The 144179-nt window shown below is 42.4% G+C and overlaps 1 protein-coding gene across 1 annotated transcript; it reads right to left on the bottom strand.

The window, feature by feature from the left end:
• Positions 1-40734: 40734 nt before the first annotated feature.
• On the bottom strand, positions 40735-124810 carry LOC124260449 (transmembrane protein 151B-like). Its single transcript, XM_046694774.1, has 2 exons — positions 123791-124810; positions 40735-43046 (listed from the first exon to the last, which is right to left on the bottom strand). The coding sequence occupies exons 1-2, from the start codon at positions 123821-123823 to the stop codon at positions 41226-41228; spliced, it is 1854 nt and encodes a 617-aa protein (XP_046550730.1). The 5' UTR covers positions 123824-124810; the 3' UTR covers positions 40735-41225.
• Between the last annotated feature and the right edge of the window lie 19369 nt (positions 124811-144179).

Raw genomic sequence — 144179 nt, 5'->3', positions numbered from 1 at the left:
TTATGTAAAACAGTTCTTTGGAGTTAAAGGGAAACATTTTTAGCACATGCTTAGCCTTTTTTTGTTAATACCTGTCGTTAGCGATGTTTTCAGTCATATAATTTCAAAGACATTTTATCTTTCTTGAATACTGGAATTTGTTTCAGCTGATGATCGAGACTGATTCTGGTTCTCTGGCATTGGTGTTCCACATTTGCATGAGGTATACAATGTAAGCCATGGTTTTATAGACTTTTTACTGACAGTTGTGTTCTATAAGTAAACGCTTAAGAAATATTTGCTTTTGACAAAGTTCATTGTCTGAATCCTTCTACATCGTATGAATCAATTCCACATCACTAATAACATTTACACTTGGAGATACCATTCGCCATTCTCAGATGGTATGGCAGCACACTTGGGTTGATTATACGTGAGCGACCATGCTGTGATAAAGCCATGAATGTTTGGATAGTTTCTGTCAGTATGTTAAACTTGCCCTTTGTTTATCGTTCAACACAGTCAATTGAGTCAATGGACTTTTTGTGAACACAGACGTGTTACTGTGAATTGGACATGGGTTCGACAGAAGAGGTCTGTCGACCCAATAACTCCCGATCTCCTCCGATATAGTCAGAATGTCAGCCTATCCTTATCCACCAGTACGTCTGACGGGTCACTTGATGGGTCATTCATGTCATTTCTCATTGATTCCTGTCATGCAAACTCAATGGCTTCTTGCTCGGAGCTTATCTTTGTGGTTGAACCGGACACATATCACAATACCCCGCGATTTACATATGCCATTAGCATAATAATGATATTTCCAAGATTTCATCTTAGAATAGTTATAAGACATCACAAACAGAGATGAAATGACTTCAACTTCCGTCTGTCGGCTTTCCCTTCATGACAAACATTATCCAGCACCTTTTGAGCTACAACAAACTGCGCTATTTAAATAGATTTGAAGGAGCGCCATACGATTCATCCTAAAAACGTCAGGTCCCATGCAATTCCTTGTATTCAGTTCTACCCGAGTTTTAGGTGAATAATTGATTTCCCTTTACATGAATTTGTGCGGCGTGTGTCACCCATAAGACAGGTTACGTTGCCCGTTTTGTGATATACTGGTATAGTCAGTATAGATTAACGGTTTTAATGTGAAACGTCAAGGGGAGACAACATCCGGTGAAGATTGTATTGGTGGATCACTTAAAATCAATGACACCGGGTGCTAGCGGATAGAGGAGGCGTGGCCTGTCATACCAGTAGCATCCACCCATACTCTGCAAACAGTCGGAATCATAACGTGGTCTCGTAAGAAATTTCTTAAGATATGAGATTGTTGTGTCGATTCTATTTATACACACGCACGCACCCAATCACACACAAATACATTCATTCATTCATACATACATACATACATACATACATACATACATACATACATACATACATACATACATACATACATACATACATACATACATACATACATACATACATACATACATACATACATACATACATACATACATACATACATACATACATACATACATACATACATACATACATACATACATACATACATACATACATACATACATACATACATACATACATACATACATACATACATACATACATACATACATACATACATACATACATACATACATACATACATACATATTATTCTCTCTCAGTCCCTGAACCACATTATTTCCCCTAATGCCTAGCTCTTTCTGTAGTGCTATTTCCTCAGTTTTTTTCTGAATCTCTGGTCTCCCTGGGGCTCCTTTTCAATTTAAATGGGCTTGTTTGTTACTATCAAAATTATATATATTCAGAGACTAAGCATTAGTCTAACATACATATATACATACATATATACATATATACACACATACACACATACATACATACATACATACATACATACATACATACATACATACATACATACATACATACATACATACATACATACATACATACATACATACATACATACATACATACATACATACATACATACATACATACATACATACATACATACATACATACAGATAAAACCTCATTAGGTGGTGTGTTTACGTTGTATATTTCCATAATATTCTCCATAAAATAATATTGTTGACTGAGCTTACAACACGACAATGCCGTATCCCTGACCCGCCTTACGTGAAGCTACCACCAAGCTGCCACCAATGCCTCTTCCGCTCAGTGTCACAGCGGAGGCAGTTTTTCTGGCCACAAACAAGCCTCTTAATGACTTTTATGTTTTTGCTGTATCCGAGGCACTGTGTCTGTAAGAAGAAACTAGTGGATCAATTGAGTAGATGTGGTGTTTTTACAGCACTTCGTGATCTTTCAGCTGAGATTAATGCAGGCTTTCATTTCGGGGCGATGAATGTTTTGCCTCGAATCCAATCATTGGGTTTTTCCATTATATAAACAAACCTGTAGTAGGACATTGCCCTGTGCAACACGCACGGTTTGCCTTCAGATATGAAGACAGTTTTCAGTACCAAAGAATGTTTGTATCATAGTTGTTATTCACTATATTAAGTTGATTGCTTTACGATGGATTACACGAGGAATCAAGCCTCGCTATTTAAATTCAACATGAGCGGAATGTCTGCAAATATTTAGAGCAATGCTAGGTATTCGACCATACCTATACCTATCACCTACACATACCTGATAAAAATATATACCTCCATGATTAAGCTGTGCACATCAGGGGAATTTCATACTTAAATTGTTGTAATTCTTCAAGAGTCACAGATAAAAAGTGATGTCAAAAGCCAAGCATCTCCATTATAGCGGATTGTAATGGCGTCGGGGTCACACAATCCAGTGATTGATAGAAAGATAACATCCATAGGCCATGTCACAGTCTGATCAGCCCTCATGAAAATGCAATATACACAGCACGGGGAGTCCATTGTACTATTCCCATATATAACCACATATATGAATTACTATCAAATAGTGACGTTACCACGTGTTCGCGAAGATCAGCATTTCCCGACCTTCCATTATCAGTTCAGCTGAGGAAAGGTTACATGTGTTACAGGTCGAAACAGAGAACAATGCTAGATCGTGGTTGTAATTGTTTTGTTCCCCATCTGATATCCATCAAAAAACATTCGTATGACGCTCTTGACAGTCTTTGTTAATATACACAACAACGGCTGGAAGTGATGACATATTGCTCCACAAGAAGGACATGTTTGACAGTTCGGAGATTCAAGGGAGATTCGTGCCATACAGCCTTCTGCAAAGTTGTTTTTATCATGTTTAACAAAGCAGGTCGTTTCACTGGTCTCTTTTATACCAGGTCGCGCAGGTAAATCTATTGTTCTATTAGATCACCGTTATACCTGAAGCTTAAATTAAACATCTTGGGCAACATCGCTTGTTGCGATTTCAAATATTGATTCGTTTGCTCAAATAAGAGAAGGGAAACAACTGGTGCCAATGAGTATGCCTGCTCCTTGTTTGACTGTCTTATGTTTCCTCCACATGTCTATCATAAAAGTTTATGAAAGCCTTACTGAGGCCTTGAATGTTGTAACCTTGATCGAACAACTTCCGAGCAAGAGACGCGTGAAATATTCGTAAAAAGAGAATGCTCGGTTGTACCTCAAAAGATGTGAAATGTAAACATTAAGCTTGTTGGAATATTGCTGAAGTGAAAGGGGAGTTTACTACTGGTAAGTTAAAGCCATCTATTCTGTCATCAGCCTTGTGGGGAGATGTTTTGTCCCCCTGAAGCTTAATGCATAGATCTAAATATTAAACAGTTGTGGCGATCTTACTTGTCTTCTTAATTTCAAGTTCAGGTGGAAACATCAGTGGAAGGGATTTGGCTCTTTGATAGTTATTGAAGTATAACAGATCAACCAACTTGACCAAATTTGATTTGCCAACTCTAGCACAACTTCTATATTATATGCATAAAGAAACATATATGAGCGGATCACCACTGGTGCCATGAGGACTGAGACCTATTGTCTAAATGTTTTGAACCCATATTGTACGTAGATGTGTGTGGTAAAGAATTGATATTTGATGGTTATTGAACGATAGTATATCATCGATATACCGGAAACTTAAGCTTCTTGGGCAAATTACCTTGTTTTGATTTTGCAAACCCTAGCAGAAATTCTAATTTATTGGAGAAAGAAACCTATCCACAAGGGAGCACAGTTGGGGGCACAAAGGGATGCATACTTCTTGTCGAAATGATTTACCCCCACTTTTACGAAGATGTTGTCAATGGAGAAGTGTAGCTATTTACACATTCTTTACACATTTAACTTTAAAAGACATTTGCTCTTCATTTTTGACAAAGTGTCCTGAACCACTGATCACAGATATGTAGGAATATCTTTGTTCCCCACGTGAAGTTACAAACGCCCCATTTATCAAGGAATAAGGCTTTTCCTTTGGTTTGTCGTGCGGGATAGTTGTGTACAGCGTTAACAATATCACATGTTTTGACAGAACCGAACGTGGTGGTCCGTTTCTCAAGCAAATTCTATGATGTTTCTAGAATCCACACGATACAATTCCGCTTGTCTTCAGTACTTTCTGTGGACACAGAGACAGTCCATCCTTGTCCTTCACCAGGTTACATCTTTATGCTGCAATCATTGACTAGGGTACAACTGTAACATTATGCATATGTTATTAGGATATTCTAAAACTAAGAGGTTGGTACACAACATACATATTGGCTTTACAGACAAGGAATTTCGCGAAATGTAGAGGTTAAGTATATAGAAAGTATTTAATAGAAGAGAGTTATCAGTTGGTGTCAGTGCAGAGGGATGTTCGCTTGTATCTACAGACTTACGTGCATATGCGAACTGTGACGGCAGTTCTTGTGAAATTATGTTCCGGATTCTACATAACCATTCAACAGTCCCGATATAAACCTTAAAGAATAAAGGTTAAACGCGGTTTAAGCTGTGTTTTTCAATGTGTCAACAATCAGGTTCCATGGGATTATAATGGCATCAAGGCATCGTATATGTTTGTGGACTCTGACCGAAGCTAGTAACGCTGTTGGGTTATGTCTGGTATCATTTACAATAAACTTGAAGACCTCATGTTTTGTTGGTTCACAGTTAAATAGACAGAAAGTTTCTCGCTGTGCGAAATACTAAAATAACAGCTAGGGGAGACAAATGATTAGATCAAAGAAATAGCATTGAAGTGTTAGACTATAGCTAGTAATGAAAAACTATATTCTATGTATGAAACTATGTATATATAAGCATACTTTTTCAGTGTTCTTTTGTATAATTTATCAAAGATACCGTTCCCAAACACTGTCTATTTTTCACCATTACATATATGCCAAACGTCTCCTTATGCCGTGAAATGGGGTGAATAATAATTGTCTTTGAAGTGGAGCAATCTCGGTTAAAGCGAGATGAATATTGATAATATACAGTACCGAATCTCCCCTCAGCACAAATCTATCAAAGCAGCAACTCGGTATCTCCTCAGATATAATTAGATTGTCAACACTTCTTAATCCATGGGCACCAAGCCGTTGACAGGTGATTACGTATTGTCACTTCCCATCGATCTCTGTCATCATCCGTCATCATCCGTCATCACCTCCCGGGTTGTTCCACTGGCAAGGCTGGCTACATGGTGCACGGGTTACAGATGTTACAAGAGTCATCCGTCATCACCTCCCGGGTTGTTCCACTGGCAAGGCTGGCTACATGTGACACGGGTTACAGATGGTACAAGAGTCATCCGTCGTCACCTCCCGGGTTGTTCCACTGGCAAGGCTGGCTACATGTGACACGGGTTACAGATGGTACAAGAGTCATCCGTCGTCACCTCCCGGGTTGTTCCACTGGCAAGGCTGGCTACATGGTGCACGGGTTACAGATGTTACATGAGTCATCCGTCATCACCTCCCGGGTTGTTCCACTGGCAAGGCTGGCTACATGTGACACGGGTTACAGGTGGTACAAGAGTCATACCCTCTCAGCTTGGCTTAGTCGAATCACGCAGTGCGATCGGTACCAATCATGGTATACAAATGTAAACGTTGTCATTCACAAAGCACAGCAAGGGTTTCCATACCTGCTCAAGGCAAATGTTGTACTTTCACACCTTCTTCTTTCTAACTGCACTGAACATGTTTAAAGCTTCTGGACACTCTACACTTGAATAAAACATTTATGTCATAATATCCAAGTTTGAAGAACATTTCATATGTACCTGGTTTAAGAAAGTATAACAGACAAATAGATGTGTGCACCTGCTACAGACCAATCGTGCCGAATGCAACAAGGGTCAGCTCCTATCTATATACTGCTGATATTACGGATACCAACCAAATCAACCGATAGAATATAGTATTACACATTTATGACGTTGATATATTTGCTATCAGTAGAGGGTAAGATATTATTGATCATCCGAAGTCATCCTTATAAGCAAAACGTCTTCACACAGCTAAACACCGACAGTGGCAAAGAGATTTGTGAAGTCATCTGGTTGTCATGGTACTCAAGTGATTCCTTCTGGGAGCCAGTTTTGGGTCATTAAGTTCTTTTCCTTCTTTTCCTGACAGTTCACACAAAGAAATCACATTACAGCCAAAATACTGACAGTCACGATGCGAAAATATTGTTGTTTATACAAATAGAAGCGACAAACCCTTTCCACATTTAGCATTGTGCATCTCTTGCTTGATAACGGTGTTAGAAGCTAAACCGAAACGACGTCCAAAATATATTATAGGCGTTGTATATCCATAGAACTCTCCTCGTTGTTCATCGCACCAAGTTCTAAATGCCACTCAAAGAAGTTATATTTTGTTTGTTTGATTGCTGTTTAACGCCGCACTCATTAATGTTCAAGCTATATGAAGGCATACATAATCGTTTGGACCAACCCCTACAGTGACTGATATAGTGAGTATCGATCTATGCAATTCGGATACGATAATATACATCAACCAAGAACATGAGCCTCACCTCCTGATCCAGTTAGTTATTCATGGATTGCTGAAGGCCTTTACGAGTACCAGTGAACGTTAAATGTGGAATTTGAAGGTTATAATGCCTTACAACGAGTACACATTTGACAAATAAACATATGTACATGAAAAGTGATTCACCCAAGCAGTTCCCTCGTTATGAATAATGTCTGTTAAAACAAAGTTCGTTGGACAATGTCTGGACGTCATATACACATATTTTAATGTTTTGTATCTATGAGGAAGTTCAGTATTTGACATATTACTCCTTCAGAAACCGTCTTTGACTGCATGTGCACAACTACGTTGAAACTAATGTTCTCAGAAGCTCTGATTTCCCCAGCTGAATTACACTTGGACTTTTGGTCAGTTTGTGTAGCCGTACTTTTCATGGAAAATTGGTCCCATTACAATAATCTGCGTCTAGCGGCGGCCATTTCCCTGTCAGTGGATGGAGGTAGGTAGACAGGTCACCTATCTAAATAGTCACTTTAGACGTCCAACTGTCTCAACTGTCAACTGCTATATCCGCTGATGTGTGGAGGTTCAACTGGAGTACTACGTGCTGAAAGAAATTACAGCTGCGTTGCCATCAACAAGAGTTTCCCCAAGACACTTAAACACCAGCAGTCTGTGGATGGGGATAGTGCTTATTGTGGATCATGTTTAGTGCGTCTTCTTAAGAGGCATGCTTACTGTAAATATGACTATCTTACAAAACTTTTCAGTCAATGTACAACGGCACTGGAATTTCTGAAAACACTGTCACAAAAATATTTCGACCTCATCATTGAGGCCACCGATCACTGCATACTGATGCCACAGCTGAATGGGACTGGGATATTTACAGACCATTCGGTCTGAACACGGGAACTGTGTGTAGGAAGCTGGGGCGGGATGTTGTATTGTTTCATTGTGAAGATTTCATTAAAGAGGAATGTAAAAATCTGTTTCCTGAAAGAATGTAAGAGTACAACCTTCTTCGACAGCGCCAGTCTGTAATGGAGAATAAGTCTGAGGTGAAGTGTTTCGATTCGTTTCCATTTTAAATTATCATTGCTTACAACTGCACATAGGCTGACAATATCTACTCATTACACTGCAGGACAAAGATTGCTCCAAATGCTTTTTCTTAATAGGATATATACCAACAGCCAAACACTCAGTGTTGTAAAATGGCAACGAGTCCAAACACTTCACCTCAGGGGGCATGGTGTGCGAGCTGGCTAAGGCGAGTGATCCAGCGAGCATGACGTGCCGGGATAGAGCCCACCTGAGACCGGGTGTAAAATCCTTGGAGTCAACTTTGTGTGCAGACTCTTTCAGTGTTGTCACAACCCCTAGTGTACAGTACACATCCCTGTGCACTTAAAAGAACCCACGAATCCGTTGGTATATGACCAAATGGTGACCACATGAATACGTGCAAACACCTAGTTGTGGGTACAGCAACGTGCAGTGAACTTGGACAAAGTACTGTGACTATGTGTCCGAGTCCACCCAGCTATGAATTGGGTACCTCGTTAGGATGGGAAAGCCGCAATAACTCGGTGCGCCTTGTGGCAGCAAGAGTTGTATGCTCCCCAGGGTGAGGTGAGGTGAAATTGGGTTTAACGTCGTGCTTGAGAATATTTCCCTCATATGACGACGTGCATGCGTGTGTACATGTATGTGCGGCTGCTTGTACTAGCCCAGACTGAAGCTGGTTTTCATAGTGCTAGCCCACTGAGATACCATGCCGCAGTGAAGCATATACTCTCGGCACTGGTTGATGTTTAGCGTTGACCTTGCAGATTTACAAATTCAGTTTTACTTTATCGCAAACACAATTACCCGAGATTTCGACTAGTTATTCAGGGGTAAGTTTTATATGTAGAAAATATGCAACATGAAATCTACTTTTCCTTCACTTTGATATTAATCACTGGAACGTGTTATTGACTGGTGGTCGAGCGTGGTAGGTTCACCAAGACACATGCAATGCTTTGTTTTTATGCTGGCCACAACATGCGACCCTTCATGTGGACTAATAGAAAAAAACAAAATGTCCTCCAAGTCAAGTGAAGTCAAGCCTCTGCACGGACGGAGCAAATATAACTTTAGAAAAAATCCAAAATAATAACAGGATTTCCGTCTAATGATTACATTCAGTGCAGACCATTCAATCTTCAAAGAGACTGTCACGATGTAACCTTGAAGGATGAAAGTAAACCTCCAGTGAAGCAGCTGTTTTTCTATTTGGCCACAATTTACTGCTGCATGTTGGTAATGGCTCAAGGAATCTCACTTTGTGATTGATGGAAGCTGGCCGAACCTGGGCCCTTATTCTCGAAACGTTCGTAGCCTTAAGAATTCTTAACTTTGATCGTAGCCAATGTGTAAAGAATGGGCTTACGAAGTTCGTAGGGTTACCAACGTTTCGAGAATAGCTATCCTGGATCCTGTTTGGAAGCTCACACCATTACCTTATAATATGGAAGTCTTTCACTGGAACATATACAAGCTCAGAAACATGTAAGTGTTTCGATATTTGATTTCCAAGCAAAACCACTAACATCTCTGCATATTCATGTTGGTGTAAAAATGAGATTTGTGGGCTTCATAAATGTGAATCTCACGAGTTAAGTCTGAATCGAGAATACACACCACTTTTCGCTATTCACAACACCAAGTGTATATTCATGATTAACATCACTGAGCTTCTTTGAATGGAAGTGAGCTGTATTATATAAGCCCTCTGCTGTGTTTCAAAACTAGGTTGCTGTGGATGTCAGTTGTTGGTGAAATAGACGGCTTGCGTTTACAAAACTAATTTATCTCGAAACAAACCAGTTGAACTCCTTACAAAAGATCACTCGTCCCTGACAGACACCTACTGGTGATAGTTCTACACACGCTGCACTGGGAACGTATATCAGGCGAAATCCTTGTCCAACTCCCCACTCGACTCTGTTGTTTGACAGCTTACAGATTCTATACTCCTGACTGAGTTATGTTGTGCTTATATAATCTATACCTGGAACACTGGAAATATACTACACAGCATAAAAGCAATATCGGCAAGACTCACGTGTAGGTAACACGGGGCAGGAACATGTAATTGGAAATGTCTTTTGCTGTGAATAGATAAACAATATGTATGCAGTCACTCAAAGAAGATGACAACGAACATGAATTATCGTAAACACAGACATTACCATATAATGGGGTCAGGTGAAAAATAGTGTAGATGTGTGCATGAGATAGTACAATGTACACACGTTAAGTTAAAGTGCGGACACAATAATAGTTCGTATCCTTCATATTTAGTAATGTAAGTATTAAATGCGCTCACACGAACCACCTTGTGCGTTATGTCGGATTCTTGTGTGTACCTGATGAAGTTCTGGTTGTTGTGTCTTTGAACGTCATTTACAAGTGATACACATAAAGGCGAGAAGTTATCGCCTATCTTTAGGAATTGGTGTTCTGTACATTAAAATAGGAATCTCTGGATTACAACCACGAAACTGTACTCACATGTCACTGAAATAGATTACAAGAAGTGGAAACGTTCTTATCATCTCTTACTGTTTCATTCATTTGTAAATATTGAAGGATTGTTTCAGTACACTACGTTTAACCCCTTGCGTCCACTATAAAATACAGTAGCCTTGGCAATACTTGCCATCATAGGTGTCTGCAGTCTGTTGACGCGCACTAATTACAACTGCGATCTTACTTGAGGTGATGACATGAAGTACGAATATCTAAATTAAACATCCAACTGAATGCATTACAGTATTCTCAATCATGAACAAGATGTTGGGTCTAGCGTCAAATCTGCTCCTAATTCCGGCTTTTTTTAAGATGGGATGACAGAAAACCCACAACCCAATCTAATCATCCTTGAATTTATGAAATCAAGTTTTAGATAACACCATTGTTGTAGTGGGTCCTGTGTCTTGGATCAGTGTTTGGTCAAAACGTTACCTTGGTGTAAATTATTGAAATCTGCTAATTGTCTGACTGTGAATTTTCTTCCTTAAGTGGCATTTAGAAGCTGGTATGATGCACCAGTTGTTTGATAACGGTGTTAGAATCTACACCGAAACGTCGCAACTACTGCAACAAAGAAGTTGTCTGTCCATAAAAAGTGTTCCACTTGACTGTGAATTGCTAAGAACTCGTGCCACTAGGCATATTCTCACACCATATTCGAGAAAACACAACCATCCCAAGAACCAGTTTGCGATTGCGTTCATTTCTCGTAGCTGTGGCGTCATCAGTCTCGTTGGTGCTGGTCAAAACGTATGTAGTTGCTGCCGGGTCTGATTACGGTCGACACAGTCGGGCATGCAGTTTTCCTCTGAATGACGCCGTCAACGTGGGCTTCCACCTCTACCGAGGTCCTCTGCAATGACGTAATAATGAAATACATTATCTGTTATTGACATGGTCGCCTTGTGATTTTAATCCGTGTAATGAACGATAGTCTGTAATGCTGCAGAAATCTTATAAATATATACGTGTTTAAATTACATAAAAGGTATGTCACCTTTCATGGTTCGGATCAGTTAAAACATTTCAATAACCTTTCACCCACTTATCAAATACCACATATATGTATTTGCGCAAAACGCTTGCCTTTAATTCACGATCTGCCGTGATACTTAATGCGATGACCAGATTTTTCATTATAATCTTTTAGGTATCAAACAAATACGACATTCCGTCCTTTTTCAGATATTTCAATAGCATTTAAATAATTCATCTTAGACTTTTGGTTACGTAAAAGGCTCCCACGGATCTCCTTCTCTCACAACACGTCGCCCTGGGCAATGCTTATCACTCCAGTCTGTCTTTCTCTGTCCCAATCCCCCGTCGTGCCAGAGATTTCTTTCTGGCATCTAACACGGACCTTAATCCCTGATAAAACGCAGTCTAGTAAAAACTCAAGTGAGTACCATATAATATTGTAGGGATGAGGCAATTCCATAAAGCGTATTCCCGGTATATTCCTCGCCCTTCTGATTTATGACCTCAGTTATGAAAAACATCTACGTTTTATTTAACTCCCTTTCCGTGAGAGCCAGTGACACAGTTTCAGGGTTCAATACCATATCCTCTCTTCAGCCCCTCTTACACAGTTCTTTCACCTACTCTTGATACAAGCGAAGTGGCCACATAATCTTGTATTCAGTATTCGATGAATATGCTGAATCACAGCTTGTTGAGGTCAAGATCTGATACTGGCTGACCAACCTTCCTCAACTTGAATCTACACTTTGTGTCTCGTGCTTGATGTATTTTTTATGAAGTTACTTACGAGTGAGGATTACAGGGTAAAGAATTAACACTATTAGATTCTATTTCTTGCCTTGCTTTTTATAGATAAGCGTCCGAACTTCTAGACAAATGTTTTAGATCAATCAGCTCACATTTACCCATGTCAAATTTTGGATTGTGCAAAGAGTGCATTTGATATAAAGCCCCAAAATCTCAATTAACGTCCACCTCAAATGTGTTTGTGAAACAAACACATTGATGTTTGAATCTACACGATCATACTGTCAGCCCTACCGAGTTCAAAGTCGTTCACTGAAACACTTCAGGAAGAACAATCAAGTATGCCCACAACCCTCCCTTTATTGGTATGAATATACAATGTCATTTAGAAATCAAATGTAACACGTTATATTTGGAATTACACTTTCTCAGTATAGTACAGATTCTGGTACTTCTGTGCTAACTTACAGTAGTCGTGTACAAAGTACTCTACCAGTTGTCCTTCATCCAGTTGTGTCCATTTGTGTCCATTTTCGAAGAAGCCTTGGTGGCCTAGTGGGTTAGGTCGCTGGGTGTGTGCTTGCGGTGACACTGAGAGTGAGGTTCGAATCCAGGGTGGGACACAACCCAACAAAAGTACTAAAATCTGAATTTTATTGAGAACGTGTAATCCCAAATATAACACATGTTACGTTTATTGGTGCGTTTTATCGACCTGGTTCTCCAAAGGAAACAAAAAGTAATCGTTTTGATGTTAATATTCAGAAAGTAGATGGAACACTTCAAAAGCAGAAGATGTCGAGGTAGACGACATAACTAAGATTACTACAGAGATTATGAGTGGTCGTTGACTGGTGCCTGTATACTATACCGTCTCACGATACTAAACAGCTGGGAAGCTGAGGGTAATCCGTAAATGTAGGCACCAGATCCACAGACATGGAATAAATATATTTTCATGTGAGTACGCCTCTGGCACAAGATCGTGACGTCAGTAAGGCTTAAAGCATGTATGTTTTTCCCACCAGCTACAGTGGACATATTGAGTAGATCCTGTCTAGACCCTGTCAGCTGTTATTGTGAAGGATGGGTAAGGCTAGACTGGTCACGTGTCCCACTGCTGATGTGGCTGCTTGATGGAGGATCTGGGGTAGCGGCAATGTTAAAGCTCGGGCAGGATCTAAGTTAGAACTACTGATCATTACGGGGTTAAGGTTTAGACCAATTTATCTGAAATATTTCAGGTATAATCTGTCAGGAAAGGGTGAAAGCTCTTCGAAAGTATTACAAGATCATTTGATTAAGACATGATGGCGTTTCTGGCCAAGTGATTGTACATTTTTACTTCCACTTCCACTTTCACTGCAGAAACAAGGGCAATTTTGTTAGCAATTAGTATATTTGGGATTGCATTTACTGAGTAAAGTATGCCTTTTAGTACTTTTGAGTCCCAGCCGGGACTGGAACCCACCCTCTCAGTCAGGCACACAAAGTCAGCGATCTAACCCACTCGGCCACGGCGGCTTTCTCAAACATGAAAGTCTAACAAATGGTAGTCTGGACCTAGTAATTTGTGTACCCCTCTGAAAAGTGTACAATTGGCACGTTCCCGTGGCCGAAAGCAATGGAGAAAGTAGTCAAATATAACACGTGTTATATTTGGGTTTGCACTTTCACAGTAAAGAGGCGCAATCTTGAAAAGTGCAAAAAGTTGTAATTTATCGAGAAAGTGTAATCCCAAATACAACAGTTGTCAAAGATACAGTCACGATACAAACATTACCGCAAACAAGTAACTTTTCGCCAAAGCAAAGGATCCTGTTTTTCAGTAGTGTAGCCCAATAACTCCAGGGACCAGAGATTGCCCAGGTACTGGATTGTGCGCGATTGCTCTATTACCCTTCAAGATTTCATGCTTTGTTGTTGGGAGACTCTGCGTATGAAGGGAAATGACGTATTGTAAGCAGCGATAAAATACTCATGAATGCATGTTGTTTTCACATGATGTTATAACTTTCACGGTGTCTTAAATAGACCAGAACTATAGGTACCATGTATTTACCTTCAGATATTCTTCAAACTATCAATACGTCATGGGCACCAAGACGTTGACAGGTGATTACTTATTGTGACTTCAATTCCCATCGATCCCTGTCACCATCTGTCATCACCTCCCTGGTTGTTCCACTGGCAAGGCTGGCTACATGTGACACGGGTTACACGGGTTACAGATGGTAGCAGAGTCATATCCTCTCAGCTTGGCTTGGTGACTGATATGGGTGTCTGGGATGCGCCAGTCAGTACAAGCTTTTGGGGAAGTACACCTTCAGAAGTAATATAATACAAGCGTAGTGATTATAGCAGTAAAGACAATGATGGGAATATTCACCTCTCAGGATTAATCCAACTTTTTAGAAAGGGCTGAGTGTGTACAGAGTATAATGACAAACACACACAATGCTGGAATTCTGTGGACTTAGATGTAATGTGAAATGAGAGGCAATTGTATATGTACTTAAGAGAACAATGCTAGCATAATCTACACTGAAGTATCGTTCTGTCTAAATCTTACACAACACTGCCCCCTCATTAAATCTACAGGTACAATATTTAACAGTATTTATGTTTACATGGAACTTTAAGTATATAGTGTAGTTAATATTACTATTAATATTAATATTAAGTTCACCATTAGTTATTAGTTGCTTGAGTGCAGTTTGTGACCAGACCTTAATGAGGACTCAAGGGGAATCACATCTGTTTCAGACTAGTATATCCTGCAAACAGGTAGGTAACAACCAATACTAGTAAGCTTTCTGTGAGATTTGCTATGTCCTAGTGACCAACTCATGAAACCAAGCTCACCAATCACTGTGTCTTGTATTAATGTTAGGTTTACAGACATACCGGCTGAACAAGTATTTTCTCAGCGACAGATAAACCGAATTCAAAACAGCCTGTCAAAAAATGCAATGCCATGTGGGACTCACTAAAGGAGAAAGTTTACCGAGAAATGAGAGACAAATTGACCGAACAGGCGTTAAAGGACAGGATAATTATGTCATGGGAGGAGATATCGATGGAAGAAATACGTCAAAGCATTTCTGCTTGGAAGAAACGGCTTCGTTTAGTTGTGGAGGAAGATGGAGGCCACATTGAGCATAGACCGAAATAAGTGAGTTTTCCAATATGGCATTGTATTTTTGGACATGCTGTTTTGAATTTGACAATACTCACATAATTTGCGACCAATCTCTTAGATATTTTGTACACTTGCTCATGATACCCTGGGGTTACTCTGTGACAATTTTAATAAATTCAGTTTATCTATCGCTGAGAAAATACTTGTCAAAATCCTGTTCACTTTTGGGGGACACCCGATATATGCGCTAAGTCACCCTTGAACAGAGCTGGAGATATCGTTTGTTCAAAGTTGCTTCTCGCCAGTTGCTTCTCGACCGAAAAGTACACCTGAAATGGAACTGTGTATGTGTGAAGTATGGGTACAAACTCACTAAGACGGGGTTTCACTATTTCAGATAGTACAGGATTACCTGAAAAGCTGGAACAACATGGCAAACAGAAGAGTGTAAACACTACACCAGCACCGGTTCCTGAAAGAGTTCAAGAGCTTGTTACCCTCTTCATCAACACCATCAGGAACCGTAATGGTGACTGCGTCCGAAGCGAGTTGTTATGATTCATTCATACGGCGTGCGGCTGTTGGTCTGTAATTGAGTAAGCCAAGATAGTCGATGAGGAATCGATGTGTAGTCAAGTCATGGCATGGATTGGCTGGACATTGATAGCTATGTAAACGCGCATGGAATCACCTAACATCAGTATGTAATGTGTGGCATTTGCCAAAATTTCAGAACCTCAACTTTGTGGGATTTTGTAGTGACTTAAGAGTATTGGTCCGGTGGACGTCATGGTAAACAGTTATATGCGCAGGGTGAGCAAGAATGGACACTTGCCACCAGTTGGGTGTTCTACCTGACTCCCGCACTCAATACATTTAGAACCACATGAAAAGGGATTGGTTGCTGCAAATGTGTGGCCTGGTTGACGTTTCGCCATTGTCTGATCTTGCTGACTGCTCCTATTCCTGTACATTTCACAACATTTTAGGTTACATCGAGTATGCTCGTTCTCTCGTGATATTTAGAAGCAGGTTTTACACATTAGTGATATTTATGAACAGGCAGGCGAACAGTTGCTTTGCCTTTGCCTGTCTGGGACGGGGGCCAGTGATGGTCAGGATACGTCCGCATGTTGACGAACACCTGGTGTCTGGGACGGGGACCAGTGATGGTCAGGATACGTCCGCATGTTGACGAACACCTGGTTTCTGGGACGGGGGCCAGTGATAGTCAGGATACGTCCGCATGTTGACGAACACCTGTTCTGGGACGGGGGCCAGTGATAGTCAGGATACGTCCGCATGTTGACGAACACCTGGTGTCTGGGACGGGGCCAGTGATAGTCAGGATACGTCCGCATGTTGACGAACACCTGGTGTCGTGGGACACCAGTGATCTGATACGTCCGCAGTTGACGAACACCTGGTTTCTGGGACGGGGCCATGATAGTCAGGATACGTCCTCATGTTGACGAACACCTGGTGTCTGGGACGGGGCCAGTGATAGTCAGGATACGTCCGCATGTTGACGAACACCTGGTGTCGTCACTATCTGATGGCAGTTCAGAAACACGTGCTCATGACATAATTGGAATCGTTAAACAAATAAGATTTTGCAGAAAGTTATTGTGGCCATGGAAAAGCTTTTGTTGTTTTTATTGCACAACCTTCACAACATAACTTTTACAGTATCGTACAACCGAACCTAAATAAACACATTCCACTCACTCGCTGTTTCATTGATTTTCCAATATGGTTGGTACAGACAGGAAGAGGCATATCGATGTTACAGTCCGACACTGTAGATATCATCATAGATATTATCTGGTTTTGTGTTTGTATATGCTACAGTACTAGAACGAGTGACTGAGTGAGTTTAGTTTTATGCCGCACTCAGCAATATTCCAGCTATATGGCGGCGTTCGTGATATCGTGGTGTCCCCCGTCGTGATATTGCTGGAATATTGCTAAAAACGGCGTTAAACCATACTCAGTCAATCAGGCTATATGGCGGCGGTCTGTAAATAATCGAGTCTAGACCAGACAATACAGTGATCAACAGCATGAGCATCGATCTAGGCAAATATGGACACGGTGTCAACCAAGTCAGCGAGCCTGACCACCTGATCCCGTTAGTCGACTCATACGACATGCATGGGTTACTGAATATCAATATTATTCTAACCTGGACCTTCACGGGTATGTTATTAGAAGAGTCATATCGATGTTACAGTCTAACACTGTGCAGTAGATATCATTTGTTTTTTTTAGTGTTTTCTTCTTCATCATGGTGGAAGCCTTCCAGTACGGAACGATTGTAGTTAGGTATTTAATCAACCACGTCCTATAATCTTGTTTATCTATGATTCAATCGAAAAAGGCTCGTTGTAGCATTACGCAAATCCTCCCCTGATTGAAGTGAGGTCCTAGATAGCATAGACGTATGCCAGCACATGACCGTCTGCCATGTCATGGCTCAATCACAGTTCCTTCATATCCATTACCTCATGTGTGAGTGTGTGCTTAAAAGCCAGAGGTCCCGACAACACCACTTTCTAAAATCAGCCAGAAGCCCAAATTACATGTAATTGATACAATTTCACTCTTTCACTCAACGTCTCTTCATGTTCGCAATTACGTTACGGGATGACAACGCGAGATGATAGAAGGGCGGGAATCGATGCATGAGGATAGGAAGTGATTACGAGTAAATGTCCAGTGTACCAATGAATAAAGATATTTTCCACAGGCTCCACAGAAGGGGGTCTGAGGTGAATTACTGATTTGGGTTAGGGTTAGGTCATCATGGAGAATATATGTTGTACGGCATGTCCCTGAGGCTTTCCTTCGTTTGGACAGAGATAAGGACTTGCCACCATGGACTTTGTAGCCCCAGGGTAACACTACATATTGATTGAGTATGGTTTAGGGGGTCATGTCACATCACTTGCCTATTTATATAATTCCTGGTCACTCTCAACTCCATATGTGCTTTTTATCAAAGGAGTAGCTACTCCTACAAGTTGAATGTACAGAAGAAGGCTGTGTGTGACCCCACACACTTCTCTGAATGACATTCATCGAATTTGGTTTATGTTGAACGGAAATTTGTACCAAGAGTTGATGAAATATCTTTTCAGAAGGTGGGTGATAGTGATTCATAAACGCATGCTCATGGTACAATAAGAATCGTAAAAAGTACTCTTCTTTTTTATTATGGAAAAGGGTTTTGTCACTCTTATTTGTATAATATACAAGTGCATAACGGAACTCACACATCAGAGAGCCCATTAATGTGTATCCCAGGGGCATTAACCATTCTGTTGCCTTCGGAACGTCAAATGAATTCTGTAGGGACTTTGTCCTATATGAAACTGTGGTGACCTTTCCCGGTACCATTTCTTTACCTAATGACAATATAGCAAATGTCTTTCATTTTTTCAAAGCGGACACATCTAACACTTAAACCCAGTGTCATGGCTTTGATATAATTAACTACAAACAGAACCCATAAGGCATAGGTTAAACCTCTTTCAGGTTATGTTTCGATCGATGGACTCGCTTGCTAAAATAGGCTGTTATTCTGTTACAGGGTTCATAGTTTCATATATTTTACAAGCATTCCATTCACCAAATATAAATACATCTTTGATGAAAGCATTACGAAACACAGTGGTTAACTGAAAATACCGCAATTCAAGATTAAAGAGACAGTTTCAGCTCTACAAAGCGCATTTTGGGGTGTGAACAGTTTCACTGCTGGAAACAGAATCTATAACTGCTTTACCTCCCCACTATCAGTCGGCTTTTGAAGTATGAGAGATGAGTTCCACTGCTGACAACCTCAACTGCAACACAAATGGAGGCACATGGGATGAAAAGAGGGAACTTGAAGATTAGCTCGTCGGCTGCATTGGGACCGTTATGTATAAACAATCGTAATGATACTTCATTCTACGACTGCAATTATATCAAAGGCAGTTTTTATGAATCATTAACATATAGTGATATCGGGCGTTTGTGATCGCCTCATACTCAACCGATGGCATCCGTCACAAACACTTGCAGGGGCAATTCAATTCTTCAAATGAACACATCTGCAATTTGGTATAATCGGACATCGGTTTGGTCAACGATGGCTCATATTTGGAAATGTCCCATGTAAACGTGTCCCCTGTAAAAGTGTTGGTGTTTGTTTGACGCTCGCACTAAGCAATATCTCCAGATATGAAAGCTTTATAAAGGCCTAGAATTCTGTAATCCTGATCAAACATTTTAGCAAGAGTTGTCTTTCTTTTCAAATGTATTCTGAGAGAGCAGACTCGGTTGTACCTAACACATTGCCAAATTTAGATAAAAAAACTGGACTTACTTTAATATTGCTCGACATAAGAGGGATGTTGATGATCTGGGCAGAGAGCGTTGTGGATAGATGTTTTTTTCGCCCTTTTTAAAATCTTTTTTCAAAATATCTAAAAATGAAACAATGCGTGTTTTGGTCTCATTTAGCTCAGGTGTGTAAATCTGTCGACGGGAATTGACTAGAGGATCATTATTGAATGATATCAGGCTGATGACCAGTTAAATCTCAATATACTTCCATTGGTTTGATTGTGCCAGTTCCACCACAAAATCCCACATGGTTCAACCTTACACATACACAATAAAACCACTGAAGAGCGAATGTTACTCAATCCATTGTTTCGTGCCAACCGCTCAGTGTCTGTAGTCTTCATCTTACTTTACACAGTACCGAGGCACGTGACGGGCTCAGTGTCTGTAGTCTTCATCTTACTTTACACAGTACCGAGGCACGTGACGGGCTCAGTGTCTGTAGTCTTCATCTTACTTTACACAGTACCGAGGCACGTGACGGGCTCAGTGTCTGTAGTCTTCATCTTACTTTACACAGTACCGAGGCACGTGACGGGCTCAGTGTCTGTAGTCTTCATCTTACTTTACACAGTACCGAGGCACGTGACGGGCTCAGTGTCTGTAGTCTCCATCTTACTTTACACAGTACCGAGGCACGTGACGGGCTCAGTGTCTGTAGTCTTCATCTTACTTTACACAGTACCGAGGCACGTGACGGGCTCAGTGTCTGTAGTCTTCATCTTACTTTACACAGTACCGAGGCACGTGACGGGCTCAGTGTCAGTGTCTGTCTTAGTACACAGTACCGAGGCACGTGACGGGCTCAGTGTCTGTAGTCTTCATCTTACTTTACACAGTACCGAGGCACGTGACGGGCTCAGTGTCTGTAGTCTTCATCTTACTTTACACAGTACCGAGGCACGTGACGGGCTCAGTGTCTGTAGTCTTCATCTTACTTTACACAGTACCGAGGCACGTGACGGGCTCAGTGTCTGTAGTCTTCATCTTACTTTACACAGTACCGAGGCACGTGACGGGCTCAGTGTCTGTAGTCTTCATCTTACTTTACACAGTACCGAGGCACGTGACGGGCTCAGTGTCTGTAGTCTTCATCTTACTTTACACAGTACCGAGGCACGTGACGGGCTCCAGTGTCTGTAGTCTTCATCTTACTTTACACAGTACCGAGGCACGTGACGGGCTCAGTGTCTGTAGTCTTCATCTTACTTTACACAGTACCGAGGCACGTGACGGGCTCAGTGTCTGTAGTCTTCATCTTACTTTACACAGTACCGAGGCACGTGACGGGCTCAGTGTCTGTAGTCTTCATCTTACTTTACACAGTACCGAGGCACGTGACGGGCTCAGTGTCTGTAGTCTTCATCTTACTTTACACAGTACCGAGGCACGTGACGGGCTCAGTGTCTGTAGTCTTCATCTTACTTTACACAGTACCGAGGCACGTGACGGGCTCAGTGTCTGTAGTCTTCATCTTACTTTACACAGTACCGAGGCACGTGACGGGCTCAGTGTCTGTAGTCTTCATCTTACTTTACACAGTACCGAGGCACGTGACGGGCTCAGTGTCTGTAGTCTTCATCTTACTTTACACAGTACCGAGGCACGTGACGGGCTCAGTGTCTGTAGTCTTCATCTTACTTTACACAGTACCGAGGCACGTGACGGGCTCAGTGTCTGTAGTCTTCATCTTACTTTACACAGTACCGAGGCACGTGACGGGCTCAGTGTCTGTAGTCTTCATCTTACTTTACACAGTACCGAGGCACGTGACGGGCTCAGTGTCTGTAGTCTTCATCTTACTTTACACAGTACCGAGGCACGTGACGGGCTCAGTGTCTGTAGTCTTCATCTTACTTTACACAGTACCGAGGCACGTGACGGGCTCAGTGTCTGTAGTCTTCATCTTACTTTACACAGTACCGAGGCACGTGACGGGCTCAGTGTCTGTAGTCTTCATCTTACTTTACACAGTACCGAGGCACGTGACGGGCTCAGTGTCTGTAGTCTTCATCTTACTTTACACAGTACCGAGGCACGTGACGGGCTCAGTGTCTGTAGTCTTCATCTTACTTTACACAGTACCGAGGCACGTGACGGGCTCAGTGTCTGTAGTCTTCATCTTACTTTACACAGTACCGAGGCACGTGACGGGCTCAGTGTCTGTAGTCTTCATCTTACTTTACACAGTACCGAGGCACGTGACGGGCTCAGTGTCTGTAGTCTTCATCTTACTTTACACAGTACCGAGGCACGTGACGGGCTCAGTGTCTGTAGTCTCTCATCTTACTTTACACAGTACCGAGGCACGTGACGGGCTCAGTGTCTGTAGTCTTCATCTTACTTTACACAGTACCGAGGCACGTGACGGGCTCAGTGTCTGTAGTCTTCATCTTACTTTACACAGTACCGAGGCACGTGACGGGCTCAGTGTCTGTAGTCTTCATCTTACTTTACACAGTACCGAGGCACGTGACGGGCTCAGTGTCTGTAGTCTCCATCTTACTTTACACAGTACCGAGGCACGTGACGGGCTCAGTGTCTGTAGTCTTCATCTTACTTTACACAGTACCGAGGCACGTGACGGGCTCAGTGTCTGTAGTCTTCATCTTACTTTACACAGTACCGAGGCACGTGACGGGCTCAGTGTCTGTAGTCTTCATCTTACTTTACACAGTACCGAGGCACGTGACGGGCTCAGTGTCTGTAGTCTTCATCTTACTTTACACAGTACCGAGGCACGTGACGGGCTCAGTGTCTGTAGTCTTCATCTTACTTTACACAGTACCGAGGCACGTGACGGGCTCAGTGTCTGTAGTCTTCATCTTACTTTACACAGTACCGAGGCACGTGACGGGCTCAGTGTCTGTAGTCTTCATCTTACTTTACACAGTACCGAGGCACGTGACGGGCTCAGTGTCTGTAGTCTTCATCTTACTTTACACAGTACCGAGGCACGTGACGGGCTCAGTGTCTGTAGTCTTCATCTTACTTTACACAGTACCGAGGCACGTGACGGGCTCCAGTGTCTGTAGTCTTCATCTTACTTTACACAGTACCGAGGGCACGTGACGGGCTCAGTGTCTGTAGTCTTCATCTTACTTTACACAGTACCGAGGCACGTGACGGGCTCAGTGTCTGTAGTCTTCATCTTACTTTACACAGTACCGAGGCACGTGACGGGCTCAGTGTCTGTAGTCTTCATCTTACTTTACACAGTACCGAGGCACGTGACGGGCTCAGTGTCTGTAGTCTTCATCTTACTTTACACAGTACCGAGGCACGTGACGGGCTCAGTGTCTGTAGTCTTCATCTTACTTTACACAGTACCGAGGCACGTGACGGGCTCAGTGTCTGTAGTCTTCATCTTACTTTACACAGTACCGAGGCACGCGTGACGGGCTCAGTGTCTGTAGTCTTCATCTTACTTTACACAGTACCGAGGCACGTGACGGGCTCAGTGTCTGTAGTCTTCATCTTACTTTACACAGTACCGAGGCACGTGACGGGCTCAGTGTCTGTAGTCTTCATCTTACTTTACACAGTACCGAGGCACGTGACGGGCTCAGTGTCTGTAGTCTTCATCTTACTTTACACAGTACCGAGGCACGTGACGGGCTCAGTGTCTGTAGTCTTCATCTTACTTTACACAGTACCGAGGCACGTGACGGGCTCAGTGTCTGTAGTCTTCATCTTACTTTACACAGTACCGAGGCACGTGACGGGCTCAGTGTCTGTAGTCTTCATCTTACTTTACACAGTACCGAGGCACGTGACGGGCTCAGTGTCTGTAGTCTTCATCTTACTTTACACAGTACCGAGGCACGTGACGGGCTCAGTGTCTGTAGTCTTCATCTTACTTTACACAGTACCGAGGCGCGTGACGGGCTCAGTGTCTGTAGTCTTCATCTTACTTTACACAGTACCGAGGGCACGTGACGGGCTCAGTGTCTGTAGTCTTCATCTTACTTTACACAGTACCGAGGCACGTGACGGGCTCAGTGTCTGTAGTCTTCATCTTACTTTACACAGTACCGAGGCACGTGACGGGCTCAGTGTCTGTAGTCTTCATCTTACTTTACACAGTACCGAGGCACGTGACGGGCTCAGTGTCTGTAGTCTTCATCTTACTTTACACAGTACCGAGGCACGTGACGGGCTCAGTGTCTGTAGTCTTCATCTTACTTTACACAGTACCGAGGCACGTGACGGGCTCAGTGTCTGTAGTCTTCATCTTACTTTACACAGTACCGAGGCACGTGACGGGCTCAGTGTCTGTAGTCTTCATCTTACTTTACACAGTACCGAGGCACGTGACGGGCTCAGTGTCTGTAGTCTTCATCTTACTTTACACAGTACCGAGGCACGTGACGGGCTCAGTGTCTGTAGTCTTCATCTTACTTTACACAGTACCGAGGCACGTGACGGGCTCAGTGTCTGTAGTCTTCATCTTACTTTACACAGTACCGAGGCGCGTGACGGGCTCAGTGTCTGTAGTCTTCATCTTACTTTACACAGTACCGAGGCACGTGACGGGCTCAGTGTCTGTAGTCTTCATCTTACTTTACACAGTACCGAGGCACGTGACGGGCTCAGTGTCTGTAGTCTTCATCTTACTTTACACAGTACCGAGGCACGTGACGGGCTCAGTGTCTGTAGTCTTCATCTTACTTTACACAGTACCGAGGCACGTGACGGGCTCAGTGTCTGTAGTCTTCATCTTACTTTACACAGTACCGAGGCACGTGACGGGCTCAGTGTCTGTAGTCTTCATCTTACTTTACACAGTACCGAGGCACGTGACGGGCTCAGTGTCTGTAGTCTTCATCTTACTTTACACACAGTACCGAGGCACGTGACGGGCTCAGTGTCTGTAGTCTTCATCTTACTTTACACAGTACCGAGGCACGTGACGGGCTCAGTGTCTGTAGTCTTCATCTTACTTTACACAGTACCGAGGCACGTGACGGGCTCAGTGTCTGTAGTCTTCATCTTACTTTACACAGTACCGAGGCACGTGACGGGCTCAGTGTCTGTAGTCTTCATCTTACTTTACACAGTACCGAGGCGCGTGACGGGCTCAGTGTCTGTAGTCTTCATCTTACTTTACACAGTACCGAGGCGCGTGACGGGCTCAGTGTCTGTAGTCTTCATCTTACTTTACACAGTACCGAGGCACGTGGACGGGCTCAGTGTCTGTAGTCTTCATCTTACTTTACACAGTACCGAGGCACGTGACGGGCTCAGTGTCTGTAGTCTTCATCTTACTTTACACAGTACCGAGGCACGTGACGGGCTCAGTGTCTGTAGTCTTCATCTTACTTTACACAGTACCGAGGCACGTGACGGGCTCAGTGTCTGTAGTCTCCATCTTACTTTACACAGTACCGAGGCACGTGACGGGCTCAGTGTCTGTAGTCTTCATCTTACTTTACACAGTACCGAGGCACGTGACGGGCTCAGTGTCTGTAGTCTTCATCTTACTTTACACAGTACCGAGGCACGTGACGGGCTCAGTGTCTGTAGTCTTCATCTTACTTTACACAGTACCGAGGCACGTGACGGGCTCAGTGTCTGTAGTCTTCATCTTACTTTACACAGTACCGAGGCACGTGACGGGCTCAGTGTCTGTAGTCTTCATCTTACTTTACACAGTACCGAGGCACGTGACGGGCTCAGTGTCTGTAGTCTTCATCTTACTTTACACAGTACCGAGGCACGTGACGGGCTCCAGTGTCTGTAGTCTTCATCTTACTTTACACAGTACCGAGGCGTGACGGGCTCAGTGTCTGTAGTCTTCATCTTACTTTACACAGTACCGAGGCACGTGACGGGCTCAGTGTCTGTAGTCTTCATCTTACTTTACACAGTACCGAGGCACGTGACGGGCTCAGTGTCTGTAGTCTTCATCTTACTTTACACAGTACCGAGGGCACGTGACGGGCTCAGTGTCTGTAGTCTTCATCTTACTTTACACAGTACCGAGGCACGTGACGGGCTCAGTGTCTGTAGTCTTCATCTTACTTTACACAGTACCGAGGCACGTGACGGGCTCAGTGTCTGTAGTCTTCATCTTACTTTACACAGTACCGAGGCACGTGACGGGCTCAGTGTCTGTAGTCTTCATCTTACTTTACACAGTACCGAGGGCGTGACGGGCTCAGTGTCTGTAGTCTTCATCTTACTTTACACAGTACCGAGGCACGTGACGGGCTCAGTGTCTGTAGTCTTCATCTTACTTTACACAGTACCGAGGCACGTGACGGGCTCAGTGTCTGTAGTCTTCATCTTACTTTACACAGTACCGAGGCGTGACGGGCTCAGTGTCTGTAGTCTTCATCTTACTTTACACAGTACCGAGGCACGTGACGGGCTCAGTGTCTGTAGTCTTCATCTTACTTTACACAGTACCGAGGCACGTGACGGGCTCAGTGTCTGTAGTCTTCATCTTACTTTACACAGTACCGAGGCACGTGACGGGCTCAGTGTCTGTAGTCTTCATCTTACTTTACACAGTACCGAGGCACGTGACGGGCTCAGTGTCTGTAGTCTTCATCTTACTTTACACAGTACCGAGGCGCGTGACGGGCTCAGTGTCTGTAGTCTTCATCTTACTTTACACAGTACCGAGGCACGTGACGGGCTCAGTGTCTGTAGTCTTCATCTTACTTTACACAGTACCGAGGCACGTGACGGGCTCAGTGTCTGTAGTCTTCATCTTACTTTACACAGTACCGAGGCGTGACACGTGACGGGCTCAGTGTCTGTAGTCTTCATCTTACTTTACACAGTACCGAGGCACGTGACGGGCTCAGTGTCTGTAGTCTTCATCTTACTTTACACAGTACCGAGGCACGTGACGGGCTCAGTGTCTGTAGTCTTCATCTTACTTTACACAGTACCGAGGCACGTGACGGGCTCAGTGTCTGTAGTCTTCATCTTACTTTACACAGTACCGAGGCACGTGACGGGCTCAGTGTCTGTAGTCTTCATCTTACTTTACACAGTACCGAGGCACGTGACGGGCTCAGTGTCTGTAGTCTTCATCTTACTTTACACAGTACCGAGGCACGTGACGGGCTCAGTGTCTGTAGTCTTCATCTTACTTTACACAGTACCGAGGCACGTGACGGGCTCAGTGTCTGTAGTCTTCATCTTACTTTACACAGTACCGAGGCACGTGACGGGCTCAGTGTCTGTAGTCTTCATCTTACTTTACACACAGTACCGAGGCACGTGACGGGCTCAGTGTCTGTAGTCTTCATCTTACTTTACACAGTACCGAGGCACGTGACGGGCTCAGTGTCTGTAGTCTTCATCTTACTTTACACAGTACCGAGGCACGTGACGGGCTCAGTGTCTGTAGTCTTCATCTTACTTTACACAGTACCGAGGCACGTGACGGGCTCAGTGTCTGTAGTCTTCATCTTACTTTACACAGTACCGAGGCACGTGACGGGCTCAGTGTCTGTAGTCTTCATCTTACTTTACACAGTACCGAGGCACGTGACGGGCTCAGTGTCTGTAGTCTTCATCTTACTTTACACAGTACCGAGGCACGTGACGGGCTCAGTGTCTGTAGTCTTCATCTTACTTTACACAGTACCGAGGCACGTGACGGGCTCAGTGTCTGTAGTCTTCATCTTACTTTACACAGTACCGAGGCACGTGACGGGCTCAGTGTCTGTAGTCTTCATCTTACTTTACACAGTACCGAGGCACGTGACGGGCTCAGTGTCTGTAGTCTTCATCTTACTTTACACAGTACCGAGGCACGTGACGGGCTCAGTGTCTGTAGTCTTCATCTTACTTTACACAGTACCGAGGCACGTGACGGGCTCAGTGTCTGTAGTCTCCATCTTACTTTACACAGTACCGAGGCACGTGACGGGCTCAGTGTCTGTAGTCTTCATCTTACTTTACACAGTACCGAGGCACGTGACGGGCTCAGTGTCTGTAGTCTTCATCTTACTTTACACAGTACCGAGGCACGTGACGGGCTCAGTGTCTGTAGTCTTCATCTTACTTTACACAGTACCGAGGCACGTGACGGGCTCAGTGTCTGTAGTCTTCATCTTACTTTACACAGTACCGAGGCACGTGACGGGCTCAGTGTCTGTAGTCTTCATCTTACTTTACACAGTACCGAGGCACGTGACGGGCTCAGTGTCTGTAGTCTTCATCTTACTTTACACAGTACCGAGGCACGTGACGGGCTCAGTGTCTGTAGTCTTCATCTTACTTTACACAGTACCGAGGCACGTGACGGGCTCAGTGTCTGTAGTCTTCATCTTACTTTACACAGTACCGAGGCACGTGACGGGCTCAGTGTCTGTAGTCTTCATCTTACTTTACACAGTACCGAGGCACGTGACGGGCTCAGTGTCTGTAGTCTTCATCTTACTTTACACAGTACCGAGGCACGTGACGGGCTCAGTGTCTGTAGTCTTCATCTTACTTTACACAGTACCGAGGCACGTGACGGGCTCAGTGTCTGTAGTCTTCATCTTACTTTACACAGTACCGAGGCACGTGACGGGCTCAGTGTCTGTAGTCTTCATCTTACTTTACACAGTACCGAGGCACGTGACGGGCTCAGTGTCTGTAGTCTTCATCTTACTTTACACAGTACCGAGGCACGTGACGGGCTCAGTGTCTGTAGTCTTCATCTTACTTTACACAGTACCGAGGCACGTGACGGGCTCAGTGTCTGTAGTCTTCATCTTACTTTACACAGTACCGAGGCACGTGACGGGCTCAGTGTCTGTAGTCTTCATCTTACTTTACACAGTACCGAGGCACGTGACGGGCTCAGTGTCTGTAGTCTTCATCTTACTTTACACAGTACCGAGGCACGTGACGGGCTCAGTGTCTGTAGTCTTCATCTTACTTTACACAGTACCGAGGCACGTGACGGGCTCAGTGTCTGTAGTCTTCATCTTACTTTACACAGTACCGAGGCACGTGACGGGCTCAGTGTCTGTAGTCTCCATCTTACTTTACACAGTACCGAGGCACGTGACGGGCTCAGTGTCTGTAGTCTTCATCTTACTTTACACAGTACCGAGGCACGTGACGGGCTCAGTGTCTGTAGTCTTCATCTTACTTTTACACAGTACCGAGGCACGTGACGGGCTCAGTGTCTGTAGTCTTCATCTTACTTTACACAGTACCGAGGCACGTGACGGGCTCAGTGTCTGTAGTCTCCATCTTACTTTACACAGGTACCGAGGCACGTGACGGGCTCAGTGTCTGTAGTCTTCATCTTACTTTACACAGTACCGAGGCACGTGACGGGCTCAGTGTCTGTAGTCTTCATCTTACTTTACACAGTACCGAGGCACGTGACGGGCTCAGTGTCTGTAGTCTTCATCTTACTTTACACAGTACCGAGGCACGTGACGGGCTCAGTGTCTGTAGTCTTCATCTTACTTTACACAGTACCGAGGCACGTGACGGGCTCAGTGTCTGTAGTCTTCATCTTACTTTACACAGTACCGAGGCACGTGACGGGCTCAGTGTCTGTAGTCTTCATCTTACTTTACACAGTACCGAGGCACGTGACGGGCTCAGTGTCTGTAGTCTTCATCTTACTTTACACAGTACCGAGGCACGTGACGGGCTCAGTGTCTGTAGTCTCCATCTTACTTTACACAGTACCGAGGCACGTGACGGGCTCAGTGTCTGTAGTCTCCATCTTACTTTACACAGTACCGAGGCACGTGACGGGCTCAGTGTCTGTAGTCTTCATCTTACTTTACACAGTACCGAGGCACGTGACGGGCTCAGTGTCTGTAGTCTCCATCTTACTTTACACAGTACCGAGGCACGTGACGGGCTCAGTGTCTGTAGTCTTCATCTTACTTTACACAGTACCGAGGCACGTGACGGGCTCAGTGTCTGTAGTCTTCATCTTACTTTACACAGGACCGAGGCACGTGACGGGCTCAGTGTCTGTAGTCTCCATCTTACTTTACACAGGACCGAGGCACGTGACGGGCTCAGTGACTACGGGAAGCCTTGAATGATTGAACATAAATGTTGATGTTTTAAGCTATATTGTCATTGATTGAAATTTTTATTCATACCATTTTATGTGTTGAAAGATATTTTATATATTCTCAAATGCCACAGATGTTATATTTGGGATTACACTTTCTTAGTAAAGTACAAATTCTAGTACTTTTGTTGAGTTGAGTCCTATCCGGGAATCGAACCCACACCCTCAGAGTCAGGCACCTAATCGCCAGCACACACAGTCAGACGCCTAGACAGCTCAAATATTGATCCTTTGAGTAGTATGTGTACACAGAATTTTGTACAGTAGCATTTACTAGAAGTCCCAAGTGTATGCATGAAGATGAATGTAGGCCGGACACCACATACCTGGATTAATTCAGTAGGTATTCAATAGGATGTTTGTGACAAAAATAGAAATGTTCAACCAGGGACACATCAGCTGTCACATTTAGCCCCTTAGATGATCGTATACACTAGCAGTGGGCATCGATACGTTTACTTTAAAGCACCGACTTCAATTTAGAAGATTTGAAAATCAATGTTAATGAATACGAATTGTCTCTTCCGGGTGGAATAAGTGTTTATCTACATCGTGTCTGACCACGCGTTTCTATACATAATAATCATTGCTGAAACTGGATGAGTCTCGCCATATCCATCTGGATTCATGATCACGGATAGACCCATTTGTCTGTACTTCAAACAATTCCAAAGTCCCTTGCAATATTGATGCCTTACAGGAAGTCATATTAACAATCATTAAGGAGCTCAAGAGAACGAAGCGAAAAGATTGCCCACTGGGAACCATCTCCCTGTTAATCCCAGAGGATCATTGGCCACTTCATCAGAAATAAATTCCCAACCAACGTCAAAAATTCCCCTAACTAAGACACTTATCAGCTGGTAGGATTTCCATGTGGAGATTATAATATTTGAGTATTTCTGTTGAAAAGTCTTTTCCATCAGATAGCCTGTTGAAAGCTTCGATTTCAATGATTCCAAAGGATCCTACTAGTGGACTATCCCTACAAAGGCCAGCCTGTGAATGGTCACTATTTTGCTAATATACTTAGGCAACTGCGTGATAATACCAAAACCAAAAGTAGATTCACCTACATTCACCTTACACTAGTGGACTCCATGGCTGCAATGTTTGAATGTGGCTTTGAGCTCACTGAACATCCTCCTTATTCACCTGATTTGTGATTGCCACCTCTCCCTTGAACAAAACAACTGTCTGGCAGTCCATCGTTGAGGGCGGAACTGGGTGGAGCTCGATGGTACTATGCAAAATACTAAATCAAGGCAGTCCATCATAGTTTTGCTCAGGGCGTTTCAAATGCCCCTCGTACATTGTCATTGGATGTAGAAAACATAGTAAACTACGGTTGTCACGAACTCAAAGGGACCGTTTAGTTCATTATAACCGCCGTTCGTTATAACCGTTTTCACCAAGATATACCGGAATGGCCTGGACCAAAACATAGTACCCCACATTGTGTTATCAGCGTGTTAGTTATAAACGTAGCTGTCGACTTTATGATAACAACATAGTGAAGTATTTGTGTAAATAGTTCACGCACACGATCTGCCCTAGCACAATACTGACTGACTCGATGAATATATAGACCAAACACCTTCCATACCCCTATGAGACGGAATAAAAATGCAAAATTGGAAATATTGAACGGAACGTAGCTAATCAAAATCATGATCTACGCACAGTTTGTACTCAGTGGACATGTGTACTCAAAAGGGATGACTTCAGTTTTATCGTCACAGCAGCCGCCTTGACGATGGAGACGATGTGACACTGGCCAGGGGTTGTCGTGGGTGACCGGCGGCAGCATGACCCACGACAGCATGATCGTTGGTACAATTTGGTCATGCTTGTCAAAATGCAAAGCTATACTTTTGGAAACAGGCTGGCTAAATGTGGTAACAGAGAGTACGTTAACAATATCATTTAATGAACCCTTTCAACTCGATACAAATGTTTAGACGGTGAATGTTAATTTATGTGTATATGTTTATGTAGAAGTTGGTGTGAACAACAAGGAGAGTTTAGGTGTAGCTACTAACACCGTTATCAAGCAAGCAATTTATCAACGTCGCTCATATTATATTATATTAAAGAAGTTATATATCCATAGAACTTTCCTTGTTGTTCATCACACAAACTTCTAAATGCCTGTCAAAGAAGTTGGATGCAAAGTGCTTAGAAGTCCTGCCATACTTCACAAGACACAAGACATATGTTGAGGTTCATAAGCACACAACACCAATGTGTGAACTTTCATCATCGCACAGCACCAACGTGTTGAGATTCACAGTAACACCAGCTGTTGTCTTACTGAAGGATGGCTGATGTCCTGTTATCATGAAGCATGATGAATATTTTCGACACAATGAGCTTACTGAAAAATACAAATTAGTCATTATGTTTTGAATAATGTTTGTGATTCTTATCACGCCTGATTACTTTTGACAAATACCTCTCTACACGTTACATCGTTTTTACCAAAAGGTCGGATTTCTGTTTCACGGCTGTAAATCTTGAACTTCTTTTCGGTCATCTATTTTCATCAAATTGATTATATTCAATTCAGGAAACACGCAATTCTCGTTCGACCTCAGGCGGATAATGTCCTCTCTAGTTTGAAAAATCAAGGAACCAAACCCCTCTGCTATGAAGTATTGATCATTAAGTACAGTGTTGTAATAGATCATAGTGGCTCCACCTTAAGTCGGGAGATATCTGGTATTATTTCAGACAGCATTGTAATTTGGCAAAGCTTTTTGTCGATCTAATGTAATTGGGTGGAATCCTTTTACTCGCGTTGACACAACTGTTTTATTTTGAGGCATTTGGGGAACACGTTGGACATGTTTTCGGAAAGTTAACTGATTTTACTCTCATGGCTTAAGAAAATTGATCAAATTATCTCACAAGGAAAGCATACAAGGGCCCGGTAACACTTTCAGCGTTGTAAACTTGTCAGATGCAAACATTTTGTGAAATGAAACCTAAACCTACAAGTGTGTAGTCACAATGTAAATATCAGGGTGAGAAGCTTAGATGGTTTCTTTTATAGAAATATGAGAAGCTATCTGTGTCATCCTTTCTGATATTAATGAGTGTCAGAGAGTCGTAGTTATTCTGATTGTGTGGTGCACCAAGGTAGAGAAATGTATGGGTGTTGTATGGGGTGGGATGGACACGCATGATATACTACAGAGCTTTGTGTGCATTCATAGAAAATCACTGAATCCCAGTATTTCTAGAATACACAACGAGCAAAGGCAGATGGTAGCTATGTAACTCTTCGCGGACAGAGGAATAGTGCACATGAACATTTCAAGATCAGTGTGATGCCGATCAGAGGTAGTTTTCTCCATTGTTAACGATGCCAACTGCAGCTTTGTTTATGATATGACAACTGATTAAGGATATTAATGTCAAAGATGTTATTGTTTGAATGAGATTCACAAAAACATCAACAAGAAAAAAATCCACAAAAGCACCCGCACTCTCCTCACATACCCTCTAGTGACAGAGACAAATTCACAAAGTGGAATCCCACCTTTAGCGCCATCGTCCCTTGGTTCCTGCATCTATAACGTAAAGACACTGCTGAATCGTAAAGTGACAATATATAAGGTAATAAATTATGCCCTGAAAACCTTGGTATTTATATAAAATAACTGGCATACTGATGATTCACTTGTTATATTTGGGATTACACTTACTCAGTAATGTACAGATTCTAGTAGTTTGGTGGAAGCTGTGGTGGCTGGGTGGGTTAGGCGGCTGACTTTGTTTGCTGGCGATTAGGTGCCTAACCCTGAGGGTGAGGGTTCGAATCCCAGATAGGACTCAATCCAACAACAATACTAGAATCTGTACCTTAAGGAGAAAGTATAATCCCAAATATAACGTGTTAAATTTGACCACTTACTTTCTAAATGGCATTGTGTATTCGTAGTCATATCTGTAGCTTGTAAGGCCTGAGTAAAATTCTCAATGTTGTTGAAATACGATATTTGATACCTTTGATAGTCGCAGATGTAAAATGTGTTATTTTCTGTTGACCGGAATGAAGTCACTGTTCACCTCAATGAGGTCACTGCTATTGTTTTCTGTTGATCAGTATGATGTCACTGCTCGAGCTCTTGCACGGTGTTGACCGGTGTGATGTCACTGCCATTGTACTCTGTTGACCGGTGTGATGTCACTGCTATTGTTCTCTGTTAACTGGTGTGATGTCACTGCTATTGTCTCTGTTGATCAGTATGATGTCACTGCTCTTGTACGGTGTTGACCGGTGTGATGTCACTGCCATTGTACTCTGTTGACCAGTGTGATGTCACTGCTATTGTACAATGCTGACCGGTGTGATGTCACTGCTATTGTTCTCTGTTGACCAGTGTTATGTCACTGCTATTGTACCCTGTTGACCAGTGTGATGTCACTGCTATTGTTCTCTGTTGACCAGTGTGATGTCACTGCTATTGTTCTCTGTTGACCAGTGTGATGTCACTGCTATTGTACTTTGCTGACCAGTGTGATGTCACTGCTATTGCTCTCTGTTGACCAGTGTGATGTCTCTTCTATTGTACTGTGTTGACCGGTGAGAGATCACTACTATTGTACTCTGCTGACCAGCACGGTATCACTGTTATTGCTCTATGCTGACCAGCATGATGTCACTGCTAGTGTACTCTGTTGACTGGTGTGATGTCACTGCTATTGTACTCTTTTGACCAGCATGATGCCACTGCTATTGCTCTCTGTTAACCGGTGTTATGTCTCTGCTATTGTACTGTGTTGACTGGTGAGAGACCAGAATGATGTCACTGCTATTGGCAGGGAGGTGTACACCGAGACATTGACACTGTAAAGGTTGACAGAAGCTTTCATAAAATCAAATCTTTTCAATTAGTTGATTTGATGTCAACAAATGCTTACCTGGAATGAAATGATCACTGGTGCATAATTGGATCTAAATAATATAGGACAAGCTCAGCTACAGATATTGCTAGGAAGCATGTGTTGATATTGTCAACAGACTGAGGTCAAGAACAGATTCAGTATCATCTAGCTAATTTGCTTTTCCACTGGGTACTCGACGCTCACACTATCAACCACTCGCTGATGACTGCTTGTTCACCTGACATGGTTTGTATTCTGTATGACCTGGCTCCTGATAACACGAAGGAAGGGACAGGAAGTGGCCAGTATCACGCGCGGGTTTATTGTCAAACGTAACTAAGGATGTTGCGCATGCGCACCACAACCGGTAATATACAATTGAGAACTGAAACCTTTTACAGGGTTATATACACATTGCTATTGTTACAACAGTCAATAAATATTCTATAATACGCAAGTATCAAACTGAAAGAAGTATCATGGATAGTTGTGAGATATGTTTGTGTAGTGATGATGCTGGAGACACAGTGCCCCTTTGAAGTCTACATGATTTCCTAACGTCTTTAGTTCAGTATACTGTGCCGTGTTTTCATGGATCTGAACGTCAGTCAGCTAAAGACAATTGCAGTTGTCAATAGGCGAATGACAGTTGCAGTTAAGGAAGACAGAATAACATCCCAGGGGTCAAGATAAATGTCACACATACTCAGGCGTCGTTGTAAGGCGTGCTCCTAGGGATTCCTTCAAGATCATGTTTGTAGAATGTAGGTGACAGTTGCAAGGACCAGTAATGGTTAAGAGTAGAGAGTAGAGATGTGCCAATCACAGACTAAGTTTTCTTTTACAAAAAGAGCTTTCAGTCAAAAGCGAAGAATCAGACACGTGTCAAACAGACCTATAATATGCCATTATTTTCATTCTTTATGGTAAAGCTTTGTGTCATTTTTTTCAAGACTGAAAATTGTAAGAGCTGGATTGTATGACAATATGTCTTACTGTGGGGACGGACGTCACAAGTTTCCCGATGAGCCACTGGCAACTCAACTCATCACACAGACACACATGATACCAGTCACGCTGTACGGCAACTCAACTCATCACACAGACACACATGATACCAGTCACGCTGCACGGCAACTCAACTCATCACACAGACACACATGATACCAGTCACGCTGTACGGCAACTCAACTCATCACACAGACACACATGATACCAGTCACGCTGTACGGCAACTCAACTCATCACACAGACACACATGATACCAGTCACGCTGTACGGCAACTCAACTCATCACACAGACACACATGATACCAGTCACGCTGTACGGCAACTCAACTCATCACACAGACACACATGATACCAGTCACGCTGTACGGCAACTCAACTCATCACACAGACACACATGATACCAGTCACGCTGTACGGCAACTCAACTCATCACACAGACACACATGATACCAGTCACGCTGTACGGCAACTCAACTCATCACACAGACACACATGATACCAGTCACGCTGTACGGCAACTCAACTCATCACACAGACACACATGATACCAGTCACGCTGTACGGCAACTCAACTCATCACACAGAGACACACATGATACCAGTCACGCTGTACGGCAACTCAACTCATCACACAGACACACATGATACCAGTCACGCTGCACAGCAACTCAACTCATCACACAGACACACATGATACCAGTCACGCTGTACGGCAACTCAACTCATCACACAGACACACATGATACCAGTCACGCTGTACGGCAACTCAACTCATCACACAGACACACATGATACCAGTCACGCTGTACGGCAACTCAACTCATCACACAGACACACATGATACCAGTCACGCTGTACGGCAACTCAACTCATCACACAGACACACATGATACCAGTCACGCTGCACGGCAATCGTTAGGAAATGTATGTCATAATGGCAGACAGATAGAAGACATGAGTTATGGACATACAGGGGGAAGTCAGTATCCTATCCATTACAAATGATGTTTTGCTTTGCAAAATGCCTTTTAAAAATGGTTCCAGGATTAATCGTTCGCCCTGTCCAAGGCCCGGATTCGATTCCCAACATGGGTACAATTTGTGAGGCCAATGTTGCTGGACTCCTCATCAAGGCTAAAGCTATCTTACGCACTCACAATACGATACATAGAGGAATCATAACACTGGAAACAGCAACTCACACTACTGTAACCGCTCTCTGTCATGTTTTCGAAACAACCTTTTCGCATTACATAAACTACCCCCTCCGTGCTGTGTTGGACCCAGCCTCTGACTAGTCGATCCTCTGGCCACATGATACAAAAGACGTTAAAAGAAGGTAATTATTGTTACCTCGCCTGGCGCTAGCTAATGAGGGGATAAACCAAAGACGGGTCAGCCAGGAGTGTCAGTGAACTATCATAAATATTGGCACTTGTCGGTACAAACACAAGCATCCACTCACACAAGCTGCACGTAACTTTAAACCTCCTTTAAACTTTAAACGTACCATTTGACCTCCTTTGTGTGTTCTCTTCAGTATTCTTCCAATCAAAGTAGTGGAAATACCCTGTGCAGGATGTAGCAGCTAACTAGCTCAAGTGTAAGGTGATTGTTTACGCCTCTTCTTGGAATGTCCCAGTGATGTGCCAAGACTTGCAGTATTGTACGGAAAACCTGTACTTCTTACTGTATTTACCATCCATTTGTGAGTTGCTTCGTGATGCTATGGTTCAAGGGATGAAGCCTAAACTATAACAAACACGGTTTGAATGTTCATTTTATTATTTATGTAAAAATCAGTATAATAATTCATGTGAACAAAAGGTGCATTATTTCATTATCGACCAAAAGTCTCCAATCGGTGCATATTTACCAGCAATAACACTTTGATTCTCACTCGCAACAAAAATAAATAACAACGATATGATTTCAACACCTTTCAACATCCAGGCCTCATCTTCTTCAAATTCACAAACAGTTTGTCACAAAACTACAAAGAGTTCATCACAATACTACCACAAGCAACATTTTCCATTTGGGACATCGGACACCAAGTCTGAGGTCATCACAGTACAATGAGGAAAACACCACTGCCGTGATGACAGTTCATGTAAAAATAGCATCACAATAACAGGACACGGACTACCGAGTTCTCTAACAAGATGTGACATCTCCGGAACTGCCCATGAACCGTCAACAGTCCCATTACTTCTACTGAATACTCTCTAATAATTTCCATATGAAGAGATAAGATAAGGACGCTATTTATCTTTGACACATGGCAACCTTTCCCTTTACTTTGTTGTTCCTATGTGTCAGTGTTTTGTTTACAGGAACAGTTGCCTAGTCTTTGCATGTGTTTGTTATGAGCGACAGATTGGGCAGGGCACGTTCACCTTTACGCGAACACCTGGTGCTATGTATGAAATAGTCAGAATCGTACAACCGAATCAGGTTTTACAAATGTGGCAGATATAGTAAGTGAGTGAGTATGGTTTTACGCCGCTTTTTAGCAATATTCCAGCAATATCACGGCGGGGACACCAGAAATGGGCTTCACACATTGTACCCATGTGGGGAGTGGCAGATATAACAAATTGTACAACGCTTTCATAGTTCAATATTAGGCAGTCCCAGTCATGCTTGCCTTTTGGCTGTTTCACTGAAGATTTTAAAAGATGTAGGCATCGTTCCATCTAAATCTGCCACACTACTGACAAAGACGTATCTACCCGTGTTTGGTTGTCCGCCGAGCTTCATGCGCGTACGGTCAGAATGAACGATTGTTAAATTCTAAACCTCACGCTAACCCCTATTCGGTTTCAAATGAAATTTTCAGGTGTCACATCTGCTCTCGACTGTTATTTTCTCTGACACAGGGCATCACGCGACATTTTCTTTTAAACTGTGTGACTGGTTTGATCTAATATGGACGATCCGACACAGGACTGTTTACGTCAACTGTTGGTCAACTGTTGTTCCACAGCCTTTGCATGTTGGCACGGACAAAGGGTCAACAGAAGACTAATGTAGGTATATCTATGTCGTGACAGATATCCTCTGGTCAGTATCTCCAGTACTTAACTACTTATCTGAGAGACACTTTGAAAATCTAAATGTTTCATTTAATTGTCCCAATACAGGGGGTGGTTTATTCAATAACTACATTTTTGGGAAAAGAGTAGAACCACTTATGGAATCAATTCCATTGTGCTTTGTTTGATGTCAAGACAAGAACATGTCTTTACAGCACCATTTTACACGACCGCCTATGTTATGCAGGCCTACCTATGTACTGTGGAACCTGTGGTTTGAGAGGTCGAACACCAATTCCGAGCAATGGAACCAAAATATTCTGAATATTCGTTGAAGCATCAGCTTAAGATTTTGTAATCTAGTAAACTCTGTCAGTGTTTACAAATCAATCAATAAAAACTACTAACATCTACTCTCATGATTTCGTTTTATGCTCAGTCAATCTGCAAATCCAAGAATGACGACCATTTGTTTTTCAGGAAGATTTTCATAGATGCTTTCCAGCCACCGATGACATCAATCCGTATAAAACTAGACACGCCCACCCCTCTATATGGCAAGCTGCCAGTCACAAATAAAGGCAATATGCATTTCAAGAATGAAATGCTGATAAGTGAACCGAACCTGTGCGCCTGAGTTACCAGGATCGACGTTTGGAATTGACGCTATCAACCTTGATATATTCCCAATATTGCACACTACTGTATAATAATTGCTCCGTGACACGTTTATTGGAAAGTGCAAATATTATTGCACACTTGCACCTTATTGCATAAATATACCTCAAAGGCAACATTGTACATTTAGAGTGCAATTAATCACAATTGCCAAGATCAATAATAAACATGAAACGTCATATTTGCATGGTATTCATAGCACCAAAATGCATTGTTCCGACTGGTGGATGTGCTGACGGTCAACACCGGGTGGTTACTGCACCCAGGGATCTGTGGGAGGACACCTAGCCTTGGGGTACCTTGGTCCGGGGAACCACGCAGTTTGGTGCTATGGTATATGTTCACATTGTTCCAATAACACAATACCATCTGGGATGACGAGTAGGCGCATGGCCATCTGCATTCTACACTGGACATTAGTTCATGAACACATGCTCAGGTGACCTTTGTGGTGGCATCTGATAGTGCGATGTATCCCACTACATGCGATGTAGCCGCAGTTATTGTAGGACAAAGGTTGGACATGAATGATGTACGACAGCAACCCTTGAAGATGACGTTGAAACATGCTTCACACAATTGATACACTAGTTCCACTTGCATAAGAGATAATTAATAATGAAACATAATATTGTATATACATGTAGCTTGTTAGAAACGCTTGAGCTTCAAAAGGGTTCTGAGCAGTTCACAAAAGCCGAAGTAAATGGCTTTCGTCAAATATATAAAGTCAATTGAAAAGTTTCCAGATATAATATGGAACCATATCGATGAACCGATGACGTGAATTATAATATATTTACAGGTATTGCTAACCAGTTTACTGATTGTCATAAATCGATTATGCCATTCACACTATCATTTAGTATATTCGCCTTATATTGAATGGTATCTACAAAATGAAAATAATATCAAATAATTACAAAAATAAGTTGGTAATTTTGTGTTGGAGAAAATGGGGATTTATATATACTGTATGGGACAAACTATGATGCAATATTGGACGATATTACTGCTTTTGATAGTGCCATTGCTTATGTTCCCCAACATACAAGTGTATGAGATTTGGTTTATCCACCTATATAAATCTGTATACAGCTGCTATGCAGTACATACTTTCAGATTTCCACATATCTACTCATAACGGATAATGACTGGAGCGTGCGTGTTTGTTTGTTTGTTTGAAACAGTGTGTGTTTGTTTGATGTGTGTGAGTGTGTGTGTGTGTGTGTGTGTGTGTGTGTGTGTGTGTGTGTGTGTGTGTGTGTGTGTGTGTGTGTGTGTGTGTATATATATATAACAGCATCTTGATCAATCTTCATACCATAAAGATGGTCAGTCACAGAATGACTTCAGGTTGTGTAACTGACGAAGACCACTTCAGCTTCTGTTTTATTTCATTGCTATGTTTTGGTGAAGATGCTGTTACCTTTATCGAGCAAGTGATGGGCCTGCATCAATACTTGTTACTCTATTTGTTGTGGTTGTGGATCTATGGGTTTTGTATGATCTTGCTGTTCACTTGCTTGACTTGTGGCTGCACTGAAACTACGTCTTGCGGAGGTATAGTTTGCAGAAAGTGTCAGTTACACCTGAAAGAAAACAGTTTCCACAGTACCAGAAACTGGTTATTCATTCCAAATACTTCTTAAAACTGAAATCATAGACATGAATATTGTTGATTCGACTTCGTTACAACCGAAGTGTACCGTGCATCACTGTAGTCTGTGTAGCTCACAGCGACGTTTCCATGCAGTGTATTGTCCGGTAATGTCTTTGTGCTGTGTTGGGGGACAGAAGACGGCGATGTTCCTGTCCGGCTGCCCCCTCCCCATCTGGGTGTCGGGACGGGTCTGCATCGTTTACCCTTTGCATCTGTAGGGCTTCCTCGTAGCGAGGCGGTGGAGGTTCGTCGTCCCCAGTCCCCGAGGTTTGCATATCATCAGTGTCGATCTGATCAACACTGTACATCATAGGATTGTCATAAGAGTGACTGTGTGGTAATGGTCTAACACCCCTGGTACGGTTTGCGGACACCGGGCTAGCTGGTGGCCTGTCCGCATTAACGGAATTATTTGTCACGTGACGTGGACTGTCCTGGACGAATGACGGATTGTCGTTAAGACCACCTCGGCTACTTAACCTTGACATTGAGACGGAAGACGCAGACGGTTGCATCGTAATGATGTGATCATCGGGTGTTTCTGGGGTGGGTGGAAGTACTGTGTTACGCATAGCAGGAGCAAATGTGATTGAACTTGTAGGACGCTTTCGCCTCTTTCGTCTCCGTCTCCTTCGGTTTGAGCCGGAATTGTTGATGTCATCGTCCTCATTTCCGGACAGATTATCGTCTGCTCGATTAACCACTCTTGTATTTCCGGTAATCGCCGTACAGCTGTTGTATCTCCGAACGTTCGACAGGACATCACGAGAGAAAAAAGCACGAATGAAGCCACTACTCCTTGAAGGCGGTAATGCGGAGAACGTTAAACTCCTTGGCGTCGCTGATCCTGACGAACTGATATTCCCATTTGCATCGGATGTGAACCTTTGTAAAGACGGCTCGAGAAGCATTGCTTCCGAATAGCTGGGCACAATAGCGTTGTTATTACGTATATTCATCTCTAGGTCTGTGCTGTTCATTGTGCTCACTCTAGATATCGGGTTTGGCTGATTAACTAAATTAGTCCCAAACAACTTGTGAACATGATAATGTAAATGGGCTGTTTTGTATTCAATAATCACACGCAAAGGCCAAGAAAGAAGAAGAAAGGATCCCAGCCAGAATATCACATGGGACACATACCAAGGCAGATTATCTGGGTCAGCGAATGCAATCATGTATTCTTTGAAGTTGACATTGAGTAGATCCATCCCTTCCCTTCCTTCCATGTAGTCGTCTCTGGATTCGTACTCCTGAAAGAACTGAGCTCTCTGATCCTCAAACTCACACTCAGATTCTATAGTTGAAAAAGAGAAGCCTTTTGTGAATCTGATCTTTGTGGCTGGGTATTCTTCTAACCCAACGAGCGACTTTGATATATCCTTCACTCCACAATGGGTAAAATTAAACGCAGACCCTGCGGTACACGAATTCACTCTTTCATAATAAACCTGTGTCGACGTGAAGGCGTCCCCGTTGCGATATCTCGTTACTTGCCGGGTCCTCCTGACGTAGTGGTAACAAATAGCCTTCCACCATATAATGGGAATAGCATCTTTCATCTGCAGGACCTTATCGTACACAGAATTTATATCCACCTTGTACTGGAGCTCTATCCGTGTGTGGCTATGCCAGCACTCCACCAGGTAAACCAGGTACAGCATGATGACGAAGGCCACGGGGATGTAGATGTAGCCGTCGTTGCAGGGGCTGGTCCTGTCGATGTGGCTCCGGCTGAACGAGTAGTACTCCTGTATGACTCGCTTGACGACAGCTAGTCTACACCAGGCTATGGCGGACAGACACCCGTAGATGAGGAGGGTTAGAATGAGACATTTCCAGTGGGCATCTCGGCGGAGGGATCCACAGAAAGACTGCTTGATCGGTCTTTGCTGGAAAGAGAAGACACACATGATAAATCAAGACAAGAACACAACAACCCCCACAAATACAATCTGTTTAAATAGCATCAGATCAATGTCTTATTATACAACGAGTTTATTATTACACAAAACATTTAATACCATTTTCCACCATTCTTATAAGCTGTGGAGCTGGTATGAAAGCTGCACAGAGCACTAGTCTTGGTTAATGGGTACATTCATTGTAAAACCCTTCCTTAATTATCGTTGCGAAATGTTTCCCATTATGAGGTACATGTATACAGTTTCTTAGCTGTTATGTCCCTATGTGTACGCTACTGGATATTATTTGCCCTCCTTCATGTTGTGTCCTGGACTGTTTCACTCTGATACGTGAACCTATGGTCAAACATGGTCCAGAAGCCGTAAACTATATGTACAATTGGACAGACTGCATTCAAAATCCTCTACGTACACAAGGAGTCGCTTTGTTAGGTCGTGTGATTAACAATGCTTTACAGCGCTTAAATATGAGGTTTGGAGAATAACGTAGAATTACGGATGATCTGTCGAGAAAGAATTCAAGATCCTTGGTGAGAAACTTCCAACATTAATTATAAAAAAAGTCATAAAGTAAAGTACAAACACAGGTATATAATATTGACATGCTTCCCGTTTCAAACACATCACCACCCAATGACCATCGTGTATTTGTTTCACCCAAACATGAGTGTATACTTTCGTAAGTACAGCAGTTAAGTGAGTGAGTGAGTGAGTATTGTTTTACACCGCTTTTAGCATTAATAATCCGGCAGTATCGCGGCGGTGGACACCAGAAATGGGTTTCACACAAAATGCCCATGTGGGAAATCGAACCCGGGTCTTCGACGTGACAAACGGACGCTTTAATCATTAGGATACCCCCACCGCCCCCACGGCAGTCCAGATCCTTACCCCTTTGTGTAATACACGTGTGCTATACACCCAGGGAGCGCAGCCCATGTAAGTAGCTATCACACAGTGATGACGACACCACGAGATCCACCCTCTGTCCCGCGGCTTCTAGACCATCACTCCCAACTTACAAACGGAAGCGTATGCCTTGCTCCTAATGTGTCAACATCTAGGAAACGTATTACCTCGATGTTGTCTTCTGACATATCACATAACATGTCATTTGTTCTTATAAAATCAATCTTCATGAAATAGATCTGAGAACGTCCTTGCCTCGGTTTCAACAATGAAGTTATCACGCTCTGGGTGTAGCGTCATAGCGGCCTTTCAAGGCGTATTTCCACATCAAAGACTAAAATCTGTTATCGCCTCATCAAATCTATCAAATTACCAGCAATCGTGTCTGCGACAATAGATAACTTCAATCGAGGCATCAGAAAGTCTTAAAAGGCTACTCAAGTCTCGAAAGAATAAAATTTACCTAAATCAAACCCGACCCAGGAGCATGGCTTTCTTCATAATATCACATCGCCTTCAAAGCTCAGCCCCAAGACCGTCAAAACGAAGAGAGACTGATTTCGTAATGGCAATTCAATAAATAGAAATGAGGAACAACTTTAAGGTTGCTTTATTGCCGAGAAGTGATGAAAATAATCAATGTCCATCTTTGATACCGATGCTTATGATTTATGAGCAGAACGCTCCTTTCCTTCTCATTCCAAAGGAATCGGATTAGCTGGCTTAAAATAAACGTCGATGCATGTCTAAAGTTGTCCAAACGTCAAATAATGATTTCATTGTTTCTTCAACCTTGGCTCAAGCCGCTGAGAGAGCTCGCTCTCTAATTATGCTAACAGCTTATTTTTTAGCTCAGTTCTTGCAAGTTATGTATTATGAAAGCTAATTCCTGCCCTACTTTGAACTCATCATAAAGATGTCTTGCGGTTGAAACCTCTGATAATTCGATTGATTAATTTATGTAATAAAACATTTAAAAGGCAATAATTTAATTTCAAACAATCAAAAGTACAACTTACGGACAAATGGTATGGTTGCAAATGGTATGGTCCCAAGACAGTTAAATGACGTCATTGAAAAGTTAAATTTCATAGCTCTTTAAAGCAGTTTTATAACAAGTAAAAGGTTAAAGTAAAGTGCGTTACTTGACATTTTGACATTCAGGAACGTTCGTCTTTGTAATTTAATAGCCATTTTTTATTGACAAAGGACATTTACCTGTGAAAGACACAAGATGTAGATGTAGGTATTCACATATATGTTTGTAACGAGTCGTGTTCAGGCCTGTAGGTAATATCATTCTCATTTGACATGTGGATTGAGTCGTTCACATCTTATGAAGCCCATGAGGATCCGGGTTAGAACTGGTCTTCAGCAATCCATGTTTGGAGCGACCATCGGGATCGGGTGGTCAGGCTCGCTGACTTGGTTGACACATATCGTCGTATCTCATCTGCGTAGATGGATGCTCATGGTGTCAATCACTGGATTGTCTGGTCCAGACTCGATTACAAACAGACTGCGTCATATAACTGAGTTCGGCATTAACCAACGAACAAACAAATCTTCTGTGTGAAAATGTGTCGTTCGCACCTGGCGTAAAGAGATCATCCTAAGCATACCTGTAGATAGTGTCGGTTATATCAGACCTACCTACAGATAGTCTTGTTCACATCTGACGTATAGATAGTGTCGGTTATATCATACCTACCTACAGATAGTCTTGTTCACATCTGACGTATAGAAAGTGTCGGTTATATCAGACCTACCTACAGATAGTCTTGTTCACATCTGACGTATAGATAGTGTCGGTTATATCATACCTACCTACAGATAGTCTTGTTCACATCTGACGTATAGAAAGTGTCGGTTATATCAGACCTACCTACAGATAGTCTTGTTCACATCTGACGTATAGATAGTGTCGGTTATATCATACCTACCTACAGATAGTCTTGTTCACATCTGACGTATAGAAAGTGTCGGTTATATCAGACCTACCTACAGATAGTCTTGTTCACATCTGACGTATAGATAGTGTCGGTTATATCAGACCTACCTACAGATAGTCTTGTTCACATCGGACGTAAAGATAGCCTTGTTCACAACTGACGTATAGAGGGAGTGAGATCTTCACAGCTGACGTATGGAGAGGGAAGATCACAAATGACATTTTGAGAGGGATGTTTACAACAGACGTTAGAGGTGTTCACAACCCACATAGAGAGGGATTCACAAATGACGTGTACATACACATGTTCACTTACGTTGTATATAAAGTGTCTTATACATCCGACCTGTGGTTAGAGCTGTATACATCGGTCACACAGAGATGTTACAGAGAGTTTATTCTTAAAGATGTTGACACAAAAACTACCTGCTGGGTGATTGATGAAACTTATATCGGGTCTGACAGGGGATGACGGACACCTATGATTATCCATCAGGAATCACGTTTTAACAAATGAACAAGGCTCACCAACGCAATCAAAGAACATGAAAACTGAATCTCTGGTTCGGTAAAAACTGGCTGATCAAAACATTTTTAACAAACGTTGTTAGATCTGCGACAAATTACTGAGTCCAGTTTGTAAGAACCATACGACGGAATATAATTCGCCCACGAGGGAGGTAATTCGCCGATTTGATTTTGCAGAAATTGATTGAAATAGAAAAAAAACCTTTCGTTACCACGCCATAAAATACCAATGTTGTGAAAGTAAATCATTCCCTCTAATTCTCAACTGATGACATTACAGTCTGAAATAGACATAAAATAGCCAATGTCATTAGCCCTCAATCTTCCGATAGAACGGGAAACGCTTTCAAAGAACTCTTTCTCCCTTTCATTTTTGCTTTCCAACTGGTTTGCTTAGGTTTATTGATTAGACGCACGCTGTTAGCGGTCATCGAACGGTAAACGACATTTCATGTTTGTGAACACATAGGTCGGAAAAAGGTTTCTAAATTAACCAACAAATTTTGCATCAATTTGGTTAAAAGGTAAGACAAGGACGTGCTTGTGTCTTTTTTATAAAAAAATATCCACCTACTTCAGAAACAGTATTGATCTTTGCTTGCAATTGTGTATCCTGTTTCATCCAACCCGCATTTACTAAACGGCGACAAATATGTTTTTAGGGTGAATCAGATGCTTGCGAACCGTGTACCTGATGCTTGTGTTAAATGGCAGTGACGTAAAACTACAATTTTGAACTTTTGTGTAAATCAATATGCAATAAACATCAAAGCGGTTCGTATATTTATTCGATTTCCTGACCTGTTAATCTACCCATAGATGTAGGATAGCTCACATACCATTCCCATGAATGTCAACGTCAACAGTACCACTGCATTTGGTTGCAACATTGGATAGTTAAACTATAAAATAATCTCACTATTCTTAAAACAAGAATAGTATACTGATCACATGACCCAAGCCAAATGAAATTATGGAACCCCAGACGTGATGGACTCGTCCTGAAAACGTCCTGTCACGGGAGTGTGACATTTATCAAGCAGTCTATGGAATATCGGTTTCTTGGGTTGACTTGATCTCCCTGGAATTTAATTACTGCCGATGAGGAAGTAATGCAAGCAGTGTGTGGTCTTCACAACCTGCACTACCAGCCTTGGAGAAGTGGGTCATGGAAAAAAGTACATCTCCAGCAAATTAGTCTTCGAACCAGACTAATTTCGAATGATGGAAGGATGAATAATCATTCAAATAATCCCGACACACAACCAGTAGGATAGGAAGTAATTAATGGTCCGGCCAGCGGTTGTTGGAACCGATTGTTTAGTTAGGTGCTATCACGACTAAAGGTTTGTCATTACCGTCACCGAATTCCCTTGAAGTGACGCTTGAACCTACGAATATGGTAACGTGAGACACTCTACCAGGATGTAAAACCGGTTTATCTCCCAAAGGGACGGTTTATAACACCACCGTTAATAAATGGTAGAAATATGACACCACTTGTCTTTAAATCAGTTGCAGTTTCGGGCCAATTCTTTCCAGACCCAGGCTCGATATCCGAGTTATTGCTTTTCTGTGGAAACGTAATTTATAATAACCCTGTGGAATCGGCAACAGAAGTGCTCTTTATGAAGTTAATGCTATCAATACATTTACGTTTTATCGCTGGTCAAAGACTGTATGGAATTGGTTATGTCCATAATCAATAACAGTTTTCACCATGTCTTAGGTTTCAAACAATTGGTCAGCTTATTGGGGGTTTAATGAGGTTAAATGAGCTTTTATTGTTTGATCGTTGGATAAGAACAAACGGTGGTATGGGAAATATAATCGTATTGACCAATAACGTAAATATGTCGGAGATGATGAAGTACTCAGTAGAGATAACCGTTGGGTCGTGGACCACGTACAGAACACATCATGTCATTTAAATCTCTTATATGGAAAACAGTGACGCATTCAAATCTGTATCCATGTCTTAATAAACAAATTATAACAAAGTGCCCTCAAGCAGATATACTATGGTATGACCATTAATCTTTAGTATTTGCAATGGTAAGAGTCCCAAAGAAGGCTTCAAAGCATTTTTTCAGACAGAACCTCGCTGCGAGACAGGTCAGGTTTTAGGACATTGCTTCTAGATTTACAAACAACTCTTTTGGAAGCCATTTAGGGTACAGTTATTATTTTTTCTAAAAGTGGTAGAAAAAATTATTAATTTATTAAATTTAGCATTTTCTGAAATATCCGCAACATCGGAGAAGTATGACGTACATGTCTCATGTTATAGTATTGTGATCAGCCGATTATTGCCGTGCGTCAGGGTTACTTATCCCGTCACTCACAGGGACATGACGTCAGCAGGAAGTCACGTGTTTCCGAGGTGGCAGGAAAGCCTCACTGATCATTACAGTTGGCATCTTTGTTAATATCATGCTTACATTCATATAGAGGTTTTTGATTCCAATGTCATCCGTTGTCAGCAAGTTATTTATGGTAGTTGTTCTCTACCAATACACATCCCAATAAGGATTCCACGGAACAGTCGGGAACACGATGCCAGTCATGTGTCACATAGATGTGTATGCCACAGACTGATCCTTTAATACGCTTCTCCAAGAGAGGGTTTGCAGGAATAATGATGACGTTAAGGACAGGCTACTGATTTATTACCCAACATAAACACCAAGGCTGGAATAACACAAACAATGTCTGACTTTACAGAATAGTGAAGGAATGACAAGAAGTATATTATTTATATTTCGACAACATTTCACTATTCAGGAATGCGTACAATTATATGCTATATATGTAAGGTTACACTACGTTTACTTGTGTGTGTATGTGTGTTCATTGATCCTACCAACTGTGTTATAATGTGTCGCTGCGTTGCCGCACAGAAAGTTCCAAACCTAGGCCAATCAGCAGTTCCAGCAAATACCATCCACAGTCTATGTCTGCCATAGTTGTATACAGGGAGACTGAGAAACTCTACATGCATTTGGCTTCCTTTGTTATATATTTTCATTTGTATTTTATTATTTGGCGTCCTTGAACTAATACTTCCATCAATGTTTCATCAACGTATAGAAGGCATACAGGCGAGAACCAATCCCCAACAGATTTACAGCCAACCAACACGACTACAGGTTGTCAGACTTTCATGTGTGTAGAAGCCGCGGTGGCTGAGTGAGGTAGATTGCTGACCTTGTGTACTGACGACTAGGTGCATGACTCTAAGGATAGGACTCACCCCACAAACGTTCTAGAGTATGTTCTTCAATGAGAAAGTTCAATCACAGATAAAACATACGTTACAATGATAGATATGTGAACATCGTTGAATGGCATTGAGGAGTGGCATACATAAAGGAGTGACCGCCATGAGTGTCAACTTCTGTAATTCGAGGGACAGTCCTTCATCAGATGAATGAAATCTAGGAAGCGGAGAGATTATGTTTCATATCACCAATCAGTGCTAATTGCCCCTTTCGCCCTCTTGTCCTTTGCCAACCAGGTGCTTATTACCTATCAGCTGTAATTTATGTCTTGATTTACTCATGGCTTCCATTCCTTCAGTTCCATTGCCAATCAGCGCCAAGTAACTACTGGCTTCCCTTCTCAAATACCCTCCTTTGTAATGTTCTCACTGTTGCTTCTCCCACAAGTACAAATCTGAGCTTTTCAACTTTCATTCACCAGATGGAGGAGTAAGATTATACCAAGAAACGTAGTGTTCCTTATAATACTGAAGTTGCTATCCATAACTCCCCCATCCTTTCACAAATAATTGCTTTCTAACAGATTAAACCTCGTCTCAACCAGAAGCAAGCACAGGGGCTGTTAAACGCTCATATTTTGAGAAGTGTTGCTGTACAATATATATGGCATATAACTGTAATTGCAACCAGCTCTGCGCTGTCCTTAATAGGTTACATACCCTATGAACGTGGCCAGCGAGACCAGTTTGGTAGGCCTTACACTATTTCCAATCCACAACAGACCATCCATTTCATCCCAATTATAGGCCACATAGAAACCACTGTCCGAAAGTGGTTATAATTCATGAAATGAAATAAAGCTGATATTCTCGGCGTTGTGTCTAGCACTATAGGCTGGGAGGGCTGATGAATCATACATGCCACGGCATCACTTAAAACACGCTGCAACAACGCCTATTCTTTACACATTGGGTTCTGAATTAAAGAGATGGTAGAAGCTTTCTGAAGGGGATTCCTAATGCGTCTTGGTGATGAATTATATCAGACATACAAACCGTATTATGGAAATGTTTGGCACCTTGCTTCTACTTGACGTATCGAAAGAACAATCGGGGTTGTGGAAAGAAGGCTGCATTAGCCAGGCACTAAAAGTGGCGGACACATTACATAGATTAGAAGCGCTGATGATGGGTGTTATTCTTCATCCATACTGGGACCGCGATGCACAGCAAGCCACCATAGTACTATACCGTATATTAAATGCACTATACGGTGTATGTTTCATAATGACCACCATTCATACAATTCGGTTTGATATGTAAAATAATTAACTATGTTTTAAAGGTTAGAAGTAACTTTCAGTATTGGCGTAGCGGGGCCCCATCACTCCTGTTGTATAAATGTACAAAGCAGTGACAACCATTAAACATGATTTATGAATAACTGGAAATCACGACCTTTCATTTTTATGCCCATCACTTAAAGCATAACCTCTTAATTGACAGGCTGAGGAATAAAAACACAATATATTAAATGTTTAATTGTAACCTGTCATATGGCATATCGCATTTCCACGGGGAATCAGTTGCACGTACCGTCTCATTTCAAATTCTTTCTCGTGGTTAATAGGGATCCATTTCAATCTTTCTTCGCGCATAATGTACATGAGGGCAGACAGTTGCAGTTCGGTCAACAGAAAAACATGAGAGCTACCTGACCCCAATGTCAAGTCAACATTCAACTAAAACGTAATATCGGCAAAAAGGCAAATTGAAGGGTAATTGCCGAAAGAAAGTCATACATGTATTCATTCTTGTGGATGAAACGGCCCAAGCATCGTCCTCCTGCTTTATTCATGAGCAGAACAAAAAGCAGATCACATAATCACAACGGACCATTACGACAAGAAGCCAGCAGAGCAGCAGTGGTTTCAGACATTCTCCGATCTGAGATGCATCCAGAAATACCGTTATTTCCTGAGGTTAATTACCGTGTGTTTCATCGTGAAGCAAACCATTCCTGTTTCATGTAAGATCCTAATCTGCTTTTACGGATTTTCGATGCTCAAATCAGTAATTAACCCTTCTGTGTTATGTATATATGTTTTCTGTAATCCCAGGCCAAGACATCAATTGTTAATCTCTACTTTATCTGCGTCATTGTGCTTGAACTTAGCCATGCTTAATGCTGGACTTGAGACTAGTGACATGACTGGTGGTGGCCTGTACGACGTGTCATCACCACGGGCAAAGTGAGGGTGGCATTATTACCAAGGGGACATGTTTACACGTTGTCTAAGGTTACGTTCACGTTTCACCCTTCTGCCCTTCTGCCCCCAACAAGGTTACCATTGAACCTGTACATTGACTGGTCAGTACTATGTTCGTCAAGGAGACTACGAGGCATGATGTTCAGGCGTTAGTTAGTTTAACGGTGTACATGGTTTTGTATTTTCAAATAGACGCTGAACAACTAGCTGAACAAGACCTTGGGTTGAGGCTGCTATGATAATAGCATTGCTGAATAGTAAGAGTTCCCAAATACAACTGAATGATTCCGTTCAAAAAATTTCATAAGACATGGAAAAATCATTTGTTTAATCTGTTGTGAGTGAGTTGATATTGATTTAACCATAGAGTGTTGAGAAACAAAATCATGCATGCAAGTATGTGACCGACAGTAAAGTTACTGTCAATCACTTCCCCCGACGTGTTTCCATGGCATATAGACATACGTAGTTACATAACGTTACAGCAGCGTAATGCGAGAGTACAAGTGAACTAAGAGCGTCCAGAACATCGTGCCACAGGACGGTCTTTGCGTAGGATCGATCCATCGCTCCTTGACATGAAACATATGAGTTTGTCTGTCACAACAAACGAGGACCGTCAAAGGTAAACTAAAGGGCAATGAGAAAAATGTATGTGAGTGTCCAAGCTGTACGAAGCCCAAGCTAAAAAAGAACACCGTTGACAATGACTGATTCCCCTAACGGACACCAATAGAAGTTTCCATGGATAATGTCAAAATGATGGAATAGATGATGGCGTGATAAAACGAACTCAGATTTTCTCCTAAGAAGGGGCAACAGGCGTAATGAAGAATGACACGAAGTCTTCAATTTACACACTGAAATCTAAATTGATTGTTACCAAGTATTGTACACTTTAATCACGACCGCTGGAGAGGGGTTATTGAAACACGTGAGAGTGAACAGGGTCCGTTTCAATTGAATCAGAGTCGGAGAATTTCGACTCTGGGTCCGTCTTACGTGATATGTATTGGGTTAGTTGTTAGTACTAGACTTCTGGTTAATCTCTTTGACTTGAGCGAATGCGTAGCTAACAATACCCGTCTAGACCTTTCTGATAGGATTCCTTCCAGGCCATTACTCTGATCTGTTGTGTAAGTATACAGCGACGTGTTGACATGCATTATGTCTCAAACATGCACATGAAGCGGCACGTGATTGACTGGACATGTCCCCGCCGTGATGACCACCATGCAGGGCACAAGATGGTCAAGTGAGTTTCGGAAAGGAATTAAAACAAGAAATGCGTTTTGGTCGTAACGCCTGTTCCTTCAAGAGCTCACTTCACCACAGTTTCATTACTCCGTCCTAGCTTCTGTTTATTGAGTTTTTGATGCTAAGAGATTTATTTAAACCGATGTACGTCTGGGTCCCCCAATTTACATTTTCTTTGTCAGGTCAGAGAGAAATTACCACAAGTAAACATTCATTGGATAATACACGTCTTACGAACACACATTCATTCTGTGGCAATATCGCATGATGACGGGGAGATATATATTGTACATGTTTTCCTGTGCTGAGTTACAATCGTCTTCAGGGGACAAATACTTAATGACACCTGTAAATATGACACATATTGAACATGCCTGTCGCAATTGTTAACAGTATACAAACGAATGGCTTTGGCCATATTTTAGCACTTTTTCAACGTGGACAGACATAAGGTCATTGGGAAGACACTGACGAAAGGAGAATGTATATCTGTCAACTGCTCAATTTGAAATCACCATTAATGCGATAATCACGTGATCATGTCGCATAGAACCTTTCAACAAATATTGGGACTGATGTTTGATGTATTACAATCCTGAAACTATTCGAGATTTAAATCCATTTAAGGCTGTGGTACAAACTCCATTTTCTTTTACAATATGTTACCTCTGTTTTACGTTGTATTTTATGATCGTTGTAGTGCCTGCCACATCTCACGTGCGTTGAACATGGTTTCTTTTCATGCGTGGTGTGTACGTGTCTAACATGCTAGGGAGGACATTTTGGTTGGTGTAGTAATTCGTGAAATTGTGTGGGAGACGATCTGGCTAGCTATTCTCGAAACGTTCGTAGCTCTACGAACTTCTTAAGCCCATTTTAACACACTGGATACGAACAAAGTTAAGAATTCTTAGGGCTACGAACGTTTCGAGAATAAGGGCCCAGATCAATGTAGGAAATATGACGCGCCGCTTGTTAACATGATGGTATGGGGTGACAGTCACACACCTTACCCACTCTTGTTGATTAAACATGATGTCCTAAATATTTTTCAGTGTTTCATTATTACTATATTAACTGGTGGTCAACGTACCGGTGCTTCATATTCTGCAAGTGAATGTGCATGCAGTTCATGCAAACCCGACCGTACGACGTTACCATGCTCGTGTCATGACACTCATAAACAGAGGTTGGAATAGGAAAGGCATGCAATGTGTAGCTATGTTATGCCTTTGTTTCACTATAAACAATGTTTATGCAATCCCACAGCGTGGTGCAAATCAACGTCTACGCGCCGAGGGTATGTTGTAAACAGTAATGGCGCATAACGAAGTTGCGAAACATGTTAATGGTCATCAAAACACAATCTGCGGTAGAGCGACACTCATAACGCGCCACCTGTCGGTAGTTAACATATGACGTCACGCCACAAGACAGCCATATTTCGGTGGTGTATCTGAGGAATCGATACCAAACTGGCACATTATCAGGCCATAGAGACTGAATAGTAACAGAATTGTACGCCACATGATGATGAATGACAACATCCGGGTCTAACGTCAAGCGATACAGTCGGTAATGGTTCTACGTCACCGTCAGGCAGCGGTGGTTGAGCGTGTCCGGTAAGCACTGTGTGAGCAGATGAGTCCAAGTTTCATGGGGGCAGGTCTAATGCTTGTGCAAAGGTCTAGAGGTGTCAAGAAAAACGTTTTAGCGACGCTAACGTTACTCAGCGTCGTCAGAGATGGAAGTGTATTGTGGCAAGGGGGACGCAACACAACTCATTGGAGAACATAGAGAATCCTTGATGTTAACAATTTAAATGGCGTATTTTCGTTCTAGATTATGTTCTACCTTTTGTGTAAATACATGTACGTAACACCACGTGGCAGCAGGGTAATTTCCGCACACATGTTACAGCAGGGTAATTCCCGCACATACGTTACAGCAGGGTAATTCCCGCACACACGTTACAGGGTAATTCCCGCTCACACGTTGCAACAGGGTAATTCCCGCCCATACGTTGCAGCAGGGTAATTCCCGCCATACGTTACAGCAGGGGTAATTCACACACACGTTACAGCAGGGTAATTCCCGCACACACGTTGCAACAGGGTAATTCCCGCTCGCACGTTGCAACAGGGTAATTCCCACCCACACGAGGCAGCAGGGTAATTCCCACCCTCACGTTACAGCAGGGTAATTTCCGCACACACGTTACGGCAGGGTAATTCCCGCACACACGTTACAGCAGGGTGATTTCCGCACACACGTTGCAGCAGGGTAATTCCCGCACACACGTTACAGCAGGGTAATTCCCACCCACACGAAGCAGCAGGGTAATTCCCACCCACACGAAGCAGCAGGGTAATTCCCGCTCACATGTTACAGCAGGTTAATTCCCGCACACATGTTACTTCAGTGTAATTCCCGCACACACATGGCAGCAGGGTAATTCCCGCACACATGTTACAGCAGGTTAATTCCCGCACACACGTTGCAACAGGGTAATTCCTGCACACATGTTACAGCAGGATAATTCCCGCAAACACGTTGCAGCAGGGTAATTTACGCACACATGTTACAGCAGGGTAATTCCCGCACACACGTTACAGCAGGGTAATTCCCGCACACATGTTACAGCAGGGTAATTCCCACCCACACGTTGCAGCAGGTTAATTCCCACCCACACGTTGCAGCAGGGTAATTCCCACCCACACGTTGCAGCAGGGTAATTCCCACCCACACGTTGCAGCAGGGTAATTCCCACCCACACGTTACAGCAGGGTAATTCCAACTCACACGTTACAGCAGGTTAATTCCCGCACACATGTTAATTCCCACCCTCACGAAGCAGCAGGGTAATTCCTGGACACACGTTACAGCAGGGTAATTCCCAACTACACGTTACAGCAGGGTAATTCCCACCCTCACGAAGCAGCAGGGTAATTCACACCCACACGTTGCAGCAGGGTAATTCCCACCCACACGTTGCAGCAGGGTAATTCCCACCCACACGTTACAGCAGGGTAATTCCCACCCACACGTTACAGCAGGGTAATTCCCAGCAGGGTAATTCCGAACACACGTTACAGCAGGGTAATTCCCGCACTCTCACGTTACAGCAGGGTAATTCCACCCACACGTTGCAGCAGGGTAATTCCCACCCACACGTCGCACGGGTAATTCCCCACCCACACGTTGCAGCAGCAGGGTAATTCTTCTCTGCCCTCTTTAGTGAGGGGTTGGCGAGCAGTCAGGTAATTCCCACCCACACGAAGCAGCAGGGCAATTCCAACCCACACGTTGCAGCAGGTTAATTCCCACCCACACGTTGCAGCAGGGTAATTCCCACCCACACGTTGCAGCAGGGTAATTCCCACCCTCACGAAGCAGCAGGGTAATTCCCACCCACACGTTACAGCAGGGTAATTCCCACCCACACGTTACAGCAGGGTAATTCCCACCCTCACGAAGCAGCAGGGTAATTCACACACACACGAAGCAGCAGGGTAATTCCCGCACACATGTTACAGCAGGGTAATTCCCACCCACACGTTGCAGCAGGTTAATTCCCACCCACACGAAGCAGCAGGGCAATTCCAACCCACACGTTGCAGCAGGTTAATTCCCACCCACATGAAGCAGCAGGGTAATTCCCACCCACACGTTGCAGCAGGTTAATTCCCACCCACACGTTGCAGCAGGGTAATTCCCACCCACACGTTGCAGCAGGTTAATTCCCACCCACACGAAGCAGTTTCTTGAGGACACCCTCCAGTACAACTTTCTTCTCTGCCCTCTTTAGTGAGGGGTTGGCGATGAAGTCAGCCAACTTCTTGTCTTTTTTAATTCCCACCCACACGAAGCAGCAGGGCAATTCCAACCCACACGTTGCAGCAGGTTAATTCCCACCCACACGTTGCAGCAGGGTAATTCCCACCCACTCGTTGCAGCAGGGTAATTCCCACCCTCACGAAGCAGCAGGTTAATTCCCACCCACACGTTACAGCAGGGTAATTCCCACCCACACGTTACAGCAGGGTAATTCCCACCCTCACGAAGCAGCAGGGTAATTCACACCCACACGAAGCAGCAGGGCAATTCCAACCCACACGTTGCAGCAGGTTAATTCCCACCCACATGAAGCAGCAGGGTAATTCCCACCCACACGTTGCAGCAGGTTAATTCCCACCCACACGTTGCAGCAGGGTAATTCCCACCCACACGTTGCAGCAGGTTAATTCCCACCCACACGAAGCAGTTTCTTGAGGACACCCTCCAGTACAACTTTCTTCTCTGCCCTCTTTAGTGAGGGGTTGGCGATGAAGTCAGCCAACTTCTTGTCTTTTTTAATTCCCACCCACACGAAGCAGCAGGGCAATTCCAACCCACACGTTGCAGCAGGTTAATTCCCACCCACACGTTGCAGCAGGGTAATTCCCACCCACTCGTTGCAGCAGGGTAATTCCCACCCTCACGAAGCAGCAGGTTAATTCCCACCCACACGTTACAGCAGGGTAATTCCCACCCACACGTTACAGCAGGGTAATTCCCACCCTCACGAAGCAGCAGGGTAATTCACACACACACGAAGCAGCAGGGTAATTCCCGCACACATGTTACAGCAGGGTAATTCCCACCCACACGTTGCAGCAGGTTAATTCCCACCCACACGAAGCAGCAGGGCAATTCCAACCCACATGATGCAGCAGGGTAATTCCCACCCACACGTTGCAGCAGGTTAATTCCCGCACACACGCTGCACATCCGGAAACACGCGTTTTGAGGAAGCACATAGTTACTGTACTGTCCTGACGGGCTCTATCTCTAGACATCTCCCCCAATACCACAAGTCCAGGATGAGAGGGAACGATGCCTGCGACAGAACCAGCATGCAAGACTTTGTTAAATGGGACAATGTTTGGGTGACATTGAGAACAACATCCCCAGGTTGTTTTTATTCACCCGCTGTTTGCAATGCGCCGTCATTGTCTTGCCAATATCAGCACAGAAGTTGGTCAGACTCTATATTAATAATGTCATTAGCCTTATACCATTCCTCTTTTGGGGCATGTCGCAACTGTTATCAGGTGTGGGTTTAATCAATTTAGTTAGTCATATTAGTTACTTTTTTTGATAGTGTATATATTTTATCATTTTGCCTTTTGCACTCAACGGAATCTGTTAAGGCAGTTGACGTTTCGAATTACATTATATTAGTATGGAACAACGTGTTAACTGATAATAATAGTAAGAGCGACAAAACAATTTGCATAATCATAATCTCTGCTAAAAGCGGAATCTATTCTACGATGACCATTATGTCACGAGCATGTGTTTTAGAGATTATACTAGATGACGCGTATCCTGCCTCACATGTGGCACCCATGGCTACAGAGGTAGATGCGACTGAATACACTGAAAACAACTCACTCACTCATAGTGCCACCAATGCTTCCAGAAGATATGGTCAACTACAGAGCCATTATCACACTGTCGGATACAGAACTAGGTGTAATCAACCAGGCACCAATCAAGGTAGCTCGACTTCACAGGGTTGATGTCAGCATTCATATATTCCGTGTTCCAGCAACGGTGCTACCGCCATCACGCCACCTAACGGCATACGACAGCAGTACCTATATGTCAGAGATCGGCATATGGCCACAACAAGAGATCTATCAATATTCAGGGTTTTCTAATACCCAGAGGGAGACTTGATCTCTGAGGATCATAAACCTACGGTTATGGGGTCGTGAAGGTGTGCTCCTGAAAATTACACTCCTTACAATCTTCGTTTACAGTGTTTCAAATGCTGCTTTATGCTGGTGATAAGGGATGACCCTGTGTGGAACCTGATGGAGAAAGGTCCCGATCAACAACCTCCAGCTACTGACCAACAATGGCCTCTTTGAGACTGGAGACGTTCATCAGTTTCTGTTAATAACTGATTTAGTTTCTTGGTCAATTGAAACAATGGCGCCTAATTAAGGATCCCGGTCTTGTTAGGGTTTGGCATAATGACATCAGAGTGCCTCCGACAAATGACATCAGACAAATGAACTTGATGACTGTTTGTGAGTTGTGTGCGTAATTACAGGGAAATGATAACGATGTGTGGAATACACAATAACACACGCTAGGAAAGGGAGGTTGCCTTTCTCCCTGTAGGGAGGGGCGTGTGTACGGAACAAGTATAGACAAAACAGCCCTATGTGATGAACCCGAAAGCAGAAGTTTGAAACGTCGGTGATTCGTTGATATCCCTTTGAAGGTTCTAATATAGTACCAAAACACCATCCACCTACCACCACCCATGTCCCAAACACATAAACCACATATTCGGACATTTTCTAAAACAAGATCTTATTTCTTTGCATTAATATCAGCTTTGAAACAAACGTAATGTGACATGAAATGAAATTTTGAACTGATTATGGCAACATATCCGTAAAGACGGATCGGGTCTGAGTTCCATCAAATCAGTGACCCATCTGACTTGAAATATTCCCAGCAATAAAATATCCATATCGATCGCCGCCTAATTGTCACAATATGTTGGGTCAAAATGGGTTACCGTTTTAGGGGATCGAATTAAGTACTGAATGTATTGTTGTAGATCGAAGGCAGCCATGCTGCCATTCAAGTCACGCAGTTGAAGCAGCGGCTAGTGGTGGAGGGCAGGTGGAGGCTGCTACAAACAGATGAGGGAAGATACGCGGCGCCATGATGAGACGAGATGGGTAGAGAAGGAGGACGGAGAACCACAAAGATCCGGTATGAGGAACATTAGGGCGAATTAATGCCAGTGAAAGAAGCAAGTTGCTGAATATCGGTGCAACGTGTCCACATGGAAGACTTTTTCATCATGGAGGCCAGTGTACAGTACAACACGATCTACAATGGGTTGCCTGTTCTACTTGAAATCACTTTAGCTGATTTGATGTCCTTGTTATAATACTCTAAAATCAACTTCCCTTCTCTAAATCATCCATACTGAGGATCACTGAAAATGTCGTCTGCTAGCACGTAAACAAAGGAGGATAACTCTTCAAAAAACTAATGAAAAAGGATTAACGGAGTTGTCTCTCTGGAATGAAACCAAGCACTTGATAGCTGGTCAAGGTTGTTTATACTAGAAATCCAATTAAAGATATTCCTAAACTTCTCAATAATTTCTGGTCATACTATATAAACTTTTTAACTGCCTGTAGTCTGTACACATTTTCCATGAGACTGGCTAAGTCATGGGATTCAACCTGGTAGTGACTATCAGTTAACCCTGCTGTCGGCAATATGCCGGTTTAATAAAGCGTGTACAAGGTCGAGTCTGTGACAGACATGTTTACCTTTAAACCAGTCTCATATAATTCCGAGACCTGTAATTGTCTGAAATGAAATCAGCGATGAACAAAAGTTCTTAGTACATGGGAGCGAAGTATTCAGAACAGCATATCTGACTTCTGTATCTCGAAAACGATCAGGCTAGCTATTCTCGAAACGTTCGTAGCCCTACGAACTTCTTAAGCCCATTCTTAACACATTGGCTACGATCAAAGTTAAGAATTCTTAGGGCTACGAACGTTTCGAGAATAAGGCCTACATAGGATCGTAGAGTTCAGTATGTGAACAAAATGACGAAGCTAGCATCTGATTGGCTCAAGAACCCATGTATGATGTGGCGATCTTCACGCATACAGAAACACCAGATTAAACGATACGGTTTAAAGCCGATGAAATCCCAAACAAAGTAAAGCTGGAGGTGTATTTCTGAGCACGTTCAGAATTCAAACATATGTGCTCCGATCTCACATATTCATAATGCAGATGTATGTACAACTGAAATTGGGGGCGGTGGGGTAACCTAGTGGTTAAAGCGTTGGCTCGTCACGCCGAAGACCCGGGTTTGACTCCCCACATGGGTACAATGTGTGAAGCCCATTTCTGGTGTCCCCCGCCGTGATGTTGCTGGAATATTGCTAAAAGAGGCGTAAAACCAAACTCAGTCAGTCAGTACAACTAAAATCACTATACATTGTATTTCGTTATCCAATAGGAAGTGGTAAGCCTATTCTCAGGCACACAACTATACCACATACATATACATATATATATATGTATGTTCAACTGTACCTAAGCAACGTGTGAGATGGAGCAGCTAAGGGTGGACACACTGTTGTCACATACAGGGTGTGTGGAGAGATCGTGGAAACTATAGGCGGGCAAGTCACGGGGAACCAGCTGGTTGGTGGGGTGATTGGAGGTCACTTTACCTACACACGTGTGTGCCTCCCATAGAGTACATGACTGGACTGATGTACAGACAGGTCTGATACAAGGCGCCTCCGTGTCATGTCAATATGGAGGGAGCTATTCACTGACAGAATCCACTAATACTAGTAGGAAGTATGGAAAAGGACAGAGTCACGTATGCAATTGAACCCCGTGATTGACGAGCTGTGAATCAATAACATTAGAATAAGGTCATGACACGAGACTTAACGCTGGGGAAAAATGTGATGCCGGATCATAGCTGTGCGGTTTTCATTCGATGCTTTCATTGTACCGAGGATTTACTCTAAGATCTAATCTCCGTTTCATGAATGTACTGGCAGGGATTGTCCGATTTAAATGCATATCGTGAAATTTGCTATAGAAACTAATTTCTGGCTCAGACATACTGCATACAGTTCCTTGTATTAGGTGGGTTTCAGTTTCGGAATATGGTTGAATTTTTTCTGAGTGATTTCATTCGATTTTATATAGATAAGCACGTGGTTAGAATTAGGCTAGGATTGGAGTTAGAGTGATAGGGCGTGATTCAGGACATGCCATCAGTTGGAGAAAACTTGTTGATTTAGACGGGACGAGGAATGGAATGGTGTAATCAATGATACACACTGCATCTTCATCCCTGTAATGGAGCAGGTCGCACATATCGATATTTCTGTCGATGTGGAAACTGCTGGTATGTGAAAGGTTTTTACAGAATTACAATACTGCTGTAACGACGCTCGGAGCGACACATTCGTCTCACTGGACACATGGCGCTTGTACTGACTGCAGAATACATCAACATATAGTGTTAAAAACCTGATTCTATATTAAAGGTTTTGACGTCAACACCAAACGAAGGACCAGTACTCTTTCCCCTCCAGTGCGTGGGCCAGTCGGGTTACCGGAACAAATGGCAACACTTGAGACGTTTGTGCCTTATCACGAACCATAACATCTCCGTCTCCTACACCCAGGTAAAGCTATATCCCGTGACAGAACGTCAGTACCACACACCGTGGTGTCATTACAGTGACGCTTTGTCTGTACCATACCCCCTGGTGTCATTACAGTGACGCTCTGTTTGTACTACAACACCGTGGTGTCATTAGTGACGCTCTGTTTGTATCATACTCCCTGGTGTCATTACAGTGACGCTCTGTTTGTACCATAACACCGTGGTGTCATTACAGTGACGCTCTGTCTGTACCATACCCCCTGGTGTCATTACAGTGACCCTCTGTTTGTACCACACACCGTGGTGTCATAACAGTGACGCTCTGTTTGTACCACACACCGTGGTGTCATTACAGTGACCCTCTGTTTGTACCACACACCGTGGTGTCATAACAGTGACCCTCTGTTTGTACCATAACACCGTGGTGTCATTACAGTGACGCTCTGTTTGTACCACACACCGTGGTGTCATTACAGTGACGCTCTGTCTGTACCACACATCGTTGTGTCATTACAGTGACCCTCTGTTTGTACCACACACCGTGGTGTCATAACAGTGACGCTCTGTTTGTACCACACACCGTGGTGTCATTACAGTGACGCTCTGTTTGTACCACACACCGTGGTGTCATTACAGTGACCCTCTGTTTGTACTTCACACCGTGGTGTCATTAAAGACCCATTATCTACAGACTGCCGCCATATAGCTGGAATATTGGTGTGTCCGGCGTTTCACAACCAACCAAGCAGCCACACGCCGTATCACAGTACCGTAAACCGTCACAGCACCGTTAAAGGCAGCACCGGTCACACGCGATACAGTTACAAATATATATAGCTTGTTGACAAAACATGCAAAACACAGAAATAGAAAATAAAATAAATCAAACTTGTATTGCTGGGATATTTCTTTTTGTGAATGACTTGAAAGCAAATACACATTGCCCATTGGGAATGCTTCGCATTTTTCTCTTAGGAATAATGCTACTGCTCACTGCACACTCGACAGTTAATCAAATTCTAATCATGACTGATAATTTTATTCTTCCTTTGCGAAATTCTCAGCACGTTTCACCATCTTGGGTCCCAGATGGGCCCAAGTAAAATCTGTTTGAGTCCTTGATTGTTTTTCATTTTCAATTCTCATGAACGAACGGGCTTTCATGCAATGAGTGATAACTTCATAGATTATCCGTCATCAGTGCCGAGTTATCTGTGAGGCAGGAATATGCTTAATTACATGGATGTCCTCACTTTAACAGTGTGGATGGCAGCATAAATGGAATTGTTATCAATGATTAAATTATTCATGTTTAATCTCGAGCAGTTCATCGTTCACGATTCGCCCAATTGTTCACATTTATCCAAGCTGCCAGAGTATTTGTTTTTGCCAGGATTTCAGAGTTTTTGAATGAACACGCATTTAGTCGCAGGCCGATCGATTAAATGTTAAAGTGTATGCCTGTGGGCAGAGAAGGATAGGAAACACAAGGGTTAGATAAAATAGCAATATGATTTTTTCAGATAAAACGAATGTGGAAAAGTGCTAGTGCAATACAGGATACATCCAGACACCTAATCACTGAACGAATGCTTCAAGAGATTGATTTCATTGTGCTAACGACACTTATTGCACTGTCTGAACGAGTGCGTCACGTCGACACTTATTGCACTGACTTGGATACATTCTCAGTCTAAGTCTAAGCGTCACTTGGATATGAAACTTTTACAATCTGGACGAAGCTTCACGTGGACACTGATTTTAGTGCCTGAACGCGTGCTTCACGTGGACACTGATTTCAGTGCCTGAACAAGTGCTTCACGTGGACACTGATTTCAGTGCCTGAACGCGTGCTTCACGTGGACACTGATTTCAGTGCCTGAACAAGTGCTTCACGTGGACACTGATTTCAGTGCCTGAACAAGTGCTTCACGTGGACACTGATTTCAGTGCCTGAACAAGTGCTTCACGTGGACACTGATTTCAGTGCCTGAACAAGTGCACGTGGACACTGATTTCAGTGCCTGAACAAGTGCTTCACGTGGACACTGATTTTAGTGCCTGAACAAGTGCTTCACGTGGACACTGATTTCAGTGCCTGAACAAGTGCTTCACGTGGACACTGATTTCAGTGCCTGAACAAGTGCTTCACGTGGACACTGATTTTAGTGCCTGAACAAGTGCTTCACGTGGACACTGATTTCAGTGCCTGAACAAGTGCTTCACGTGGACACTGATTTCAGTGCCTGAACAAGTGCTTCACGTGGACACTGATTTCAGTGCCTGAACAAGTGCTTCACGTGGACACTGATTTCAGTGCCTGAACAAGTGCTTCACGTGGACACTGATTTCAGTGCCTGAACAAGTGCTTCACGTGGACACTGATTTTAGTGCCTGAACAAATGCTTCACGTGGACACTGATTTCAGTGCCTGAACAAGTGCTTCACGTACACTGATTTCAGTGCCTGAACAAGTGCTTCACGTGGACACTGATTTCAGTGCCTGAACAAGTGCTTCACGTGGACACTGATTTTAGTGCCTGAACAAGTGCTTCACGTGGACACTGATTTCAGTGCCTGAACAAGTGCTTCACGTGGACACTGATTTCAGTGCCTGAACAAGTGCTTCACGTGGACACTGATTTCAGTGCCTGAACAAGTGCTTCACGTGGACACTGATTTCAGTGCCTGAACAAGTGCTTCACGTGGACACTGATTTCAGTGCCTGAACAAGTGCTTCACGTGGACACTGATTTCAGTGCCTGAACAAGTGCTTCACGTGGACACTGATTTCAGTGCCTGAACGCGTGCTTCACGTGGACACTGATTTTAGTGCCCGAACAAGCGTGCTTCACGAGTGTTGTCATATATGAGTTGATATGAGCGTGATGGATTGTCAAACATAAGTTCAGTTCAAGTGTTGTTTGCTGTAAACATCAGTCTCTGATTGTTTGGTTTACTCGTTGCTCCAACTGCGTGGCGTCAACGACGACGACGGGTTATACTGGAGGGGCAGAGCTTGACAACATCCAGTGTACTCATTTCGGAGTGTAGGTTTCTAGAATGTGACATTTCCAGTTTGGTTTGACTTTCTTTCATGTGAGGGAGTTACGGCATCTGCCTCGGGTATTGTCGTGTTCTGCTTCATCTTCACACATCTCCACCGCTAGCTGCAGGATGAAGCGCATGTCGTACTCTAATATTCTTAAAATATAAAGCCAAATATTTAGGTTTCCATATAATATCCATATCGTACATTCTTCATTTATAGTTCTTATTTATTTAGACCTCTCTAGATATGACATGATTATGTTGTATCTATCTATGTGCTGTTAACGCTTAAAAAAGTCAAGATGATTTTTTAGTTTAGTTTTCCTTTATTTATCTCGCGCGTGTAGGGTTGTTTCTGCAAATATTGGTCTTTGTTAACTTATACTGTGTCATTTGGAAATGATTGGGTTTAAATGTGTGTCCCAGTTCGCCACATATCTAGACATACAGCTTACGGCAGTAGTGAAACACACACATATCAGGCCTTGGAACACGGGAATAAACGGCTACTAGATGTAGCATGGCGGAAAGAGTATTGTGCTTTACGGGCGCCTTTGTCCAGGAAGACATATTGCAACAAAATGGTATCTTCCTTACAACTCATCAAAAATGCTTTACGATGCGTCTTGACAACTAATGATCTGATATAATAAGACGTGAATGACTCTGTCTGCCATACGTTATAGAATCTGACTACATTGCCAATAACAAGGTGAATTATTCCAGTAAGGAAACATTTTCCGCCGCCGTCGAGTTATTACAGCCGCTGCCTCACTGCCTGGAAATACAATATCGCCTTCTTGCCCGAGATTAACAATTTATAGCCCTTCTTCTTTAGAATCAATACAAGTGGAAATATTTTCTTAAATAATGTCTTCATTAATTACCCCCTGTGATATGATGAATGTGTAGAGGGGCTCTTCTTATGATAGTGTAACAGACCTCTTTTAAACTTTGTGTTATGAACGAGATTTATTTCATCTGATAGCACAAGGCACAATCATTTAGGTTATGATGGTAAATTGGGCTGAAGAATCTGAAATGAGTGGGGCAAAATTGCTTTTTCAGATCCATATTTTTCTTAAACGAATGTGTAATGCATACAATTGAGATCTGAATCCTGAGCGGTTTCATCGTTGCGGGGTCTTTCTAAATTTAACTGGCTTTCCTGCGTTGCCAGGGGCTCGTGCACAATGTGATGATACCTTGATCATGACATACAGTGGTTGTTCGGAGAGTAGGACATATATATATGTTAATCTACAAGGAACATACAGACGTATTTATGTTTAACCTCTCCACACATACAGTGGTTGTTCCGAGAGTAGGACATCCATATGTTAATCTACAAGGAAGATACAGACGTATTTTTATGTTTAACCTCTCCAAACATACAGTGGTTGTCCCGTGAGTAGGACATATATATATTAATCTACAAGGAACATACAGACGTATTTTATGTTTAACCTCTCCAAATATACAGTGATTGTTCCGAGAGTAGGACATCCATATGTTAATCTACAAGGAACATACAGACGTATTTTTATGTTTAACCTCTCCAAACATACAGTGATTGTTCCGAGAGTAGGACATCTATATGTTAATCTACAAGGAACATACAGACGTATTTTTATGTTTAACCTCTCCAAACATACAGTGGTTGTTCCGAGAGTAGGACATCTATATGTTAATCTACAAGGAACATACAGACGTATTTTATGTTTAACCTCTCCAAACATACAGTGATTGTTCCGAGAGTAGGACATCTGTATGTTAATCTACAAGGAAGATACAGACGAAGTTTATGTTTAACCTCTCCAAACACACAGTGGTTGTTCCGAGAGTAGGACATCTATATGTTAATCTACAAGGAACATACAGACGTAGTTTTATGTTTAACCTCTCCAAACATACAGTGATTGTTCCGAGAGTAGGACATCTATATGTTAATCTACAAGGAACATACAGACGTAATTTTATGTTTAACCTCTCCAAACATACAGTGGTTGTTCCGAGAGTAGGACATCTATATGTTAATCTACAAGGAACATACAGACGTATTTTATGTTTAACCTCTCCAAACATGCAGTGGTTGTTCCGAGAGTAGGACATCTATATGTTAATCTACAAGGAACATACAGAAGTATTTTATGTTTAACCTCTCCAAACATACAGTGGTTGTTCCGAGAGTAGGACATATATAATATGTTAATCTACAAGGAACATACAGACGTATTTTTATGTTTAACCTCTCCAAACATACAGTGGTTGTTCCGAGAGTAGGACATATATACATATGTTAATCGACAAGGAACATACAGACGTATTTATGTTTAACCTCTCCAAACATTTCCAACACATTTCAAGTTACATACATGTAAAACACGTCACAATGTATTGTGAACTAAGGTATTACACATTGGTTTGTTTAGTCAAGGGTCTGATTGAACTTTGTGAAAATCCCCTTTCAAGAGGAATATGAACTATTGACACTCTCTTGTGTATCTTATTAAACCATGTATGAACTATTAAACTAATGTATGAACGAACTGTATGAACGGATCGTAATCCGAGAAATTCTCTGCCAGTTTGAAAGCCAGTGTAAAATGAATCATCATTGAAACCATTTTGATATGTCAAAACGACTATAATGATTACCGACCATAAATGATGTCTTTGGTTGCTTTACGTGTATGACGTGTGGAAGTTATGATGTCGTATATGATGTCGCTGAAGCCCTCTCTGCACTAACACCTATAAACTGATATAGACTGATATATACTGATATATACTGGTATGGACTGATATATACTGATATGGACTAATATATACCGATATGGACTGATATATACCGATACAGCCTGATAGTGATATATACTGATATAGACTGATCTTTACTGATATGGACTGATATATACTGATATAGACTGAAATATACTGATATATAGTAATATGGACTGCATGAAGTCTGGACAGTCTCCACAGGCCATATTATGGACTCACAAGATCCAATTATCCAATGATTCCCACAGCAGTAGTGCTAGGTGTATGACTGACGTTGGGTTTTGAATGTAGTGGACACCCCCCCACCCCACACCCCCCACCCAAAAAAAAAGAAAAAAAAGAAAAAGAAAGAAAGAAACAAACACAGTATCATATAGCCTACTACTGAAAGCAATCTTTTGACAATATTTCAGATATACAAGAACTGCATACCACTCTGACCTTTGAAAATGAATCTAACTGGTTCAGTTGTAAGATGATACAGCAACTATTCACGTTGTACTGTGTGTGTTGGTTTCAGCCATGTTACTGAAATCCCCCATGATATCCCCGAAACGCGAACAACTTCAAAAGGGCATATTTCAGTGAATGTGAGATTGTCGAAGTGTGTCTATTGATCGTGTTAGAATAGCTAACGATGTCTAACTTTCAAACGAATATGCTGCATGCCTTTTATGATCGCAATCCGAAACGTATTCCATCCTCGTATAGGTTTTTATTGTGGTTTTATCACCTTGAGCACGTTGCCAATACTTCTGTTCGTATGGTCTGTTTAAAGAACCCTTTGAAGCTTAGTTGAAGTAAATTGCTCATATATTATGTATTGCAACTTCGTCCCGGACCGACGCAGGTGTGCCTTGTCTGTGCAATCAATATGGGCTTAACAATTGCGTTTGGTTATCTAAGATAACTTATGTTGTTATTTGATTATGTAAGATTAGAGCAAATGAACATCGAGCTCAAGCCCGAGCAAAGTGTAATTCCGCTGATGTCGTAAATCCTTCGCCAATTGCCTGATGTTCACGTTCCCATCGCCGAGGAGACGTCAGGAAATGGATTGGGTGTGGCTTCTGCAGTACTGATGTGAATCTGTGCAGCTAATATGTATCGTCTTACACACCTATATCACCATCATCCATTTTTTTCTTTACATTGTTTTAACAACAAACCAATACTTTATTGCGCATGTAATGAAGTAGGAATATGTTTAGTAGTGTTTCTGGGTTGCTTGAGATTCTTCCGTCTGTTACAGTCGTTGTTCTGTTACTACGTTTCGTCTTCACCGCTGTTTACGCTTCTTTACCGTATTCCTTCCACGAGGATGACTCCAGACCTGACAGGGCTATTGTACGAGCGGCATCTCATCACACTGTGAGCTCCCATGTCAGAATACATTACACTCAGCATGTCTGCCTATTGTCCCTGGGTAGTGAAACGTCAGCCATTTGCCAGCTGGGACACAACAGCTATGTAAGCTTCTTATGTCTCCTTAGCTTTCAGAACTCCCAGTGTGGCCTTTCAAACCCTCCCAATTCCCTTGGAAGAGATCTCATTTAGATCGTTTCACCAAAGAAACCTGGGTTAAACTAAGAGACCAGGCAAAGACCTTTGGTGCCACCACGGAGAGGCCTCAGCAGATAAACAATGTTGGTGCCACCACGGAGAGGCCTCAGCAGATAGACAATGTTGGTGCCACCACGGAGAGGCCTCAGCAGATAAACAATGTTGGTGCCACCACGGAGAGGCCTCAGCAGATAGACAATGTTGGTGCCACCACGGAGAGGCCTCAGCAGATAGACAATGTTGGTGCCACCACGGAGAGGCCCAGAAGATAGACAATGTTGGTGCCACCACGGAGAGGCCCAACAGATAGACAATGTTGGTGCCACCACGGAGAGGCCTCAGCAGATAGACAATGTTGGTGCCACCACGGAGAGGCCCAGCAGATAGACAATGTTGGTGCCACCACGGAGAGGCCTCAGCAGATAGACAATGTTGGTGCCACCACGGAGAGGCCTCAGCAGATAGACAATGTTGGTGCCACCACGGAGAGGCCCAGCAAATAGACAATGTTGGTGCCACCACGGAGAGGCGGAGAGGCCCAGAGCAGATAGACAATGTTGGTGCCACCACGGAGAGGCCCAGCAGATAGACAATGTTGGTGCCACCACGGAGAGGCCCAGCAGATAGACAATGTTGGTGCCACCACGGAGAGGCCCAGCAGATAGACAATGTTGGTGCCACCACGGAGAGGCCCAGCAAATAGACAATGTTGGTGCCACCACGGAGAGGCCCAGCAGATAGACAATGTTGGTGCCACCACGGAGAGGCCCAGCAGATAGACAATGTTGGTGCCACCACGGAGAGGCCCAGTAGATAGACAATGTTGCAATGTTGCAGACCCTGCTGAAACCATGGAGAAAAATGGTTCTATGAAGGGCCTGAGGAAACCATGGCACAGTGGAACCAATACAGACAGAGATGGTTGACTATGAGAGGCATAGCTGATGATGTATCACTCCAGACAAGTATTCTGACGCTACCTGCAAAACTCTCAACACCTCGTTTTCTAGAAAAAATATTGAACCTAATACAATAGAAATGGAAACCATATTAAATATTTAACACCACAACATTTTCTGTTTAATGGCTTCAATTCACACAGATCAAGACAAACATAACTAAGACCATTCACTAACCAATTTACATAAATAATAATATTATATTATCATATCAGGCTCTCAAAACATCAAATTTACCAGATGTTTCAATCCAATTAGGGCAGCAACTACCAAACATTAGAAAGCGGTAATTTACTCCAAAATCCTAAAAAATAAATGGCACCGTTTATGCTTCCATCTGGGAATAACGATGCCCGGCATGTCATCTCTATCGAGTCTCAAACAGAATGATCAAAATGAATTAATTTTACTTTTCCATTGCAAATAAATTGACCATGGATTGACTTGTCTAGTGACTCGGGAAATGGCGTCAGTAATCTGCCTATCAATGTTTTTTCAGTTTGTAATATATTTGAAATCCCAATGAAAATGACAACCACCATGTATCTTCGTCTATACACAGTTCTTCACAGAGCGGGTTGGCTCGACGTTAGGGTACACTTTGTAATTAATTACCCATCACTGTATTTATTTACAAAGTAAAATCCGTCGAAACCTTCCTATAAGCAGTGACATACAGCATAAAAGGGACAACCTTGACATACTTTCTTCGGTGTTCGAGGGAAACCCCAGCACACAGTAGTTTTGTCTTTGTTTGAGACAAGCGCCTTCACATAGTACCTGCACAGAACCCTGACGCACTACTTTCCTCGGGTTTCGACTGACAAATCTTGACGCACTACTTTCCTCGGGGTTTGGGGGAAACACCCTGTCACTACCTTCCTCGAGGTTCCAGCAATAGCGGGGAACACCTGAAATGGGCTTCACACATTGTACCCATGTGGCGAATCGAACCCGGGTCTACGGCGTGACGAGCCAAAGCTTTAACCACTGGGTTACCCCACAGCCCCTTATAGGTCAGAGCTCACTGACATAAGATGCTTATCATACCATTATTGTAAGAAATTCCGGACAAATATACATGCATGCCTCCACCAAAGACAACAATTTGTTAAATTGGCATGGACATAATGTCTCAACAATTCATCTTCCACATATCCTATTCCACATAGCCTATTCAAAATACATGCAGCTGAGATAATGTCTAACTCTCAGCAACAAACAGCGTCTTCCTAACATCTCTCTCTCTCCAGTAACACTGATGTCATTTCATGCAAGTGGTATCGTACAAACCTTTCACTGAAATTTGTAAACAAATATGGCACAACATACTCATATAATATCCAATTTACTAACGACATAAGCAAACCCGGCTGGGAGCTGCCAATTGAGGAAACGCGATATTCACAGTAGGTTCTGAATTAAGACGAACTAACTCAATCATTTCGCTTCAATGAAAAGGCAAAATGTGATTCAGCATTGAGAGGGAGAGTAATTCCCTGTGAGTGGAAATAATGAAGTATCATTGCTGATTCCCCAGGCTGTCTACTAACTTACGAGATCCATCTCTCTCATTTGCTGTCCGTCCTCTGAATTCGGCACCCAACAAGTCACCATTCCGGCATCCGCTACTATGTGGATGATATTTTCGGGCATATATCCAAACACGACGACATCAATTTCGGGCATTCGTGAGCTACTGAGACAGTTTTAGGTTCCATGATATTTGATTTACGAGTAAAATGCTCAGACATAAACAATAATTGTTTATGTGAAGATGTGATTGCATGAATTCACTATACATAAATTACTGTAGTAATTTCGGGCACGTGCACAGTCCTGTTAATCCTATTGGGCGTGTTAGTTTCAAGCACGTGCACAGTCCTGTTAATCCTATTGGGCGTGTTAGTTTCAGTAATGGCTTCTGGCGTCTTCTTGCCAATAACAACTTCAGGCATCTGTACAGTTAATAGAAACCTTTAGCTAACCACAAAATAACTTTAACTATAGTGTTTAAGAGACCATATAGGCCTTTGGTGTCATCACGGAGAGGCCCAGCAGATAGACAATGTTGGTGCCACCACGGAGAGGCCTCAGCAGACAGACAATGTTGGTGTCATCACGGAGAGGCCCAGCAGATAAACAATGTTGGTGCCATCACGGAGACGCCCAGCAGATAGACAATGTTGGTGTCGTCACGGAGAGGCCCAGCAGATAGACAATGTTGGTGTCATCACGGAGACGCCCAGCAGATAGACAATGTTGGTGTCATCACGGAGAGGCCCAGCAGATAAACAATGTTGGTGTCATCACGGAGAGGCCCAGCAGATAGACAATGTTGGTGTCATCACGGAGAGGCCCAGAAGATAGACAATGTTGGTGTCATCACGGAGAGGCCTCAGCAGATAGACAATGTTGGTGCCATCACGGAGAGGCCCAGCAGATAAACAATGTGTCATCACGGAGACGCCCAGCAGATAGACAATGTTGGTGCCATCACGGAGACGACCAGCAGATAAACAATGTTGGTGCCACCACGGAGAGGCCCAGCAGATAAACAATGTTGGTGTCATCACGGAGACGCCCAGCAGATAAACAATGTTGGTGTCATCACGGAGACGCCCAGCAGATAAACAATGTTGGTGCCATCACGGAGAGGCCCAGCAGATAGACAATGTTGGTGTCATCACGGAGACGCCCAGCAGATAGACAATGTTGGTGCAGATAAACAATCACGGAGACGCCCAGCAGATAGACAATGTTGGTGTCATCACGGAGACGACCAGCAGATAGAACAATGTTGGTGCCACCACGGAGAGGCCCAGCAGATAAACAATGTTGGTGTCATCACGGAGACGCCCAGCAGATAGACAATGTTGGTGCCATCACGGAGACGCCCAGCAGATAAACAATGTTGGTAAACAATGTTGGTGTCATCACGGAGACGCCCAGCAGATAAACAATGTTGGTGCCATCACGGAGACGCCCAGCAGATAGACAATGTTGGTGCCATCACGGAGACGCCCAGCAGATAAACAATGTTGGTGTCATCACGGAGACGCCCAGCAGATAGGCAATGTTGGTGTCATCACGGAGACGCCCAGCAGATAAACAATGTTGGTGCCATCACGGAGAGGCCCAGCAGATAGACAATGTTGGTGCCATCACGGAAACGCCCAGCAGATAGACAATGTTGGTGTCATCACGGAGACGCCCAGCAGATAGACAATGTTGGTGCCATCACGGAGACGCCCAGCAGATAGACAATGTTGGTGTCATCACGGAGAGGCCCAGCAGATAGACAATGTTGGTGTTATCACGGAGACGCCCAGCAGATAGACAATGTTGGTGTCATCACGGAGACGCCCAGCAGATAGACAATGTTGGTGTCATCACGGAGAGGCCCAGCAGATAGACAATGTTGGTGCCATCACGGAGAGGCCCAGCAGATAAACAATGCAGCGATCTTCCAGACCTGCAGACACCATGGAGTAGAATGGCTCTATGGAGGGCCTGACAAAGTAATGGTTTCTATAACAAATACGTATATCCCTAAAGTTACAATAATCACTGAAGGTATCCATGTATTTTCTATATAAACCCCTTGGAGTCCTTGCAGTTACTATAGCTATATAACCATTTCCAGCAGATCTACGTCCTTACGAGCACCCACACAGTAAGGCTAACATCTAGTCTCTGAGAAGAACATATTTCACTAAATCATAATCATAAGATAAAATGAAAAGGAGCCCAGAGACTTTCTTCATGTTCAGAAACTGTGGTAATCTGGACTTGCAAAGTATTCTAGACTTGCTTGCCATTGGGCTTTCTTGGGTCTACTTGTTTCAGGGTGTACCAGACTACCATAAAGATATTGTGGCCCTTTCGTGCACAGTTATTATTACGTATATCTGTTCTGAACTTGTGACATTTAATAATGTAAAACTCACAACTAACCACCCACACGAAGTGTAAGCGATATGTTCCAATAATGTATCCGAAATACCGATATACACTATAAGAGCGTCATAAAGTATCACTTTTGTTCAGAAATAGCCATGATTGTAGGTTTGGGCTGCTTTCCCTCGCAGTGGAACCTGAATACTGTATTCTCGATGACTTTGAAGTGTGTTATCATATCCCAAACAACAGTCAAACAGACAAGATTCAGCCTTGTAACAGGGAGGATCGTGCTGATTGCTTCTGAGAATGAAAGATTGCTTTGTAATGATTTATCACTTTACAAGGTAGGCACTATAGGATTGTAAAAGTATTTCTATTTTTGCAGTAATAGGTTCACGTCACAACCTCACACTGGACAAGAGATAATCAGGGCTATGAATATAAACACGCGTTATTATCGAACACTGATTCCCGCAGGAGATCGCCCCTGTGTGGAATCATACGACATCTTCTCAGGACACGAAACACTCATTGGTTGATTGACATAAGTTGTTTCTTTTAAAAAACCTCTTGCCAAAGTCATTTTGATTTAGTTTAACTTTTACTCCCCCCGCCAACAAAACACAAAACAGAACAACCTCTTTTTCAAATTGTGTCGAAATAACCGCGCAAAATATGCAATAGCTGACCTGAATCGGAATTGGTCTGAAGAGAGTCAACTAATCATTGTATTCCAAAGTGTTTAGGCGGCACGCTTATGGTTTTAGTACAGTCAGTTACATTTTCAAACACACACGTGCATATTTGACCATAGATTTTACATATGTTATGCACATTTGTATATTAGGTACAGTTTTCCAATCTATAAGGGACAGAGTAATAATTGTGAAACTCGGTTTCAAACCTATGTAAATTGCAAAGTTTTCATTTTCTTACATTTCATTGTAGATCATGACGTGGCCCATACGATCTAAATAATGACAGCTTAATCGAAATAGGGAAAAGAAACTAACATTTGTTTTCCTTGAAGGAACGCGCGGACGTCAAACGGTGACGTTCCTGTTCTGTGGAACAGAATCGGAACGTTGCAAAATACGATTGAGGACAATTCTTTACTAATTAAACTCTTGACCAAAGTTTACTTGGAAACTGTCACAGAAGACAATATTGCCAACATCAGTGATCACACACTGATTCCATACACATACATATACGTAGAGAAGTGTGGTCTTCACTTTCAAATTAGTCGACTCAGTGCATACCGTCATTATATGGCACTGTGATCCGCCTTAAAGATTTAGCTCGACCCAGTTGGCAACACTAGCGATTTCTTAACAGGCCAATCAGGCACCTTTCTAAGTACTAGACTGCCAACTCAACCTCTGTGATCTAGATAAATCAAGCATGATTACCCCAATACCAACTGAAATGAAAGGGAAAAGAAATATTCCAATATTCATAAGAAAGGTCTGCTAAAGAGTAGAGTCCATTGTACGATTCCGTTTATATCAGGAACTTGTACATCTGAAGTACTATCTGGAAGGGATGATGACAAGGGTTTGCAGGAAGGTGGCGGTATCCTCCACACAGATGGCCCCTCCATCACAAGCACATGCAAAAAGCACATTCCAACTACAATACTTGTCGTAAACAATAGTTGTTGATGCACTGTCACATTGTGCCTGACCTTGAGTACATACATACATGGTGCAAGCCCCCGTAACATGTCTTCAGTTAAAGAACCACACAAGTTCACTGCTCTCAAAGGCTCACAATGCTTGTTCCGCATCAGCAGATAATCGATAAAATCAGTAGATTAATTGTCATAGGTATCAAACATTCGCCGACTTGTCCAGCAAAGCTTACATTTATCGACTGCCTTCTTTCCGCTCGGATGCGCGTCTCATAACCTCCAGCTTCATTACCCTTGAATTACTCTCGGCGATAGGCTAATTGGTGCTTGGGTTTACAATGGCAACGATGACGGGTGCAGTTCCCTTAAAAGAACAACAGTTGTCTGCCATCGCCACAGTGCTCTGCCGTCTCTATAGACACGTGCGACGTCCCCATGGTAATCTGGTTCCTAGTCTACAAAGTGGATGGCCAGTGCCTCTAAGAATTACAGGACCATTTCCGTGTGGGTTTCGCATTTGTAAGAGCAACGTGCCAAATATTGTGATCAAATTTGAGGATTACGTGTACTTGTCCGTGCACGTGACCGTAACAGTGTTTGCGTACATATATACAAACGTAAGTATGTGTAGACGTATCCGTGCATGTGACCGTAACAGTGTTTGCGTACATATATACAAACGTAAGTATGTGTAGACGTATCCGTGCATGTGACCGTAACAACGTTTGCGTACATATATACAAACGTACGTATGTGTAGACGTATCCGTGCATGTGACCGTAACAGTGTTTGCGTACATAAATAAAAACGTAAGTATGTGTAGACGTATCCGTGCATGTGACCGTGACTGTGTTTGCGTACATAAATAAAAACGTAAGTATGTGTAGACGTATCCGCGCATGTATATGTACACGTGTTGGCTATGTACGGTGTCCAGCATGAACAGGTACATGTGTTGGCTATGTACGGTGTCCAGCATGTTTACGCATGAACAGGTACACGTGTTGGCTATTTACGGTGTCCAGCATTTGCATGTACACATGTTGGCTATGTACGGTGTCCAGCATGTTTACGCATGAACATGGTACACGTGTTGGCTATGTACGGTGTCCAGCATGAACATGTACACGTGTTGCCTATGCTATGTACGGTGTCCAGTACATGTACACGTTTGGCTATGTATGTCCAGCATGTACACGTGTTTGGCTATGCACGGTGTCCAGCATGTACATGTACACGTGTTGGCTATGTACGGTGTCCAGCATGAACAGGTACATGTGTTGGCTATGTACGGTGTCCAGCAAGTTTACGCATGAACATGTACACGTGTTGGCTATGTACGGTGTCCAGCATGTACATGTACCAGTTGGGCTATGTACTATGTACGGTGTCCAGCATGTACACACGGTGTCAGCATGTACATACGGTGTGTTGTCTATGTACGGTGTCCAGCATGTACATGTACACGTGTTGGCTATGTACGGTGTCCAGCATGTACATGTACATGTACGTGTTGGCTATGTACGGTGTCCAGCATGTACATGTACACGTGTTGGCTATGTACGGTGTCCAGCATGTACATGTACACGTGTTGGCTATGTACGGTGTCCAGCATGTACATGTACACGTGTTGTCTATGTACGGTGTCCAGCATGTACATGTACACGTGTTGGCTATGTACGGTGTCCAGCATGTACATGTACGTACGGTGTCCAGCGTACATGTGGATATGTATGTACGGTGTCCAGCATGTACATGTACACGTGTTGGCTATGTACGGTGTCCAGCATGTACATGTACACAGTGTTGGCTATGCACGGTGTCCAGTATGTTTACGCAAAAGTGTTTCCGTAAATGTGTTTGCGTATATATGTACTGAGTCAAAAATAAACTTCATAAAATGTAATTTGAAAAATAATGAATAATGTTTTTGCATTGGCCTCAAGAATTGAAAAAAACACTTTTAAACCACAGTTTGAACGGTACTTGAAATGCCACGATTGTCAAATGTGCAACGTGAACGTGCCGTTGGCATGTTGCAAACGGGAAGAACAGTTATTGCCGTCGCAAGAGCAATGGGATGCAGCCGTCGTACTGTGTATGACTTGCGAGGTCGTCTACAACAAACTGGCACCACTTCTGATCGCCCAAGGTCGGGTCGTCCACGTGTGACGTCACGAGCAGAAGACCGTCAAATCGTCCTACGTCACCTACGTGACAGATTTCTGCCGGCTACACGAACCATGGCTGAGATGTAAAGAGGTCGACTGTCCTCACAGACCATTCGAAATCGGTTGCGGGCTGCCAATCTCCAGTCTCGACGTCCATATCGTGGGCCAATATTGACGCCGTTTCATCAACGTCAACGTCTGCTGTGGGCCCAACGTCACCTCCGATGGACCAAGAGAGACTGGAATCGAGTCGTCTTTAGCGATGAATCCAGGTTTACCCTCAGATTCGCGGACGGCAGGCATAGAGTCTGGAGACGACGTCGTGAACGGTATGCCCAATGTTGTGTACAGGAAGTCCACAGATTCGGGGGCGGAAGTTGCATGGTGTTGGGTGCTTTCTGTGGGAACAACCGTTCCCGACTTCTGGTCATCCGTGGAAACCTCACAGCTGCTGCTTACCGTGACCAGGTGCTCACCCCTGAACTCGTTCCTTTCATGGCGGCTCATGGCCCAGGTCTACAGTTCCAGCATGATAATGCTCGGCCGCATACCGCGATGTTGACACGAAATTTCCTTCAAAACGCTGGAATCAACGTCATGGACTGGCCATCGAGGTCCCTTGACCTTAATCCAATAGAGCACGTTTGGGATGCACTTGGGAGATGGCTTCGTGGTCTTAGGAACCAACCTCAGAATTTGCAGGAACTTGGCGCTGCCTTGCAAGAGCAATGGCGCAGAATCCCAAACCACGTGTTCACAAGCATCAGGCAGTCGATGAAGAGACGGTGTTTGGCAGTGGTGAATGCGCGGGGCGGCCATACACGATATTGAACTGAGAAATTTCGCATTTATATTCTTGTGACTTGACATTCTGTATACCCATGTTTTGGAACGGCGGTGTAGCCTAATGGAACTGATTATGGCACTGTCAGTGTATCGAGTACATCACACAGATCTCAGCAATGAAATAATAACAATTTAACCATCTTACCATCTCTTGTTCATGTATAGTGCCCTGAAGAAAGAATGTGAAGTTTCTTTTTTGACTCAGTATACATTACGTAAACGTGTTTGCGTAAGTACGTGTTCTTGCATGTATACTGACTAGAACTGATCAAGTGAATTCTATTTTCCTGGAATACGAGGGGTGGCTGACATGCTGTGAGCCTAACTACATTTATAAGAGTTGTTTGTGTATCCATAACGGTTTGCATGTGTTAAGTACCCTAAGTTGTATGTCAGCGTCGAAATTATCAAAGATCAAGGATACCTCCAACGCTCTCTTATATAATACATGGATGATCCGTGATTCCTCAACAGACACCACACAGCCAATGCAGTAGGTATCTCTCACAGTGTTCAGAACATTTTAGGAAGGAAGTACGACTACCACGGTTCCATTACATTGGGTTCCAAAGGGATCTAAATTACGATCTGGACGTCTCCAGGTTAACCATTTCTTGTGAGAATGTTTTTCTGCAATTATAGTTTGTCGAGTGATTTGAGAGAGAGAATAAGTCAGCCAGATACACTTATGGCACCGTGTAATGTCTCCTCCTCCAAGGAGTGAAGGTCACGTGGGTAGGTGTCGTGATTCTGAGAATCCAGAGGAACCCTTGTGAGCGACTACACAATGCCGGGTTCCAGCTTCACCAGGACCCTGCAACCATGCACACGTCTGGATGACTGGATTTCATGACTGAACACAATGAATGCCCTCCGTTTTCACACAATTTGGCACCGTCAGATTTTCATCTATTCTCAAACCTAAAGAAAGAACTGTCTGACAAGCATTATACCAAAGGCGATGACGTCATTTCTGCTGTGGTTGTCTTTTCACAGCAGCAGGAGGAAGCGTTCTTCACCAGCTGGATCCAGATACTCCAGCATCGTTGGCAGAAGTATGTGGACCTTGGAGGGCATTTTGTTGCAAAATAATTAGCAACTAACTCCATCAACACAGTCCACCATAGACTCAGAGCTTTTCTGCCTCTCCTCGTGTTTGGTTAGGAAAAGTGAACATAACGATCTGTTTTTAAGATGTGCATGTTCGATTTACTTTTTGCACATTGTGTGCTTTGCAGACTCCAGGGAATAAGATTTCCTGTCATTGGTTTCTTACGTTACCAGGATTGATGTCAACCTGTCACGAGACATTGGCTGATATTTGAAAAAGTATATTGCCTGAATACATATTTCAAAAATATACCCGAAAAACGGAAACAATTTCTTCAAATTTGACGGATGAAAACTAATAGGATTGTGACAGATTTCAGTTATAGACAAGCTAAATCTATAGAAAGGAATGAGACTGATGTTTCTTCAAGACATCTCTTAGCTACAGGAAGTGTATATGATATTTGCAATGACGTTAACACTGATGAATCAACTTCTTGTATACAATTGCACTAAATAAATCATACTTATTTTTGACTTGAGACGACCACTTCCATGCCATTTGTGAGCTCTACAGAGGGTCCAGTGTACGACTCCAGCTCTATCAACGCCATATGTATTTATCAGTCAGTGTCGTCTCCACCTAAATGTCACAGTAACATGATCTAAAATATTTGCTCTTCTAATTCATAGTTCAAAATATTTCTAGTTCCTATTTGTAGAACATAATAGAAAAAGAGGTAAAAAAAACTGCAATTATTTACAGTGAAACTTTAATTCCTTCAAAATTAACAATGTTCTAATGGCCTGGGTGATGCTATCTACAAGCGATCCTTTAAACTACAGTCTTCTCAGGCAAATTCAAACAATGAATGTTTCACGACAGTTGGCACAGGGTCCGTGCGGTGTTGTCTCAAAATTTCCGATTATTGCTTGGGAAAAATATTTTCTCTGGAACATAAAAGCCAGCGATGCGAAATGTGGTTTTCTACTCGGTCGCACAAGGGTGTTGGAGTTTTCGGTTTAATTAAGAGCATTGGAAGGAAGAGCTTTCCTGACGAGACCGTTGTTGATGAAATGGCACTCAAGAGCTCTTTGTCTGGGCTCACCTCAACGGAGCACCCTCGAGTATGTTCGTAGATATTGATTCGAACTGCATACAGAAAAGAAGTTTTTTAGACGAGGCATTTCTTAACAGGCTTTACGCATGTTGCTCGGAGTGTCTGTGACATGAACATTGATTTTGTAATATCCTCATTAACTATGTATACTGATGAATTATCACTTTTCCAGCATCATTAGTAGTGAACACCCTGAATCAATATTTGTGAACTAAACGTTATCGTGATTTACAACATTCCAATATGTTCTGTCGTTTCCCACTGCAAGATCTATGTGAGTACGGTTGGAGACGATGGGATTGAAATTGATATATAGTGTAATGTATTTCCTAGGAATATTGACAAGCCTACTGGAGTTGGATTTAACCAATTTCCTTTTTATAGAGGGTAACAACAACAAAATCGACATAAAAATCAGCTTTTGGAGTGAGTGGGTGAGTGAGTTGAATTTCATACGGCAACCCTTTTCCAGTTATATTAGGGCGTGTCGTCAGGATGCTGGAGGAAGATGGGTAGAGATGCAGATGCACCAGCCACTTTGGTGAAGCCCACGAGACCGGCCGTGGGGCTGACAAACCGAGAAGCATAATCGGGGCGAACCAGGATTCGAACCCCAGTCCTAGGTGTATGGCGTCAATAAGGGAGGTAATGACGCCTTAGACGCTAGGCCACCGTTAACCCTTTGAAGACTGTACATGCACAACATTTAGAGGCTAAAAGTGCGAGTTAGTCGTGTTGGATGCCATCTTTAGCAACATCCTAGGACCATCACAAACCTGGGGACACAAACCTGAGGTTGACACATTAACTCAATCTGGAGAATAGAACCATGCCTTTGTTTGGTGTGCACTATGAAGCTACCCTACACGCAACCGCTAACAAACATTCGCGAGAATACCTGACGTCAGCTGGAAGTGAAATGTCAAGATCGTTCTCAATAGTAACAAGCAGAAGTTTATTGGTCTTTTTATTAATATTTCCTGGGGAAGTCACAGATGTTTAATGTTGTAAATTCTGCAAGCTCTGTCCTGTGGTCGACCTGTTTGACAGACACACTCACTTCGCCACTTAGCCCGGGAGAAACGCATCGCGGAGTGTGCGACCCAGCAAGCATTGTGCGTGTTGGCAGGATGACCGAGCAAGCATTGTGGATGTTGGCAGGATGACCCAGCAAGCATATATTGTGCGTGTTGGCAGTGGGACAACAGAGATGTTCTCTGAACATAGTTCTTTGAACAAAGTTCTTTGTAACTCCTGGTTTTAGTAGATCAATAAAGTCAAATAATTCTCAGCTTCCTTTGAAATTCTGTTTTCACAGAGCACAATCACGAGTGTTAAATCTGTTCTTTTATAATTACCCGCTGAAGCGGAAGAGTAATTACACTTGGTTATTCCGTTGTTGAAGCTCCCCAACACCGACTATAAGCAAGACAAATGAAGAGACGTCATTCTCTTTGAGTCGATAATCAAAGCGGACGGTGTATACGTTCTACATCAAACGAAGTCACGGAATCAACGTTTTCCATGAGAACTCCGATCGTTGCACTAGGAACAAAAATAGTGTGGTTGCAATTGACAAAGACATGGAATGATTCACAAATAAGATCCGCCACATGTAAGACGATAACATCATGTAAGTGACACACGTTACATACATGTACCATCACTTTCGGGTCCATTTCATGTCACTGACGTGGCTGCGAACTGGACCCTTGATGCCCAGTAGTCTGCCTGAACATACAGGAGATCGCAGCATCTACATTGAAAATTATGTATTCAGGATAATGTCTAAAATATTTAAGTGGTTGTGAGGTAGCCTAGTTGTACAGTACAACCAGAAATTATTGAGAATTTAAAGATTGTAATGGGTTTTTTTTCACTCATTACTCACGTATTAATGTGAATATTAGCAGAACATAACTCCAGACAGGTGAACAGATAGTATTTTGTCAAGTCACCATGGGCAGCAAAGCAGGCTTCAATGCGGCGGGGCATACTACTGATCAAAGAAGTTAGAAAGTCGTGGTCTATGCTGTCCCAATATCGGACCACCTCTTCTTTCATTTCAGCAATATTTGTCAGATTTTTCTTATTGACACTTTCCTTCATAAGTCCCCAAACATTTTCTATTAGATTTAGGTCAGGGCTATAGCTTGGCCAATCTAATAATGTCATATTTTGGGTCCGAAACCAGGCTTGTGAATGCTTTGAACGATGTTTTGGGTCGTTGTCCTGCTGGAAAATCCAAACATTTCCATAGAACACGTGAGCAGATGGAAGTAAATGTCCTTCGAGAATATCTGTGTACCGCTCACTGTTCATATTCCCTTCAAATACACAGAGGGGCATTGCCCCTAACACAGATATGCCACCCCACACGTTAACTTTCGGACTGTACTTTGGGCGCTGATACAAAGGTTTTTCAGTTTGTTTGGTCCAGAATTTCAGTGTATTAGGAAACAGCCACACAGAACTTTCATCTGAGAAAATCACATTGTCCCAGTTACAATTTCTATGCTGTAAGCACCAGTTCAACCTTCGCTCCTTTTGTTCAGGTTTTATGATCGGTGATGGAATTCCTCGACTTTTCTGCCAACCCATTGCATGCAGTTCAGTTCTAATTGTCTCCTTACAGACAGCCACAGTTCCTCTATCAATCGTTTCCAACCTTAAGTTTTCTAAACTCTTTCGTTTGTTTTTAGAAACAAGAATACCAAGCCGCCGCCTGTCACCGACAATCAATTTTCTGGGCCTACCTGCGCCACCCTGGTGCTCAATGCCATATCCATTTGCAATATTTTCAAAACACGATAAACAGTGGATAAAGGGATGCCTGTTCTACTTGAAATCACTTTAGCTGATCTGATGTCATTGTTATAATACTCTAAAATCAACTTCCTCTTCTCTAAATCATCCATACTGAGGATCACTAAACATGTCGTCTGCTAGCAAGTAAACCAAGGGGGATAACTCTTCACAAACTAATGAAAAAAGATTAACGGAGTTGTCTCTCTTGAATGAAACCAAGCACTTGATAGCTGGTCAAGGTTGTTTATACTAGAAATCCAATTAAATATATTCCTAAAATTCCCAATAATTTCTGGTCATACTATAATAGTCGTCGCTCGTCACATCGAAGTCCTGGCAACGATGCCCATTTTGGGACCACGTTTCCACTTATCATGCCAAGTAAATGAATGAATGAATGAATGAATGAATGAATATGATGGATGATGGATGGTTAGATGGATGGATGGATGGAAGGTGTGTGGATGGACGGACGGACAGATGGACGAACGGACGAACGAACGAACATATGAACGAACGAACAAATAAATAAATAAATCAGAATAAAGACACGACCTTTGAGACGTGACAATATGGCAGTTTCCGCATAATTACTGATACGTGATCATAGAATGTCTATTATACAATCAACAGTTTGATTATTTGATATAAACATAACACCATATGTGATTTATACTTATACCGATCTTATTCATTTCATTTAAGTTGCACCTCTACTCCCATTTCCATGAATGGAATTACCCTTTAGCAATCTGGGAAGGGTCGATTGTGGAAAGTGAGGGATTAGATAAAGCATGTCCAGCTAGTTAGAGCCCATTCCAGACAAGTGTAAGCACGGCAGGTGCCATCTGATTAAGTCTGGAATTGATGGTATTGTCTCATTCACATCTCCTTTGGAGAAACATTGAGGGAGATGAAATACTTGAGAGTTGCTGTGGCCATCTTTAGGAGACGTCCATCTGTTATGTCGCAGTGTAATCTGGTGTTGAATTAGGGTCAAGAGCTTTTAGTGGCTAACGGGCACTTCATGATGGCGGGCTTTTTCTGCCGATACAGTTGTACTGGGAGATGTCAATACAACATCCTACTTTGCGTGCGACTGTATGATTTGTTTGGTACATGCTGTGAATAATTCAACCAGAAAACCAATGACGAGTAAAGGGAATAGTTTAACAGACTGTGTACTCATTTACACTGCAGGGTGGAATGTGTTGAAGTGGATGCACTGCGGTCACCTTTGTTTAATGTATGGTAGTGCCCACGTGGGAGTTGAGTGCAGTACACTGACAAGAATGCCAAACTGCAAGAAAACAAACTACAATCATTGAAATTACATGTAACACACTACATACACATACACCGGAATTGCCTTTCATGTACTGTGTCCCATCTATCGTATTAACAACTGGACTTTGTTAGTGGCAGACATCTGACATACGTCAAGTTTACATTCATGATTAAGACACAACAATCCTTTAGCAAACATATGTTTGTTTTTGTTTTGATACGCATGTATTTGTGCTCAAGTAATTAAATGATTAATTTTACTAGACACTTTATCAAGTGAAACATGCACACGTGAATTATTTGCACTTCTTTATAGTAGTGTTCCGTCCAACATCTGTCTTAATATACCTTTAACGTCCATACCCTCGTCGATGCATCCATTCTTATGTATCCCCTCTCACATCATAAACATATACCAACATACAAATAACTGCGATATAACTCGTTTCAGTAATATCACTAAATATCCATTGTCAAATGTGCAATGGTATGATTCTGACTGCGCCGTAAGGAGGTGGTTAGTAATAAGTATTACACACTGTTTCCTGGGGGAATATTTATATAACTGATTCACCGACATGACAACATATACTGAGTAAACTGTTGTAGTTTGATATGACCTTTCATGTATGACAGTATTCAACCCTCATAATGTTATGGCGATACTGATAGGCTGGATCATAATGTTATGACGATACTGATAGGCTGGATCATGATAACAATGTAGGTACAGGGTGAACACACAATGTAGACACAATCTACTCACTCTCCATCCCGTGTGAACCAGTTGTTCCACTAGACGGTCCGGTATCAGGCTATCCAGACTGGCTGACTGATGATCTTTTCCAGATCTCAACACCAAAGGTCAAGAAGTCCAAGAGGTATTACTCAAGGAAGGTAAAGCTAATGTCAGTAACATTTCCAGCACTGTAGATATGTGATTTGGACATTCAGTGCAGGAATCTAATGCCATAGGAGTCTGTGAGCACGAGGTGACTCGACTGATATGCATTGTGTGTGTGTACTGATGTGAAATGGACGCCATTAACAGCTGATGTGTCGTGTCAGGAGGGAGTGACGAATCAATGGAGCTGTACTCAAAACACCAAGCTTTCAATCAGTCACCTGAGGTCACCGCAGGCTCTTTACAGTTTTAGACGTGTGTTTAGAGTGCTACCGTAATATGGTTTCCCCAAATATGATTATACTATTAGTGTTTTGGGAGTGGAGACATTTTCAGCAAACTGTTAAGATCGGTGCAAGCTGTGACTTGGTGGATATGAAATGTTGGTATTATGTAATTTACTGGGAAAGTGTTCTGGCTGGCGGGAACTTTAAGGACTTGCCCGGTGTACCTAAAAAAGCCCAAAGTATTGTTTAAGGCATGAAGATTGTGCTTTGATATTCATAAATAGTCAAAACACTAGCACCATGATTTATTTGTTTCTGATCTGTCAAAACAAATTCCATAGGGCGAGTGAGTGACAAATATATTTATGGATTTAAAATCAGTGACACCAGGTGTTGCTGAATGGGTCAGAAGAACGTTCTGCTCTTCATGCAGCACATCTCAGTTATTACAGAACCAAGGTAGCAATATACCTACTGTCATAGATTAAATAAAACAATTAAACACTCCGATCACACTGGTATCATGTCACCATGACTAGATGCGCTTACAAGAGCTGAGTCCCAACACATCAGTTTCTCTCCGTTGCTGGGGACGGGTCATTCAGACGTTATAACTGCTACTTTGTCAACAGTCAGTGTGTCTGGTTCTGACTGTGGACCGTTTGAAGCCAGGAAGGTATAATGGGCCCTCCACGAAGTAATACTGAAGGCATCTTAGGGATCTCTAATATATAAAGTTGTAAAGAATAAGTTATAGATAACATGCATCCATGATCGATGTTCATTGTGGATTTCCTACATTACAAGAACCTGTTCATCTCTGCTGTCGGTCAATAGGAAGGAGACGATATTGCCTCACGGACATAAAAACTAAATTAAACCCATTCTCGTGCAAAATTGTTTTCCATTTGTGACTGGAAAGCCAAATGAGCAGTCTCTGAAGTGTCACTTTGTCCCCTCTAATTCTGTAAATTATCAGGCAAATATGTTTCTTCACAGCAGCGAAACAAATGCAATTTCCTTCTAAGACGCTTCTAAAGCAATGGAATTAAAAATAAAAGACAGTCCGCATTTCATACACTCATAAATATAATTCGTTTTGGGAACAAAGTTATCAATAGGTTCCATTTCGCCAAAGTTCTCCTAATTACAAAAATCTAATACGCTATGGCATTGTTCCTGAGGTTTCTATTTGTGATTCAGTGAGTTGTCTGCCAGAGAGGACCAAACATATTAAATTGTAATGGGTTTCTATGATAGCGTCTTTTTCCTGTCCTGAACCAGTTAGGTCTTAATTCATTGCCTGATGATAAAGGAATATAGAGTTTCTAGCACCAGACCAAGGGGTTAATAAGCACCTTTGAGGTATCATAGTGAATGTCAGTGATGAATTAATAACAATTACACTATTTCGCTGATGTTAATAAACGTATGACTCAGTGTATTTCAAAGAAATATTTTGAAAATGATGTAATAATAATGGTAATTCATATACACGCATGTCAATAAAATAATACAATATTAGTGCAATTGTAATGCTCATTAATGAGGTGCCTTTAACATCGTTATCCAAATAGCGTGATGACTCGCGAAGGATGTTGGCCTTAACGACAAGAATATCCATTTACCATCATGGTGTGTTCACTAAATTAAAACATAAGTGATACACAAACTCGCTTAAGGACATCTACCTGCAATTAAAGCCAACTGGTTAAGCAAGGAGTCTAAGACTGTGCATTTCTTGTATCTGCCAATCAAATATGCACATAAAGCAGTATAAGAGCTCACAGATGCAGATGGACTGATATTATGTGGCGATGGAGACTGAGTACATTGAACATCTTTACATTTTCTCAAAATACATGCATACGTGTGTTCTGTAGTGGTACAAGCTACACATGCAACATCGTGTTTGCCACAGAACCGCCCTGTCACTCGCTTTCTATTTAGTAATGATACCTGTTTTCATCACTGTATGTTAACACTTTGCGGTTCCATCTTACTAATTGACTGATATAAGAATGAGATTACATAGTTTAACATATAACTGATACCTGAATATGACTGACGTGAACCAGCAACTGATGTCAGAACATTATCATCCTTCCCAGAGCCAAAATCATTACGAATCATGAAGAAATCATAAAAAGGTCCCCCTGTCCCTGATGCTATCTATGTCAACAAAGCGCTCTTGTATTTTACATGTTAATTAATACTGTATGAAGCGTAAATATATACCCTCAGACATCTCAAACAGAAGCACTAAGTGATGAACGGACCTGTACCAGTGATAATATTTGGAATGGAAACCAACCCGTCAGCTGTGTCAGCTGATCTTTTATCTTCTCCTATAAACAAATGAACTTCCACTCTTCCTCCAAACAAAACCAGCAGATCCCCGCCCAGATGGAACCCGATGAGTGATTGTACGGCAAATCCCTCGCTGTCACTGATGGAATCTCGCGTATACAAACTCCTTTATCCACCCATCCCTTTGATCTGTATCAATCGATTCCCTTATTATGTACATAAAACCATTAGATAGACAAACCTAGAGTTGGCGAGTGTTAGTATACTTTCACACAATGTGAGGATCGACTCCAAGCTACAGATGTATTTACTAATCAGTGAGGTTCAACAGGTTTTATTAGATTGTATTTACATAGAAGTGTGTCAATAAACCGATGTACCGATTGACTGGATTTGGTGTTGACAGGTGTAGGCTATCTACAGGAAACATATTTCATTTGTTTTATATATCTTACCTTGTAGTGTGAACCCTTGTTAATGCATCGTTCACTATAATGACTGACATATTAACTAGCGTGTTTTGGTTCTTCTCGAGTGGTTCTTACTGGATATGTTCCAGATGTCCCGCAAGGAGGATGCCGGTCACGGGAATGAGCACGATAAGATTGGACCAGTAAATAGCATATATTTTGTTGATCATACCTTCATACATAGAGAATACTACACGAGGTCTCATTACATACGAATTATACGAAACGAGTGTCCTTCCTATGGTATCTGACCGAGCGAAAGCGAGGTCAGATAACATAGGAAGGTCACGAGTTTCGTATAATTCGTATGTTATGAGACCGAGTGTGGTATTTTATTTATTACCCACGTCTTACATGCGTTTAAATTGACAAAATAGCGTATTTTGTTATGTTTTTGGTTTCAAACCGAAACCGGTTTCATAAAGAGGTTGCGGAAGAGTTTTGTACTGTAGTACAATATTTGCATGACGTCACACTAATGACGTTACTGCCATGGTAACCGACGTCACGATGCATGTCAGTTGTCATCGCCTCGTACAGCCTCCTACAGTAAACTACTCCGTTGCACCTCGTTTCTTGGTTTCCAGTTGCTTCATTCGGCTAACATCACTGGTGGAAACATTGCGTTTATGTTTTTCGACAGATATAATGTCTCAGTTCGACTCACAATTAAACAGCGACACGGCAACGTTCGCAATGTTTACATTCCCACAATGCATTTAAGTTGTAGAATGAATGAATTCACGTGTTTGTTATGAATGAAAAAACAGTTACGTCAGAATGTGACCTAATTGAGAGGTCATCGGTTATTCAATCAAAATGTTAGAATTTCAGGTCAAGTCGTTACGACACAGGTCAATGCGATACGACACTCGTGTGACGTACGAGATTAATATGCAACTACCCATACGTTGACCACGTGGGTAATAAATAGCGTTACAGACGCACTATCGCTTATACTAACACTAACCCTAATGGCAGCTCTACAACAATCAAAGTAAGAAAAGTATGAAATGACAAACATTGAATTAGATTGACTGTGTATTTGGTTCAGTGACATTAAGGCATTGATGACTGAGAGAGTGAATGAGTTTTGAACAATAGTCCAGTTACTTCACGATATGTCAGCTCTATCTGCAAGGCAGAAAGTGATACAGTTATCAGACGTTTAAGCTCTTGGTGAAAACCACGAGCACAGAGAAAAAGCTAACAAAAAGCTAATTAGGAATCCAACCCTAAATCATATTGTAAAGACTTATCCATGTGACGCGACTTGTCATTGCGGCGTCTAAGGCAACTGTGCCATCCTCACCCCCATTTATTCCTTCTGTCAACACTCAACAGTCTCACACAAAGATTTCACAAACCCCATCCCAACACTCAACATTCCCACACACCCATACACCCCACCACCAAACATCCCCACATATCCATACACCCCAACACTCAACATCCCCACACACCCATACACCCCAACGCTCAACATCCCCACACACCCATACACCCCAACACTCAACATCCCCACACATCCGTACACCCCAACACACAACATCCCCACACACCTATACACTCCAACACTCAACATCCCCACACACCCATACACCCCAACGCTCAACATCCCCACACACCCATACACCTCAACACTCAACATCCCCACACACCCATACACCCCAACACTCAACATTCCCACACACCCATACACCCCAGCGCTCACCATCCCCACACACCCATACACCCCAAACACTCAACATCCTCACACACCATACACCCCAACACTCAACATCCCCCCACACCCATACACCCAAACGCTCACCATCACCACACACCCATACACCCCAACACTCAACATCCCCCACACCCATACACCCCAACACTCAACATCCCCACACATTCGTACACCCCAACGTTCACCATCCCCACTCACCCATACACCCCAACGCTCAACATCCCCACACACCCATACACCCAAACACTCAACATCCCACACAAACGTCCACCCCAACACTCAACATCCCCCCACACCCATACACCCAAACGCTCACCATCCCCACACACCCATCATCCCCACACACCCATACACCCCAACACTCAACATCCCCACACATCCGTACACCCTAACACTCAACATCCCCACACACCTATACACCCCTAAAAATCTCAACATCTCCCACACCCATATATCCTAACGCTCAACATCCCTACAGACCAGTATACATTCCTTAAATAGTCAATATTCTACACATTTATACACCCTAGTGCTTCACCATCTCACACACCTATACACTCTAACACTCAACATCCCTACACACTATACACCCTAACGCTCAACATCTCTACACCCATACACCCAAATGCTCACTATCACCACACACCCATACACTTCCAACACTCAACATCCCCCACACCTATACACCCTAACACTCAACATCCTACACATATATGTACACCCTAACGTTCACCATCCCTACTCACCCATACACCCCTAACACTCAACATCCCCACACACCCATACACCCAAACACTCAACATCCTACACAAACGTCCACCCCTACACTCAAACAATCCCCCTACACCCATACACCCAAACGCTCAACATCTCTACACACCTATCATCCCTACACACCTATATAATTTCTAAATACTTCAACATCCTCTAAATACTGGTATAATTTCTAATGCTTCAATATCTCTACACTATATAATTTCTAAATACTCTCAATATCTCTAAAATACCTTTCTAACACTTCAATATCCATGCATATCTGTACAACCTAACACTTGAATATTCTAAACACCTATATTTCTAAATACTGAAATATCCTACACACCTATATACTCCTAATACTCAATATCTCTACACACTCTATATACACTCCTAATACACTCAATATCTCTACACACCTATACACCTAACACACAATATCTCCTACACACCTATACACCTCTAACACTTCAATATCTTACATATATCTGTACAACCTAACACTGGAATATCCTAAATACTCTGTATTTCTAACACTTCAATATCTCTAAATACCTATACACCTAAACTTTCACCATCTATCTCTACACTCCATATATACCTACCATATCTCTACACCCTATACACCTAAATACTCTCAAATAAATTTCTAAACACTCTGTACCTATACACCTTTCTAATGCTCAACATCTCTTTACACCTTTATATAATCTAACACTCAACATCTCTACATCCTATACAATTTCTTCTAACACTTCAATATCTCTACATACCTATACACCTATATACTTCACTATCTTAATACACAACATCTCTACATACCCATACAATCTAAATACTCAACATCCACACATATCTCTACAGCCTATATACCTACACATACCTATACATTCTAACATACTTCAATATCTCTACACACCTATACACCCTAACACACAATATCTCACACATATCTGTACAGCCTAACACTTGAAATTCATCCTACACTCTACACCTAATATACAATACTCTCAACATATCCTACATATCTATACAACTCCTAACACTCTCAACATCTCTAAACTCTGTGTACATCCTAACACTTCAATATCTCTACACATCTATCTACACTTTCTAAATACTCAACATCTCTACATACTCTATACACCTCTAACACTCTCAATATCTCTACACTGATATACACCTAAATGCTTCACTATCTCTACACACCTATCATCCCTACACACTACACACCTATACAACTCTAACACTCAATATATCTCTACATCTGTACACTTCTAACACTTCAAATATCCCTACACACCTATACACCCTAAAACACAACATCTCTCTCACACCTATACACTCACCAACGCTCAACATCCTACACACCTAGTATACACCTTCTAACAGTCAATATCCTACACACATGTATACACTTCTAGTGCTCTACTATCTCACACACCTATACACCAATAAACTCACATACTACACACTCCTACTACTTCACTCATCAATATCTACACACCTATACACCTCTAATACTCAATATCTCTACACCTCTATACACCTAAACACTTCACTATCACTACATCCACACCATACACTTCTAACACTCAATATCTCTACACACCCATACAATTCCTAACACTCAACATCTCTACATACACCTATAATACACCCTAATGTTCACTATCCTACCCCATATACACATTCAACCATAATCTCCTACATCTCCTAACATCCCAAACACTTCAATATCCCACACACCCATACACCTCTAACAACTACTTCAACATCCTCTACACACCTATACAATTCCTAAATGCTCTCAATATCTCTACACACCACATCATCCTACACACACAATTACCTATACAATTCTAAATACTCAACATCTCTAACACTGGTACACACCCCTAATACTCAACATCCTCTACACACTATATACACCCCAACACTCAACATCCTAAACATACACTCCTAACACTTCAACATCCATGCACATCTGTACAACCCAAATACTGAACATCCTCTAACATCCCACACCCCATACTTCCTAACACTCTGAACATCCTACACACCTATACATACATCCCTAACACTCAACTCATCCCTACACACCCATACACACTCTAAACACTCAACATCCCCACACACCTATACACATTCCAAACACACAACATCCTACACACCCCATACACCTAAACACTCCTCAACATCTATACACATATCTGTACAACCCCAACACTGAATATCCTAAACACCTGTACTTACTAACACTCAACATCCCCACACACCTATATACACCAACACTCAATCTCCCACACATCCACTACACCTATATACACCTACCATCCCATACACACATACACCTATACATCCCCACAACACTCAACATCCCCTAACACCTGTACACCCTGCAACACTCAACATCCCCCACACACCTATACACACCCTAACACTCAACAACATCCCTACACACCCATACACTCCCTAACACTCAACATCATCCTCTACACACCCATACACCCTACATACACACAACATCCCCACACACCTATACACCCTAACACTCAACATCCACACACACATCCATACAGCCTAATATCCTCCCACACACACCCGTATACACCCCTAACACTCAACATCCCCTACACACCCATACACCCTAACACACAACATCCACACACATCCGTACAGCCTAACACTGAACATCCCTACACACCCATATACACCCTAACACTCAACATCCCCATATCCATACACCTCACCCAAACACTCTAAACATCCCCATCTCTAAACCCTGTACATCCAAACACTCAACATCCCACACACCCATCCATCCACCCTAACACTCAAATCCCCACACATCCACACTCTAACAAAACTGAACATCTCCATACACATCCATACACCTCTATACACCAACACTGAAAATCCCTATACACACCCATACACTTCCTAACACTCACATCCCTACACATCCATCCACCCTAAAACTCAACATCCCCCACACACATCCATCCACCCTAACACTGAACATCCCCACACACCCATACACCCCAACACTCAACATACACACACATCCGTACAACCCAACACTGAACATCCCAAACACCCCATACACCCCAACACTCACTATCCTACACCCCAACGCTCACCATCCCCACACACCCATTCACCTCAACACTCAACATCCCCACACATCCCTACACCCCAACACTCAACATCCCCACACATCCGTACACCCCAACACTCAGCATCCCCACACACCCATACACCCAAACACTCAACATCCCCACACCACATACACACCCTAACGCTCAACATCCCTACACACCCATACACCCCAACACTCAACATCCACACACATCAGTACATCCTAACACTCAACATCCACACACATCCATACTCACCAACACTCAACATCCCCACACACCCATACCCCCAAACGCTCACCATTCACACACAACCATACACCCCAACACTCAACATCCCCACACATCCGTACACCCCAACACTCAGCATCCCCACACATCCATACACACCAACACTCAACATCCCCACACCACATACACACCAACGCTCAACATCCCCACACCCCATACACCCCAACACTCAACATCCACACACATCAGTACATCCTAACACTCAACATCCACACACATCCATACTCACCAACACTCAACATCCCCACACACCCATACCCCCAAACGCTCACCATTCACACACAACCATACACACCAAAACTCAACATCCCCACACATCCGTACACCCAAACACTCACCACCCCCACCCCATACACCCCAACGCTCACCATTCACACACATCCGTACAGCCCAACACTCACCATCCCCACACTCTCTACACCCCAACACTCAACATCCCCACACATCCATACACCCCAACACTCAACATCCCCACACATTCGTACACCCCAACTTTCAACATCCCCACACACCCATACACCCCAACGCTCACCATCCCCCCACATCCATACACCCCAACGCTCACCATCCCCACACACCCATACACCCCAACAGTCAACATCCCCACACATTCGTACACCCCAACGCTCACCATCCCCACACACCCATACACCCCAACGCTCACCATCCCCGCCACCCATACACCCCAACACTCAACATCCCCACACACCCCATACACCCCAACGCTCACCATCCCCACACTCTCTACACCCCAACACTCAACAACCTGGTACTATGAACAGGAGTTCACCAGCAGCTGTTGTATGAGCGTTGGTGTTATTTGGACCCTTTTCTGTTTCAAGATATAATATAGAACGTTTCCAGTACTGAAGATCTAAAACGTCATTGCAAGTGCCTATTCGTAAATGCAGTCTTAACAAACTCGGTCTCAAGGGTTACGTAACAGTGATATCCGACGTCCTTTATCACTTACCAAACCTTAAGTTTATCTTCCCCAAGATGGCATAAACACCATTTCATGTATTTCGTTTCCTTCAATAGAAACTGTTTACCCAAACGTGCCATAAAACTTTATCTGGTTTTCACTGCATGTGGAGGTTAGTCGTATGCAACGCGAAACGAAAAGGTTAATGACTCACAAGTTGGTCGTATGGAAGATTTAACCTTTGTTCAGTAAGAAGACAGTCGGAAAGAAAATGGATTCTTTAAGTAATTGAATGGGTGATCAATAGGGGCGTGTTAAATTCATTACCCTGGTCACGGAACCTATAGCCCTGCGTCTTGTTGCATGTTGCCACGGTGAAAGATCTCCCTTAATATATAACACATCAGTACAGACTCCCCAATATGTTACATGTTAGTCAGTCTCCCTCAACTTATTACATGTTAGTCAGTCTCCCTCAACTTATTACACGTTAGTCAGTCTCCCTCAACTTATTATATGTTAGTCCAGTCTCCTCCACTTATTACATGTTAGTCCACTCTCCCTCAACTTATTACACGTTAGTCAGTCTCCCTCAACTTATTATATGTTAGTCCAGTCTCCTCAACTTATTACATGTTAGTCCACTCTCCCTCAACTTATTACACGTTAGTCAGTCTCCCTCAACTTATTATATGTTAGTCCAGTCTCCTCGGCTTATTACATGTTAGTCCAGTCTCCCTCAACTTATTACACGTTAGTCAGTCTCCCTCAACTTATTATATGTTAGTCCAGTCTCCTCAATATATTACATGTTGGTCCAGTCTCCCTCAATATATTTCATGTTGGTGCCGTCTCTCTGAACTTATTACATGTTAGTCCAGTCTCCTCAATCTCAATATATTACATTTTAGACCAGTCTCCCTCAATATATTACAGTTTAGTCTAGTCTCCCTCGATATATTAAAGTTTAGTCCAGTCTCCTCAATATGTTACAATTTAGTCCAGTCTCCTCAATATGTTACAATTTAGTCCAGTCTCCCTCAATATATTACAGTTTAGTCCAGTCTCCCTCAATATATTACAGTTTAGTCTAGTCTCCCTCCATATATTAAAGTTTAGTCCAGTCTCCTCAATATGTTACAATTTAGTCCAGTCTCCTCAATATGTTACAGTTTAGTCCAGTCTCCCTCAATATATTACAGTTTAGTCCAGTCTCCCTCAATATATTACAGTTTAGTCTAGTCTCCCTCGATATATTACAGTTTAGTCTAGTCTCCCTCAATATGTTACAGTTTAGTCCAGTCTCCTCAATATGTTACAGTTAAGTCTAGTCTCCCTCAATATATTACAGTTTAGTCCAGTCTCCCTCAATATGTTACAGTTAAGTCTAGTCTCATCAATATGTTACAGTTTAATCCAGTCTCCCTCAATATATTACAGTTTAGTCCAGTCTCCCTCAATATGTTACAGTTTAGTCCAGTCTCCTCAATATGTTACAGTTTAGTCCAGTCTCCCTCAATATATTTCAGTTTAGTCCAGTCTCCCTCAATATATTACAGTTTAGTCCAGTCTCCCTCAATATATTACAGTTTAGTCCAGTTTCCTCAATATGTTACAGTTAAGTCCAGTCTCCCTCGATATATTACATTTTAGTCCAGTCTCCCTCAATATGTTACAGTTTAGTCTAGTCTCCTCAATATGTTACAGTTTAGTCCAGTCTCCCTCCATATATTACAGTTTAGTCCAGTCTCCCTCCATATATTACAGTTTAGTCCAGTCTCCCTCGATATATTACAGTTTAGTCCAGTCTCCCTCAATATATTACAGTTTAGTCCAGTCTCCCTCCATATAATACAGTTAAGTCTAGTCTCACTCAAAATATTACAGTTTAGTCCAGTCTCCCTCCATATATTACAGTTTAGTCCAGTCTCCCTCCGTATATTACAGTTTAGTCCAGTCTCCCTCAATATATTACAGTTTAGTCCAGTCTCCCTCCGTATATTACAGTTTAGTCCAGTCTCCCTCCGTATATTACATTTTAGTCCAGTCTCCCTCCCTCAGCTTATGGTCTCCCTCCACTCAACATATGTACGTCCGGGCTTTTTTCCAGCCTCCTTACACTCAATACAGGCCAATACATATATTCAGTACGGGTCTTCAGTGGGATTGCTGTACATATACTCAGGCCACTAATGGTTGTCACCCCCTTCAAATTTTTTAATTGGAGAGGTGGTGTTGGGTGGGGGTGTTAGGTGTGTGTGGGGTTTGGGTGGGGAGGGGGGTGACAACCATTATTGGCATGAGTATATATTCAAAATATACGCAACAAAAATCATGCGATATCTTTTTGTACAAACTTAAGCTAACGATGCCACACGCACCGATAGTGACATTTATTCTGCGTAGAAATAAATCAATAAAGTTTTAATGTTTCCAGCTTGAAATAAAAATTTACATCTGTGCCACTTGGATTGTCAACATAGAGCATCATATATATACCTAGCACTATATTGGATCGCAGCTTGCCTTCCTTCTGAGAGGCATTACGACGGAGTCTGGAATCAATCCGGATAACTGGTTTCAAAATATTCATTCCAGAAAAAGACAAATAAACTGATCACCTTGATGTCTCATGCATTTAAGCTTAATCAAGAGAAATATAACATTAGTGCAGATAATAAAATCAAATTACGATTTCTTTGAGCTCAATGAGAACGCTGTCCAATGTTCCTTCACAATGAACATAACCAGATGTTGCCAAGTATTCCAAACACTCCGGCTCCCTCTGCTAATGATAAATGGCCGAATGAAGAGGGCATTTGTCAGATCACAGCTGAAACCCAATTTATCAACTTCACTAGGTATTAGCTCTCGACAGAGCCCAAAAAGTCCATTCCATGCCACCGCACTGCTCTCATGTTATTGGAAATATCTAAAATGTTAGCAGAAACTGTAAGCATTCCCATAGTATTTATAAAGTGGGTACAGCACATTTGCCTTCAATACAGTCAGTTGGACTTGGGCTATCAATACAGTACCCATGGGTCTTTGAAAAAAGGCATTGCCCGTTTCATAGGACACCCTGTGTTGGTCAACATATTGGTTTCATAGGACGCCCTGTGTTGGTCAACATATTGGTTTCATAGGACGCCCTGTGTTGGTCAACATATTGTTTTCATGGGACGCCCTGTGTTGGTCAACATATTGGTTTGGAAACATATATTTGGAAACATTCGAATTCCACACATGGGTACATTAAAGTGTCCATCCCTGTATGGCATATGGGGGAATACGTACAAAATGGAAAAGGTTCATTCAAACTTGCACAGTAAACAGTTCATACAAACCTCCAGCAAACGCGTCATAGTAGTCTACACAGCACACACTTCATACAAGTCGACACGTAACCGGTTCCCACAACCCCCACAGCAAACGGCGCATACAGGTATAAACAGCAGGCGGTTCCCACAAACCCAAACAGCAAACGGCGCATACAGGTATGAACAGCAAACGGCGCATACAGGTATAAACAGCAGACGGTTCCAACAAACCCCCACAGCAAACGGCGCATACAGGTATAAACAGCAGACGGTTCCAACAAACCCCAACAGCAAACGGCGCATACAGGTATAAACAGCAGACGGTTCCCAAAAACCCCACAGCAAAAGCGCATACAGGTATAAACAGCAGGCGGTTCCCACCAACCCAAACAGCAGACGGCGCATACAGGTATGAACAGCAAATGGCGCATACAGGTATAAACAGCAGACGGTTCCAACAAACCCCAACAGCAAACGGTGCATACAGGTATGAACAGCAAACGGCGCATACAGGTATAAACAGCAAACGGTGCATACAGGTATAAACAGCAGACGGTTCCCACAAACCCCCACAGCAAACGGCGCATACAGGTGTGAACAGCAAACGGCGCATACAGGTATAAACAGGAGACGGTTCCAACAAACCCCAACAGCAAACGGTGCATACAGGTATGAACAGCAAACGGCGCATACAGGTATAAACAGCAAACGGTGCATACAGGTATAAACAGCAGACGGTTCCCACAAACCCCCACAGCAAACGGCGCATACAGGTATGAACAGCAAACGGCGCATACAGGTATAAACAGCAAACGGCGCATACAGGTATAAACAGCAGACGGTTCCCACAAACCCCCACAGCAAACGGCGCATAGAGGTATAAACAGCAAACGGCGCATACAGGTATAAACAGCAAACAGTTCCCACAAACCCCCACAGCAAATGGCACATACAGGTATGAACAGCAAACGGCGCATACAGGAATAAACAGCAAACGGCGTATACAGGTATGAACAGCAGACGGTTCCCACAAACCCCCACAGCAAACAGCGCACACAGGTATAAACAGCAGACAGTTCCAGCAAACCCCAGCAGCAAACGGCGCACACAGGTATAAACAGCAGACTGTTCATACAAATCTACAAAGACACGGTTTATAGAATCCTACACACTGAAGGCTTCAAAGACACTCACTGTGAAAATAGTTCATACAAACTTATACATTAAATGGTAAAATAGAAACGTAATTTTAAACGGTTCGAACATACCAACGCGGTAAATAGGGGGAAAAGACTACACAGAAAACGGAAACATAATGTCCTCTAAATGTATTATTGTTTTTCGAACACCAGGTGTCATTGCGGTTACTTTTTTAGGTTCGTACCACATGTGACAGAGATGAAGACAACTAAATCTAAGGTGTTCGTGTTTCCACGCTGGCTGGTATACAGACGCCAGAGAGAGGAAGACAGCGCTCGACAAGCTTGTCTACTGAGAGTTCCCATGGCTAGGCCGTTTTGAAGTTGTTTGGAAAATGACCTTCCTTTCGTTCCTGTGTTCACCCAGAAGTAATGGACACCGGCTGGAATGGTGTAGTTGTTTGAACGTCAAAGATTGTTTGGGCTACGTATTCTGTCGGGAGCTGGCATAGATAGTTGGGAAGCATACTGAGCCACTGCACGGGGTGAAACAGAAGAAGAGAGAAATCCCTAATAAAAGCAGCATCCAAATAGTGATGCGACCAGGTGTTAAATGTGACACCAATGACAAAGAACAATTATGAGCAACCTTGAGAATCATGTCCAAGCATGAGCAACCATGAGTAACAAAGACCATTCATGAGCCACAAAGATTAACAATGACCATTCATGAGCCACAAAGATTAACAATGAGTATTCATGAGCCAGAAAGATTAACAATGACCATTCATGAGCCACAAAGATTAACAATGACCATTCATGAGCCACAAAGATTAACAATGAGTATTCATGAGCCACAAAGATTAACAATGACCATTCATGAGCCACAAAGATTAACAATGAGTATTCATGAGCCACAAAGATTAACAATGAGTATTCATGAGCCACAAAGATTAACAATGAGTATTCATGAGCAACCATGGGCGCTCATGAACAGTCATGAGCAATCATTTGGCGCCAAGCTATTATATATGTTCAAGGTCAGCCAGTTCATTTTTGAGAGATCATTCATGAGGAAACCGGACCCCGCATGCCATTTTCCTATCCTTTCTAAGTAGGTCTCCGAGTAAGCTGTGCGCTTGACTAATGCCGTGAGCAGCTTTAGATATATTGAGTAAAAAGACCATCAGTGTAATACAAGTGCATACAAATTACACAACAAAGAAAACCAATATAGTTTGTCCTGAAACTCTCATCTGTTCACCGTTGCGATAACTTGTTAGCTTAACTTGCAATTTTTTTCGAAATTTAATAAAGATAATGCTGTACACACATGAGCGCGCAGCTAGTGCTCACCTACCACATGCTTTAATCATAGCATGGACAGCTATACAGTTAAGGACATGCGACCTTAACGGGACTCATTCGGAGAGAAAAGGCCAGATGAGGTAGTTTACCGATACAACGAGCAATTATCAAAGTGTTATTTTGGCGAATATTCAATTTATCTATATTGTATTGGTCTTTGGACTAAAAATCTTGTCTTGTCTTGTTATTTTTAGGAGTCACAGAAAGCGTTGACTTAAGATAGATAAAAGAAGATCAATAAAAGCTGAAACACGACCAGATGTAGGTCAGCCACCCGCTAGAGATAAAATATAAACTGACGAGCACAAGGAAGTACACAGGTGTAATTGTTGTTGCAATCCCAAATATGCGTTCTAACTAATAAAATTATTGAAAAACATTGATTGTATAGAACGCAACCATCATGTTTCATTTGCCAAAATGCAACCAAAAACATTTGTACGTGTTTTGCACGAATATTTGCAAAATTGTGATTATTGTCCCATGCACCAGCACTTTTCTGACAGAGAGTATAAAACCTGTTTGTCGTGAAGACTGAACAATCACTCTCACGAGGAAATGCCAAGATTGACGTTGGCGCAATGAGAACGGGCCAAAGGAATGACACAAACGGGTGCTTTCAACAGCGATATTGCAAGGACATTGGGTTGCACAAGACAAACCATAATTCGGCTGTTTAACCGTTTCAGTACGACAGGCCAGACATGTGATCGACACAGAAGTGGACGTTCCAGAGTCACAACACCCAAAGAGGATCGCTATCTGCGGGTTATTCACCTACGCAACTGGATGTTGACGGTGACGTCATCAGCAGCAACATCATCACGTAAGTCGATTCACAGTGACAAGACGACTTCGTCCAGCTGGCATGTATGGGTCTACCGACCGCTGCGTGGAATGGCCTTGACCTTCCAGCATCGTAGGAACCGTCTGCAGTGGTCATCACTACATCGCTGTATATTGTTACAATGTCATTTTGCTGATAAAACACGTGTATTGCAGTGTGCTTCAACATACATTTTCCATTTCATCAAAAGGTTTTGTTATTTTTATCTTATTGGAAGAAACACAACCTGTGTACTTTCTTTTGCACATCAGTTTATTATGGGGATGATTTGCTTATATAATTACATTAAACCAAAAGAACATTTATATATCTTTAGTGAACAAAAGATATACATATTGGGACATTGGAAAGGTCGTCCAACTGCATGAAATCAGGCCATTTTGACGAACAGTAAACGAAACAGTGTGAAATGTGAAAAAACCTTCATCAGATTAATTTCATCCAATGTTTCCAGACAAACATACAGGCATGATATCAACTACTTCAATATCAAGTTTAGTGAATTATTAACACACTCATCACATCATTGTCTGTGTGAGTTGGTTTTGACTCGTCCGACCCTGCAGTTGACACGCCAGGAGACAGAAAGTATGGAAACGAATGGGGATCGTTGATGACCACCAATCTGGACTAGACGGATGTGTTTGTTTCATACTGCAGCTTGCCGGGTCCTGACGTTGGGTTATTGGTTTGTCCTCTCCGCCATGTATTTATACAACATGGAGACGTTCACTGCTGGAGTAGTGTCCCGGCAGGTTTTCTGGTGGAGTTGATAACAAGTTACATTGTATGGAGTGACAAAATCAATACTCACAGGAGAATACTGTAGCATAATTCAGATGCTGCTTAGGACGGTCCCTTAGGAGGATGTGAATTAAACATGTCAGTTGGGTGGTATTAAGATATATGCTTGTACGCATTATTTACTGCATACAACATCAGTATTCGTGAGGAACATTAGGATTATTCAGTTCCATGAGAGAGACGTTAGGCATCTGGGTTTAATGATAAAAACGTAAGGCATCAATGATAAATGATAAATGACAATATCAACAGGGGACTGAACGTACAATAATTAACTAACTCGGTGACAGTTCGAACAGTTCGAGATGACGCACTCACAAAGATGCAATGTATCAGTTTCAAATATGCTACATTGCAAAAGTGACGCGTGGACAGATGACGCACTCAAGACACTGGTGAAATGTCACCTTATGGGCTCTACAGTGTCCAATATAACCAACCACCTTTACCAATCTCTGTTCTATATGACACACTTTAAATAGAAACATCACACACTTTAGAGTAACATTATTTAGCTGTAGTGCTGTATTTCGTATGATCTTTCTCCGAAGATTTCAGAACTTCACATGACTCAAGCTCGAAAGTTCTTTTTTGTAACAATCGCCTTAATACTGACCTCGATCTGGTTACAACATTCGCCTTAATACTGACCTCGGTTACAACATTCGCCTTAATACTGACCTCCATCTGGCTACAACGTTCGCCTTAATACTGACCTCCATCTGGTTATAATACTCGCCTTAATACTGGCCTCGGTTACAACGATCGCCTTAATACTGACCTCCATATGGTTACAATACTCGCCTTAATACTGACCTCGGTTACAACATTCGCCTTAATACTGACCTCGATCTGGCTACAACATTCGCCTTAACACTGACCTCCATCTGGTTATAATACTCGCCTTAATACTGGCCTCGGTTACAACGATCGCATTAATACTGACCTCCATATGGTTACAATACTCGCCTTAATACTGACCTCGGTTACAACATTCGCCTTAATACTGACCTCGATCTGGCTACAACATTCGCCTTAACACTGACCTCCATCTGGTTACAACATTCGCGTTAATACTGACCTCGGTTACAACGATCGCCTTAATACTGACCTCGATCTGGCTACAACATTCGCCTTAATACTGACCTCCATCTGGTTATAATACTCGCCTTAATACTGGCCTCGGTTACAACGATCGCATTAATACTGACCTCCATATGGTTACAATACTCGCCTTAATACTGACCTCGGTTACAACATTCGCCTTAATACTGACCTCGATCTGGCTACAACATTCGCCTTAACACTGACCTCCATCTGGTTACAACATTCGCGTTAATACTGACCTCGGTTACAACATTCGCCTTAATACTGACCTCGATCTGGCTACAACATTCGCCTTAATACTGACCTCCATCTGGTTACAACATTCGCCTTAATACTGACTGACCTTGGTTACAACATTCGCCTTAATACTGACCTCGATCTGACTACAACATTCGCCTTAATATTGACCTCGGTTACAACATTCGCCTTAATACTGACCTCGGTTACAACATTCGCCTTAATACTGACCTCGGTTACAACATTCGCCTTCATACTGACCTCGGTTACAACATTCGCCTTAATACTGACCTCGATCTGGCTACAGCTACAACATTCGCCTTAATACAGACCTCCATCTGGTTACAATACTCGCCTTAATACTGACCTCGGTTACAACATTCGCCTTAATACTGACCTCGATCTGGTTACAACATTCGCCTTAATACTGACCTCGGTTACAACATTCGCCTTAATACTGACCTCGGCTACAACATTCGCCTTAATACTGACCTCGGTTACAACATTCGCCTTAATACTGACCTCGGTTACAACATTCGCCTTAATACTGACCTCGATCTGTCTACAACATTCGCCTTAATACTGACCTCGGTTACAACATTCGCCTTAATACTGACCTCGGCTACAACATTCGCCTTAATATTGACCTCGATCTGGTTACAAAACATAATAAAGCTTTCGCACCAAGAAATTCTTTTAGACATATGAAGGACGAAAATGATATCCGACTTAATTCCCTATTTTAATTCGAACAATAGGTTTCCGCGACAATAGGTTTCCGCGTCTTTTCAAGTAAAAGCGTTAACATGACTTGCCTCTGCATGTGTTTGTGAGGGCTTCAAACAGTGGGACAGCATGTTTTTGTGAGGGCTTCAAACAGTGGGAAAGCATGTGTTTGTGAGGCTTCAAACAGTGGGACAGCATGTGTTTGTGAGGGCTTCAAACAGTGGGACAGCATGTGTTTGTGAGGGCTTCAAACAGTGGGACAGCATGTGTTTGTGACGGCTTCAAACAGTGGGACAGCATGTGTTTGTGACGGCTTCAAACAGTGGGACAGCATGTGTTTGTGACGGCTTCAAACAGTGGGACAGCATGTGTTTGTGACGGCTTCAAACAGTGGGACAGCATGTGTTTGTGACGGCTTCAAACAGTGGGACAGAATATATACTCTTCCCCCCAAAAAACGCATATAGGAATTTCAGCTGTATTTTTATGTTTATTTTGAAACATCTTGTAGGCTTTATGAGTCAATGAACGTTGAAATGAGGTTCCAGGCCTGAACGTTGGTGCACCATTGAACTCGATGTCGACGATGTTGTTGTCGAAGCACAGGGCCAAATAAGATCTTCTGGCACGTAAACCAGCCTCTCTCAACCTGTTCCTGACTGTCTGTGCAGAAAGCCTCCTCAATCCGGGTATTTGTCGAGCAGTACTGGTCGCCGTAGCTGTTCGATGACGCAGCTGATGTACCCGGATGTAGCGATCCTGCGCCCCAGTGGTCGCTCGAGGTCGCCCACTACGAGGGGCATCTGCTACTGCATTCTGCCGGCGATATCTCTCCCAGAGCCGTGAAATGGAGCTTTGGTGAACATTCATGCATCGGGCAACTGCACGTTGAGACTGACCAGCTTCAAGCAAACCAATGGCGATATGACGGTTGGCTTCACTTAGACGTGGCATTTTGCGTTCGTCAACAATATTCCAAATACAGTGAATAATCGACAGACAGCGATCAACCTTTTATACCCATCATTGAGACTATCTGATCCCCAACTTCCACGTGCATTGCATGTGAATTGTGTATTCTGTGACACTACACGCCGAAATTGAAAATCATGCTGTTAAATACGGGTATTTTACGGATGGTGCGTTTTGTTGTGATGTTTCAAAACATAAACACCATACGACTCATAAACAGAGCAAAACCTTTTGTAAAATGAATCACGTTTTAATTCATTGCTACATGAAATTGCTATATTCATGATGCGCTTCTTTTTTGGGAGAGTATATAAACAGGTGCTTATTTCATAGTGGTGCAGAATATCGAACACCTTATATCTTGACTGTTCTATTTCATAAACAGGTGCTTATTTCATAGCGGGAATCTTCGAAAGGAAAGGGGTTTGTTGCTTATGTTTGCAAATGATGCAACACAGCAGCTACAGAGGGGCGGCCTCTCTGAGCAGCACAACGCTGTAAGAACCTTCATGTCATTATGTGTTTATGGTGATATATTTAATGGTGATATATTTAATGGTGATATATTTATATATTTTATGGTGATATATTTAATGGTGATATATTTTATGGTGATATATTTAATGGTGATATATTTAATGGTGATATATTTAATGGTGATATATTTATATATTTTATGGTGATATATTTAATGGTGATATATTTTATGGTGATATATTTAATGGTGATATATTTTATGGTGATATATTTTATGGTGATATATTTAATGGTGATATATTTTATGGTGATATATTTTATGGTGATATATGTTACTATATTGTCGTATATTCAGTTCACTGAAAGTGGTTCAACACAAAATGTGTTTTGTGCGTGACAACTGCTTGCTCAGATGCTGTACCTTGAAGTTTCTATTGTTGAAATAAAAGAACTTTTACCTCCTTTTTCAATGTAATAACACACCATCATTACACAGTTTAGATGTTAATGACTCAACACAGTCGTCGTGAAGGTGCTTCTCGTACTGATCGATGTTCCAACTACTTTACCTGTTCCTACGTAAAGTGATTTACGAGGTAGCCACTCTATGCCGTGGTATTTAGTCACTAAATGTATCCCATATCACTCCCTCTTAAAATATTACTGAATACATACCTGACGTACAATGAGGATGACAGTAATATATCGGTCATACTTAAAACACATGTGCACAACCTTATTCAATACCATTGGTTCCAAATATTTAATTTGACACACGGAAGTCTGGGATGCAAACAGGACTCCTTGTCGTTCAAGAATGTTCAAGGTCTACTCCTATGCCTTGTGTTGCTATACAGCATGGGTTTTACAGACATCTGAGTGTCAGTACGATATTGGTCTTACAGATATCTGAGTGTCAGTACGATATTGGTCTTACAGATATCTGAATGTCAGTACGATATTGGTCTTACAGATATCTGAGTGTTAGTACGATATTGGTCTTACAGATATCTGAGTGTCAGTACGATATTGGTCTTACAGATATCTGAGTGTCAGTACGATATTGGTGTTACAGATATCTGAGTGTCAGTACGATATTGGTGTTACAGATATCTGAGTGTCAGTACGATATTGGTCTTACAGATATCTGACTGGTAGAACGATATTGGTCTTACAGATATCTGAGTGTCAGTACGATATTGGTCTTACAGATATCTGAGTGTCAGTACGATATTGGTCTTACAGATATCTGACTGTCAGTACGATATTGGTCTTACAGATATCTGACCGTCAGTACGATATTGGTCTTACAGATATCTGAGTGTAAGTACGATATTGGTCTTACAGATATCTGAGTGTCAGTACGATATTGGTCTTACAGATATCTGAGTGTCAGTACGATATTGGTCTTACAGATATCTGACTGTCAGTACGATATTGGTCTTACAGATATCTGACTGTCAGTACGATATTGGTCTTACAGATATCTGACTGTCAGTACGACATTGGTCTTACAGATATCTGACTGTCAGTACGATATTGGTCTTACAGATATCTGACTGTCAGTACGACATTGGTCTTACAGATATCTGAGTGTCAGTACGATATTGGTCTTACAGATATCTGAGTGTCAGTACGATATTGGTCTTACAGATATCTGACTGGTAGAACGATATTGATCTTACAGATATCTGAGTGTCAGAACGATATTGGTCTTACAGACATCTGTGTGAGAACGGCATTAGTGATTGCGTGGAGAGAATGTCCACAGCACAAACACAAGGCATTGTTACACCATGCAGCTTGGTGCCGTGTATGGAGGAGCGCTCACATCCTTCTGTCGAAACAAACCATCAGTACAATGCAAGTACATCTTTCATGTCTGTTAAAGTAATACTGTTACTAATAACACCTAAAAGACAAATGCTCTCGTTCAAATCGATTACAATCAGACAAGGAGAATAAAGTTACGCTATAAAATGTTCAAGCACAGAACAAATCCAATCATGACACGAAACCGTAGCTCACCAGAAAGGGCCAAGTGACGTGCGCAAACAGGATGAAATGGCATTCACCGACCATGCACTTTGATAATGAAATGATAAACCCAGTTGAAGGATAATTTTTTCAGAATTACCTCTTGTTGCAGTGTTCCTGCTTTTCCCCCAGGAATCATAAACACAACCCATCACGTCCTACTTATTTCTCTCCAAAGTGAAGGATTGTTAATCTCTTAAATGACATGCCAATATTTGAAGTTCGGAACGCAATACGAGCACTGTAAACAAAACGTCCTTTCTAATCCAATACATTTATGATCCAAGGATGCCAGATGCTGTCCTGAATATTCCCTGAACGAGAAACACATCCACATCCTCCTGCAACTATATTACTCTAATCAGCAGAAGGGTTCATAGGGACTGTAGCTCACCTTTCACATTGATGAACACATAAAACTCTCTTATTTCAGGATGTGAGAGCGACGCAATTCGTAGATGTTTATCACCATTGTGACAAAGACACAATCTCACACACCCCCGTCCCCCAAACAGGGAAGATTTGTGTGCAACCTTTCACCATAAGACCATTATTGTGACGGATCGGGAAGGGGGGTGGGGGAGCAGCCGAGTGATTGAAATGTTCGCTCGGAATATTTACCGCATTACACATAACTACCGTCTCTTAAACCTGAGAGATTGATGCTAAATATGGTGAATGAACGAGTGGGAAAAGTGTTCAATGTGCATAAAGGAAGGGTTCTAAAATATACATTTTACTGAACAGATTAATTTTAGTAGTTTTCATTTCAGGGTCTGATAATGTTCTGCTGTATACGACGCAACATCCTGTAATGAGAATTGCTGTACGTAAAATGATCGTTGACATGTTTTGGTCACATAAAAGGACACATGAATTCAATGAAATCGTAAAACTCATGAATGCTAAATGAACTCGTCATGGGCGGTTGTGCGATCTTAGATGAATCCCCACGTATTGTATAGCCCCTAAACTCTCGGAGCTAGTTGTGCTCGGCGCATGGAAATCAGCCCCGGTTCCTCGCGAGATACTCGATTTCGTAAGGTGGATTAACACACTGTAACAACCGTTATTACAGCTAACTCGCCCTGCCAACATGTCATGAATTAACTCAGGTTGACGCAATTGATCAGCCGGGGACGTCTCATGGCCCGTTTTATCATTGTCAAAACCCAAGTGGTGGGCAAACAAGTCATTTGAAGTCTTCAGAGTTATTCACTGAAGTGTTAATCGAAATACAAAACCATGAGAGACGCTTAACAACAGCAAAATGGCTTTAAAATAAACGTAGCGCGATCGGTGTGGTTACTGGTGGTAAACAGATCCCCTGTCGTTCACTTTAAACAGCGCATTTTATTATTTGCTTGCATGAAGGCAGTGGCCACGTTAAATTTGGTTTTGGGTCTGGAGCCGCGATAATTAAGTTCCAGTAATGGACCAGCGTCATCAGATAAATTATTGGTCTGCTAATCTGCTTTGGGCAGAAAAATGGTTTCAGTATTCTTTCCTGATAAGATTTTAAAAAGACAAAGTATATCATCTTCAACTGCAGTTATGATAGATCCATGTCGGTTGATGAAACACTAGCACTGTTGAAAGAAGACTAATGTCGCAGTACCTAACCAGAGAGACGCGTGTGTAACAGTTTATAGGTAACTTGGTAATGTCGATCATAACGCTAATGGCGACCTGTGATCATAATATTACGTCCTGATGTATCCGTGTTACCAATACATACCGCACCTTTGTATGCAGGCAATGATCTAGGCATTTATCATATATACGGAGTTTGATAGTATACTATATATACTATGTGGCAAGTGTAAATGTGAATCTCGTCGATCTTTATATACAGTTGCATAACAGAGGCCTGCTAAAAGACGTATTTGGGCTAGAACATATAACCTATCTGTAACGTACCGGCAAAAACGGGACTATTCGCTACAATGAAATATGTATGGGTAGCATCACAGTTTAACTGATAGGTGCTCGACTAAACACTTTAGCCGCGGTTAAGGGGCATCGAATCATGGCACGTTGTTGTGTGCAATTCAACTATAACCTACTTCAGAAGTGCACCTCTTACATCCCCTCTGTCGGGCTATTGCCTTAACGTGGAAGAAATCACATCGCTAAAGCAACTACGATAAAACCATGAATCGATCATTCACGCAATTGCCATAAAGCGTCAGTATTATCTACATAGCACATACAGCATTATACGGCGATTACTCCCCCATGGAATCATGACTGAATAGTCTGGGTTAGCCCTGCAGTGCAAACACATCGATCCATCGAGAGCGGTTTGTCGAGACCAAGCCTTTGCACGCAGATCCAAGCAGGCAGAACACCGCGTGATAGTTTCAAATAAATTACAAAAGCAAAATTGTTAAAAAATAATCCTGAGATGTGGTCACAAAATGGATGAAATGGGACGGGACGAATGTGTCATGCTAGGTTTTAATGAACGTCCTGTGCACGAACCGGCCACGGAAAGTGAATTAGACTGGCGAATTAGATAAAACCACGATGCAAATTGGTCCACACTTAGTTAAATACAGAATTATCTCCCAGTGAGGGAAAATCGATGATGAAAATTGTTTTCCAAGCAGAAAGTATCCTCATTGAAAATACAAGAAAACCACCATTAGCGTTAAAAGCAACATGTAACGACCTGTTTTCCGTGCAGTAATGATAACAAGACCAACAGCCACGACGAAGAGTGTTTATCCTTCATAAAGATGTCCTCGGAAATTTCGTGCCAACGGTACCAGGGATGCTTAACAGAAGCCTCACAAAACAAGGATTATTTATTGCAATACTATTACATCGGAAGGCTTGGGGTGGGGGAAGGACGTTATGTGTGTAACTTAGGTAGAATGTACAAACTCCAGGTCAGCTGTCAGAGGGGGGACGCTAATTAACGCCTGTGTTCAATCGGTGTTGTTACGCCATCATACAGACAGTTGCCCACAGTGTGTATAGAGCGATGTATCTGACGAGAACATCACAGTGCCACATTACTGTAACACATCAAGATCAGCTAGTAAACAAACTAGGATTCTGAAAACCTGTCGTTACTTTCTCATCCAAATCTGGAATTCAGCTACGAATCAATTCATTTGTAACATAATTGTAACATTACACAGATCTAGACCTGTAACATGACTGTAACATTACACAAAACTAGACCTGTAACATGACTGCTACATTACACAGATCTAGACATGTAACATGACTGTAACATTACACAGATCTAGACCTGTAACATGACTGTGACATTACACAGATCTAGACCTGTAACATGACTGTCACATTACACAGATCTAGACCTGTAACATGACTGTGACATTACACAGATCTAGACCTGTAACATGACTGTCACATTACACAGATCTAGACCTGTAACATGACTGTGACATTACACAGATCTAGACCTGTAACATGACTGTGACATTACACAGATCTAGACATGTAACATGACTGTGACATTACACAGATCTAGACCTGTAACATGACTGTGACATTACACAGATCTAGACCTGTAACATGACTGTGACATTACACAGATCTAGACCTGTAACATGACTGTGACATTACACAGATCTAGACCTGTAACATGACTGTGACATTACACAGATCTAGACCTGTAACATGACTGTGACATTACACAGATCTAGACCTGTAACATGACTGTGACATTACACAGATCTAGACCTGTAACATGACTGTGACATTACACAGATCTAGACCTGTAACATGACTGTGACATTACACAGATCTAGACCTGTAACATGACTGTGACATTACACAGATCTAGATCTGTAACATGACTGTAACATGATCTAGACACATGACTGTGACATTACACAGATCTAGACCTGTAACATGACTGTGACATTACACAGATCTAGACCTGTAACATGACTGTGACATTACACAGATCTAGACCTGTAACATGACTGTGACATTACACAGATCTAGACCTGTAACATGACTGTGACATTACACAGATCTAGACCTGTAACATGACTGTGACATTACACAGATCTAGACCTGTAACATGACTGTGACATTACACAGATCTAGACCTGAAACATGACTGTGACATTACAGATCAACATGACTGTGACATTACACTAGACCTGTAACATGACTGTGACATTACACAGATCTAGACCTGTAACATGACTGTGATATTACACATAACTAGACCTGTAACATGACTGTGACATTACACAGATCTAGACCTGTAACATGACTGTGACATTACACAGATCTAGACCTGTAACATGACTGTGACATTACACAGATCTAGACCTGTAACATGACTGTGACATTACACAGATCTAAACCTGTAGCATGACTGTGACATTACACAGATCTAGACCTGTAACATGACTGTGACATTACACAGATCTAGACCTGTAACATGACTGTAACATTACACAGAACTAGACCTGTAACATGACTGTAACATTACACAGATCTAGACCTGTAACATGACTGTAACATTACACAGATCTAGACCTGTAACATGACTGTGACATTACACAGATCTAGACCTGTAACATGACTGTGACATTACACAGATCTAGACCTGTAACATGACTGTGACATTACACAGATCTAGACCTGTAACATGACTGTCACATTACACAGAACTTACACAGTAACATGACTGTGATATTACACATAACTAGACCTGTAACATAACTGTAACATTACACAGATCTAGACCTGTAACATGACTGTGACATTACACAGATCTAGACCTGTAACATGACTGTAACATTACACAGATCTAGACCTGTAACATGACTGTCACATTACACAGATCTAGACCTGTAACATGACTGTGACATTACACAGAACTAGACCTGTAACATGACTGTAACATTACACAGATCTAGACCTGTAACATGACTGTAACATTACACAGATCTACATATGTAACATAAGTGTAACACCACACAGAACTAGACACGGTACACCCTATTCCCTAATGGTTCGTGTTTCTGAAAGATGGAAGTTTCCATATTTCAAGTCATGAGTTGATATAAAGTTCGGGCTTCATACAGACAACACAGCTACAGATGTCGAATCCCGAGTTCGAGATGTAAAGATATGGTCCTATCTCAAAGCCTTGGCCTTAGTCCCAGCTGTGGGCAGTAAATACTTCTAACAGTTACGTGTCTTGTACGTTTCCACACACATCTAAGGTGTAAAGGTACAGAGCAAATGTACATACATTGTATTATAATTTTCTGTACTTGACCAAGTCGAGACATGCATTCTTAATTTAATCACAACAGCTTCATTGTCAACCCTACATGTTTCGAACAACAAATGTCTGGTCTTGGTTACTTTCCAATCTATGTTATGGCTGGAAATTGAATCAAACAGATCTACAAGTAACGTAACTAAAGTCGGCGATGTAAAACTGAGAAAGTAGAGTGTTCTGTAGCTCCTCACAATGTATGCTCAGACATTTTCTATAGGGATATTGGCCATTAGAAACCGATGGCAGTCAAGGTATCAGCTGGTTTGCATTGAGGTGCCCTCCTCATTTCTACCATAAAGAAATGAAAGCTTTATCGTGGCATTGTAACTTTTATCCAACAACCTGTGAGAAAGAGACGTTGGTGCCGTTTGAAATATTGGAAGGAAGAGCATGCCTGGCTTAACTCAAAAGTTGTGAAATGTAAACACCTACGGCGTGAGGTGGTCAAGGATACCCTATACACGACAGTTCGACATGGGCAATGAACGTAAAACAACAAAACAATACGAAATGATCCAGAAATCCATTCCGAAATACGCAACAGGTATTTGTTAGAAACATACCAGTCGCACCTGACGAACAAATCATTAAATAAGAATAGAATAATGAGATGAGCTTTATATCTTCCTATGATCTCTGTGACGAGTCCTGAACAGCATGTAACAGCCGTCCACAAACCAGTGCTTCTTCTCCCCCTTGGGGAATTCAGTGACAATACTATTTAGCCTAATGAAATAGAGTGACCACTTTGTCCACTGATTCCCATCAGATGGACGATATGCTGTCTGTTCCTCCTACACTAACTAGGAAACAGCCTGGGGCACGACAAGAGAGTATGTGGCTGTAATTGAATGACCATGTATATAAAGCTGCCTGGTATAGATGCAAGAAAAGCCTTACATGGAAACAGAAGAAAACACCTTGCTACGGTAATACAATGTTTGCATATTTAGAGGGATCAGGTGACATTGTCCACTGTCTGCGACCGATCCCTTGTCATTGAGTTGGAAGCAACCCTAAAGCTCTAAATGTGGCTCTGAATTGATAGAAGAACCATGATGTTCTACCTCGTATAAACAATACACATTATCAGAAAGAACAAATACATAAGAACAGCTTCCAACATTGCTCAGTGTGAAGTTCCTTTATACGATTCGAATCTGTGTCAAAATGCGTTATATCATCTCCGCTGCTCATGTCAAATATTTAACACTTGAAATAAATGTAGACTGGATTTGTTGTCCTCACAATTACAATGACGTAAATTGTTGTTTCTCTCGGCTAGGAAAGGTCTGTAGCTCACACAGCAATCAATACTCCTCACATGATAGAAGTCATCTCGTGTTTGTGGACCGTAGCGGAAACAATACTTTTGTATTTCCTTTAGGTTGACTGCATTACGTTGCTAAATTGTTTATTGATCACATCGGTTTTCATTCTGTCATTGTTTGTGTTCATTTGCCTATAACACCACATTTATATTTCATGTTTCTTCTCAAAGGCGACAAGACATAATGCAGTTCAAAATGGCGATCCAATAATTTCAGTCATTATCATCGAAAGGTTTTATTGCATAATTAGGTCCCAAGGATTGGCCTAGATTGAACTAGTATTCGATTTTTCAGATCAATGATCCTAAGTTACTGTATATGTGTTAACCAAAAACACACACGTGTATGTGGTACCGGATTTCCTGCAGTAAAGAGATTCCTGTACCCTGTACATGACGTAAGACGAACAGAACCTGCGGATCACATGGCCGGTACGAATGGGTATTATGGCCGGTACGAATGGGTATTATCACGTTTCAACAATGTTGATCATTCCACATACAACTTTTTGTATATCTTTCCAAATATCAACAGAGTTTTGATTCTAAACTGAAATCAGTTACTGCCAAAGTGCCCGATGTGGCCATTATCATGATGGTGGTATGTCTTGTCAAATGGCATTTGTCAAAGTGCCATACAGGTAATATTAATGGTTATGTAGTTGTAGTGGTGTCTGGTCTTGTACAGGCAGCTTTACTCCTGAGAGTTTCTAGAACATCAGTCTTTCCCCACAACGAAGCACGGGTGACACGTGTGATCTCACCTGTGAGTTTGTTCACCCAACAGTGAATGGGTACCCGGTGGGATAAGATGGTCATGTGACAGTAAACCCTCTGACGCCTCAAAGGCAGCTTGTGTTAACTGGGGTAACATTGTCTTGTCCTTAGCGCCACTGAGCATATTAGGCGCTCTACAACTGTAGTATGCATATTATGTATATAGCCGAATGTGTTTGATGACATATTGTGTTGCCTCTGTTGTTTTCACTTGATTGACAAAGATCCATTGAGAGGCCGATGAATCTAAGTGCCCCGGCATCTAAGTGCCAGTATAAGCAAGATACAGAACGTATAAAAACCATACCCCGTGTATGTATACCTCCTGCTACGTGTATGTATACCTCCTGCTACGTGTATGTATACCTCCTGCTACGTGTATGTATACCTCCTGCTACGTGTATGTATACCTCCTGCTACGTGTATGTATACCTCCTGCTACGTGTATGTATACCTCCTGCTACGTGTATGTATACCTCCTGCTACGTGTATGTATACCTCCTGCTACGTGTATGTATACCTCCTGCCACGTGTATGTATAGCCACGTGTATGTATACCTCCTGCTACGTGTATGTATACCTCCTGCTACGTGTATGTATACCTCCTGCTACGTGTATACACCTCCTGCCACGTATATGTATACCTCCTGCCACGTGTATGTATACCTCCTGCTACGTGTATGTATACCTCCTGCTACGTGTATGTATACCTCCTGCCACGTGTATGTATACCTCCTGCTACGTGTATGTATACCTCCTGCTACGTGTATGTATACCTCCTGCTACGTGTATGTATACCTCCTGCCACGTGTATGTATACCTCCTGCCACGTGTATGTATACCTCCTGCTACGTGTATGTATACCTCCTGCTACGTGTATGTATACCTCCTGCTACGTGTATGTATACCTCCTGCTACGTGTAAGACTGAGATATCCACCGTTATATGTATGCGTTAACGTGTATTTTACAGGAATGAGTTGTCGTCAACTAAGTTGAACACTGTCCAAACACATCACATGCAGTAAGTATCATATCATCACATGCAGTAAGTATCATATCATCACATGTAAGTATCATATCATCACATGCAGTAAGTATCATATCATCACATGCAGTAAGTATCATATCATCACATGCAGTAAGTATCATATCATCACATGCAGTAAGTATCATATCATCACATGCAGTAAGTATCATCACATGCAGTAATCATATCATCACATGCAGTAAGTATCATATCATCCATGCATGCAGTAAGTAACATATCATCACATGCAGTAAGTATCATATCATCACATGCAGTAAGTATCATATCATCACATGCAGTAAGTATCACATATCATCACATGCAAGTCATATCATATCATATCATCACATGCAGTAAGTATCATATCATCACATGCAGTAAGTATCATATCATCACATGCAGTAAGTATCATATCATCACATGCAGTAAGTATCATATCATCACATGCAGTAAGTAACATATCATCACATGCAGTAAGTAACATATCATCACATGCAGTAAGTATCATATCAGCACATGCAGTATCATATCATCACATGCAGTAAGTATCATATCATCACATGCAGTAAGTATCATATCATCGAATGCAGTAAGTATCATATCACATGCAGTAAGTATCATATTATCACATTAATTTTGAACCTTTTTATCAAAAATAGAAAGACTATGATCTTGTGTATATTTCCAGCCTGACGTGGATGCCTTGTGTGAGGTTGCTTCAGGATAACTATGCTCATCATTAACTGCTGGGATAATCAACATCATAAAACGTGAGCTGGCAGAACGACCAAGGGAATTACTTCAATGAAACATGTCACGACTGCCAACATACTGGTCCCTGGTCCCTGTTGAAGCGTCCTGGCAGAGTGCGGTCACTGTAAGAAAGGAATCTAAGGGGTCTAGTTATTTAAGGCTTTGTCTATCTGCCAGCAAAAAGGAAATCATACGCAAAATCGTAATTAACCCATGGCCAAACAGAACGTCTCTTCCCTGAACTCCCAGCAGGACAGTAATTAGGCACAGATTACATAGACGTGCTTAGAAACACCATACAACCATAAGCACAGCAATGAAAGCACGCGTTCATTACACCTCCAAGGAGTTTTTTAATCAAAGGGAACCACCTTCAGACTACAGGCTGTTGAAGTCCAACCTCGTCAGTCCACGCTCCGTAATATCAGCTACATGTAATGACGCAATGGTCCCTTGGCAATAACAAACCCCTTCCTTCCTTTCTTTCCATGAACAACTCCTAGTTTTCCAATTGTATTTACATGTGCACTGAACGTGCATTCTGTAATAGTGTGTTGTCATGTCGCCACAAAGTACGAAGATAATCAGTAATGCCTATATACCATGGTGGATAAATGGCGTGGTTGATATCGGAATTAAGGAAACGTAATAGGCTGACATAAGCATGGAATATGCATCCAAGACTCTCAGTTGAATTCCTCTGAGACTGCGACGTAACTAAATCACTCTGCTTTATCACCTTTTAACTTAATCGAAATACTACAACGGGATGGGATTTTGCTATAAGCAGGGATGCAATTACCAAGAGTGGTATTTCAGATAACATCCCAGACACTTTTCTTTTTACCTGTTACCAGTCCGGCACTTCCTGCAAGTACGACACCAAGCAGGATATATGTTTCCTGACAACACCGTACTTCACCTTTATCACTGTTGGCTACAAACACATATCAGTATTAGGCTCTATCATTGGTTCATGAAAGATCCAGTTGTAATACATAATCATTCAAGCATATACATAATGACACATTTTAGACAATTCCATGATCATATACGTAACGCTTGAGTCTATTTTGCATGAGATGTGGCCGTTATACAAACACCACGTGCTATTTATCAATCAAACAGTATTGATTTGTAATATATAACAGATAACGTCATTTCGTCGTGTGATAACCACAAATACGCTAACATATCAATTTCTGATAAGGATTTCTGTGAAATTAGTGGGTGAATCATCTCTCTTAAAGAAAACCATCTATCAACCATTGCTTTGTTCAGGATTCGTCTAACACATTAAGTGGAAGCAGTGGTGTGGCAAATCGTGTCTGGTCGCAATCCATGGCACTCTCATTACCTTCGTCTTGATTGCACAATAAAACATGTGTGATATGTGTTTGTCCCGACGGAAACACATGTTTTTGGAAAACAAACTTCAGCGTGAGGGAATTAAACGTTTTTTTCAGCCTGTGAAAGAACACAGGATGTCACGGGGGCATGCGGCGATCAGACTAAAAGATAAATATACGAAATGTACCTTTTCTTCTATGTATTTCGTAATGGTTACGAATGGATAAACCAGTCAGTAATGGTCTACAGTATAATCACGTTAAAAACATCCTTCTCCAAATGATCATATTGAAATGTTTTTATGGCCGTGGATATGTGAAACCACCTACATTAAAACGAAAACAAGCTATTCCAGTTTATCTTTGCCATGTGCTGCGGAAATCGTATACGTAGATTTATTGGTTTTATCAACTTACCCATTTGGATGCAGGTGTATCACATCCTGTAAATATACAAATAAATACGAGAACAAAGTAGTCTTTTATCGGGGGCTTATTGAGAAAGCATGACCTCTTCTGGTCTTTCGGCGGGTTGAAGCTGAGTGATATAATCTTTACCGCATTCGTCAATGTATTTTCAATTCAAGCGATATTGTCAGAAAATTGTTTGGTTTCTTTGATAACAAAGCTACTTGATATCTCTGTGACATTAAATATCCTGTTAGAGTTTAGAGGCAAAAGTATTGAATTATTATAGTTTAGGGATCACCATCTCTCATAGCTACAGCAGTATGTGTTCATAATGCCTCGGTTACAGCTGCATGTGTCTAGTCGTGCTGACTGGTTACAATGTAACTGACATCTGATATCACGGTTACAGCTGTATGTGTCTAGTCGTGCTGACTGGTTACAATGTAACTGGCATCTGATATCACGGTTACAGCTGCATGTGTCTAGTCGTGCTGACTGGTTACAATGTAACTGGCATCTGATATCACGGTTACAGCTGCATGTCTCTAGTCGTGCTGACTGGTTACAATGTAACTGGCATCTGATGTCACGGTTACAGCTGTATGTCTCTAGTCGTGCTGACTGGTTACAATGTAACTGGCATCTGATATCACGGTTACAGCTGCATGTGTCTAGTCGTGCTGACTGGTTACAATGTAACTGACATCTGATATCACGGTTACAGCTACATATGTCTCTAGTCGTGCTGACTGGTTACAATGTAACTGACATCTGATATCACGGTTACAGCTGTATGTCTCTAGTCGTGCTGACTGGTTACAATGTAACTGACATCTCATATCACAGTTTTACATATGTCTCTAGTCGTGCTGATTGGTTTGGGGAAGGTGATAGGGTGGCTGGGGCAGTGATTTAGGGAAGGTGATAGGGTGGCTGGGGCAGTGATTTGGGGAAGGTGATAGGGTGGCTGGGGCAGTGATTTAGGGAAGCTGATAGGGTGGCTGGGGCAGTGATTTGGGGAAGGTGATAGGGTTGGTGGGGTAATGAGGTGGGGAAGGTGATAGGGTGGCTGGGGCAGTGATTTGGGGAAGATGATAGGGTGGCTGGGGCAGTGATTTAGGGAAGGTGATAGGGTGGCTGGGGCAGTGATTTGGGGAAGGTGATATGGTTGGTTGGGTAGTGATTTGGGGAAGATGATAGGGTGGCTGGGGCAGTGATTTAGGGAAGGTGATAAGGTTGGTGGGGTAGTGATTTGGGGAAGATGATAGGGTGGTTGGGGCAGTGATTTGAGGAAGGTGATAGGGTTGGTGGGGTAGTGATTTGGGGAAGGTGATAGGGTGGCTGGGCTGGCTCCTTGCATCTTCATTTGAACTGATCCATGCAACATTTTCATATCGATCCCATATTAAAGATACATGTCTTCTTTCTCAATGAGCATATGTTTCGTACATATTGATGGCAATTAACTGTCCGTCTATCATTATGCATATCACAACAAGAAACACTGCCTACAATCTCCGTTCACAATCTGTTGGTCATACAGACCCTGAAACACACATATCCAGTTCAGCCCATACACATCCTTGACAGATGGTATGTCGAGATTACGGGTTTCAGAAATGAAGCGAGTATTTTGGCTCGTTTATACTCAGACAATCGAACACTCGTTTGTTTCTGTAAATTGTATATTTTCTTTTCAGAGACAAGATCTACTCACAATCCTTTAAGGACCTGAGAGACGTTAGAGACTTGATGTCCTCAATGAAACAATCATGACCCATACACCCCTGTATCGACCAGTTGTATATCTCTGTATATATGACATCCACCAACAGAGCGCCACAAACACACAGACTGTCATAACAATGACATATGTTGACAGTTTCTATTTGTGTTTCCATATATACACGGCCCAGTGAATAGCGCCACAGGTAACTAGATCATCAGGCTGACACGGGCTCTAATGACTGCATATATATACTCCATACCTGTAACACGTATAACTGGAAGTGCTCGGAATAAGAAACAAGTAAAGGTTGTACTATAAATTCCATTCCTTCCCCTCTTGACCATACCAATTGCATTTATTTTCTCATCCATAACTTTGGCAAATAAATATGCAAGTGAATATCCATAATAACCATTATCAGTTGATACAGATTCGATCAAGTGTACAAGACAAAACAGAGGAGCAAGTTGTAGATATGTTCTCTGAAAATCAGCAATGACACCGGGTGTTCGACCAAATGGTAAGAGCGTCCACTCCACTAGGAGCACCCACCACTCACACACCGGGTGTTCGACCAAATGGTAAGAGCGTCCACTCCACTAGGAGCACCCACCACTCACACACCGGGTGTTTGACCAAATGGTAAGAGCGTCCACTCCACTAGGAGCACCCACCACTCACACACCGGGTGTTCGACCAAATGGTAAGAGCGTCCACTCCACCAGGAGCACCCACCACTCACACACCGGGTGTTCGACCTAATGGTAAGAGCGTCCGCTCCATCAGCAGCACCCACCACTCACACACCGGGTGTTTGACTAAATGGTAAGAGCGTCCGTTCCATCAGGACAACCCACCACTCACACACCGGGTGTTTGACTAAATGGTAAGAGCGTCCACTCCACCAGGAGCACCCACCACTCACACACCGGGTGTTTGACTAAATGGTAAGAGCGTCCACTCCACCAGGAGCACCCACCACTCACACACCGGGTGTTCGACCAAATGGTAAGAGCGTCCACTCCACCAGGAGCCCCACCACTCAGACAATTCGCATTAAATAGTTATTGTCAGTTCGATGCCTGACACTGCACAGCAGAACTACGGTCATGCGACTCCGGCCTGTAAACAAACCAGGCATTGGTTCCTATAGACTCTATTCCTTGATCCGTGTTCGATGACAAGTACCATATATCATATATCTGGCATTTTATGTTAATTCTAAACTTTCCTTATATACCCGGGATATCATTTTAACGGACATCTTATATTCCCGGGTATATAATGAAAATATAAGATTAAATTGTTATTTGCAGAAGATTTATTCAGCAAAATCTGGCACGTTAGGTGTTACTGACAAGAGAGCCTGGTGTGTACCGACAGTGTTTATCCTTTATTTAGGACTGGAAGTGTTTCTGTTGGATTTTTCAATGGTAATTGGAAAACTATATTTTGTCCGACTGTTACATAATTGTCAAACCACAACACTTTGACATGCCATCTATAGTCAAATTGTAAGCTAACTGACACGATACCATCGATTAGTTAAAAATATAAACTATTCGATGAATATTTGATAAAGCTAGCTAGGCCATAGAACAAAGCTTCGCTTGATCCGGGTATCCAGAGATACGCCTGCAGCAGAGCGCACACATATTATAACACGAATCCTGTCGCCTGGTGATGTGGGGATCAGTTTCTGGTATCTAATGACACCTACCTCGTTCTCCTGTGCCCCCAACTCCGTCTGCATAGTGCATACCCCTCCTCTCAAGCCATGCTGTTGCCCATCTTCTCCTAACTGCCTTTCTCAATCAATACTCACACACAGCAGAGCCAAGTTTCCCGCGCACAGCACTTGGTCGTCTGCCACAGGCTTACCATGACCCGGAAGCACTTAATCCATTGAAAAGGTCTTAACCTTTGACCAAGGGAGTCATCACTGTTATCTTCACATCATGTCTGAATGTAATCCTCGGATGATGGCAGAGTTAAAGCAGGGAGTCCTACTGAGCGTTCTTCCGTGCCTTCTTCTCAGGAGCATCGTCGTTTACGGTCCCTTTCAGGCAGCGGGGGGAAACAAAGTGAGGGCGCTCAGAGCTCGTTCTGGCTCGCCTTATTTCGCCTAATGGTTCGCCAGGCAATACAAGCATGTTAAGCGTGATCATTTATATTGGCAATGTAAACGATAAAATTCGATCCATATTGATCCTTATAATGTACTGTTGACGGATGTCACGGATATTTCATTGATTACCTCTCTAAATTGGCGGTAAATGTAGTCATGGGGTTTGCCTTTCGGCTTCTAGCCTGCTGGAATCTCCACGGACAGTGTTGGAAGGCCCACTACTGTCTACCTCCTCTCAAAACAAATTTACTGAGCTGGCCATTCACGGAAGCCCTCTCATCGCAACGCTGTGTGTCCGGATCGAATCAACGCTCTTCTTGGCTTTGCGGCCTTGCTGACTGCATCGAGTGAAACGGGATTAAAAGCAGATAATCACTATTTGTTTCCCTTGAAAAAACTAATTGAAATGTGGAAGAAGGGTGTTTGTAGAGCAGCAAATTCCATCAGGCAAACTGTCAATGGTTGAACCTGGATAACGTCTTCTCAGTAATGTTTTTATAGTTCTACATCTTTCGTACAATTCGTTTTTAAAATTCAATCATTCTTTAGATCGCTGTGTCGTTTTCTTTCTCCAGATAGTTTTAGCCAGCCTAAGCCTAACGGTGACGTGGACTTGTGAGATGCTGTCGGCTTCATGGGCGTACTGTGTGCGGTCGGTACTTTGTACAAGGTACGGTTTTACATTCATTGTACATCATTGTAATGAAAATGAGATCCTGTATTACAACGGTGTACTCATTACAGCCATAGAGATGTAACCATAGAGATGTAACCATAGAGATGCAACCATAGAGATGTAACCCTGTCTGATTACCCCGCGTTGATGCGTGTATCAATATGAATTTTGATATGAAGTAAGTCGTGTGTGAGATAGTTCTGTCCTCCGACTGTCATGTATAAAGTATATATTATGATGATGCCCTTCCTGAACACACAGACGTGTATTTGTGTCCTACAGTGCACTGTGTAGTGGCAGCATGGAGTAGATCCTGTGGTGTGTTATGTCGATTGGGACCTCTTCAGTATGTAGATACCCCAGCTTGGACACCTCGTGCAACTTCAAAGCATCTATGCAGCTGTTAAAACTATAAGAACATACCAGTAACATTTTCAATATTGTTGTTATTTGAGCCACATTGCAAGTATTGTAATTACTGCTCACTACCAAATACATGTATACTGGGAACATCGTAAAGTCTGCCATATTTACCGAAATATGTTTCTGTAAATATCTGAGACTCATTATCTGGCTTTATAATTTATAATTGTCCAAACATTTTCAAGTAACATTTTCAAGTAATATGATCTAAACTTTTAAGAGGCAAAATGTGAAGGTGAGCTGGTATCATCTCACAATACATATTGATATATACATTAATACACAGGGTTACGTTATTGTTTCTTCTTCTTCCTCCTCCTCTTCTTCTTCCTCCTCCTCTTCTTCTTCGTCGACTGTCATCAAACATTTTCTCGGAAGGGACAAACAGGAAACTATTTTCCTAAATGTTCCATAACCACGAAACAAATCATGTTTATTGATTCTAACACCCACGGTACAGACGGCTTCATTCTGAAAGGCATGCCCCGATTAAATGCATATTAATGTAGTCATGAAAACTACGACATCGGCGACGTCTGTCCGTAGTAATAAAGAGACAAAACTCCGCAAGATACAAAGTCCATTGTATTCGACAACTGCATCACGGGCATGCGATCATGAACATCGTTCAGTGATGATACAGGTGCTTGCGACGGCGTCTCCTCCCCCATCATTGGCACTATCATAAACACATGTTAAGGCAATCATGTAGTCTTGTGGGGAGTGTTTTGTCACTCGGAACCTTTGTTCAATGTTCTAAATATCAAACATGTGAAGCGTTACTGGTCTTCTTACTTCTTGTTCTGCTGTGTAGATCAGTGGACGGGTATTGGCTAGTTGATGGTTATTGGTCTATATTAGATTATTTATGCACTTAACAGTTTGAAATGACCAATATTACCCATATCATCTTCAACATCGATGGTAGTGATTACTTCAGAATCGTACTTAACTACCGGTCGTACTGTGTTCCTAATATCTTCATTATTACCATACAACTATTATTAGAAACTGGTATCTCTCACAATTTTGAAAAATTTATTTTTCTTCTCTGTATTCCTTACTCCGTTTTCAAAGTTATTTTCTTTATTTTCATTTCTGTATTTTATAGCATTTCTTTTTAACTCAAGTAATAACACCATTATTTCTAAATATTACTTGGTTCATCCATACTGACTTCCAAACACAAGTATTGCAAAATAAATTCCAACGTATCCAGTTTTCTCTGCAACTCAACTGCAGATACCGATACCAATACAATGTCATAAACAAACAGCAATAGTTTGACGCTATCAAAAAGCTCTTTTGTACTGTGATAAAATTCTGTAGTAAGTGTATTGATGACAATTGTAAATAACAGCGGGCTTAACGCGCAGCCCTGTCGGACTCAGGTTTTACAATTTCCCATATGAACACAGACACATTTGTATGTATATTCTTTAACAGTATTAAAGTTGCCATGTTCACCAATAAGTAAATACATGAATGATAATTTGTCCTATCAATAGAATGCAAAACTTTCCAGAAGTCACACTATATTAAGACATTTTTTACCAAAAGTCGAATTATCGTGATCGAAACCAGCTTGGAGTCGGCATTATACGTCAAAGCTCAACCAATTCGGGAAATTTCCAGTGCAAAAATAAATACTGAACATTAGATGTATATATTGAAGCAGCCTTTATACCACTACGGCAAGCCGTGTACCCGGGGAAATTACGCCGTTTTAATAATCGACACTGCAATCCACACAATTCAACCATTTAAGATCGACCTATTTGAAGTTACTTCACAAAGTATTTGATCTTGATGCATGCATTGGGACAGAGAGGATTACAGAACGTGTTAATCTGGTGTGAGGTCATCACCTGTGTCATTAACACTGATTTCGATAAACCTGGAAATAAATACAAGAAGAATTTTGGCTGATAGACTTTATGAACATCGCAGGTCAAAACAATAACCAGAAATTACATATTTCGTTATTGACGAGAAAACCAACCACCAGGCCACACTATATTAACACTCAAATCTAACGACTTCATAGTTAACGAGCGATTCCCTATTTGGGTACAATGTATGAAGACAATGTATGCAGCTCATTTCAGGTGTCCCACGTCGTGAATTGTTGAAATATTGTTAAAAGCGGAGAATTAAACTCACTCATTACAATACTGTAGCTCGGGACAATGAGATTTAACTTAGATAAAACAGAAATAATTTTGATATATGAATACTCTTCCCCAGGCACCACGACTCCACCCCACCCCTAACCCCACCCCACCTCCATCAGTCATCCATTAAGTACACGTGTACGGGTCTCGATTCCTCCAGTCTTCCAATCTGATGTCGGACAAATGTGGGTCACCACTGCAGCTCAGCCAGCGTATTGCACCTCCCAGTTCTCTTGCCCACTTCAATGACTGAATCCAGGCTTACATGCTTCAGCAGGACGTCTTCACACTCACCATTTAGGTCAGACAGACTGGCAGGAATGCATACCTAAGTATAGTATACACCTGAGTCTCCTCATTACCTGCGAAGAAATGTACACGGTCGATATGCTAACCTTTAGTCATGATGAAACCTGGACATAAATAACTGCAACAGATGATCTCTCACCACGGCGGACGAGAAGATTGCAGCGTGTCAAGTCTCAAATTGATCCCAATAGCCTGACGGGTCTATTTTCCCATATTCAAGTGTGGTAATCACGCAGATTTTCAGTCGCTTTAACTACAAGTACTATTTATCAAAAAGGTCAACCGTGATAATGTATTGAAAGGACAACTTTGGCGTGATACACATCAGTTCAGCTGGAATGAATGCGAGTGACGTTTTCTGTTGCAGTTCCGATCTACTGGACGCTATCAAGCAGACGAGGAAGTCTGACGTTCATGTGGGTAATTTGTGTTATGGCTCTAATGACCATGAACCACCCGATGTCAGCGATGTTATGAATGGTTGACACGTGAGTAGCAGGTTGAACTGATGCCTTGCATTGACACCGACGACATAGTTAGATGGGAAAGAGTAATTTACCACGGCAGTCTGTCATTATAAACAGTGTCGTAACATTAGCCATGGCCTAGTCCAGGAATCATCAAACAAACATATCAATAATATGGGAGCATAAGATAAGACACGTGTTTCAGCCCTGGTTGGACCTTGAACCAATTACAGACGACAAACTTCATTATTGTCATACTGAATATACATATAACCAACAGTTAATGAAAGACAGAAACTTCTTTTCTCATCTACAGACATATTGTTGATGTATAGCTCATGTAAACAAGGAGGACATGATGGCAACACTGCGTCTAGAGAAACAACGACAGTAGGTTTGAGGACATGATGACAACACTGCGTCTAGAGAAACAACGACAGTAGGTTTGAGGACATGATGACAACACTGCGTCTATAGAAACAACGACAGTAGGTTTGAGGACATGATGACAACACTGCGTCTAGAGAAACAACGACAGTAGGTTTGAGGACATGATGACAACACTGCGTCTAGAGAAACAACGACAGTAGGTTTGAGGACATGATGACAACACTGCGTCTAGAGAAACAACGACAGTAGGTTTGAGCTAACCATATCAAACTGACAGCAATCATTCTCATATGTTCTAATATCCTGAACCAAAAGGCCACCCCGTACAGGTTGTACAACACCAGCACTGACCTTGTACACTGGGAATTTTGTGTTAAGGAGTTTATGTGCTGATCTTCGGATGTATTTCTGGCAGAATTAAAGGTAGCCGACGTAGGCATGTGCGTGCCAGCTGGTGCCAACTGTGAAGAGTTCCTGGCTTTGTCTGCTTCCATGTTGGCGTATACTGGACTCTAACACTAAGCTGAGTCAGAGGACATTGATGCCCGGTTTAGATCACCCTTGGCCTTTTTGACAGTGCCATGAACAATCTCCATTCTTAAATGGCCACCTTTTTTGCTGTGCCATGATATCCTCGAATCTCCATTCAAATGTTGTTTTGGAACCGTGTCATTTACCATCTAAAGGTCGTTGTAAAACAGCCACGCATAGAGATATCCTCGAAGATAGGGGTTTTATTTGTTCATGAACGGCCACATGTATCATTGTTTAGTTCCGTTTCTGACTGATATTTGTTATCAGAGGGGCTATCATTGAGCGCTACAAATGTAAAAGCACTGATGACAGATGACAGAAATTTGCATTTCATTTATACTGGTTTGTATTTTGAATTGGGTTTTATGCACCATACAAAATGACATATGAATTATTTTGTAAGTCTTGAATGTTTGTATGATATTTCGGCCAATATATAGCAAATGGTTGTATGGAAATTCAGGGTCTGTATCATTACCATAGCTATGTTCTGGTTTTATGACCTTGTCCACCAATCAGTAGGTTACAGATTGGTAAACTCATCATGGAAAACGGGTATATATCGATAGTGTTCATTTGAAGTACGATGTGTACAGATTGGTAAACTCACGCCAGCACTCACTCGCTCACTCAGGCTATCACGCTATCACTCATTCTACCACGCCATCACTCATGCTATCATTCACTCGCTCACTCACTCTATCACGCAATCACTTACTCTGTCACTCACTCTATCACTCAATCTACCACTTACGCTATGACTTACTCTGCCACTCACGCTATCGCCCATGCTATCACGCTATCACTTACTCTGCCACTCACGATATCACCCATGCTATCGCGCTATCACTTACTCTGCCACTCACGATATCACCCATGCTATCACGCTATCACTTACTCTGCCACTCACGATATCACCCATGCTATCACGCAATCACTTACTCTGCCACTCACGATATCACCCATGCTATCGCGCTATCACTTACTCTGCCACTCACGTTACCACCCATGCTATCGCGCTATCACTTACTCTGCCACTCACGTTACCACCCATGCTATCGCGCTATCACTTACTCTGCCACTCACGTTACCACCCATGCTATCGCGCTATCACTTACTCTGCCACTCACGATATCACCCATGCTATCACGCAATCACTTACTCTGCCACTCACGGTATCATCCATGCTATCACGCAATCACTTACTCTGCCACTCACGATATCACCCATGCTATCGCGCTATCACTTACTCTGCCACTCACGTTACCACCGATGCTATCGCGCTATCACTTACTCTGCCACTCACGATATCACCCATGCTATCGCGCAATCACTTACTCTGCCACTCACGATATCACCCATGCTATCGCGCAATCACTTACTCTGCCACTCACGATATCACCCATGCTATCGCGCTATCACTTACTCTGCCACTCACGTTACCACCCATGCTATCGCGCTATCACTTACTCTGCCACTCACGATATCACCCATGCTATTACGCTATCACTTACTCTGCCACTCACGATATCACCCATGCTATCACTTACTCTGCCTCTCACGATATCACCCATGCTATCGCGCTATCACTTACTCTGCCACTCACGATATCACCCATGCTATCGCGCTATCACTTACTCTGCCACTCACGATATCACCCATGCTATCGCGCTATCACTTACTCTGCCACTCACGATATCACCCATGCTATTTCGCTATCATCACTTTACTCTGCCACTCACGATATCACCCATGCTATCGCGCTATCACTTACTCTGCCACTCACGATATCACCCATGCTATTACGCTATCACTTACTCTGCCACTCACGATATCACCCATGCTATCGCGCAATCACTTACTCTGCCACTCACGATATCACCCATGCTATCGCGCTATCACTTACTCTGCCACTCACGATATCACCCATGCTATTTCGCTATCACTTACTCTGCCACTCACGATATCACCCATGCTATTACGCTATCACTTACTCTGCCACTCACGATATCACCCATGCTATCGCGCTATCACTTACTCTGCCACTCACGATATCACCCATGCTATCGCGCTATCACTTACTCTGACACTCGTGATATCACCCATGCTATTACGCTATCACTTACTCTGCCACTCACGATATCACCCATGCTATCACGCAATCACTCACGCTATCAGTCACATTTCAACTCACGCTATTACTCACTCTACCACTTACTCTACCGTTCACGCTATCACCTTCTCTACCACTCACGATATCTTGCTTTCACTCACTCGCTCACCCATGCTATCACGTAATCACTCAATCTACCACTCACGCTATCACCCATGCTATCATGCTATCACTCGCTCCATCACTCGCTCACATTTCCACTCACGCTATACTCACTCTACCACTTACTTTACCGCCCATTTCTGGTGTCCCCCGCCGTGATGTTGCTGGAATATTGCTAAAAGCGGCGTAAAACCAAACTCACTCACTCACTTACTCTACCGTTCACGCTATCACCTACTCTACCACTCACGATATCACGATAGCTTGCTATCACTCACTCTACCACTTATGCTATCACTCATTCTGCCACTCACGTTATCATTCACGCTATCACCCAGCCAACCACTCACGCAATCACACACGCTATCACTCACTCTACCACACTTACGCTAACACTCACTCGCTCACTCACTCTATCACGCTGTCACTCACTCTATCACGCTATCACTCACTCTATCACGCTAACACTCACTCTATCACGCTATCACTCACTCTATCACTCGCTCACTCACTCTATCACGCTGTCACTCACTCTATCACGCTATCACTCACTCTATCACGCTATCACCTACTCTACCACTCACAATATCACGATATCGTGCTATCACTCACGCTATCACTCACTCTACCACTTATCATATCACTCATTCTGCCACTCACGTTATCATTCACGCTATCACTCACTCTATCACTCACGCTATCACTCACTCTACCACTTGTGCTATCACTCATTCTGCCACTCACGCTATCACTCACTCCACCACTCACGAAATCACAATAGCTTGCTATCACTCACGCTATCACTCACTCTACCACTTATGCTATCACTCATTCTGCCACTCACGTTATCATTCACGCTATCACCCAGCCAACCACTCACGCAATCACACACGCTATCACTCACTCTACCACACTTACGCTAACACTCACTCGCTCACTCACTCTATCACGCTGTCACTCACTCTATCACGCTATCACTCACTCTATCACGCTAACACTCACTCTATTACGCTATCACTCACTCTATCACTCGCTCACTCACTCTATCACGCTGTCACTCACTCTATCACGCTATCACTCACTCTATCACGCTATCACTCACGCTATCACTCACGCTATCACTCACTCTATCACGCTATCACCTACTCTACCACTCACAATATGACGATATCTTGCTATCACTCACGCTATCACTCACTCTACCACTTATCATATCACTCATTCTGCCACTCACGTTATCATTCACGCTATCACCCAGCCCACCACTCACGCAATCACACACGCTATCACACACGCTATCACTCACTCTACCACACTTACGCTAACACTCACTCGCTCACTCACTCTTTCACGCTGCCCATTACTCTATCACGCTATCACTCACTCTACAACACTTACGCTAACACTCACTCGCTCACTCACTCTATCACGCTCTCACTCAGTCTTTCACGCTATTACTCACTCTATCACGCTATCACTCACTCTATCACTCACGATATCACGATATCTTGCTATCACTCACTCTATCACGCTATCACTCACTCTATCACGCTAACACTCACTCTATCACGCTATCACTCACTCTATCACTCGCTCACTCACTCTATCACGCTGTCACTCACTCTATCACGCTATCACTCACTCTATCACGCTATCACTCACTCTATCACGCTATCACCTACTCTACCACTCACAATATCACGATATCGTGCTATCACTCACTCTACCACTTATCCTATAACTCATTCTGCCACTCACGCTATCACTCACTCCACCACTCACGAAATCACGATAGCTTGCTATCACTCACGCTATCACTCACTCTACCACTTATGCTATCACTCATTCTGCCACTCACGTTATCATTCACGCTATCACTCACTCTATCACTCACGCTATCACTCACTCTACCACTTATGCTATCACTCATTCTGCCACTCACGCTATCACTCACTCCACCACTCACGAAATCACGATAGCTTGCTATCACTCACGCTATCACTCACTCTACCACTTATGCTATCACTCATTCTGCCACTCATGTTATCATTCACGCTATCACCCAGCCCACCACTCACGCAATCACGCTATCACACACGCTATCACTCACTCTACCACTCACTCTATTGAACTATCACTCACCCTGTCACACAATCACTCTCTCTATGACTCACGCCATCACTCAGTGGACGTTACATCCTTCACACGGTATCGTCATGGAGTTTCACGCCAAACAGTTGCTGTTCAATGTCGGCAAGAAACTTTGATGATATTTGGATCAATTTAACCTCTTTCATCTGCCCCAATGTGCGGAGGAGACACATCGACTACGGAGTATAATAAGATGTAATACCTGCCTTTAGTATTAAGTATTACGGGTTTGATCCTCTTGTACGCTTTGTGAGTGGCTTCTCATCTGGAGCCGTGGGGCAACACAAGGATTCAGCGCGGAGACATGATGGCGCTCGGGCTGAGAGCAGCTTTTGATATCGATACCAATGACGACGAGTTCGTCATGACAATCAGGGAGATCTTTGGACTGTGCTTCATACTATTTCCTTTTCGTTCGTATCAAAACCACATGACACGAGAAGACATTTGTTGCCTGATTTCTTTCATAACAGCTGCTACGTGAACTATTTCAGGTTGTGCACTACTTGACACTGATACTCCTGAACCAGGATCAAACACTGTAAGACTTACTGGCTATAGACTTTCTCAGCAGAATTTCTGCCATGCTGCTGGTTTGTATTAAGGGAAATTACTTTACTACAAATCATTACATATTCAATAAGCATTAAGGATTATTGATCACAAAATTCGATGGACATCGTGTCTAACTTAATCTAACATAATTTACGTAAGTCTGTACTTAATCAAATCACAAACAATCCATGTCTTCGTGTCAACGTACTGTCAGCGGAAGAGTGGCGTTTGTGTTTGTGTTCCCTTATGTTCTGTGGTATATTTGGGTGTGTCAGTGTCCCCACACCATCAGTATGGTTTGAATGTTTCCAGAAGCGACGTGCTTTTTTAGTATTGCGGTTATTGTCGTGGTCGTAAGAGGCATATTAATCATGATGATGATCATTAACATCCCGATCATTACAACCATCAGCATCAACAAAATCTTAGATCTATAAATATGGTCACTGATACCATCACTATCATCACAAACTCACACATCACAACTGCCTACACAAACACCATCATCATCATCGTCATCATTAGTATCACATCCTCTTCACCACCAACACTATATCCTTCGCCTCCTTGTCGTCGTCCTCATCATCCTCCTCCTACTCCTCCTCCTTCTCATCATCATCATCATCACCATCATCGTCATCATCAGTATCACATCCTCTTCACCACCAACACTATATCCTTCGCCTCCTTGTCGTCGTCCTCATCATCATCCTCCTACTCCTCCTCCTTCTCATCATCATCATCATCACCATCATCGTCATCATCAGTATCACATCCTCTTCACCACCAACACTCTATCCTTCGGCTCATTGTCGTCCTCATCACCATCCTCCTACTCCTCCTCCTTCTCATCATCATCATCATCATCATCATCATCACCAACAGGTCCAATCTATTTACATTCTATCAATACAATCTTCCTGTTGTCTGTGCAATGTGAAAGATCAACATGAGGGATACACTTCTAAACATAACCGAGTTCGGTTTCCAACTCTTTTCACAACGTCCCCCATCTGCTGCAAACCAACTAAAGAACAACCTTATTATTATCTTGGCTGGATGGTGGCCAATGAGCGTACGAGAACATGATTTCACGCCTTGAAAATATTGCATAGCAGCTCATCCTTAATATGTGAATGAGCGGGCGATAAAAACACACATCTTAACTGCCGTGCATGTTTTATTTACAACCTGGTTACGGCGTTCATATCTAATAAGAAGCAGGACGTGACGCTCAACGGGACAAAAATATAGGTGATTACTTGCACATGGGTAAACCTGGACGGCCTCGTCACCTTCAAACCTGAAGGAGTCCCGTGGACAAATTGCGGTGTTAGGTGATGTTTCGCTAACTGCCGACAGCGTGATTACAGACTGTCACTACCATATCGATCTACAGAGATCACGTGGCAGTTTCCCCGTCGTTCACTTGTGTTAATTACATATGAGTGTTAGCTAAAGCTTTAGGTGGGTAATAATGGCTAATCAGTAAGTGACAATCATCAAACGTGTGCACACCACGCAGGGGTCTGTGCGGGAGGCTGATTATCAAAACCAAGTTAAGCTTACAGAATGATCTGGCTGAAGTATTCTTGAATGAGAATTGAAGGTGTTTGATTGTCAAGCAATGCCGTTCATTTTGGATAGAGGAAGGAAATAGCCACAGTACTATTCAAGGAATCATTGAATATATATACTTAACGTTTACAAACAGATAGTTCTCGGTCACATGGGGAGAATCTCCAATAGTCTGCAGTATAACTTCACTGGTTTCTCCAGATGGCGTATTACCCCTGTCTGTGGCCATCGGTCTGTCAACAACTTAACCGTGTTCGTTAGCTTCACAATAGCGGCGGACGTGCACGGCTGGCGTCGCTCCGAGTTTTACGCAACGTTAAGTGTTGTGTTGTGAAATCTTTCACAGAATTGTTTGTTATAACCACTCTGTTCAAACCTGCTGTCATTCAAAGTATGGCTGTTCCACATGACATGCATGAAGTTCTGCATTACGAATACAACATTATAGTTTAATAACAAATACAAGTATACTTGGAGATACCGGGAAAATTGAGTAAACGTAACAGAAAAACGAGAACAAATTCAAAAGCATTTAAGGCGTTTTATCATTTTAACAGCTCACAAAATATTCTTTTAAAAATAAAAGAATTAAGTGACAGACCTGGACAGATAAGTGTGGGTGAAGAACTCATTTTAGAACTGTCTATAGCAGTTGAAGAAAGGCATAACGCGCTTACGAATAACAAATACGGAAAATCACTTGGAATTGAAAATATGCTGACTGAAGTGACTAACCCTTCGGACGCAATGTAAATGCCCTTCATGGTGTGGCTTATACTTGTCTAAACGTCCAACACCACAAACACCACAGTTTATGGTGTGGCCTGTACTTGTCAAAACGTCTAACACCACAAACACCTTATGGTATAGTTCATGGTGTGGCCTTATACTTGTCAAAACGTCCAACACCGCAAACACCACAGTTTATGGTGTGGCCTATACTTAACAAAACGTCCAACACCACAAACACCACAGTTTATGGTGTGGCCTATACTTGTCTAAACGTCTAACACCACAAACACCACAGTTTATGGTGTGGCCTATACTTGTCAAAACGTCAAACACCGCAAACACCACAGTTTATGGTGTGGCCTATACTTAACAAAACGTCTAACACCACAAACACCACAGTTTATGGTGTGGCCTATACTTGTCTAAACGTCTAACACCACAAACACCACAGTTTATGGTGTGGCCTATACTTGTCAAAACGTCCAACACCGCAAACACCTTATGGTAAAGTTCATGTTGTGGCTTATACTTGTCAAAACGTCCAACCCCACAAACACCACAGTTTATGGTGTGGCCTATACTTGTCAAAACGTCCAACACCACAAACACCACAGTTTATGGTGTGGCCTATACTTGTCAAAACGTCAAACACCGCAAACACCTTATGGTATAGTTCATGGTGTGGCTTATACTTGTCAAAACGTCTAACACCACAAACACCACAGTTTATGGTGTGGCCTATATCCAGTGTATGTATCAGTTCACTTATAGATTCTGGTGTAACATGTAACAGAGTATAACACATAGCTCAACACAAGGTAGGGTATGACAGAGAGTGGGGTTTCTTTATTTCCTATAGAAATCAATCCGAAGATTATGGACACGAGAATTCAATTAAACATAATACATAATGATAATTACATACAAGACAATGTCATTCATAGTTGACATTTCATATATACATAAATATATTTTAAAAATCACCAAGTGAATGTTGGAGTGTCGACTGCATACCGCCGTCTTCCAACATTTCAAAATTTACGAAAGTTTCAACATCAAGTAGATCAATCAGAGATGAGAAAAAGGTATTTCGAAGAGGTAATAATTTTTCACAATGTAATATCATATGTTTGTCATAATCATAAGCGTGCTTGTTACAGAGCAAACATTCTTTTGATACTTTATTTCGTGATGAAATTTTCAAGCATAATTGCTCAACCTGAATTATTCGATCTTTTTTATTTTATTTTGCTGTCATTAATACTTTGAAAAATGAATGATGTTTAATATGTATATTAAAGGACTGTGTTATTTTGTTTTACGCGTGCCATTAATAGCAGTTCAATATTAACCTTATAAAGAATATACACCTTTGTTAGATGTTAGAATCAGAAATATATCTTTATGACAACGAATTATAGCTTAGAAATATATTAGTGAGTTTTCGAAGGAAACTATTACGGTTGGGAAATAATGAAGCAAGGCGACACCAATCCATATATGCATATGGAACTGCCCATTATATGATCAGGTTTAAAGCAGGGAATGTCATTGTTAGCTTGTATGTGCCACTCGATGCTTGTGATGCTATTAGAATTAAGTTGCTATCAGAGAGAGGTGTCACTACGGGAAATACGCATGGATTAAATGAGATATTTGCCACAAACGATACATGAAGAAAACAATCGCATATTTGCCACAAACAATAAACACCAACAAAAGCAACTCACTGTACCAGTTTATTTCTTATATGAATGAAAAAAGCAAACCTCTGTCAAACAGTACCTAGGAGCATGTATATTGCCACAAGCATACTTGTAAACTGTTACTTGCATATGTTTCTCTGGTATGTATATTGCAATAAATCGGTGGATAGTTGTTACACGTGACAAAGCCTCAAATAACATAGCATCTTATGTTAGCATCACTACATTAATTGTTCGATCAAAGTTTTTAAAATGTTACAAATCAAACACTCCCACATACAAGTCAAGAATGTCAACTGAAGAATAGATCTGTAAACATCATGCATGAGAACTATCAACTTGACTTGAATATTTCATGAAGCTTGCTCTGTTTTACTGGATTCCAAGTCTTCCCCAAATCCCTGTCTCAAAGCGTAACAGGAAACCCGAATACAGTCATGGAAGGACTTCAATATATTTACTCAAACTACTTGTGACAAGTGGAAATAATATCATGAGGATTCTAAAAAGCTTTGGACCATTGAAGATCCGGATTAGAACCGGTCTTCAGCAACCCATGCTTGTCGTAACGGAATCGGGTTGTCAGACTTGGTTGCCACATGTCATCGTATCCCAATTGCTCATGATGTGATCACTGGATTGTTGGATTCAGAATCGATTATTTACAGATCGTCACCATATAGCTAGAATATTGCTGAGTGCGGCGGTAAACAACAAACCAACCAACATCAAAAGCTTGCAATCCAAAGTTTTCAATCCAAAGAGCCACACGGCTCTAATCTAATCTAATCATTTTGCATAGCGCTGAAAGGTTCCAGGTATACTGTTCACTGGCGCTTTCACATGTTCACAGTATGTACACAGTATATACACAGTGCCTCTTGGTTTAACAGTCATAGGCAATTTTGAAGAGATGGGTTTTTAAGTTTGTCCGAAATGTTGATGGCGTGTCTGATTGCTTGATGTTGTCTGGAAGAGCATTCCTCATAGATGCTGCTGCGCATTTGAAGCTGCGTTCGACCATTGCTTTTTTACAGTGAGGCTTTTGGAGAAGGTCCTTGTCTTGGGATCGCAGTGTCCGGCTTGTTGTGTGAGGCTGAACAAGGGCTTTGAGATAAGAAGGAGCAGAGTCTGTTTTGAGGCATTGGAAGGTGTGGAATAGGATTTTGAACTTGATTCTTCCGAAAACTGGTAGCCAATGGAGTTGTTTGAGAACAGGAGAGATATGTTGGTGCTTAGATGTCCTGGTAATGATTCTGGCAGCTGTATTTTGGAGTAGTTGAAGTATATGAAGGAGTGTTGAGGATATGCCATATAACAGGGAATTAGAGTAATCTAATGATAAGTGATTGAGCTAGCATTTTAGTTGAATCTTGAGAAAGGTATCTGCGGAGTTTTCCAATCTGATGGAGATGGAAAATTACCTGTTTTGCAAACTGCTGCTACTTGATTCTTCATTGTCATGTTGGAGTCAAAACCAACGCCCAGATTCCGTGCTTGTTTGCATGATGTTACTGGTGTATCTCCAATTCCGCATGTGATTTTAGAATCAGGTATCTTCTGTAGTTGTTTGGAGCCGACAAGAAGAACTTCAGTTTTCTCTTCGTTCAAGTTAAGGAAGTTAATTTTCATTCAGTTGCAAACTTTATCAATGCATTTTTCTAGTCTGACAAGTTCAGTGGTAATGCAGTTTGGTCTAGCAACAATAAGGTTCTGTGTGTCACCAGCGTACCCATGGGAAGGTATTTTGTAACTTGTGAAGATATCACCAAGAGGAATGATGTACATTGTGAAGAGCAGTGGGCCCAAAACCGATCCTTGGCGGACGCCATAAGACAAGGGACAAGGTTTAGATGTAGAGTTCCCGATTGTTACACACTGAGTCCGCAGATGCAGATAGGACTTTAACCATATCAGAACTGTACCTATAATGCCAAATCTGACTCTCAGCCGCTCTAGAAGGATGCTATGATCGATTGTATCAAAAGCGGCTGAGAGGTCCAAAAGAACAAGCATGAGAACCTCCTGCTTGTCCATGGCTCACAGGATCTCGTTCTGAATCTGCAACAGGGCGGTCTCGGTACTATGGAACTTTTTGTGGGCAGACAAGGTCGTTAGAATACGCTTAGACATGTATCTTTACAAGTAGATTGTACTCATTTCTCGATTTCTTGTACATCTGACGATCAATCTCTAATCCAGTCTTTTCCCACAGCTTTTCAGCTTTCCTCCTTGTCCGTTTGGCATCTTGTATGATTTTGGTGTACCAACTGGTTTCGGGTCGGACAATGATACCCCTTGTTACTTTAGGTGCGTGTTTGTCCATAATTTCAGTTAGTGTAGAATTCAGCAAAGCAACCTGGCTATCCACTTCAGTCATCTCCTGTACTTTCCTTCCTAAGTCTGAAGCAGGTATGTCTGCTTTGAACAGATCCATATCTAAATATACTCTCCCAAAAAAGAAACGCATCATGAAAATAGCAATTTCATGTAGCAATGAATTAAAACGTGATTCGTTTTACAAAAGGTTTTGCTCTGTTTATGAGTCCTATGGTGTTTATGATTTGAAACATCACAACAAAACGCACCATCCGTAAAATACCCGTGTTTAACAGCATGATTTTCAATTTCGGCGTGTAGTGTCACAGAATACAGAATTCACATGCAATGCACGTGAAAGTTCGGGATCAGATAGTCTCAATGATGGGTATAAAAGGTTGATCGCTGTCTGTCAATTATTCACTGTATTTGGAATATTGTTGACGAACGCAAAATGCACCGTCTAAATGAAGCCAACCGTCATATCGCCATTGGTTTGCTTGAAGCTGGCCAGTCTCAACGTGCAGTTGCCCGATGCATGAATGTTCACCAAAGCACCATTTCACGGCTCTGGGAGATATATCGCCGGCAGAATGAGGTAGCAGATGCCCCTCGTAGTGGGCGACCTCGAGCGACCACTTCGGGGCAGATTCGCTACATCCGGGTACATCACCTGCGTCATCGAACAGCTACGGCGACCAGTACCGCTCGACAAATACCCGGATTGAGGAGGCTTTCTGCACAGACAGTCAGGAACAGGTTGAGAGAGGCTGGTTTACGTGCCAGAAGACCTTATTTTGGCCCTGTGCTTCGACAACAACATCGTCTACATCGAGTTCAATGGTGCACCAACGTTCAGGCCTGGAACCTACCGAATTGGCGTAGAATCTGGTTCAGTGATGAATCACGATTTCTATTGGAACGATGCGATGGAAGAATGCAGGTGTACAGATGTCGACGTGAACGTTTCGCCAACGCTTGCGTTCCCAAGGTGGACAGATTCGGCCGGGAAAGTGTTATGATGTGGGGAGCGATCACATGCCGTAGGAGAAGTGATTTGGTGATGATCCAGGGCAACCTGACAGCTCAACGGTACTGTGACGAAATCCGACGCCCACACCTCCTTCCAATCATTGATCGCCAGAGGGAGTTGTTTCAACAGGACAATGACAGGCCCCTCACACTAGAGACTTCCTCCAGAACCACAACATCAATGTGCTCCCATGGCCCTCAAGATCACCGGACTTAAACCCGATCGAACATCTGTGGGATGCCCTGGACAGACGGGTGCCACGTCGTAACCCTCAGCCCCAGACACTTCAGCAACTCGTACAGGCACTACAGGCAGTGTGGGCTGCGATTGGGCAACACGAGATTCTGAGACTTATTTGTTCGATGCCGAGGCGATGCCGTGCAGTTCTGGATGCCCACGGTGGTCACATGAGGTATTGACTTCAGCGCCACCACACGTCTCCATGTGACACTCAAACTGACTTTCCTCGAGTTGGTGCCAAAGACGGATAAGTCTGCATTCCGAGTGTGCAATTTCGCTATATTTCATTAACTCATAAAGCTTACAAGATGTTTCAAAATATACATAAAAATACAGTTGAAATTCCTATATGCGTTTCTTTTTTGGGAGAGTATACTTTGTTTTCCTGAAGGTTACTTGTTTTCGCAATGGTTTCGATTTGGGCAGTTGTAGTGACGAAAATATAGAAAAATGGTCGGATACCATTTGATCTTGGACTGTAACGCTGGAAACAAGGTCGTCCTTGACTTTGTAATGACAAGGTCGAGTGTATGTCCACCTTTCTGTGTAGGAACGTTCACGTGTTGTACAAGGCCAGCACATTCAATGAGATCGCGGAACTGCGGAGTTCTTACCATCCTCAAAGTGAACATTGAAGTCTCCGGTCAAGAGCACACTGTGGGTGATACATAATATACGTTCAAGAAGCTCTGGAAACTCGGATATAAAGTCTTTGAGACATGATTGCTTTTCGACCTTGGAGGCCTGTAGATAAGAATAATTGTCATGGTCTTGGCTTGACTTTTCACTCGAAGTTGAAGTACATCCATTGTCACATAATCAGTTTTCTGTGGAGTAGGTTTCACTTCAAGTGATTTCTTGTGAATGCCATTTCGTGAACACCGGACATGTTCTCTATTTGATAGTTATTCATAAACACATGCTCGTAATAAAGTCGGAATCGTACAACTCCTCTTTGAGCAGAGAAAACAGTTTTATAAATATGAAGAGGCTTTTGTCGCTTAAATACCTTTCGCTGAAGGCTTGCAATGTGCATTAGAACACTCAACCAGCGGCTAGTATAATCTGTAACCGGGACAACCGGATGGAGAGGCTACAATGTAATAAATTAATACATATCCATGCATCACCAAATGTATGTTATCAGCGGTTACAATCCGCTGTGGGATTAACTGATTACTGAGTTTCAGACTGGCTTGGATTACGATCCCCGGTCACCGCCATAACCTCAGTGCCGCTGAGTCAGTGGTAAACATCTCGGCCCGGTCATTTCCGCCTTACACAACAAACACCTCGCTATGTAACAGCAACACTGTGTAGAACTAAATACAACTCACTCAATATGGAGTAATGATATTTTCAAATCGAGCCAAAAAGCGCACTTTCTATAACCAGGAGAACGCGTCCGCGACTCTGCAAGTTTATTGCAAGTACAAAACGCTGGAAACTGAAGAAAAATCGCGAATCATTCATTGCAATCTGGTTCACTTGACACATCCGTGCTTGTGTGTCACCAACCGTGCTGATCACCAAAAGCTAAGCCATCGTATGGCTGCTTGCGGTCCATGAAACACTCATCAACGATTAACCACGGTTGCATTAGGTTTCATTAGGAGTTGGCACTGGTTATGGCCAACATGAAGTCGATCCTCAATTAGTGGTGTGTAAAAACCGTGTTTAGTATTGACTGTCTTCAGTTAGGTCCCATAGCTTCGTTTCACAAACCAGTCTAGGGGATAACAGAGTCGTAATGCCTATACTTGGACGTGGAATTACAATAGTTATTGCTCTATTGAAGCCTGCTGAGGGAGATCCTGAAATTAGCATCTTGTACGAGTTCCTTAAAGGTACACATCGCTCTATTTGCATGAAACTTTTAGTGCTGATCACGTGTTATGTATTATCCTAAGGGTTTTGCATATAGATTTGTTGCCTGTACATTGGTCACTGGGAATGCATTGCATCCCGGACACCGCATAGGGGCTGTGATCAGAATGGTGAGAGAGGAGAGAGGTGTAGTGTCCGTATATTTTGTATGTTGCATGTGTGGTGTGCGTAGTGTGTATGTGGTGTGTAGTGAACATGGGGTGTGTAATCTGTATAGTTTGTGAGATATGTGTAGTGTGTATGTGGTGTGTATAATGTGCATAGTGTTATGGCGTGTGCAGTCTCTACTATAGCTTGTGAGGTGTGTGTAGTATGTATGTATTGTGTAGTATACATAAGATGTGTGTAGTGTGTATATGGTGGTCTCTACTATAGCTTGTGAGGTGTGTGTAGTGTGTATGTAGTGTGTGTGATATGTGTGTAGGAGTGTATGTTGTATGTGTGTACATGGAACGTGCAGTCTGTATAGTTTGTGTGTATGCTGTGTGTATGTAGTGTGTAGTAGTGTATGTTGTATACGTGATGTACATGG

Source organism: Haliotis rubra, unplaced genomic scaffold (assembly GCF_003918875.1).
Source record: "Haliotis rubra isolate DU_JTF1 unplaced genomic scaffold, ASM391887v1 Scf119, whole genome shotgun sequence".
Lineage (NCBI taxonomy): Eukaryota > Metazoa > Mollusca > Gastropoda > Lepetellida > Haliotidae > Haliotis > Haliotis rubra.
Note: the sequence above shows the minus strand (reverse complement) of the source record. Positions and strands in the feature narration are given on the sequence as shown.

Bases quoted from the DNA above. Each gene is read 5' to 3' on its own strand.
- LOC124260449 (XM_046694774.1), bottom strand. From the start codon at position 123,823: ATGCAGACGGAGTTGGGGGCACAGGAGAACGAG. The intron at 43,047-123,790 runs GTAGGTGTCATT...TTCTCTTTCCAG, and splicing joins TGGGGGCACAGGAGAACGAG to CAAAGACCGATCAAGCAGTC.